Source organism: Hippoglossus stenolepis, chromosome 2 (assembly GCF_022539355.2).
Source record: "Hippoglossus stenolepis isolate QCI-W04-F060 chromosome 2, HSTE1.2, whole genome shotgun sequence".
Taxonomy (NCBI): domain Eukaryota; kingdom Metazoa; phylum Chordata; class Actinopteri; order Pleuronectiformes; family Pleuronectidae; genus Hippoglossus; species Hippoglossus stenolepis.
Window position 1 is genome coordinate 4,593,655 of NC_061484.1, and position 144,179 is coordinate 4,737,833.

General features: G+C 41.9%; 1 protein-coding gene across 3 annotated transcripts; it reads right to left on the reverse strand.

The window, feature by feature from the left end:
• Positions 1 to 20,374: 20,374 nt before the first annotated feature.
• On the reverse strand, positions 20,375 to 104,778 carry LOC118125190 (axin-2). 3 transcript variants are annotated; one of them, XM_035183587.2, is made up of 15 exons: positions 104,608 to 104,778; positions 90,818 to 91,013; positions 75,045 to 75,226; positions 74,782 to 74,841; positions 67,511 to 67,626; positions 35,335 to 36,278; positions 32,845 to 32,985; positions 30,061 to 30,163; positions 28,050 to 28,190; positions 27,064 to 27,485; positions 26,778 to 26,927; positions 26,423 to 26,656; positions 26,173 to 26,277; positions 25,461 to 25,586; positions 20,375 to 22,272 (listed from the first exon to the last, which is right to left on the reverse strand). In XM_035183587.2, exons 6-15 carry the CDS (start codon positions 36,165 to 36,167, stop codon positions 22,146 to 22,148), a joined length of 2,382 nt encoding a protein of 793 aa, XP_035039478.1. In that variant the 5' UTR covers positions 36,168 to 36,278; positions 67,511 to 67,626; positions 74,782 to 74,841; positions 75,045 to 75,226; positions 90,818 to 91,013; positions 104,608 to 104,778; the 3' UTR covers positions 20,375 to 22,145. The 3 variants fall into 3 exon arrangements, with proteins under 3 accessions (XP_035039478.1, XP_035039501.1, XP_035039485.1); XM_035183610.2 differs by lacking the exons at positions 67,511 to 67,626; positions 74,782 to 74,841; positions 75,045 to 75,226; positions 90,818 to 91,013; positions 104,608 to 104,778 and adding an exon at positions 37,777 to 38,051; XM_035183594.2 differs by lacking the exons at positions 67,511 to 67,626; positions 74,782 to 74,841; positions 75,045 to 75,226; positions 90,818 to 91,013; positions 104,608 to 104,778 and adding an exon at positions 37,188 to 37,738.
• Positions 104,779 to 144,179: the final 39,401 nt, after the last annotated feature.

The following is a 144,179-nucleotide window of genomic DNA, read 5'->3' on the forward strand; positions in this document are numbered from 1 at the left end:
TTATCCATCTAGATCATCTGCTGTGAAAAAACATATTTCATCAGCAAACTGTGATTGATTACCTCTCTCAAACAAGTTTCAAATAGCTGTTTGATTTTGTTATCCCAAAAAAAAGCAATAATTGTCAGGGAAAGAAGGCATTTAATATAAAACATAAGAAGCTCGTATTTCTACCAGTGCAAAATTAGGTGTTGTTTAACCTGATACCTGACTACTGCTCCAAATGCAGATTTACATTTTTATTTCATTACCGATGTATTGCTACCTAATCACCTAAAGTTTCAACTTTCCTTTGGGAACATGTCACTCTTGAAAAATCACCAGTTAGGCTCATCGCAACACTTGCAAGAGCAGCAAAAATGAGAATCCCAAAACTATAAAAGCAAAGGAGTTTAGAGGAGCGGCTGGAAGAAACAGGCCTAATCTGCATGATCATCACTATGGCACGCGTTAGTGATCAAATACGGAGGGGGGCTAAATAATAGATCACAATGGGGCTGTCACTGCCTTTTGTTTTGATGTGTGCACTGCGATGAAGCAGGGAATGTGCCTTGCAGTTTAACTTACAGACTGCCGCTCATCGAGAGGAGCACGGCACATCTGCCCTGTCACCCGATGCACACGACTCGATTTGGGAAGAGAAAGGAGTGGGATAAGAGAGAGCTGTCACACTCAGCGACAATATGATCGCAACTAAAATTAGACAGTGATAACATTTTCTGGAGAGAGGCAGATGGAAAGTGAACAAACTGAGGCAAAAGGTTGTATTACCCCACTGCAACTGGTAAGAAGACAAGAAAAGGTGACTGTTCTGCGCGCAGGAATGAAAGAGACAGAAATGCAGGAGGGGGCAAACGGGTGCTGATTACAGTGATGAAGAGAGAGAGGGAGAGAGAGAAACAGAGAGAGAGGAGGAGAGAAAACAAACTTGAGTCATCATAGCTAATCATGTTATCATACTTTGATGTGTCAGTGGCGTACACAATGTACTTCTATCATTTTTGACTTTTAGTGAACACATAATGGCAGAGGATTATATTTGTCAGTGGGGGTGGGGGGGGGGGTGCTTTGAAAGAGATATGCTAATTTAGCCAAGGAGCAAAAGAACGACATCAAATATGTACTAGTGAATAGCCAAAGGACTTTCAAGTCTTAATATCCGTTAGAAGTGCTTTATCTTTGCACCACAACCTGCATTTACAGCACAAACAGGAAAAGAGCCAGTTGTAGCTTCAAAGCACCGCTGGTCCATGAGTTTAATTCCAGATCAGGCTTAATAAAGGTTATCAGCTGGACCACTAATGATTCAAAGGCGAGTGCACATATGCAAACAGTGTTAGCATGTTTCCCATCGCCCCCTCTTTCTCTTCTCCTGTTCCTCTCTTCTCCTTTCCCTCTCTCCTTCTTTCATGGTACACGTTTGATTTTTTTTTTTGCCAGCGTTTTAAGTTCTGCATCAAAGTGACTGGAAACAATATGCGACCCGCCTGACTCTGACTCTCTTCTCGCTCTCCCGCAGTCAGCGTTTGGAATCATAGCAGGGTGGTGCTTGTTTGATAGCTTGATAGTCATTTGTTTTGATCTGCGACTCCTTTGTCTCTGTTTGGGTCTGAAACAATAACAGATTAGAACCCTATACTGAGGGTGCAAGCGCACAGAAAGAACAAATGCTTTTCTTTGTTGTTTGTCTTTCAACTTTTTGTCTTTCTCGCCACAAATCTTGAAATCTTTTCTTTCGCCTCCGACTGACTTGCTGTGCTCTTAAAGCCCCCCAAAAAGGCACTCTCAGAGGGTTGTCATGAGCTTGAACAATAATGATTTGAGCTGTTGCATGTGCAAAAAAGGTTGCCTCGCTATCTTTCTAGCACAAACTCAAAACAAGCAAAATTGGTTCACGTGGTTCAGTGACGGTATCCCAATTATGAAGCCATGAAAACAAAGAGAAGAGATGCATGAGAAGTGTGCATTGCATTGAGGAGAGTGGTAATCAAATGGGGACCATATTAAAAGATCTTTTTCTCTGTCTTCACCATCAAACATCAAGGCAAGAGACAAAGAAGAGCAGAAAGAGAGAAAGTGCAGTCTATCGGTGGAGGCCTTGACTGAAGATGAAAGCTTTCTAGGAATCAAAGAAGCCCCATCACTCATTATACCTTGGTGGGATGCCTCAATCCCCATTTTCCACAGTCACGGTGCAGGATGCCACACTGGAGTTGGACGCAGGGTTTCAAGTGAAAGTTAAAACTTTTCACAGTCTCTTTTTTGACTGGTCAAACACAAAGATCTCAAAAATTATGATTTTCCAGGTTGAAATATCAAAAATGTGAGCCTCTTTGGAAAGGACATGACTATTTATATGTCCCAAAGTGCCTGAAAATCAGTAACAACATTTGGTAAATAGAGAGCGGAGGCTGCAGGGAGGCCTCGTATGAAAAAATCCAGACACAGATGTCTCTGTGTCTTTACACAGAGAGCCCAGAGATAAGGTTGTACGGAAAAACAGAGAGCTACAGTTAGGAGAGCAGGAGCTGTGGCGGGGTTGGCAGCAAGGTCAGTGGTTTTAATAAGCAGGACACACAATCTGATAAGGATGTGACTCCACATTGACACACATTGTCTCTCTGGCGATGCTAGGTTCCTCCCATCATGCCTTCTCCCTCCCTCCCTGCCCCCCCCCTTCTGTCCCCTCCCATCCCTCTGTTGTTTCGTTTTATCTCTGTGAAAAATAATGAAAGCAAGCACTTGCAAGCGCGTCTCCATTGATGTTCGAATACACAACCAGCAGATTCAAAAACACATTCGGGGATCAAAGTAAAAAGGGGGGTGTGGTGTGTGTGCGTGTGTGTGGGGGGGTGTTCTTCATGTCTTCTTCTTTCCAATGAAATTATGAGCGCAGAGGAGTCTGGGGTGCAGAGCTCATTTGCTAAGACTGTGAGGCAAATAGTCGTTAAAGAATGGCCTATAAGTAGGCATTAAATGGAAATGCCTGCGATTTCTGTGGATTAGCATAAGAACCTTTTCTTGCCAGGCCAGCTAATAATATTCATTTAAAATAAATACATGGGAAACGAATCTGTTTGAAAAGCGGGCCGATTGCACATATTTACTGAAGGGGCCGTCGAAATGAAAGAATGGAGATTCACGGAGCGCTTGGAGGGATGTGGACTTGCAAATCGTCAGTTCTTTGAAGTTCCAGAGACTGGAAAATTAAAGTCTTTACTAAAAATTATAGGAGGAGAAAGGTTCCATGATTCAGTGGGCTTGCGAGGGAACACAAGGCTGAAGATGTCAAGCAGTTACAGTTATGTAAATTAATGTATTAATTTTGTTTGTCATAATGGTGCCACAAAGCAGATGGTCACCTTTGATCTGTTACCTTTGGCAGCCGTGACTTCCTGGTGAACTATGAGGAAGTTCACTGTACCGCCATAGGTTTTTGTCCATGATTCAGCATGTAACACTAACAAGAGATGTGAAAGTTTTCTTTTGTTAGCAAAGTCTTGAATCTGTGACATGAAAAAGCAAGTTCTAAGTAGTCCAAACACATCAGGTCTCTGTTGCTCATAGGTTCTCTGTTGCTCGTAAGTTCGTAGGCCAAGCCAATTAAAATGACCCCCGTACCCCCCTATAAACAAACACACCCGCACATACACACTTCCACAGGGCCTTGTTTATACACCCTGTGTCAGCAAATGTGTCAATGTGTGCCCTGTGTGCGCCGGCTTCTAATGATGCCGGCCCATCACTATGGCCCAGTCAGACACTGACAGCCAAGCGCTAAAGTGGAGGAACTCCAGCCGTTTCTATGGCTTCTGTGGAGTTCAAAGGCGGCCATCTTTTTCTGAGCATAACAAGAGAAGAAAGAGGCCATCACAGAGCAGGAGACCAAAGACGACCTCCAGGGTTATACGTCAAACCTAGCCCCCTCAACCCACAGACCCTCACAGCCCCCCCTTACCCCATGGTGTGAAGGCATGGTCCCAGGATCTGTGGCTGGACTGTCAGAAACCTCAGATGAGGTCAACAAAGCCAGGTAAAGATTCTCCTATCAGTATTATATTAGCCCACTTTCTTAAAGTCAAAGCTTTGAAGTGACACCAAAGTCTGTAGCAAGTATCTCTCATCTTATGTCCTTTTTTCTAAAACACTGCAGTGTCGACATTTCAAGCATCTTTCAGTGTTTAATGTTGAGCCTTTGATTTTTTTAAGACACTAATTTTAACATCTTCAAGGGAGAAGTGAAGTCTCTGCATTTGGGTTCTTTTGTCTTTTGTCTTCTGCCCTTTTCTCTCCCTTTATGATATGAAAAGATCTTAAAAGGAGAACTTGTTAAAAGGAGGATCTGCATCAAAAGTATTGCAGAATGTGCTTTTTGGTGACATTTTTGCTACTAGGCCATTTTAACATGATGCCTGTCATCCTGGGGCTACTTCCTCTGTTCTCAAAAAGATTTTTTTTTTTTTTTTTACAAAGCACACAGACAAAGGCTGTATTTCAAGAGGCAAACGACTTAGATTGGGAAACCTTTGATATATTAGTTCAACAGCAAGCAATGCAGAAAAATGCCAAACTATTCAATTGTGTTGTGAAATGTGGGTTTTCAGCGTTAAGTGTTGAGGCATCCGCCAAACATCTGGTAGTGATATCATCTCAGTATCTGCTGGGTGAAACTCAAGATGTATGGATTCACAAATTGTTACTGGCAAGAGAGAGAGGGATAGAGCACATCAAACTTTCATTGGGAGCTTTCCATCCTTCTATCCAATGCAAAGAATGGATGTTTAAAGGTTATGTTCTTGTCTGATTACAGATACATACCATACATTATGTATGGCGAAATAGCTCATGCTAACAGGGCTCTACAATGTAAAGACACCAATTCACCATTAGTGGAGCTTCATGAATCTACTTTATATTTGAGCAAACCTAAAAGGGAATTGAAGAGAGACAGAGTTGACACAAGCATACAGAAACAGTGCAGAAGCAAAGTTATGTGCATTTCTGGCAGGCGAGAATCTATGTCCAGTACACTAATGCAGTGCTTGTTTGTGACAATTAAAGAAAGATTAATTAATTAATTTGAAAATGTTCCGACCATCAAGCTAGGGTATGGAAGCTTTTTTTCAATACCATAGACAGTATATAAAGATGGACAACAAGACAGCTCCTTAAAAGTGAAGCCAAAGTGTCCTGAATGCCCCCTGGTGGCTGTATTTGTTCAAGCCAGTGTATCGTTGGGACTTTAATACATGGGTCCATACCTCGATCGCTACTGCACATACTCTGGCTCCAAATGACGTCATCGGGGCAAGATCAAAGCGTTTTCATCCTGGATATTACCTCGGCTTCAGTTCTTAGTAGTGGGTGGAAGTGAAGATGCATTGTCTTTTTTATATACAGACTATGATCTTTACACATCTTTAGAGATGGGGGACAAAATCAGAGGCCATGTTTAGTAAAAATGGTGGCATTACAACACAGAAGTCTCATTAAAGGCTGAAATGGAGATAATAAAGTTGAACCTGGTACACATGTACTCATGGTGCTTTACTCAGACTGGACTTCCTCTCAAGTACCTTTAACAACAGCAAAGCGGTCTCCTGTGTTGCTCTAATGCACAACTTTTTTCAGTCTGAACACCCACTATGGCATTTAGCAACTCCTCTTTGTGTTGTCATTGGCAGTCCATCCGTCCAGAGGGATTTTCCTGGAGGTAGGTTTGTTGCAATAAACCATATGTGAGATGATGATCATACCGGCATATCAGCTTTTGCTGGACCTAAAATGTATTTTTTTTCTCTTTTGTTTTGCTGCACAAAACAATGAATTCAATTGTTGTCCCATTTCTTACAGTGTCACCGCTTTAGAAAATGATTGTCTGAGGCCCAATGTGGACAGCAGGACTGATTACTGACTCTAACTCTTTCATATGTGTACATATGTGAGAGATGTTGTAAGACAGGCTTGCAAAATCAAAGCTCTAAATCATGTTTGCCTTCATCTCTTAGCTGAACCTCAACAACACTCTCTGTAACAGGTAACAGGTGTATTGCAGCTATAATGTCAATCTTGTCCCTTTTTCCATCTGCGCTTCCCCCCTCTTTTCCTTCTCTCACTCCTATCCAGCCAAGGATACTGGTTTGTATCTATGTATGGAATCATCAAACAAAAGTGAGCTTCACATCACATCAGGTAAAGAAGGCATGCCCGGGCACTTCTAACAGCCTCCCAAAGATGCCTGTTTCAAGTCCTCACAAGAAGGCTGCCTCTTATTGAAGTTCAAATGGATAGCTCTTGGGCACAAGCTTTTCAGGGGGGTGGGAGGGAAGCTTGCTCACCTCTGTACCAAACTCGCACATCCTACATGGCATGCTACGTGATGGAGAAAATGTGCAGCTCATGGCCAATGCAACAGAATTCATCTATTCTGACTCTTGAGGAGCCCACTATCCACTTTTATCACCAAACTACCCCATGCCACCCCCATTCCTGCGAGCTGCTATTGCAATGTCAACAAAATTTGGGCTTGTAATGTGGCCACCTGATGAAAATCAGCTTGCTCAATGGGATCCTCACATGAAAAGAACAGTATCTCAGCACAGATTTTCATATCCATCATTATGAGCCCCCCAACTAAAGTGAAAATGAACTAATTGTCTAGTTATTTTTTTAGATTAAATGTTTTTGGTAATGAGGACCTGCCATTGAATAGAGACAATTAAACTACAAAGGGCACGATTACAGCTCTGGTACTTTGATGAATGAACAATAATTCCACCAATACCAATCCTTATGAGTTCCTCAGGGTTAAACATTTAGGGGAAACAGTGTTAAGCTGTATCAAATTAAGTCAGAGGGGGGAAAGTTTATTTAATAGCTTGGAACTCCCGATCTCAGACTAAATATCTTTTCCCATGAGCCTTTGCCTGCTCTGCCCCTCCTCCCTCCCCGCAGTGAGGCCTAATTTTCCTGTTTTTACCAAGAAGATTTCATGGTTCACAAGATCAAAAGCTTGCATAAGCTCTGTGTTTGTTTACATCAGCCTACACTCAGGCAAATAAAGCAGTGTTGACTATCTTTCTCTTTCTGTTTCCTGGCTCGCACTTGTCCGCCATCACTCATGACCTCCAACCTCCGCTCACGGCACATGTTCTGAATCACTCCCAACACCCCCAGCTGGAGGACGGGATTAGGAAGACGAATCCCTTGTCTTTTTTCAAACTGGTCCATACACAGAAGTGATTCCAATGAGTTTTACAGCTAAAACGAATGCTAAACATGAGAGCGTTGACAACTTTTTTTCTTTCTCCATGCGGTGCATTGTGACACAGCCCAAATTAGGTACTTTAACATTTAAAATGGAAACGTGACAAAAGGGGCAAAAACGATCACCGAATCAACACATGAATAAACAATGTGTTTGCCTTTTCACTGTCCCAGTGTCGAACCACAGGCTATCCTTCCTGAAAGAGGTCTGTGACTCATTTAGTGCAGAACTGTTTTGAATGAACATGTCTCTTTGATGTTTGGCTGAGTTTTGACATGTCTTTATAGTTCTATTGTTCTATAATTTTCCACAAATCCGAGCCCCTATATCAAAAATCATGTCAGCGAACATCTTGAACAAACTTATTGAATTACATATTGTAATAATTAGGTTTTGTGTCAGAGCTGAAATCTACACATTATCGTCCCTATTATTTAAAAAAAATGTAACAACTGAAACTTATTAAGTTGCACAAAAAGATTTGTTAGAATGTTTGACCATTGCAAGTGACAAAATGATATTTAACTGTGCAGACATAACAAATAGAAAGAATCAAAGCGTAATAGAAAAAGAGACAACAGTAGTTACCAGTAGTAAACTTGCTATCTAAACTACTTAACACATAAACAACAAAAAGACTTATCATAATCCATGCAAACACACCTCATCTCTTTACAATATGTGTTCATGAGAGCTGGAGCAGACGGCTTCTTCTTTCCAGAAGCACCTGCTGGGAAATTACAGAAAATACTAAGCATGACTCTAGTAATTTCTAGATGTATTATCTTTTATCATGTCATCAGGTTTAAAAATTGCATTGTATTGGCCTCACAAACATTTTAATAATTACTAAGCCAGTATATTATCTACAGAATGTTTGCTTCAGAATTCCTCTTTGTTATAAATTTGAACAAATTGAATCCAAACAACTGTAATAATGATTCAATGGTATTGGTGAGGCCAAATATTATCAGTATAAGATCCAGATTTTTCTCAACTATGGGCACCATTGGCACACATGTTCATCTATTGTCACTGTTATTGGCGCTTCACTGCTGCCACATTGTTTCAAAAATGACTGTTGAATGCAAAGAGATACATCTGAGTACAGACCTTAGGATCATATGTATTGTTTGATAAAATGAGCAAGAGAAAACACAACATAAAAATACATACATACCATACCATACATACTATGTTGTTGCAGGAAGAGATCCACAATGGAGCGAGCAGTGATGGAGGCATGGTAGAGTATTGTTTGAGAAGGTCAGTGATGCTAGGAGCAGGCAAAGACAAAAAAAGGGCTACGTTCAGCCCACACAAAATATAGTAAAGAGTTATTCAAACGTAAATGTTGAAATGCTTTAAAAATATAACATGTGACATATTACAACATGTACAAAAAAACCTAAAATAAGTTCAGATGAAATAACTGTAAGCTTATTGCATTAGATAACTTCATTATACAATATTTTTGACAAACATGTCTTCTCACACCCACATTTGATGCAACAACCGAGCAGCAGCTACTGCATTTGAAGAAAACGTAAGAACCCATTGTGTGCACTGCCTTCTTAATATGTCTGGGTTTATATACATGTCAGTGCTGATTGGGGAACACCTCTCACACACCCACCAAATGAAAGAAAATGTACCTTGAAGCCCATCACACACCATTTCAAGCAAACATGTCGTAGCAAAATGGTACAAAACGTTTTGAGATTGAAAGTGCCCCAGGTTAAGTTAAGGTGGAGCAGCTATGGAGTCTGTTGGTTGGCTGGTGCTTACCTCAGAAGTGCTGTGGCCTGAGGTCTTGATTGAACGATGAAACTCAGGAGTGTTGGCGGGGAGATCAAGAAACCAAAGGCCACGCCCAGTCAGGAAGAAGGACCCAATTGAGGACATGCAGACAGAGCAGGAAAACCAGGAAGTGGCAGAAGACAGAAAAATGGCCAACTGTTGACTGGAAAGCTGCCACTGATTTGACCCTATGAAACTTCAGTGTTTTAGGCTCATGTCTCATTTCACATCGTGAGATCCATCGCCTGTTAGAGTGCTAGCTCTTTTTTGAAGAGTATTTAGCGTCACTGTCAACAAGGACAGGTGCAACATGACATGTCACATTAAGTCAGTCAGTTTTCTCTAAAGAGAGACAGTCCAAACACATTTTAATCCCACTCTAATCATAAACACTGTTATCTTGAGTCCAAAAATGTGATTTATGATATATGTTCCACGCTTATATGGATCCATCAGTCACTCAGGAAACTCAACCAGCCAGTTGTTTATTGGTTTGAAACACAGGGGTACAACACATTTCCTGCACTTCACATGTGTTTGGTCAGTGCAGTTGAAATTGCTTTTCAGCGACGTACAGCGAGTGGACAGTGCCATTCCTTTTGATTTTTTGGATGTGGGCGTGACTCTCCTTGTCCTTTGCTTCCTTATAACATTACATCTAATAAATAATGTGTAATAATAGTTATACATTACATCATTTTTTTCTACTTTAAAGGATTCATATCTTCAACATATCGAAAAGTGTTCGAAAAGTGTTCATTTCCCCAAACATTTTGGGGAAATGAGTTTCATATTTTGGATTGTTTACGATGGACTTATCATTGCACTATACATGTGACTTACCATGTGCTCATGTCCGTCTGTTTCTTACCAGCAAATGTTATAAACATATTAGAATAACCTTTGGTTTTACTGTTTGGAGTGGATGACACATTTTTGGGGTCGATGTTGGTGATTACACACATCACAGAATAACACCTGGAATCACTGGATGGTAATATTTTACATTGTCAGTGTATCTAAGGGTGGAGACACTGTTCAATAAAAAAAACAGGCCCACAGGTTCAATAAATTCACACACAAACCTCTACCTCCCACAATCTGTGGAAATTACAAGGATCCTTGACGATAATGCTTCCCACAGTGTATGTAAAGTCTGGTTTTGGGCAGATTATATGCCAAAGGTATGCAAAGCAGAATGAAATGCCCCCCACTGCCACCGCTACAAGGCAATTGGACAAACAGCAACTCATGTGTGTTGGTGCTGGCACAACTCAGAGACAGAAGAGGAAGAAAGGGGGAGCAGAGTACCTGGTTTTGGTTCTTGTGGAGGTCTTATAATGGTGAGACCAGTGCCAGAAGTGGAGGTGCCCAAGGCGTACAGAGTGAAAGAGTTAGAGCAGGGGAGTGTGCTCCATTGAGCCTCGACCAAAGAGAGCAATGGAGAATGTGAAAGAGGGAGAGTTTGTATTACTTTATAATAAGCAATCATACAAACAAAAATAATCAAATTCAGTAAAATGTCCTTCAGAGAACCAAACTTCAACTTCTATACATTAAACAAGAGAAAGAAGCTCTTATTTTTATCTGCAGTATATCTATGTACATGAAAACTAAGTACTTTGTATATATTAATATAAATATCCAATTTCAAGGAAAAGCCTCACCACTGCCTAGGGAGGAGTCAAATGTGAAGATGATTACAAGAACGTATTTCCCTCAGCTCGTCACAGGAAACAAACAGTCCGATTCTGAATTTAACTCCACAAACAAGAACCATATGCATGTCTTTCTTCTCCCGTCATCCTCTTCCACCACCCTCTTTTCCATGAGAAACATGTAAATACAAAGGCCCAGAAACACATGTGGTTAGTCATAAAGCTGCAAATGTAACCCCCCTCCCTTTCCCTCGTTTTTCTTCTTCCCTCTGTTCCGCCCCCAGCCTCGACCTCCTCACCCGAGAAACAAACCCGCAAGACAGAGGGAGAAAACCTAAGGAACAGGAAAACAACAAAAAACAAGAACAAAGAATGTTGGAGGGGATCACAGCATTGGGAAACTGACTTAATTGCTTGTGTGTTAAAAGCAAAGGAGAAGAGGGACAAGCTGGCGACAGGGAGTCCGTTGAAAAAAATAAATAAACAGAAGTGCCGTGGGCTCCTGCAGACTGCAAAGCCATTTCCTCACAATGGTGGCCTCTTGTCGTGCCAGGGGGGGCATGTTGGCGCATCAGTAAGTGGTATGTGAGATGAAGAACACAAACAAGGGAAATGACTGAATTGAGCGGTTGTCCACTGGCTTGTCAGAGACAAACAGATTCTCTCGGAGGATGCCATTTGCGCCCACAACTTTTTACCTTCTCATCCAACTTAGTCCCTTCCCATCATCATGGACTATTAGCCTAATCGTTTGTGCCACAGGGAGAGTTATCTTCTTGGGTGTTAGATGAAAATGGCTTGCAGCTGGGTTGTGTACAGCTCAATCTCTAACAGGTGCTGAGCTTTGTGGGTAAACAATGGTGGCTAAGCCCCGAGCTTCGCAAAGGAGAGCCTCAACGATGGGAAACAGTCAGGCTTGAGGGCTCATACACACACAACCCAGGTGGCTGGAGAGTTCTATTTAGGCATGTGTAAACTCTTGGTTTGGTTTAACTTGTTTTGGATGTTGAAAGTCTGTGAAAAAAATAAAGGATGGTTTAGATCATTTTAGCCACTAAATGGTTTTGGAAACTAATCATTTTTTTGCTGCAGGGCAAAAGATGAGAAAGGAAACTGATACTTCATGGCTTCATGAAATAAGACATATACATACAGTATGCATACTGGAATTCCTCATATATCATTATATTGAATGACTTGATGAAAATCCTCTGTTACCCCTTTGCCTCTCCTCTTCACAGGACTCCTGTTCCGCGAGAGTCACATGACCGCATCACATGACAGAGGCTCCTTTTTATCCCTGTGGCTCCTGGGATGCCTCCAAACCCAGAGTGGCCTCACCGCTTTTCCCACAGCCGTCTGGGGAATGGACTGCGGACCTGAAGGTATGTGTGAGGCACAACACTGAAGCACCAGGGCTGTCTTAGGATAAAAGCACAGAGAAATTCCCCCGTTTCTAAAAAAGAGCTCAGTTCAATATTGTCCGTGGCAGCCACACCCAAGCAAGACATGCATTGTTGACAATGTCTGGTCGCTGCAGCAGGTTCTTTGTGGTTTATGTTGGTTGTTTTGGAACATGAACTGCTTTCTGAATAGGCTTGATTTTTAAGTTTGAACATATCTTGTATATGTAAATATAATCAATGTTTGTTTTATGCTGTGCAACTTATTGATATCTGGAACTAATTTGCAGCACCAGAACGTGGGGGTGTACTTGTGCACAACAACATAAACTATTTCATTGTTCACTTTTGCAATAAGGTTGTTGATTCGAGTTTAGTTGAAGTGATAATATGATGATAGTAAAACTAAAAGTAAAACACAGCCTGCTCCATGTCGTAGCCTATATCCACACCAAACAAAAGAAAGAACAAACAAAACAGCCCAAATCTGAAAAATCTGAATGTTCCTTTATTTGAATTGTTTTTTCATCTCGATGCTTGAATTGGAAGTGTGTTTTACCTTGATCCCAGTTGTCTTTTTAAGTTAGCTATTGCACTTCTAGTAGCAGTTTCAAAAGCAACTGCTTCATGCGCAGAGAGGCAACCAGAAGCAACCCTTATGCATTTCCATCTTCCCACTTGTCCATGTCATCAACTTTCAGGGCTTCAGTGTGGTTCTAGTTTATTGAGTTACTTTCAGACATGAACTCCAGATAATCTCCGGACATGTTGATGTGAGCACACAAATGTCTGAGTGAGAGGCTCTGGACTGTCTCTGGAGTTTTTACTGCCAGTCCCCTTATAAAAACTCCCAGGAAGTGAGTGTGTTGATGACGTTTCTAACAGGCGACAGAATACAAATTTCTCAGGATAAAAAAGCATTTCTATACACGTAGAAGACACCGATGTAGATGTGAGAGTTTTTGATGATAATGGTCGAAGCTAGTGTGGATATGCTGTAAACAAAAACGTGATCTTTGCAGCAGAATGTGTGTTACGTCCTGCACCGCCCGCTGCATCACCTCTCACCTAAACGCTCCAGAGATTTCTGTGTTATTGTGAAGGTGTCTGAGAAGAGAATCTCACACTGCGTAATTCATATGTGAAAGGCAAACTTCGGACCCAATTGTGCAGACATTTGCCGGATTTCATCTCTGAAAACTGTTTTTGTCTCATCTGCCCCAGATATAACTTTATGATGGGAGTATGTTTCGCTTCAAAGCCTTTTCTGACCCCAAACTTATTTCTCTGTTTGTACACCAAGCAGCCCACAACGAAATGTGGGCCACTGTGTTAACAAGACTCATGGTTGCCATATCTTGACAGATTAACATATTTTGTGTACGTGCAATGCCCCAAAGAGTGTTTGGTTGAAACATTCATATGAAGAAAAAATCCAACGCCTTAAGCTTTGCATTTTTAGAATTGCCGCTCCCAACATTCAGGATGGTACAAGAAAAGACAAGAGTCTGACGGATTCAAAATATACCACACACTCTCCGAACTGAGGCCACAGGCGAAGCCTTTCGAGGGACTGCATTCCGATGGGTCACTGAGGAATGTGGGCAAAGTTGCGTGCCATGACAAACTTGTGTTATCGGATCATTTGGCATTTCTTGAGTTCTAAACACTGGCGGTCCGAGTGGTGGTCAGCATAGACCAACTTTGGGCTGCATGGCATAATCCTATCTCTGTTTCTCCTCTTGAGATCTGAGAAAGATACCGTCCTGTGGTTTTTACTGACGAAAGAAGACTGCTAAATGGAGCTGTGGTTCACCAATCTGTAAATATGGCCCTTGCCAGCCAAATTGTTCCCCTTGTTGACAGTGGTTTGGGCCCAGAGCTCTGTCTAACCCAAAGAACACAGGCTTCCCTTGGGGGTGGTTTGAGACCTGACAGGGGGTCGTTAGACAAAATAGACAATGCCTATCCACAGCTGACACAAAGTTGGCAGAGGTAGAGAGAAAGCCTAAGAGACGGATGGATGCTCCCAAAATAAATAAAGTAAAGTTGTCCAAAAAGAGTGCTCTTAAAACCATTGCATAGAGGGCCAGAAAGCTACTGAATGCTGTTTTTGAGTTCTTGTGGGTCGTTTTTGACGACAGTAGGCACAGAACTGTCATAGTCATGAGATAATCAGCATTATCCACAAATAAATACTTGACCTGGACAAAAACTAAAATGAAATTGAGGTTTTCTGAGAGACATCTTGAAATAGAGACAGGGGTTATTTTAGTCAAACTGTTCCTAACAGGTTTTTTCTGGTTGTCCTGCATCAGCGTCACATTTTCTTAGATCAGAAGGTGCATATAAACAGCTAATTTCTTTCATATTTTGCTGTTACCACTGACCAACAATTTACAGCAGACAGAGCAGGCCCTAGTGATGCACAACACACTAGCCAAGTGAAACTGGGATCTGGCATTTCCATCTTGATGACAGATGACTTCCAGCCCTCTGTATTTTCTTGTAGATTTCCCTTTTTGTTTGCAGTTATATAATGGATAATCACTGAGCATTTGCTTGTCATTTGGCTATAAATGTATCATTCATACATTATGAAATTTAAATGATTTCCGATAATAATTTCTATCTATCTGTTTTTAACCTGGTGTCTTGTGTACGTCATTTTAGAAAGCCAGATTTCTTTTTGGTAATGCCAGTAAAAGGAGCAGAGTTATGAACTCTCTCAACAGGCATGCTTGTCAAGGTTATGTTGAATGTAGATATTCCCTCCAGATAGTAGATACCACCTCAACACCCTCACACCCACATACACACTACCCTCACAACAGAATGACAGAGAGACAAGATAGTTCAGGGAAGCTGGAAAGATAAGTAAACCTGACAACACAAGAGAAGGGGGTGGGTGAGACAGACAGACAGACAACCAAACTGGAGGAAAGTGAGAGAGTTGGGGGCTGGGTGGGGGGATGCAAAGACAGAAAGAGAGAGTGAGAGAGATCTCCAGCAGTGCCAGCCGAAAGAGGATCAAGGTGGTTTTGGATGAGTTTCAGAGGTAAGCTGCAGTTAAAGCCTCTAGCTTGGACTGTTCACACGCAAATGCCAAAACCCCACCACACACATCATGAAACACAAGATGGAATTTGGGTGTTTTGGTGACAGGCGAGAGGACAACATCCACTTTTCACTTCATGAACCCAAATGCAGCATCATATCCAGTATCTTTCAAATTATTCTCATATTGCACTTTGTGTGTTTTCTGCATACTTGATACTAAAATCTAGTGACTCATCTCCATTGTATAAATGTTTCTTTGAGTCTGTATGGTTGCTGATGCTAGATAATTAATACAAAATTTTAATAAAAAAAAGAATTAAATTCAATTGTATCAGTTTTTAACTTTGAGAGTAATTATTGATGAAAAAATATCCAATATGTTTGAGTATTTAGTTTTATAACCTATTATTTGTTGTGCAAAATGTCATCAAGTGTAGCAGTGAAGGATAAAAAGCAATGCATAGTCCATTTTTCATATTCTACTACATCTTCTAGGAGTTATTGGCGTGCCCACGCCCAGAAGTTCAATTTGCATCAAAATGCTCACATTGTAGACAAAAGCCAGATGTTAGTGGTTGTTTTGACCAATGGAAAAGGGGCTTCAGGAAGGTGAGTGGTTCACTTATCAAGGCAGTTTAGCCAGCAGCTACATGTCAGAACACCAATGCTTGTTGTTTTCTTTATCAGGGCTTTGGATGCTGTACCCTGACTTGTTCTCCTCTCAGTATCATGTGTCTAATGTGCGATACCTGCTATTCTGGAGTGTCGCAGAGGGGGGGACAGACGTGATAAAATGCACTTGACTTTTTTATACAGGCCAGAAAAGAGAAAGAAGGATTAGGACTACAGTGAACATTCATCTACCCATCACACTCTACAGTTATAAATAAGCAACTTTCTAGCCATGTTCAGCACATCAACCTTATGAGGTGATGATGTGTCAATATTGTGTTCACAGCCTTTTGTTTTGCACCAGTGGCCAAAAAATCAATCAATGCAGGTTGATGGATCTTACTATTGCCATTCTTGTGCCGTCTCACATTTGTATCTTTTTGACTAACATTATGGGAGGATATGAGCTAAATCAAGCATGGACTTTGCAACCTGCTGTGAATCACTCGTGTAAAAGAGCAATGTTTATTAGCATCCATCCAACATTTAGATCAGAAGAATTTAGAATTCTGCTCAAGACATGCTGAGAAGATTCCCTGAAAATGATAATCATAGTAGTTGTGAGTATAGTGTTTTAGGGGCATACAGCTTTGACAAAACGCTCTATGGGAGGAGGTGGGAAGTATTAGTTGCATTTTTGGTAGCCTGCTTTTTCTAGCTTTTCCAGGAATACCAACCCTAGCTTTAACTGTTACTGATTTGAAACTTCATTTGACCTTAGCTTTTAATGTGGCTAGATGATACGATGGTACGGTGGAGCAGTGGTTAGATTTGTTGCCTCACAAGTCATCAAGACGGTTCCATGGTTTGATCCTGCTGGTCGGCAGGGGCCTTTCTGTGTAGAGTTTGCCCTTGCCTGCATGGATTTCTCTATTGTCGGCCCTGTCATAGACTGGCGACCTGTCCAGGGTAAGCTCTGCCTCTTGCCCAGTGTCAGTTTTGATTGGCTCCACGCCCCCTGCACCCCTCAGAGGGTAAGCAGTATAGATAATGGCCTCCTGATCTCTGCAAACCTCCAGTCAGTCCATTTGACCCATCTTCTACATTACTCATTCTTCTGTCATTACAGGAAATGAAAGTGAACAATTCAACTTACTTTCCTCACTCTCACTCTCCTTGTCTCTGTTCAACCATTCTATCTGGCACCGGGTCCCAATGTTTATGCATTTACTGAGATTGCTGGCGGGATTGTCAGAGAAAAAGAAGGGTTTATTTTTTTTCTTTTCTCTCTTTCTTTTTTTTTTCCTGTGCAATCTCTTGCCTTCAGAAACCATTAATGCCCATTCAACATCAACATCAAGGCACAGCTTTGATGTCTATTCTGGCAACAGACCTCTTTCTTTCTCCGCTGCCTGCTGCTCTCGCTCTGTCTCTCTCCTTCCCTCTATCCCCCTTTATCCCTTCCTCTTCCCTTCGCTCACTCTTTACGGTTACTGTACAATCAAATAATTAAACGGATTGTCGACAAAATGATTTTACCTGGCAATTAAATATGCAAAGCGAGTCGGCAGGCAGTGTATGAGAAGGCGATTAAAAGGGGCCCACTGCAAAAATCTACAAAGGCTTCACCAGCACAATAGGCAGCAGCCCCAGCCTGCCTCGCACACTAGCTTAGCCTGGGGAGTGAGTGGTGCCTCTTTATACCAGTCTCACACAGCCATGTTTACAATAGCCTCAACCATGCTATGCCAATTACCACAATGCAAGGAGAAATGAATGCCATTTTTTGGAGAAAAGACAGGGATGAAGGTAACGGAGTTTAGGACATATGGACGTACGGAGCAACGGGAAAGCAAAGCTGCCAGCGAAATCAAAGTTACATCACAGAATTGTTCTCCGCTGATGAAAAGACACCGTGAAAGAATTCTGTGCTTCGAATTAATATCTAAGTCAAAGGAGTCAAAGCCGCCAAATGGAAGTCGGGTTTCCGTCAAAACAGGAACTTCAGAACATATGTGTAACCTGTGATGCACTTCAACAAAGCACCTATTAGAACTGGAATGCCGGAGAGAAGATAGGGGGTGAGCTCCTGATGTGCAAGAGGGGGAATGCGACAGTCAATGTCCATCTATCAACACTTAGGTTGGGAAAAATGCAAGCAATTTTCCTGGATAGGTTTCCCTTCAAAGCCCAAGCCCCAAGAGGCTGTAAAAATAGAGAGGGAGGGAGGCAGGGCGGAGGGGGGTAGAAGGGTGGAGGGTTACACCTGCCCTGTTCCAGGGATTCAGCAGAAACTAGCTGGTTCAGCCTGATTAAACCCTCGTCATTGTGAAGTTAGGACCATGAAGGGGATGATAATAAGGTTTGGGGAGTTTGTATTATGTTGTAGTAAAGAAAGTTTCACCTCTCTTTTCACCTCTCTTTTCCTTTGATGAAAAGATTCAGGGAAATCAATCTCCTATTTGTGGTGTAAAAAATACCTGCAGAAACTCTTTTTTTGTGTCAAAAAAGTATTTTGTATGTGCTTTAAGAAAAGGGAAAAACCACAGTATATCATAGATGTGATGAGCATTGGCAGCTTGTCTGTTTTTGTTAATTTCTTTTTTTTTTTCCATATTGCCAGGAACAGCTATCAGGGTAGACAGGAATCAGAAATTTTTTTGTGGGAAGTGAAAGCTTCTGAGTAAGAACTGTTCTTATTTCTTTTTTTTGTGGCTACCTCTGCTTTTTGCCAATTGCAATTTGGACTGTTTGAACTGAAAGACAGCACCGCGCTTCCCACCACAGAATGATTTCCTGGTATTTAACGATTGTTTTCCCCCACCACTGAAATAAAGCCAGATAATTGAGGCAAACATGGCAAGGCCCTCTGATAGGGGATGCAGGGTGCTTCATTAATGTGTTGACTGTCACAGAGTAGCGCCGGTCCTTGTTGCTCTTTAATAGGACCAATTAGCCCATGCCCCCATTTCCATGCTTAATGTCTCCCATTTAAGTGTTGAATACAGAACCCGCACATTTAACCACAGAGGGGCAGTAATATATCAAAAGGTTACAGGCTTTTAGTGATTACTGTTTACACAGTGAATTAATTTCTCACATTGAATGTTACCTTTTTTTCCAGTAAAGAGTCTTTTTTTTTCAGGTTTTCGTGCCGTCCCACAATGACAGACTGTTTTTTATTAATCATGTGGTTTAAATGAAAAGTCACCTCTCCATCTTCCGTCTGCATTGTGGTGTGATCACAGCACCACGCGACTGTACTTCTTTAATGGTGACGCCGCTAACAACATTTCATGTTGCTCATTACTGAGGAAGACTAGAGAGAAGGCAGGTAACTGTCAAAAATAATTCTTGTGAGTATTTAACAACAGGTTCCATAGACATTTCCTACTCTTCTGTCAGTCGCACTGTAGACTGTAACTTCTTACTAAAGTAGAGTGTAGAGTGTAGTTTCCACTGTCGTTTTATTTTCTAGTGTAGCTGATACTGATGTCTCTTCGTGGATTTCCACTATAAATACATTTGCTTTATGTTATGTTTACGTATGTAATCCCTTTTCTACTGGTCGAAAAACCCACTAACATCTGTCTTTTGTCTGCAATGTGAATAGATACAATCACCATTCACTCCAGGGTCGAACAAATCTGTAGTAGGCACAGGTTTTTATTCGCTCCGGGTTCGGCAGTGATAGAAATGTGTTACATGGGCGAACATGCTTATTTGACAGACAGCGAGGTGAGAGAGTTTGTCAGTCCATCCGTAACATTGAACATGAAGCACAAGGGGGGAAAAAAACGAAAGGCAAACTCCTCTTCTGGCAATGGGAAAGAAGTTAATTGCCTCTGTCCGCAGGTTTACCTGCGTTTAGAAAACCTGTTTATACCTGCTAATTTTGGTGTAAAAGACGAATATGTTTACAGGACTCAAGACTGATATAAGGAATGTTTTTTTTTCCCCCAGAAATATTTTTTCACATTGTCACATTTCACACATTAAACATATATACCCCACATCCCCTCCCAACTACAAACCCAAGTGCCATGCCTGAGGGAATATCACATTCTTGGAATGATATAGTAAGGTGCTGGACGCCTGGTTCAGTGTCTTTACAAACAGATATATACATTAGAGGGAGAAGAAAAAACTAGAAAAGACATTGAATGAGAGAATAATTCGTTCCTACATGTAAAACACCATAATATGTACTAAAGGGCTCTCGTAAGAATTATATAGGGGACTTGCCAAGTATGCATCAAAAACCAGTAGGCCAGCAGGACAAATGGAGGCTTGGTGTTTAACACATGGTTAAATAAGGTGCTCAATCTGGCAATTTCACTTCTTTTCTTATTTGCACAATTACAAGAACCCTGTTATTTCTTTAAAAAATTATAATTTACCTGGTGTCCCTGACTGATCCTCCACCCATTGTGTTGCCAAAAAGTATTATCTTACTAATACAGGGAGGCTTGTTGCACAGTATGGTCTATAATATGAAACAATATCATGTTGACACAAGAGGAGGTGGGTGAAGTAATTCTGTATCATGAAAGAGACAATTCACACACAACTGCTTTCATTTGAAAAATATAAAACTTTAATAAAGGCTACATCTCTCAATAATTACAATAATTATAGGTCCATGTAAATCTTTAAATGAAACTCTTTATATAATGTATAATTTACAGTTTAGATAGAATGAAACAAAACAAAAAAGGCCATGGTGTAAAAACAAAAACATGATTACAGGATATTATTAAAAGCATAAAAATATCTTTTCAACATAAAACCCTTCTGAGAATCAAGGGATATATATTAAAACCCTGAAACAGGGTAGCACATGGTATGGCATCCATGTAGGCACAGGTGCTGTACTCATATAACACCAGCGATAGTGTTTGATGTGTATTGTGTCTGTGTATGTACTCTATGTGTGCATCACGTGTGTCAGTTTCCATACTTCAGAATGCATAATTACAATGTATACAGGAACTCTGCTATATACGATGCTATTGTAACAACATTCAAAGGTTATCGGAGCCAGAATTCTTCAATGTTCACTTTTCTTTCCTTTTTTTGTATTTTTTGACACGCTAGCTGACTTCTGCAGGAAGTCATTCTCATTGACCCAAGCTGGTTCTTGTTAGCACAAGTTATTTTGGTGTGCGGGCTGTAAACACTGCCATTATTAGATGGTACAACTTGTGCGACAGGTCTCTGCTGTGTGTATCTGTAACTATATTCAACCCCCCCACCATGTGCAATGCCTGGTTTACAAACAAAGGCACAACAAAAAAGATTTGAGCTCTAGTCGTTGGACTGACAGAAAGAAAAGGGAGGGGGGGGGGGTCGGAAAAGCTAGTGTGACAAACATAACATTACAAACTATCAGCAGCATTTAAGACTGGGATTGCCCATAAGGATAGTGGAGGGAGAGCGCCGCAGACGAGACCACTGCTAAGGTTGTTAGTTTGGGTCAGACGGGGCTACAAGGCTATGGGAGGTGCTAGGCTAGTGTCACATCCTTTGAGTAAAGTAATAACAAACAAAAAACACAAACTTATACAATATTACCACAGTATTCTCCCAACATTCAAAGCAGCTTGCCCATTGGCTGGAAATAGGGAGGGGGGAGGAAGATAGGTTTAAGAAGACTTAGGAAGGGAGAACAAGGTAAAAGGAGTTGGTTGTTTTTTCAATAAATACTTCATAAAAACTTTCATCTCATGACAAAAAGCATCTATATATATAATACATGTATATATACATATATGCATGTATGTATATGCACACGTACAGACGTTTTTGTAACGATTTTCGAGCGTAACATTAAGAGCAGGTTGGTGGAGCTGCGTCTTCGGCTCGTGCCAGTCTGTTGCACTCGGCCCGGAAGCCGGTGAGACATCATCAGTCTCTCATCACATCTCAACAAAACACTCATCTACATCTTCAGTGGTTATATTCAGGAAGAGGTGGCCCTCCCCCCTCATGGGCTCCAATCATCATCTTCATCATCATTCTCATCATCCTCGTATTGGCCTTTAATTGTCTGTCGTGTCATTCCCTTGTGTTTCTAAGGCTGATTGGTTGAGAAAGTCAGGGAGGTGCGGCACCTCCTCTGGATTCGGTATACTTCATTGGCTCATCTTCCTTCAATCACTCCTCTTGTGCTGGATATATTAACTCTGTTTAGCTTAATATTAAGAAATATAAAAAAAAAATACAAAACGAAAAGGAAGTCCAGAGTGTTAATTACATAGAGTCTCTTGCTCTAGTTTCTTAACGGACAGTTTAGCTTTTGGTTGGGCAGGGAAGGGTGTTGGTTGGCTGGCAATGAAGTGGCTTTTAGTCCATCCTTTCCACCTTGCCCAGGACCTTGCCTTCATACATGGGCAACACGGTGGCGTCTTCCCACACCTCCTCGAACACAGCACCACACTCAAACTCATCACTTTCCTTCTTGAAATAGTACCTGAGGAAGGAGAACAAAGAAAAAAGTCTGTGATTAGAAAATGTTGCATGAAGGTGTACATAAGAAAGAAACTAAACAAAACATAGAATTGAACTCAAACGAAACCTGACAGTGGCAGCAAGAGTGCATCTGATATATTTCATCGTGTTTTAAACCGCTTTGAGGCACCTACACAACTACTTCCATATACATGCTCGTGCACAACTCCCTCTTGTCCAAATCAAACACAAACACACACACACACACACTGAGAGCCAGAAATGGATCCTGCTCAAAACAACTTAGTCATAGCCTTCAATGCCATCCCTTTTCACTTCAAAGGTTTAGCCTGACTCTACATCACACCGCTGCACAAACAGAGCTGAACCTGCCGTTTAAACACTCCCTGTGATAATTTAAGCTGCTAGAAACAGCCTGTGTATTTTTGTGTGTTCATCCATGTGTGCTCGTCTCCTCATCCACTTGTTCATCTTGACTGCTGGCCATTCTACAGATGCCTATCTGTCCTGCAAGGTCTTATTAAAGTTGATGGGTTAATTAGAGGCTGTCTTAAGACCCCCCCTCCCTTTCCCGGTCCAATCTTGAATGGTGACCCCCCTTTCCTCTCTGTGTCTCCATGGCTTCTAATTGGGCTGGCTGTCAAATGAAGGGCCTTTCTGTCACACAGGTTGACATTTCAGGTGCCTGAGAGTCTGCCTGTGACTGCAAGACCACACTCCACTGCTTGCACATAAACACACGCCCCACGTTTCTCTCATAACACACATGCACATGCGCGCGCACGCACACAGTGCAGTTTTCTGATCACCAGCCGAGAACAGAGGGGAAAAAGCAGGGGCAGGAAGAGAATAAAGCAGATCGAGTGGAGGCTTTCCCCCGGCTTGGTGACCGGGTGTGATCGGTTGGGATGCTGTCCGAGCCTGGGGGCTTTACCCTGAGATGGGGAAGGGGAGGGGAGGGTGGTGACCACTTAGACAGTCTCCTGGAGGTCACGGGTCACCTAGCTAGCCCACTCTTCTTCTTCTCTCAAGCAGAGATAACTCCCAGGGTTAGCTTAGTCCCAGTGACTGTGAAGTCTCCTGGAGCTCCTAATGATTTCTCCTCTTTACTTTAAACCCAGCAAAAGATCAGCGGGAGGGGATTTAATGATAAGCTTTGTAATGGAAAAATGCCTCATTTTGACCATGTGTGCCTGCATTCAGAATACAAAAAAGAAGAAAAAAAGGGGGGGAAAAGTTCTGTTTTATCACTCAGCTTAAAGTCATTCAAACACGTGTAGGAGGGGCATACAAAAATGTGCACATACTGTTTTATTTTCCATGTTGATTGTAATTACACACAAATGAAGGAGGAGGTTTCGTTACCACAGCTGCAGGACTTTCTACCCAAGTGTGCAGCGATGTGACAGAGGAGAGCTGGCTTTGTTTGATGATATATCATTTCAGCAAACATTTCCTCTGTTGTCTCAGCGCGGCTGGACAGGATTAAGCCTTTTCATCTTCATTAGCAGAAAACAAATCAATTCAATATCCTCCTAAATTTGAATGGCAAAATGTTTCACTGCTACATTTTTTACACAAATAGTTCAAAGTCATCACTTTGTTTCAGAGAGTGAGACCGAGGGAGTCTTTCCATTGGAACATGTTTTATGTGGCAGGATTTTTCTCTCTTCGCAACATCTGGCACCAATATCGTCTGGCAGAGCCACGGCATACTGTTCTCCGCTGTACCGCTGCCATGTCCAAATTAACCAACTCCACACATTCTGCTGCCATTGAAGCCAGACGCCTCATCAACCCCCACCCCCTTCCTTCTCTCTCGCTCACTGAAGAGTTATGGGATAGCAGGGGTGCAATGACTTGTTTGCAAGGCCACCTTCTCTCTCTTGCCTAACAAGCACATGTGGCTGTAACCTAATGTTGATGTCATGGGCATGCAGGCTTTATGTTCATGCAGTGGCATACAACCTACACAACACTGCACACTACTAGTACAATTGCTTGATAAATCAAGCCTCGACTTCCTGGGTGGTGATTTAAAATGTCTTCTAACTGACCGGCCATTGTATTTCAAATTACCTTAAATGTCCTGATGTTTTTTAGGATTGTTTTGGTTAGTTTCAGATATTTTTGCTGTGTTAACCGCAACCAATCATTAACAGAAGAAGGAGCTTGCGGCATTTGATTTTAATGTCTGATGCAATAGTGCAGAGGCCTCGCAATGGTCTTTGTGCACAAAATAAAATGGCCCAGGCTTCAAAGCCATATTTATTGAGGCTGCCTTACCATGGAAATCAGTACCAGATGTGAGAACCCCCCACTCCCTCTCTCTGTTAGCTCCTACAGTGGATCAGCCCAGTTTCTTTTCAACTATTGGGCTTCAGTATTTCACACTCCCACTCAGGAGACAAGCATACAAAAATGCAAATACATTCGCATATAACAAACCCTACTAAAGTAACAACCCCATCCAAACAGTTGTGAATAAACATCTATCTGAGGCTACATTCATACTACTGCGTTTTCGTTAGAAAGCGGTGATTTCAAACTAAAACAATCTCTGTCCACACAAGCATTTTGGCTCCATTTCAGTTTTAATCCCCGCCCATACTAACACGCCTGAAAAAGCATTTCACATGACCACTCACATGCACGTGCCAGTGTTCACAGGAGTTGATAGTTGCAGAAATGTTGCAGTTTGCTGGAATAACAGCTAATCTCTAACGCATGTACAGTTGTATCATTGTAAAATGCAGAATTTAACTGGTTAATAGCTGTAAGAAAAGACAATAGGTTCAGCAATGCTAGAAAATTGTCGATTTGTTGTGTTGGAACACTGGAAGCTGAGGCTAATGCCAGTTGTTTTATTACGGAATTTGTCATGTGACAGGAACCTGACGAATCTGTGAAGGCTACGTCTTGACTGAAAGGACCCAATGAGAAAGAGGTTGTGAGTGTCTACGTCATCTTTTCCAGGCATCTCTGTTTTAGTTTTCAAACTAAAACAGCGACATCAATGTTTAAAAAACCTCTCTGTTTAAGCGACCATAAAACTACACAGCAGTGTGGATGGCAAGTGTTTCCATAGCAAACTTTATACGTTTTCAATTGAAAGAGTAATGTGGATGTAGCCCAAGTATGTGCCAATGCACTGTGATCCGTGTGTTGCTGTCAGAGAATCATATTTACCGGTAGTTGCCTTTTTTGCTAAGCTGCTCCTTGAAGTGTCCCAGGGTGAGGCAGTGGGTCTTCATCATGCTACGATAAGGAATCTCCTCACCACAGAAGAAGTAGGTGACCACTAGTTCCTTAGACCTGAAGACACAAAATGATAAAAATGTTTTTTAAACAGCTGCATTTGTAGGTGAAGAAGAAAAAGAATCTATGCTGTGCCGTTAATTAAAGGTGCCAACAGACACATGGCCCACTGAGGGTCATCCAATTAAAAATAAAGAGGCCTCACAGTCAGGTGGCTGTATCTTCACATCAAACAACTTCCTCTTTTAACAACATATGTATGAAAGGGGCCGATAACTTTGAGTTACCAGGGGCTACTCAACACATCTTTGTTGAGTTCCAGTGGTGTGTGTGCGCGCTTGTGTAAGTTGGGAGATGGGTGGGTAGTTAGAATTCCCCATTAAAGCTTGTTTAATCTTAAATGATTAAAAAGCAAGAGAAGAGGAGTTCAAAGACATAGCTATGCTGACTCACAACATCTCTCTTTGAAGGGAAGAGCAAGAAAGTCTGTCAGGAAGAGAGTGAAAGCACGAAGCTTGGAGAGAGGGAGAATGTGTCTGAGGAGTGAAATCTGGAAAACTAGTAAGAAATAATGAGTTTTAGAAACAAAAACAGGATTGTGTTGTAGATTCAAAATGGAAGAGGTAAAAGAAGACAAACGTACTCGTCTGCTTGGAGTCCAGTGATGGCTAGAGGGCTATCTCCAGAGGGGAAGGAAGCTACTGGATGGTTCCTTTCTCGCTGAAGGCTGCTGGTTGCTGTTGAATGCCTGTCAAAGTTAGAGATCGATGGCTAATCAGTACTTGCATCAATTTGAAGTAACCAATGGGCATCATTTACAATCTGGTTGAAGATGGGAAATATGGATGATTGACAATTTTGGTTAATGTGCAAGAATGTATGGGTTTGACAACCTCTGTTTTGGCGGCTTGGAGACCTCTTCTAGTCGGCGGCAGGCCTCCTCTAGCTGTGCCAGGGTGTTGGGTGGGGGCAGAGGTGGCATGGCTGGGTCCTGGATAAATGGGTGGCCAGGATGATGGCTGCGGAGGTGAGTCCCACTGCCAATGCCGCCTCCTCCCCAAGAGTAGGGAGTCCGACCAGGCAGAGGCTTGGAGTCAAGTGGGCTGGACTTCTTCAGGCCTTGAGTGCTGATAGAAACAAAATATATATTATATATTATAATACAAATTAATATATAACATAAGCTGTGACCTTAAGACTCGTGGCTCTTTAGTATAAATTATGTTCTGATTCCAGGAAGATGCTTACCTGTGTGGCTTGTGCTTGCCCTGCCTTTCACTCTCTAAGATCCACTGCCAAACATTCTGAGAGCGATCAGTGGCATCTAGGGGAAGGAGCGGTGAGGACACGCCCTCATCTGTGGCCTTGACTGGCCGTCTGGACAAAGTGCTGCAGCGACTGAAAGGAGAAAGACAGGCACATTTAGACCAAAACCAGCTTTGCCACAGGGAAAACTGAAGAAATTAAGTGCTACAGGCTACTGTACAATGCAGGTTAACAACTGATGGAATCACGGCCAGGAGGTAACACTTACGCAGGGGTGAAGTCAGAATAGTTTGCACCCCCTGGAGGGCAGAGGCACTGCACACGCTGAGCCGCCTCCGCCTCTATCTGCTCCTTGGTCTTCGGCCCAGTGTGGTGATGGTGGATGTAGTGATGGTGGATGTGCTTTGTGGACGGCCTGCCTGTCATCAGAACTTTGGTGTCCCCGGGATAAGCATCAAAGAAGGGCCCTTGACCAGAAGACACCATGGCACCCGTCCGATCTGGGGAGCGTGAGCGCGGTGAGTGCCGCACTACACCTGGTGACTGGCAGCCAGGTGTCTTCAGGACACGAGATAGGTGCTCGTCTAGAATAGCCTGGGGGTCTTCTTCGCATTGAGTGCTAGATGGGAGCAGAGGGTGATGGAGGGAGGTGTTGCTGGCGAGGTCACTGCCCTCCTCTCTTTCCTCCTCCTGGACAGGCAAAAAATAAGAAGAATAAAACAAAAAAGTTGAGACTGTTGTCGTAAAGCAAGCAGAGGAGTTTATTTCCCAACTTACACCAACTTATATCATACTCTGAAGTCAGTGAGAGCAAATGCTGGCATAACTTGATTTGAGTTTCCTTTTTGCTGCACTGTTATCTTCACTAACAGGCTTTGGGTGCACTTCATCTATAATGCAGAGTGTGCCTGTGCTTCACAAGAGACTGGCACTACACATACTCAGCAAACGTGCCACTGGAGAGTATCTAAGTGCTAACTATTTGAGGGAACTTCAAGTGTGTCTAGAAACATAAGTTTGAAAGTTCCTCCAGATGAAATAATAGTAGGACAGAAAGGAAAAGTTAAACCAAGACAGACTTTCAAATCCCATGGTCTTTTCCCTATTCTTCCACATGCTAAAGCTGGAAAAAAGGTTTTAGAAGTGCAATAGAGAACCAAGCTAATTTGGATACAAGTTAGAATTTCCCAGTGGCCGCCATGCTTCACATGGTTGCAAGTGCACTGTTTAGATCAGGTTTCTGTGCATCCGTACCTCCTGGATCTGCTGCAGCCTCTCCTCCAATGAGCTCATGGTGTCCTGCTCTCGCTTCAGCTTGTCCAGCCTGGCTATAAGCTGGGCAGCAAAGGCTGAGGGCTCCACAGGGGTCATCTCCTTGGGTAGCCGGTATGTCCTCTGCAGGGTAAACAACACAGGGGAAGGACACTTTAGTTTGTGTGTGAGTGTGATTGCTTAGTGTTTCTGACAGATGCAATATGGTGCATTAATCCGCTGCCCTTGCCCTAATCCTATCTTGTTCCAAAAACCCTGTTACCATTCCAAAAGGCCTAATCCAGATGCCCTTGCTCTCGAGCTAACCTGAACCTTCTCCACCGCCCATCACTTCCCAGATCTTCTCATGCCCAGTGCCCTTGGCAGTGCCAGGCTGCCGGGCGAGGGGAGAGAAGGGGGTAGTGATGGCGGGGTAGCAGTTGGTCTCGCTCGGAGGGGAGGCCCCCTGCCTGCACCCTCTGTAGCCCAACCAAGCCATCAGCAAGGCATCCTCTGAAGTCAGCACACTTCAAAGGGCCCTTGTCAAACATCAAACGCACACTAGGGGTGGGAGGGACACGCAGCTTTAAATCTCAGAATAAAAGCCAGATATCGACGGAGAAGAGAGTGAGGAGAGGAGCAGAAAAAAGGGAGAGGGGGACAAAATTAACAGCATGAAAAAAAGAGGAAGAGGATTGAGATGTGCGTTTGTGAAGTGGCAATGGTGGCAGGGAGAGAGCGAGACAGAGAAGGAGGGAAAAGAGGGAGGGAGAGGATAGAGGAGTCAAATACTAGGAAGATCTGAGGGGAAGTAGTAATTTATTTCCTGGCTGCATGCAGGGCAGCTCAGAGGTACTCTAGTCACATTATCCTCCTTCTTTTTTAACTATATGCGCCAGTTTCTCTCTCTCCTCTTACTTTTTTGTTATTTGGCACACTGGCTTTCTTGATTTTGACTCTTTTTTTGTTGTTCCTCTCATCTCTTTGTAGACACGATGAAGGGAAGAAGAAGAAAGGCAAGCAGAGCTGCTGGCAAAGGAGCGCCAGCCCTGCACGGGGCCCCTGCTGCCTGGGGCTGGTGCATCATGGGAGACAGAGCCATCTCCAAATCAGGAGGGAGACATTAAAGGAGTGCAAGTGGGAAAGGAAAAGAGAGAGAGATTGAGAGAGAAAAAGGAAGAGGAGAAGAAGAGAGAAAAAAGAGGGAACAGACAGCTCTTTCAAATGTGCGCACAAACATGCACACAACTCTTACACATACACATACCTGTGTTTGGATATGAAGACAAAAGAATTTCATATCTCTTCTCTTGCCTCCACCCCCCTCAAGACCCACCTCCTAATGTGTGACAGTCTGTTGTAACCTAGTTCCTTCAACCTCCCCACTACAACTTCAGCAGGTCAACAAAGTGTTGACTTCATAGCACATACACTGTCTATACCAAATACTAATGGGACCTGATATCAGGGTGCGAGTAGAGGAAAGTGGAACTGAATTGTGATATGCCTCCTATTCATTTGCTGGGATGTAGACAGTAGTTTTTGTAATATTTCAAAGATTAATCTTAAAGTAGAATTTATCATAATGTCCATTACCTACACCATTACCACCACTATCATTGATGCATAAAACAATTGAAGTTATCATGCTTTGAAACACACTATAGCTACTGAGGCGGAATCCAGAGACGACTACACAAGTTTATATTTATGGCCCTACAGAAGCTACAGGGATGGGGGAAAAGGAGGGGCTTGAAACAGCTGAAGGAGTGAAGTGGTATGCAAATCTTGCCTTTCATTTACCCTGACTTTTATATGAAAACGAGCAGGGGAATGAAATATAGTATTCTGTCACAACACAAGCTCTGAAAAAAAAGAAAAAATTAAAAATAAAGCACAACTCCTAGAGGAATCAGGACCCAGTTGTCTGTCAGTGTGTAAAAGTTTGAGTTTAGCTGATTACAAAAAAGGAAACACTGAGACAGAAAGTAGAAGTTGAAGAAGTAGGACTTACAGGAAAGTGGGGTAGTGTAACCTGGCCGTTGATCTTGACACTACGATGCATCTCTCTCTGGAACTGCTTCTTGGTGCCCAGCTTGTACGGAGGGATTCCATCTCTGTAAATACCAAAGATGTCACAGGTTTATATTTGGTGTAAACAAGAGGGAAATGGACAGTAAAAATACTTGTTGTCCTTATTTGTTATTAACTGTTATATTCAACTATCTAGAGGCTGTTATTTTTGCTGATGTAGGTCACTGCTGCTCATCACACAGGTCACAATGCTTCCACACCAACAGTTGGTGCATTAGCACCATTAGCCAATCTTTGTGGAAAAGAGCCCTTAGGAGGCAGTTTTATCATTGAAGTGATCGACAAAGCGCCACCCAGTAACCACCCACTAGGCACATTAGAGCTAAATCAAAAGGCCATGGAGCCCTTGAAGCCAAGGGAACAAACAACACACATAACAAAACACACGAGGACAATGGGAGAGATATGCTAAACATCCCCGTGGGCTTCAAAAGAAGAGACTCACTGATAAGATTACATCAAGCCTTGTCAACTCTGACAGTGGTTGCTTAAAACCAGAAGAATTAACACATAACCTCAGTAGCTGGTCTGGGTCAGAAACTACAACAGGTTAAAGCAGCCTGGCAAATGTTGCATTAGCACTGCTGGCTTTGTAGCTCTGATATATTAATATGAAAATAGAGATGTAGCTAGAAACACTGGTAGTCTCTGGACAATTAAACGTTTATTCAGAGAATCTTATTCTCCATTTTTCATCCTATGTCTGCCAGCTTTTCCAGTCAGTTGCCACTTAGGCTAGGCCAATTATCTTGGCCGTTTTGGCTGCTCAGAAGTGTCTGACCTAGCCCAAACGCTACTTTTTCTGCTGCCTCTTTGAAATCTCAACACTCATGCACATATGCACCCGCTGCCATCTTCGTTTGGCAAGCGCTCTGCTGTGAGCCTCTGATCTCAGCTACATCAAAAGGCTGGTTTGTAAGATAAGGTAATGTTTGAAGTTGGTGCAGCAGCATTCCCCAGCGTCCAAGTAAATCCATAAATAAGATATAAGCAAAAAGAGAAAGAAAAAAAATCACCCCCACCCTTTCTTTCACCCCCCTTCCCAAATCCTCCTCTTCTTGTTCTTTATCTGAGAAATGAGATTCAAATTTGCAGTGTGCCTGTTAGCCACCATAAAAGGACACACTAATCAAATTGTTCCGTCAAATGAGAGAGGAAGAAGCTGTGTTTTTTATTAACATCAGTTCTGGGTAGAGAGAGACGAAAACTGGGGACAAGGACAGCAGAGATCTGTGTCAAAGACCTTGGTGATAACTATTAAAAGAATATGACTTTGACACATAATGCTGTTCAACAATGAACCCATTTTTCTCCTTTATTCATCTGAACAAGTTCTGCAAGTCACATTTCAGTGACATTGTAAAGAGGAATCGGGTAGTGGAGCCACGCTGCCGATATCGCCCAACTCAAGTTGCAGTAAGCTTCTTGTAAGTGGGGCCTACTACCAAAATCAATGTTTCACAAACTGTACCCATGAGAGTACAAGCCATTATCCCTCAAGGTGCAGGAAGAAACAGAGGAAACTCTTCAAAAGTAAAACTCAACAGCCCTGAGGAGCTCGAACAGTAACGAGAACCCCAAACTTAGTAGCAAAACAGCGTTAACAAACAAAGCTCGCCGAATTCCCACTCACTGACTATGTTTTATCTGTCTAAACTGTTCCCACCCTGGCTAACCATGTCATGGCTGGATGTTTTGTCCAGGTTGGGAAAGAGAAAATATCTGTGGACGCTTTCATGGGTCCTTACTTTATGGGGATCTCCTATTCAGTTGTGCAAGTCATTTTCAAAGCAGCCAGCTACCCTCTTATCCCCCTAAGCTCCCCTCACCTAACAATAGGCTGAAAGTGATTCAGTTAAGCCCTTTATACTCCATGCACTTTATTTTCTCACTCCCTTGCACTTGGAGCCTCACCATTCCTGCTATTGGCTCTGGAGGCTGGAGGAGAGGAGCTGTGGAGGACTGGGTGGATGGAGGAGATTTTTTTGGGGTGCACTAGACTGACCATGGGAGTCCCGTATGCCTTGTCCCAAGGTCTAGAAATGAGTAACCCATGTGAAAGCCGTGCAGACACATGATCTCAGCACGCCGCAGAGGCCAGTGGCAGGAAACCGACCCACCATGTGAGTAAGCCTCCTTTCATTTGGTGCCAACATTTTTCAATGAGTTTGTCTTGAGGCCCAAATGGCCATTTTCCTCCCCCTCTTCTCTAGCTCTTCAAAGGGAAAAAGCGATTAGATAATATGAAAAAAACAAGTCTGTTGTGGCAGAAGGGTGGGATGGATACATTTCAACTTTGAGGGAAATGAGGCAACGCCCCCACCCACATCAAGACGTTCTCATTTTTTCTCCCTCCTCTCCAGCCTGTAACGCATCAGAATATACTTCAAAAGGTCTTCAGACATAATGACTTTCCCAGAGTTATCTCCCTTGAGGCCACAGCAACAACTACACTTTAATAGAATTACCTGGAGTCAATCATTGAGGATAATTATAAAACATTACAGTCTATTATTTTGCAACAGAGGAGTCCCCTGGCCCCAAGAAAAGCAGAGCCTCTTAAACTACGAGGCCAAATATTTGTATTCACACCCATAGACTTTGACTGAACTCAAGGCATGTTTAAATACTATGGAAATGATTGAAATGAAACTAACCAACCAACTTTTTGTGCTTTCAATAAAAAGAAAGAAAAAACACTTACACACTACTGTCTGTCATGGACATAGAATCATCCGTCGTAGCATCACTGGAGATCTCGCTGTCATTGGCACTGGTGGCAGGGGCAAAAATGTAGCCGGAGTTGACAAAGTAGGGGCTGGCAGGGTCTCCTCGACGATGGGACCTGTGGAAGAAACAGGAAGTCATGCTTTACTGTGATGCCACTGAGTAGGTATTAATGTGAAGACAATGGTGAGGTGTGACACAGTTGAATGAAGTTTTTTTTTACATGGTTCCTTCTGTTTTTCACATCAGATTTTAAAAGCAAATGTGGAAGCAAGGAGTTTGATCTGTTGACATTCTCTGCAGATTTCTGTAATTAAGAGTCACTTTAATGGGGGGAAATAAACAACAGCATTTCCCTTTTTTCTCTCTGTCTTTCTTTCTCTTTTCCTCCATCTCACACGTCACTCTTCACACTCTGCCACTTCTATCTCTGCTTCTCTCTATCATCCAGTCTATGGCCCCCTCCTTTACCCACTCTCCCCTGCTTTCCCTTTTAAAGTCTCTCTCTCTCTCCCTGTCTTTCTTCTCTCTCCTGCTGTGTTGCATTCCTGTTCCAGTAGTGAAGGGGGTGGACAAGGATGAGGGAGGGAAGAAGAGGGAGGGGGAACTTGAGCTTTACAGAGGGAGGGAGGGAGAGATGGAAAGGGGGAAGGGGGGCCCCTTTCTTTATGAGAATGCCTTCTGCCGGGAGTGCTGAGAGGAGAACCCCAGCATGACTAAAGCCGTAGGCCCCAAGCACAAACCTGACCTTTAGAAGGTCCATGCAAAGAGTCAGGTATTTAGCACAGCTGGGCTCTCTGCACCCCTTGCTCCCTTTCTCCATCTCTTTTCTTTCTTTCATGACACCCCCCTCCTTTCCTGTATTCCCCTCTTCCCCTCCTCTTGTCTCTCCCTGTCTCCCACCAAAGCATGCTTAGTCTCTGTCAGACAGATTTTCTTTTTCAAAAAGGAGAGATAAAAGTGTTGGATAGAAGAGAAAGAGGAAGGAAAACACACACACACACACACACACACACACACACACACACACACACACACTATGGCAGAGTCGTTTTGGTGGTTGAAGCTGCGGAACTGAGCTGAGGATGTTTTGTTGTTGTGTTTTTCTATCACTTTGGATTTGAGTATTGGAGGTTTTTCAAAAAGAGGGAAAAAGGAATCTGTGCAGAGGTAAAATTAGTTCCACATGTTTGAGATGGAAATTGCTTGACCTAAAGAGATGGTGAGGGGCAGGGGGAAAGGGGGAGAGAGTGGGTGACGGAAGGGAGAAAGAAGGGGCTCTCTCCCACCCGCTCTTCTTTTAGAGAAAGACAAAAATGTTGGGGATCACACCAGGAAGCCAGGAGATGCCCACATGTCAACAAACCCTGCGCTTATTGGCTCCTAACTCAACATGATCACTTTGAAGCAAATGACCAACAGTGCTATCACATTATGTGACATCTGCTCACACAAGGATAAAATTCTCAAGGGAGTGTTTCAGTTGAGTTACTATACGCAATCTATCAGTTTTTAAACTGTCATTATAAGTCATGCTGCAGACAACTTTTGATACCTAATCTAACTATATGTTTAGTTCACTTGATAGGCTAAGAATAGATTATCTATAAATTGTACTTTCCCTAACAAATCTAATACAAGACATTGTCAAAACTCAAAGTAATAATTGAGTCCAGATGTGAGGATAAAGTGTGAGGATAAAGTAGTTACATGAAAAAGTTTGAAGTACTCTTTGTTGCAGGCTTACGCATAACATACAGTCTTAAATTTACTTCCTGGTATCAGAAGATGTTAGCTGTTGGACAATTTCTGAAATGATCTCTTACTGTAAAAGCCCAAACAATTTCCATTAACAATTTTATTTCTAACCAAAAGAACAATGTCTCTGTTTGATATAAGGCTCCACAAGTTCGTTTAACTATGCATTAGCATTTATCTGCTTAAGGAGATTTTGTGACGGTATGTAATAACTAAAATGGCAGAGTGAGTAGAATGAACGAAAAATACGGCATAACTTTAGAATAGCATCAAACTGTTTCATGTATCTCTAACAGTCATGAGACTTGGTGTCTGAATTTGTGCCTGAACCGGAGGAAGGGTTTCAAAGCACAGGAAACTTGAGCACGCCAGCAGAGGGCTGCCTGCAAGACACCATTTACTTAAAAGGAAGGCTCAGATCCATTGATGTTTTGTACCCACCCCGCCCCTCCACCCCTCCAACCCCTTGGCTAACTGCAAGGCAGGAGGGCACAAATATAGAGGCATGTTCCTCTGAGACCCTTTGATCAAGTGCCCTTTATCTCTTTCTAAGGCATTTGTGAAATAACTTCCAACTGCCACATAATCACTGTAGCTTAACTAATGAAGGGATGGTGATCATGAGTAAAGTAAGCAATGCTAGAAAAAATAAACTGGCACTAGGATGTAAAACAAAAGGCATGCATCACAAGGTGAGTTCTGCTCTTACCTGCAACTGTTCTCAAGGACTTCAGCTGCTGTCCGGACGGTAGCAGTAGCCCTCAGGGTTTTCGTAGACAGTCCAACCACGGACCCTAACGTTTTTGCCTTCAGGTCATTACAACTCCATTCCTCTTCCTCCATGAGAGGAGGAAGGTATCCGCACATCAGCTTCAGACTGCCGAGACCGCCGTGGTTCATGTACGCCGCGTTCTCGCAGCCGGTGCGCACGTATTCGAGGTATATGTCAGAGGTCAAAAACATCTGGTATGCGTTCTCTTCCATGTTGGACTGAATTTCCGTCTGTGCCTGGTCAAACATGGCAGAGTCTATTTGTTGTTTCTTAATACTATCCCTTATGAAGGTCTTGGTGGCGGGTTTCAGCTGCTTTGCGACAATGCTGTTGTTCTCGATGTACCGCTTGAAAATAACTTTGGCAACTCGCAACGTTTTGGTATCCTTTAAGTCCATTTGCCGGAAGCCGTTGCAGGCGAACCAAAAGTCCAAAGTGTCCACGCAATTCTCCCGCTCCAAGAATGTCCTGAATAGGTGAGCGCCGTCCTGGTCGCCCAGGAGAAAATGCAGGGACTTAGTCCACCGGACTAGGGGCGAGTCCGGGGACGCGCTGCCCTCTGGCTCCCCGAGTCCATCCTCGTTCCTCCGCGGTGTGGAGCCGGGAGGCGCGGAGGCGGCGGGGGTATCTTTAACCTTGCTCTGGGCTCTCATTTTGGCAGATCTGCTGGGATTGTAGCATGACGCCTCTCCCTCCTCCCCCGGTACCGGAGGACGAGGAGCATCTTCTCGGAAGCTACTGCTGATGTGCTCCGTAAGCGCCCTGCTCATGGCTCCAGCTCCGGTTGCAGTGTGAGAGTGCCGTCGTGCCTCCACTGAGCTCCAGCCTAATCCTCCTCACTCTCTAAAAGCAGCGGGGGAGCTTCTTAGCTCTTCTTCACTCTGAAACACAAAGTATTGATCTAATCAAAGCCAGATCCTGCTGAACTTCAAAGAAAGACATCAAGTAAACAGTCCCTCTCAAACACACTCGCCGGGTTCACAGAGAAAGGAAATATGAAAGGCTTTCTTTCGTTTCATTTATCTATTTATAATCTAAATGAGAGATCAACTGCAGCCTGCATTCTCTGCGTGCATTGATCTGACACATCAGAAGAAGATTTTACAAGAATCATCATCTCACAGTCTCACTCTTTACCAAAACCGTATTCACACAACTGTGGCTTACACGTGTTTTCCTAACGAGTCCATGTCACAGGCTTCAACTCCAATTAATTCCCAATCTGCTTCGGACGACCGTACCCTACCCCCGTCTGCACCACGCATGCACACACACATGCACACACGTTTCCACTCGGTGCCTTCACTTGTCCTCGCCGTCCCAGAAATGTACAGACGATGGGGAAACGCATCTGATCTGCACCACAATGACCTTAAAACGTTGTAACGTACGAGGGGTAAAAAGCCCCGCGGGAAAAGCGAGCCGCTCATGCGTAAATGTAAACGATCAATCGCCTTAATATCTGCCCAAGAAGGCGATTATAGCACATTATTAAAGTCACAGCCCCGGCAAAGCAACGTGTCCGAACTACCAACACCGCACACAGACTGAATAGTATTAGTAGTAAAAAACATCAAACATCATCCAGTACCTGAGTGACTTTAACCAGAGTCTCAGTGTCAAAGCAGAGGCTGCAACATTGTTACGATAAAAATGACAAGCGCTTGAAAGAGTGAGAGACTGCATAATAATTCACAGTCTCAACAGGCAGCGTAACTCTACAGTACAACATGAGCGACTCTAAAATCCAATGGATTGAGGCTGACTAAACGTGCGTAAAAGCAACGTACCATCGCAGAGAAGATCCAACCAGAGTAAATAACAGTTTCCAAAAGTTGAATTATTACTCCATTTGAAGAAATCAGTCCACAAACTCTCCAAAATCGTAATCCACCACAAAAAGAATAATAATACGAAGACGGACTACTTCAACACTGTGCCATGCCACATGTGTCCTGTCTCGCTGCGGAACAAACCGCTGTAGTTTAATGTACCCTGTCCCATTCAGCAACTGACCTCAGAGTAGGCAGGCTCAGAGCCTATGTAGATCACTGGGGGTGTCAAAATCTGGAGGAGGTAAAAAGAGGAGGTGGAGGTGGGGGCTCCGGCTGAAGAATACATCCCACTTTTCCCCCTGCTAGAAGACGCACCAGCCAAATATTGTTTTTTTATATCCGAGCTACACATTCATTCTCTTTTTCCTCTCACACACTCTCTCTCACACTCACACACACACACATAAGCTTCTTATCTATCTCACCGTATTTCTCGCCCACAAACAAGAAACATAGCCCCGCATTTCTCAACTTCAAAGCCGAGCAGCAGCACATCAAAGCCGCCAAGAGAGGGGGCCTGTGGAACAGCTTTCCTACAACTTACCATCCATGTACCCGAGTAGCCTCACTGATTAGACAACGTGAAAAGTAAAGTAGTCCAAACAACAACACGCTGCGCCTTTTAAAAAGAAAAACCACCGCGGAGCTCTTCTCCTCGCAGTCTTGTAATGTCCAATCCCACCGGACAATTTTTCTTTCAATAATAACAAAAAGAGAGGAGCGTTTTCCTCTCGTCTATCCTGCCCAGGTAGTGTTTCAAGGAGTCATGGCAAGCGGTAGAAATCCTCAGGGCTGTTCCTAAACCAACTGGGCTGAGGGTTTAACTGTGGACTTCAAAGCGAAGAACCGCCGCTGTGGTCCCGGAAGATACATAAAAAACATTGCGTCTCGTCTTCGCGGCAACCGATGAAATACAACGCAACAACCCCAACCACGGTGAAAATAAAGGAGTAGAAAAAGGTTAAAGTTTCAGCATGTGTTTTGCTGAATCCCTTCTCATAGCGAACACGTATGTTTATACGCGCAAAAGTGTTTAATAAACTTTTCTAGACGGGGAAAATATTTACTTGTGAGTCAGGACCTTATCAAACACAGGCAATTCGGAGCCAACTCCCCGAGGCTTTGGAGCGTCAGAAGTAAGTGATCTACCGCGCCAATAGCATTGTGCGTACAGTCCGGGTGTTACTACACAAAGTTCCAACAGAAACACAAAGCAAACAAAAGCCATAGGCTGCTATTGTTGCCTGTGGCCTTTCCAAGTGACAGCAGTGAGTTTAGTGTGTCTACCTATCTGATGAGAAGCCAGTGACACAACTTTTACAGTTAATTTTGGTTTATTTATCCCCTGTTGTACAGCAAGATATTTATTTAATATCTCTATATTTGTACAGGGAGTTAAGGGACTTTTATCTTCATGTCACCCCTGGAATATCACAGAATTACCAGCGTTATAGGAGCGGCAGTAAAGAATGTATGGCTAAATATGATGAATGATGATGAAATATGATTTTTAACAATTTCCAGTCATAGCCCAGATTTGATAATCCTATAGAATGTAAGTGTCATATAATTTACATTAGTCACAGGCTTTTAGCCACAAAGATGTCAACCTAACACACTTGCCAGTTCCACATTCAGGGAAAATGGCACAGCATGACATTTTGATTGAAACTGGACGGAGAGCAAAGGCAAGAGCTGTTCTCTAGTCTTTTAATTCACATGACTTCCCTAATGTCATTGTGACAGAATCTTAAAGAGTGGGTTAGACAGTGATCCAATCCCATGCTACTTCAAAGACTATATTGTCCCTTTGATGTTTAAAATCAACTTTAAAGCAGAATATAATTATATAAGTCAGAGGATTCAAATTCACAAAACTCCCATGATGGTACAGGACAAGGGAACTAATAAAATCCAACTTCTCTGAGGTCCCCAAGTGGTGATTAATTCATGTAGGGTTATACATAGGGGAGTAAGCAAGGTTTGTCCACATGTGGATTCGTAGTTGTGTCAGCATCTGTGTCCAAATCTTTATTCATGATTTGTTATCCTGGCATGTCATTTCATCCAGTCTAATCCAACATGGACAGACACTGTTGACTGCTGAGAATTATTATTTAGCAACCTAATTATTTTTTTATGTTTAACACTTTAGCTCAACACTTAATCGCTGTATCCTGCAGCCACACCACAGGATCATCTTGTACATTATAGTTCTGACATATTATTTGACAGCTTACTTTCAAATATATGTGCAATATCAAACTTTTATTGATTTCTTTGTACAGCAGAGGAATCCTGTTGATTACACTGATATCCTACCAACCACTTTCTGCATGCTGTAAGTCGTTGTTAAAGAAAATTCACTGCAAGGTGTCACAAAGCCGTTTCATAGCAGATAGTGCATTTTCTTTCTTTGTGGGTGTGTGTCTGTTTGAGTGCACATGTGTGTGTGTGTGAGTGTGTATGTGAAGAGGTCATTCATCGCTCCTGTTTATACTGGAGGGCTCTGTAAGACAAACATTGCTGCCACAAATCCAAACAATCCAGCACCCAAAATGCACAAAAAGCCTTCAACACTTCGTAAAGGGAAGTGCCCGCTGTCTCCGAGACGGAGCATAAAATCACAAAATGGGTCAGTGGCGTTGGCATCGAACGTTAAAGGGGCACTTGGCTGATCAACTAGGCCCACATTAAAGCCATGAAATATGTAGCCTCACTGTTATCTGCACACTAATTTCTTTTAAGTCTACTTTGAAAGGAGTAATGAGATATAGAGGGGTTATAAAATGTAATTTTTGAAGTGCAGGACAATCTTTAAAGTGGGATATTTTACATTCAGGATAAGATTTTATCTTCCCTCAAATTAAATTAGGCCGCACATATCACTGCAAAAGAAAAAAAAGAGTCTGCAGACAGTTCAAGTTTTGCTGACAGGCAGGAAGCTTCCTTCATGCTTTGCTCTGTCTGCTTTTAATGACATGTAAAGTTCAGGGTACTCAACTATTCAGAATGTGGTTGATTTCTAATCAATTTTCTATGACCAAAACTTCTGTGATCACCAAAGATACAGCCAAAACACTAGATGCTGTCTTTTTTAATTCATTTGTGAAGTGCCATAAGATCCTAAACCCATGAGACCACACCTGTTGACCCTTGAATGCCCACTTTTGTGTTCAGCAGTGACAAAAGAGAGAGGGTGCTGTAAAGTAGCCCCAAGAAGCCCCTTTTTGATGTTGACCCTGCCCTGACCCCTTTGTTGGGGCCCTAACCATTTCACAGGGAGATCCAAACGCTTTAAAAGCACAATACAGAACGAGAGTGCCGCCAGTGACTTGCTATGAAGCCCTAATAAAATGGGGTGACCTGGAGGCTAATTGATAGCTCGTGGTTGGGAAGGAATTAAAGGCATCTGGTGTATCACCACAGACTGGAAATGAAGCGCCTCTTTAATTAGAGCCTGCATTAAAGGCACAGAGAAAGTATGTTGTCAGTACAGGTGTCACATCAGGATACAGGGAAACCGGCCAAGAACTTTTGATTATTTGAATGTAGATTTACATAACTAAAAAAACTCTTTACTTCTTTGTTTCTTTGTTTCTTTGTTTCTTTGCTTCTATCTTTCTTTCCTTCTTCCTTTGTTTGTTTGTTTGTTTGTTTCTTTCTTTCCTTGGTCGCAATGTACTGCACTAAACTTTGACGGTGTATCATTAGTTTCATCAGTCAGACAAGGTAGGCCTGTGTTCTCCCTTCCTGTTGCTTTTGCATAAAACGTATTTGATTTGCATCATATCACAGCCCACAGTATATGTCTACACAATGCAAACAGTAAATTCTGTACAGGCCTGTTTTATCGCCCTTTCATCCACTCAAATCCTATACTTGTGCTAAAATAGCACAGAAAAAAACAGAGGAGAGGGTGGATAATTGCAAATAACCCAATATTTTGGAGTTCAAAGGCTGTGGTGGGTTTGAGTGATAATTTTGTCTGAAGCATCACCATAAACACTAATAAAATTAAGTGCATCGGAGGGAGGAGGGGGCGTGGCCAGGCCTCCCTTTGAACAGACCCTGTGATCAGTTCTCCCTCTCAATTAGCGTATTGTCCACTTCTCCTTTCAGCTGGGAGGGAGGGGGCAGTCTCCCCCCTAGCTTCCCTTTGAAGTGATTATCCCTTTATCTCAAGCCTGAGCGAGGAATATCTTGGGGGACAATGGCAAATTAAAGCCCATATGGAGAGAAGCGTGAATGTCTGTTTGTAGGCTCTGAGAGAAATAGGGAAAAGAAGGGAGCAGAAATAAATAGAGTGGGGAGAGAGAGAGGAAAAAAGGGGACAAATAGCATCATTCTGTTTGCATGAGCTGAAGGGTGAGTGGTAGATGTCAACCCTCATCCCAAAAAGTAATTTAGGGCTCGTGCCTGAGTTGACACTTGTAGCAGAGTGACTTTAGAAGAGCTAAAGGGAAAAAAAGAAAAGGGGGCTGGGGGCTATATCTGTCATGACAGATGGAGAAAGACGAAGAAGGAGGAATGGAGAGATAGACGGATGAGCATGAAGAAGAGAGAGGAGTGTAGTTGTCAGCAAAATCAGATGGCGGTCAGGCAGACAGGCTTGAAGAAGATACAATTAAAGTGTGGAGTTAAGAGGGGCTTTGAAGTCGGACATGGTGCATAACACCCTTAAAGTTTGAGAAGCCAGCCATTCATCTGCTTGTTATGGCTGATTAAGACCATTCCCTCTAAAGGCCCAATTTAAGAAAATAAACTTTAATTTCAACTTAGGAAAAGTCTAAATTATTCAACGGTGACAACAATCAAGTTAGGTCTTTAACAAGGTTAAAAAATATATATAATAAATGATCGTCTTTTTAAACTTGAGTGAGAGATTTGCTGAAGGTGTGGGGGTTCGTGTGAGCACTTAAGATGAATAATTACTTTCTCTTCCCACTCTTTTTTCCCGCAATCCTGTTTTTCGGTGGCTTAAAAGTTTAATAATGTATAGAAACAATTGCCTGTGATGCTTGGCCTAATCCGTTTTGGCTCGGCAAACCTTTATGGTAACCGAAACCCTATCTGATGTGTGCAAATGTTTGCCAAGCCAGTCTTTTCATACAGACAACATGCCATTCTGTCTTTCTAGGGTACAAGAAAATATATACAGCAGAAAAACAAACTCTGCACTGCTGCTTTGAACCACAAAAAAAATGATATACTTAAAATTTCTGGTTGTCTATAATGTAAAAACTATTGTTGACACACAATTGCTTCTGCAGCAACTCCACTGGAACAATTTCATGTGTATTAAATACGTTGGTCGATTCATCATGCTCGACAAATCAAGTGATTCTAATTGTGATCGTGAGAAAATGTGTGTATTCACTTTGAGTTCAGTTGACCGTCCTTAATGAGGATCTGACAAATGATGTAGAAAAATGCTTGATATGAAGCAACAGTCAGGCCTATTAGAGGACCGGGTAACACTTGTTACAGAGAAGCACTGGTTTCAACTGACAACAGCTAAACGTCTGAGGCTCAGCCCGACAGCAAATCCATGCCCTGATAAGAGAAACGAATTGGCCCTATTGATCAAATGTTCCAGTGGACGACTGTTAACTTCTGGAGAAGTCGGCAGAAAGATACAAACAGATGTGACAATTGTTGTTTGAAGCAGTCTTTAAAACCAACCGTTGTGATATCAGCACACATTCTGCCACTTCTAACACGCTCCAGCATGATGGGTGTAGGTGACTGTTGTGTCGACACACACAAAAACACTGCGTTTACATGGACACCAATATTCAGATATTAACCTGATTAAAATCAATAGTCTAAATAAGAAACTGTCCTGTTCTGTATATATAGCATTTTCGGATTACCTTAACCCGAATAAGGTCACTGTAACATGTAAACAGGAATATGAATGGAATATTCTATCTGCAAGTCATGTAAATACCACAACTGAAATAATGGCTTATTCTGAATAGGGTCAATAGTTGCAGTCTGGGTGTCCATGTAAAAGTAATCACTGTCAGATTCTGTGGTACTAACTAAACAGTTCACTGTGTGTGTAGCATCAACCTGACAAGTATTTCATCACCTGTTTGAAATGATGCATCTGCTTTCAGTTTCAAACCCATTTTACATCCACACACTACATTACACAGCTCAAGCTGACATGAATAAGGACATCAACTTTGAAGTAAGTGGACCAGGATTACAAAGAAAAGCAATGCATACTTTTGAATGTTTTTTTTCAGAAAGTTCAGCAGAGTTATTTTTGCAAAACATTTAATTAAAACAAAACATAAAAATATATTGTGTCAGATATAAAAACATAGAAACACGAGTCTCTGATTGTTAAACATACGGTGAAACAAGAGGGAACAAATGTGCTTGCCATAAGAATCTATTGTTAACGAGATGTTAATGCATATGATATATAACGTGTGATATTATGGCAGGTTGTGCTTATTTATTTTAAATGTGTATGAGCTGCTCCACCAGCTCCTATATGATTACACATGAGAACAACTGTCAGACATTACACACATACACTCTAATTTTTTCCTGACACTGTAGCTGAATGATTCGGGGCCAGTTAAAATGCATGAAACAGCATGTGCATGTGAAAAAGATGGCAACTTTTGACAGCATTTTATCATCTGTACAGTAGATTAAATATTACCTTGACAGACCTGATGGCAAATTCAAAGTGAGGGAACAGAACAACAAGCGGATTGCTTGAATTTTGCAGGGAATTTAATGAGTACTTGCGAAGACTCTCATGGTCTTGGTGTGAGTCATACCCTTTTAAGGCTGCGCCTGACACTGTTGACAGTCCCCAAAAGTATCTCATACTAAATCAGAAACTGCAATTACAAAGCAGAGCAGTTTCAAAGCTTAATTTCTCGCATTCTATCATTTTCAGTCAGACGCCACAATGACTCATGTGTATAAACAACATGTAATGAGCAAAACCTCCTGGTTTTAAAATGAAACTGTGATTTTGTGTGTGTTGTGCAATGGTTTAGGTGAAAAACAAACAAACAAATAAATATGTTACTGTATAATGTGCACAAATGTTCATCTATGTTATGAGTATGCATGCATTCAACCAACTTCTTTTTGCTTTGACCATCTGTGTGTTCTTTCTTGCTGTTGTGAGTAGAACAAAGGGGTTCAAAATAGCCACTGTATGATTAAGGTCTTTTTTCTTTGCAGTTATGGTATTTTTACACGATGAAGAGTTAAACCCACCCACTGTGAATAAAGGAAGTTCTGGATACAGCAAAAGAGAGCAATCATCCAGGACCTCAGCGCTGGCCAGCTGCATATTGTTCGTTTATTCCTGAGAGAGTTTCTAAATCCATAACTAAAACTAAGATAAAAGTGTTTTGACCCTATTGTGGGACGTTTCCCAGTGTCATGCAGCTACTCAGCAGGTGTGCGGAGGGAGGGTGAGTTTCAAAACACACTGCACAGCAGATAGGCAAAGAGGAACATGGCAACAAAGCACTGCTGCTATGCACCTCACTGACTGCACTGACAAGCGATAGGGAAAACATTCCCACAGAGAGAGAAACAAAGATGGAGAGACAGCGTATGAGCAGGCAAAGAGATGTAAACTGAAACACAGAGATGCAATAGGGGTCAAATAGGAGAGAGAAAGACAAAGAGAGATGAATGTGCAGAGAGAAAGAAGAAATAGTCTCCTTTTATGCATGAATTATTGACCATATTTTTTAACAGAATACTGAATGTGGGATCAGAATTTACATCTCATGCCACAAAAACAAGTCAAATTTGAGGAGAGATCACAAAAAGGGAGACGACATAAAGGCACACACACACAGTGATGGTCGGAACAGTGATGGAAACACCTCTGTTGTTATCAAGTACACAAACATGACACAAACAATGCATTTGTGAAGCCATAATGTTCAGCTTTTATTAAACATGAGTCCGAGGTGTTGATTTAGCTCTATTTGACAATTTTTTATGTTCTGGTTTGTGCTTCTGATTTGGACTACATTATTACAGTGCATATTATTATGGTAACACAACCTGAATACAAAAATACACACACTTCTACTTAAGTCTGACACACTTAAAGTAACATTTAACATGGACATTAAAGGATCTTCAAAGTATTTTTGTTTGCAGTATTTGTTGTGATGTTGCTTCAAGGACCTTTTCACACGTGTGACACGATTCCATTTAATGTGATCAGGCTCAAAAAACTTGCATCTGATCTTCTCTTTTAGTAACTGCACAATTCTGAGCTACAAGGGAAAACGATGCATGCAAACAAATGGCTCCTAAAATTTAGTACTTCACAGTAAAGTGGGAACATGAGAAAATTACTGCCATTTTCCATTCCCCTCTACCGAAGCCAACTGACAAATTGAAGCAAGTCTTTTGTTAGATTCATCTTTGCTCAGCTTTGACCAGACAGATGGTCAGTCAATTTAAACAATAATGCACTGTGACTATTAATTAGATTTTTGTTCAACATTACAACACTAGAATGCAAAATGCTCTCATAAACATTAGAAACCCAACCTCACATCCTCGTTCCAGCATATCAGAATAATTTTTAAGCATTAACATTAGAGGAGACTATAGCAACGTCTTATCTGTATTTGTGAACACATAGTAAGGGGACTGCATTATCCTGTACATCTATTTCCATGATTTTGTCCATCTCCTGTAAAGAGACAAAAAAAACCCTGACAGAGTAGAACACGGGCAGTCCAACAGAATAAAAATGCAACCAGAAAATAGTTTCCAGATTCAATTCCAACATAAATTGATAAACTTCACTTTTCAGCTCATTTGGAAACACTACAACAACCTTCAGCCAATTATATCAAGTGTGGAACAAACATGTGAGTATTTCAGTGACTGGTTAGTCCTGACAGTAGTACAGGAGAATGATACAGATTGTGGGAGTGAAAAGGTCAACACAGTCCACCAGGTCTTGCATTAACGAGTAGCACCGCCTCGAAGTTGAGCGGGAGGAGGCCGCCAATCATCGTTGCTCCTCAAACGCTGCTGACATGCGTCAACAAAGCAGTGTGAGGGAAGCATGCTCCACTGTTTGCCCTCCCACACCTGACGGCGATGGAAGAAAGGAGTGCAGAAAGAGAGGGGTGAGAGAAAGCAGGGAGGGGAAGAATACCATCCAGCACCACCCCCCCTCAGAATAAAATCTGGTGCCATAAAATGTAAGAGTGGGCAAACAGCTCCTCCCCAGCTTGTCGGGGACTTTGTTTTAAAGTGGAAATGAGGCTGATGGTGCACTTGGCGATTAGCCCTGCGGCTAACATGAAAGGAGAGGAAAAGACAGCTGCTAATTTTCTCCTTTGACCTTTGGCTCCCGCTGGTATTTCATACAAACGCTGATTTATGGAGGAGCCTAACAGCTCACTGCTACTGGAGGGATTACCATAAGAGAAAGGAGAGAGAGGGGGGTGACCTCTACTACTCACAGTATCTGGATTCATTCATTTCATTTTTTTTGTTTCTATCACCGTCCTTTTTTACTTCATGTGTCCTTCTCCTCTCTCCCATATGTCATTGTTGTATTTCCTTTGTTTCTCTGTGTCTGCCTTAGTCTATTCCAAATCCTTTATCTTTTCCATCTTCTTGTGTTCCCAACCAAAGTCCTTCTGTACTTACATACTTATATATGTATCTATAAACATAAATACAATATATATATATATATATATATATATATATATATAGAGAGAGAGAGAGAGCGAGAGAGAGAGAGAGAGAGAGAGATTTGAGAGTTGTTTGGAAACATTGACGTTGACATTCAGAACCGCTTGCTGATTGGGTCTTTTCGGTTCCTATCACATAAACCCCTTCTGGAAGAAAACAACTGACCTTATCCTCGGATAATCAATTACAAGCATTGCTGACCCTGTTGTCTTTGCTAAAAGCTGTTGTGCCGTGAAATTTTGTTTACATGAGTAGGAGACAAGCTTTTACTTGACTAATCTGCGACAATGTCTACTACAAACTATCTTCCTAAAAACAAACCCAGACATCCTGACGCCCTGTGGTCCACAAATGAGAAAGATGACACCCATCTCTGAGCTCTTCCTCATGCACTGTGCAGTGCCCAGTTGGGAATATGAATGCAAGTTGTGTCCCAGCGCTTTAGCTGCAGGGAGATCCCACCAAAGTCAGTTTCATGCAAATTCCATGTATGGCTGGGTCCCGTGTAAGGAGAGGCCCTGAAAATGGCCCGTGGGGCTGCAGAAACCCAGAACGTGTAGATCCGACTGCACATTCCCTTCCTCCCCTCCTCTCTATTACTGCCTCTCAGTTGTCCTTCTATTGTTCCCTCAGGTTGTCAAAGGGGGGAGAGAGGTGCAGTGAACAAGTTGAAAAATAAAGCCAGTAACTGGAAAACCCCAGTTCCAATATTCAGTTTGGATATTAGCTTGTAAATCACATGATTGTTGTGGTTATGTGGAGTCATTCAGTCCCAATAAGATAAACAGTTACTGTGTTTATATGAAGAGCAACTGCTCCAGATACATATAAATGTTTCACTTGTAGCAGTAAGCTGAAAGTTATTTAGCCCCAGAGGCTCATTTGTCTTAAAACAAGGAAAAAGTTTGTAAATCCAGTGATAGTGGTATAAATGGCTCATGCTGTTGCCCCATTGTCCTTTGTTTTAGTCTCAAAGTGCCCCTCTGGACCAAACAATGAAGATTACTTTTAGCTGTAATTATTGCAGATTTTAGTGTTGTTATTCTAACACTGGGTCTACACATGTTTCATTTACAATTTCAGCCTTTTTGATTTTTAGTTATTTGTATATTGACAGGACCACTAGGTTGTAAACAGTGTCAAACTGTTTCTGATATTTCTGAGAATAACATGTATAACTGTATAATAGCATTCAGTAGAGTGCACTCTATCTCCTTATGAAACCACATTTAAATCCAACTTTTATTTGGATCTGCACCAAATTATATACACTCTAGATATCACTCCCCTAAATGTGCCTGATTTATTTATTCAAGATCCATCTATTAATCCTAGGTACATCGCTGCAAATGTCCAAAACCCAAACAGTCTTGTGATAAGTGATACAAAAATCTAATAATTCCTTGTCCCCCACCCTTCCATTACAATAAAATTGGTTCAGTAGTTTTAGAGGAATCTGATCTGCTTGTTACCAGCCAGACACAACAACCATGAAGAAACATGGAGGCAGATGTGCAGCACGCTGAACAGAAGTAACTGAGGATTACTATAGACACAATAGATGCAACAGCACTTCCAGCTAAATAGAGAGCACTGTATTAGTGGCTTTTTGGACTAGAAATGTGAACATGGTGGATCCACACAGCTTTTCAGAGGGCAACCTCCAATGTTACAGTAATGTGCGTAAAGCTTGGGCGGTTCCAGGGATGGGGCCAGGGAGGCATTGGCCCCAGATGAAATCTGATTGGCCCTTGAAGTTCCCCTGTCAGTAATCTTTATTTATTAACTAGTCACTTACTAACAATAAATATGAAAATTTGTTAAGATTTTGTATTTTGTAAGCTTTATTTGAAAAACAAAGGAACAATTTTCAATCTTCAATGATGTGTGACTTTTCTCAAACCTATAGAGTTAACAGTGAACATGGACAGACTTAAATGTGCCATGTACATGAATTCTGATCATATAATTAGTCCCTCTGTAAAAATGTTGGCCCCTTTATGGCCCCGGATTTGGAAAAATCCTAGTACCACCACTGCCACACAGACTGTACATGATAAACATTTAATAGACAGGGATCAGGGAGATTTTGCAATGACATGCTACTTTTCCTAGACAAAACTTTGTAGTTACACTTGTAGCATTGCATGCACACTGAAAAAAGCACATTTATACCCAGTTGAAAGTAGCTTAAGTTTCCACGTCCCAAATATGAATTATACTATTGAATTTTACGATATTTATTTTCAATTTAGTGTTAAGGTGGAGTTTTGACCACAAATCATTAAGGAAAATACAATTTAGATCCATATTACAGTTCCTTTCTATCATCAAAGCCCTCAAACTATTCTACTCTATTTAGCAGGATAGTTAAGTGGACCAACATGAATGTCTGCAGCCATGTACACACACTGTGTCTCTCTCTCCACCTTTTGTTCTCACCTCCTGGGTTTCATTCTGAGTTCAAGCAGGTCATTAGCAGAGTGATTACTCTGGGAGAGATGGCATTCGTTAAGGAAATGCTAATGCATGTGTGTGTGAATGTGCAAGTGTGTCTCTGTGATCATCATGTAAATGTGTGCATGCATGTGTGTGCCTCAACGTGATCACAGTGTGTGCGTGCGCGTGTGTGCGTGTGTGTATCAATCACTCCAGTGTGGATGACGACGAGGAGCTGTTTGTCTTTGGCATAAAAGGGAAAGGGATCAAAAGGTATGGTCTACCAGCTGGACCTTCAATCACACTGGGACAACGTGACTTTAGAGGCTGGGCAGCTGGAGCTCTGGGGGCTAATGGTGTCTGTGTGTGACGGACCCTTTTAATCCAGGTCCTGCCAAGTTTCCATCTCCAAGTTCAATCTTTATCCTGCAAGATATTGTATTTTTTCACAGCTTGATTCTTGTATCCATAGTTTCAGGCTATAATTTATTTTCATTTTATCATAATGTCGTAATTACCAAAGCAGTCACTGAGATCTGCAAACAGAGTGACATCACTAGTCTGATGAGTCAAGACACAGGTTATACAAAGGACGAAATCCTGGACAGATTATGTACAACTTTATGTTTTAATTTCATGTATCTCATGATTATGCTGCAGCTCCTGTTGTTGTAATGTTTTTTCTCTCTCATAAATAACTTTGCTTAAATTGGTTGTTTGCATGCTGTGATCATCTGACTGCTTGTGTATTTCAACTGGTCTGATTTCCTTTTTAGACATGTTACCATATTCCCACATTTCAGCAGTGAGTAGGATGAGTGTTATAAACGATACAAATATTGATCAAAAGTATGAACATAAGTCCAAAATGGAAATAAACTGGAATTAGCCTTTACTGCATGAGTTTTGTTCAAGTTTGTGCATTGTAAACCAAAGATTTGTATTTGAATAAAACATGCGTATTTGTACGTCCTTCTTACAGTGTTCTGCTTTGTAATTGGATTGTCGTTGTTCAATCAGATTCAAGTGTAAAGAAAGGGTCAATATTCATACCAGTAACGTCAATGTCACAAACAGTGTGGGAACTTTGAGCACTGAGTTTTACAAGAAGTTTTCTGCTTTGTATCATTTCCTAAATATTCACAAAACAAACACAAATACAAATCTATTCTACACATGTAGAAACTTAAATGCATGCAGGGTTTTTTTCAGGTTTGCAAAGGTTGATTTATAGCCACAAACTTTGGTATTACTATTATTATTGTTGTCGGTCATCCTCTGTGTCTCTCCTGTCTTATACATTATCTAATAAAGACAAAATGCAGCACTCCCAACCCCGGCGTCAGCTCTTATCACCACAAACTCTCTTGACATCTTTGTCGGTGTATGGCAACGCTTTTTCCTCTGGAGATATTTGTTTCATTTATTTTTTGTCGCGTGTTAGAAGCGTCATCACACGCTCGCTCGTGGTGAATCCAGCGGGGATCCCGAGCTGGGTTCTCACATCGACTTCTCCTGGATTTCTATGGACTTTAAACTAGGAGGCCAGGATAAAGTCCGTAGAAACTGTGGAGTGTCTCACTATGACATTTCCATCCACGCATGCACCTCCTCTGGAGAAAATACAGAGGATCTGCGGAGTCCAGTGCTTCAGAGACTATGAGCTTTTTCTTCTTTAAATATGGACATGGTTTTTATCTGCAGAGATGATGAGTTGTGTCTGTGTGCTGGTGTGAGGAGTTTCGCGATATTAAATAATAATACCTACAATTGTTATTCATACTGACATAAAATGATCACTGAATAAATAGGCCTACAACCGTGTCAATGTCTTGTGTTTGATTGTTTCACTACTTACTCCATCATAATGAAATGGGCACAATGATAAAATGTGACAGTTGTCTTGTCCCACACTGTCACGGGATCAATAACTCTAAAATAATATAGCATTTAAAAGTAACTCAGTTTTTTATAAGTAACTAATTACTTAAATGTAGTAAATGTTAAAGCTTGAAAGAAGAAAATAGTAACTAACTAATAATAACTGTTGCTAGTATATATTATATCTGTCAATTGAACATGAATGCAAAAGTTACAGCGGTCAGCACCTACACAGTCTAGAGTTCAAAATCCTTGCACATTCATATCTTATCATATTTCCTCCATATTTACAAATGTCACCCTGCTTGCTTTCCTGCCTGATATAAATCACCTCTGTGCTTGACAAAGGAGTGTTTAAGTGCATATGTGTGCATATGTGGGATGTTATGATTGTGTGTGTACATGGACATGTCAAGGCGGCAAGATCAAGGCTGCAGCAGAAGCATGACTGCAGAGTTTTGTGATCTGAACAAACCCGTTGTACCTGCTGTGTTGACAGGTTTTGTCTGGGAGCGTTGTTCGGACTCTCTTTTGATCCGAGACAAAATATTCTGATCTGAGCCTAATTTTCAATTAATAAATGTGATATTTGTTTTTAAAACACAATGATTTCCTCATCAGGGGCAGATCCAGGGGTGGGGCCAGGGTTTGAACTGGTCCATCTGATTACCACTTGAAGTGCTAGTGTCCTGAAAATATTGAAAAGTAAGTATAGCTGCCTAAATAATTCATATTTCTGCTCAACTAAAATTTAACGACATTAACAGACTGCATTTAATATTACTCAACAAACTCAGTATTGGGGCCATTTGTGAGTCACTTGGAAAAACTAGGCTGAACTATTAAGTGAGGTATGCTTGAGGATAGAAGTTACAATGGTAAAAAAAAATAAAGTATTTGAGACAACACTGTCTTCTTTATGTCTGTGACATACTGTCGGTTACTTAATCCGTTGAGCATGCTTGGAGTGGGTGTAACTTTGTTCATGTTTGTCATGACATCACCAAGTGTGTTCACAGTCCCTTTGAAGACTCAGTGAGTAAACAGGTTGTGAGGCAAGGTTTCAAAACCACAGATTAAAGTAGGTATGTTGCAAATGAGTTGAATTGTAGGAAGGAGACAACCGGTGTAGCAACTGCCCAACCTGCCAAAAACATTTCTTAGGTCTTGTTCATATCTGACATTATACATAACGCAAATAAATCAATGAACAGGACACACTAGGCAGAGCAAAGATATTTTTGGCTCATTATGAAACTGCAACAGGTCAGAGGACGCTAATTGAGTTGGCGGTCTTTCAATGGCCACATTGCAGTCCACCTCTGAATGTGGTCTGAACTCAGAACTTGGATCTCAAGCTACATCCACACTACTACGCTTTAAACACTGCTGTGGATACGCCTGCCGTCCAAACTACTCCGGAGCTTTAGAGACACATAAACAAAGACTTTTGGAAAGGCTGCTGGCCCGTTTTTGTGTGAAAACTCCGGAGCTGCATTTTAGTCTGGACCAGATGAAACTGAGAAGTTTAGAAATGATGACGTTGACACTCACAACCACTCTTTGATTGGGTCTTTTCAGTCATGATGTAGCCTTCACTAATTCGTCAGGCTCCTATCACATGAACTGAAGAAATCAACTAGCATCAGCCTTGGCTTCCAGTGTAAAAAACAACATGGATCATCAATTACAAGCATTGCTGAACTTGTTGTCTTTGGAAACAACTATTGTGCTGTTCAATTCTGCATGCTACTTTTCACTATTGCTGCTTCTTGTTTGTAACCGAGTTCTTTCTGTAAATAACCAAATACGTCTTATTTACACCAGTACCAGTGCCCAGTGTAGGTGAGAGGTCAAGTGGTAGGCGTTTTCAACTGATACAGAGTCAAACAATGCTTGTGTGCTTGGTTGCAAATATGGATGTAGTCTTTGGTGCTTGCACACCTGTACTTCAAATTGTCCCCTTGTGATCAGATTGCCCAAGTCTCTTGTTGATACCAGGTTGGAACAGGGCCCTAGAACCTCCTTCGAAGGTGGAGGAGAGGTCCATCTAAATACATCCTGCTGTGTGTTTTTATAAAGAGCTCTGTCGTTACCTTGTATGTCCAGTTTTAGAGGAGGATTAAAGGATTATAATGTCTGCTATAGATTTAGAACATTTTTGAAGCCAAGACTCCAGATGAACCTTTCAAAGCCTGTTGTGTAATTTCAAAAATGCATGGTCACCAAAGTAAAACTTAAAATAGCCAGAAGATGTGTGGAAGGTTTTTGACCCTGCAGCAGTGATAGCTAAATGCATGGAACCAGCATAGAAATGGTTTCAGACACATTCTTTAGGCAGCCTCAAAAAAGGTTGCTTTTTTTTAGTTTCTTTGGAATCTGAGTGATATTTCAGTCAAAAGGCAAAAGCAAAAGCCTGTGGTTGTGTGGGTGAAAGTCGGATGCCATCCAATGTTCAAAGCCTTGAAATACATATGCCACACAATGTTAAAGCATTCCTTTTCACAATTTACAATGCATAAACATGATGGTTTACAGAGGCCCAGGGTGATTATTTGCACTGAGGTCTAGTTTCAGCTATTTCAGGTTTCCTTGAGGCTACCCCATGATGCCGCCCCACAAAGTGCTTCTTGAAAGTGTTAAACCACTGGCCCTCCAGCCTTAGTCAACACAAAACACTAACTGTTTAGACTTCAAATATCCAACACAGATTGTCCAGACAGCATAAGCTACAAAAAGCAACTCACGCCTATATGAAACAAAAATAAACTGCTTGGGCATTTGAGTTGATTTACAACATAATTATCTTTGTTCATTCCTCTAATATGACAGCATTTCACACATTTAAGATTTTTATGAATGAGAGGGGTATTCCTAACATATAACTGTAAGTGCCATTTCTGTAATTTCCTTAGAACAATATGTATCGACATGGCGTATAAATTGCATACGGCTAAAGATAAAGTCTTGACAAGTTGCACCTCAAAAGTCGACTTTGCTCCAGGTCATGTATTCATGCTATTGTCTTTCTGCACATACAGAACATGAACTTACTGTCAGCAGCTCTGATAACACAAGAGAGAATGCACCAATTTCTCATTTTTCAAAAGTTGAGAAAAAAACTAAGCAGAGCAGCATCTCCACAAGGGCCCCACTGATGTATCTTGAAAGACTGTGACTTCTCAGTTTGCATTTGATACGGTGTCTTTTTAGCAGCCACGTGAGAAAGCCAGTGCAAAAGGGAGAGACAGGACGAGCTCCTGGGCCTTCAGAAGTCTCGTCAAAAGCTTTTCCTTTCTGCGCTTTGTCCCACCGATATTCATCTTGCCAGTTGAAAAGTGAAGACGGCAAAAACTTCAGGCTTGAAAAGAACTTTCAACTTCTGAGAGGCACCTCGCAACAGGATTGAGTATTTGAAAAAAAAGAAAAAAGAAGGCCTGAAACAGTGGGAAAGGAAGGGACTTCCAGACTGAGAGGCATGTTAAAGAATCAGATACCGCGTTTGGAAAAATGGAACGAAGATGAATATGGCATTGTCCTCGGGTGAAAAGAGAAACAGACACATAAAGAGTGTGTTGATACTGGCATGCTTTGTGTTCCCACATCCCGAAAATCAATGTGCCATATCCCAATAAATACATACTTACGCGTTCTATACATGTTTATCCTGTGTGTGTGTGTGTGTGTGTGTGTTTGTGTTTGTGTGTGTGTGTGTGTGACTGATATAGACAGATATAACAGAAAGAGAGAGATTGTGTGTGTGGATGTGCATAAATTCATGTGTGTCATTAGTGACAACCATCAGTAACACCTTGTTTGACAGGATTCTTCACAGGAGTGTCGTCCTGCAAACGCGCTGTTGAAAGAAAAGTTTAATAAAGTTTGAACGCTGTTTATTTTATCTGAAAGATCAGTGAGGCCTTTCAAAATTTGCAGAGCCAAAACTTTCACGCCGCATCTCTTTACCTCAACTCTGCTCGTCTCTCAAAAGAAAGCTGACTTCATCACCACACCTCGAGAGTTTGACGAAAATGAATGCTAAGCTCCTGAATCCTCTCTTTCTTTCGCTCAACGGCAAAATGAATAAATGATATTCCTCCCTTTAATCGACGCACTCAGCGATAACAAAGAGACTTTGAGACACTTTGAGGACACCTAACGATCAGAAGCATCCGGAGGTGCTCTTCGCTTTCGTTGATGGACAGGAAGATCAAAAAGCAAGCCCCTTAAACGCTTCTACCCACTTTAGAATAATCTCGCCTCTTCTCTTTTTCAAGCACAAAGTGGGAAGAGAGAATAATCGTTTCATCTTTGCTCTCTTTTCCAGTTTCAAAGTTATTTTGCCCGTGATAAAGCGCTCTGTATTGACGACTTCGAAGGTGCCTTGTCTCTTGAAAGAAGTGACATTTTATCTATATATAGTGTTAGAGTGAGCTTCAATTTAACTTTGTCTGGCACGGAGCGCGTCGAGTGTTGATGTGGCTGACAGCTGCTGGTTGAAAGACACGGGAAAGGAACTGAAGATTCAAATAAAGTTTTGCCATGACGACAGGGGCTTGATGTATGCTAATCAATCGATGGGGTAGAAAATATGCTTGCTGGTGGAGAGAGAAAAAGGAGAACGTGTGAGTGACAGAAACTTGTCACACAGCACTCAGCGAGATATCAAAAAGTCGCAAAGTTTGCGTCGCCACACAAGAGCCCAAATCGCATGTGGTATATGCTACAAAAGATTCTACTTGAAACACGCTGCATTTGATATAAAGGAAAAGAAATTGGGACAATTCTCCATATGGTGTGGCAGCAAGCAAGATTCTTCTTTTTTTGACAAGGGAGGGGGGCACGCTTTGTCTTCATGACACCTATGGTGGCTTCCTAAGAAAATTCTCCATCTAGGTCTATTTGAACTTCTTCCATTCTTCCAAGGACACGGGCAATATGATGTTGAATTTACATCACAAAAGACCCTGAACTGTCCCAGCGAGTAAAGGTAATAAACATCAATAAACATCGATATCTAGAAGAACAGACAAGACATCTGCTTTAAAACAATACACTCAGTCGAGGCTAAAAATATCCTAGTCACTCTAGTTTATCAGACTTCTTTAGAGGCTCAGTAATGTCTCAGCCAGATGCTTACAAGTTTACCACCTTGAAGGTGCTCTCCAGGCTACCTGACGTGGAGTGTTTGGGTAAAACCACAACATCTGAGCTGCTGCTGCTCATTTCAGATTTCAGCTCAGCAGCCGGAGCTTTCATAACACAGCACAGAAATCTGTTCCAGATGTGGATCCCCGCGGAATTCCAGGAAACAAGAACTATCTCCACTGATCTGTTCATCCACATGTACGTCTCATACGTGTCAGAAACAACAGGTTAAGATGACACAGACGGCAAATTTAATCACTGGTGAACACCGGCACAGCCAATCCATTCCTGACATGTTTCATGTCTTCATGAAATGGAAGGTCTTAACTACATGCTGTTAAGCTGCTACATGTAAAGATTTTATCATGTCCCATTCTTTTAAATAAAACAGACCCACATCATTGGGACAAAACAAACATGGGAGAGTCATGCTACATACATATAAACTACTACCTTTTCATTCATGATTTCTGTCCAAAGGAGCATTTTTGGCTCTGTATCACTTTTAATCCCCGTCCGTACTGACTTTCTGAAAACACACTCATGTACACTGGACATGCACATGCCGGTGTCCGCAGGAAGCATTTGGTTGGTAGAATTATCACAGATTGCTTGAATAATAGCCCCTCTCCTTTGCATGTAAGCAGATGTAACATTGTAAAATACAGAATTTAACTGCACTGTTACCAAAGACAACAGGGTCAGCCACACTTGTGTTGATCATTCATGTTCTAAACTGGTAGCTGCTGGTGGTTTTCTTCTGGAAGGGAGTCATGTGATAGCAAATAGGTGTCTTTGAAATAACTTCCGAACATCTCAGTTTCTGTACGTCCAGACTGAAACACAGCCCGAGAGTCTTCAAACTAAAACGTGGCCAGCAGCGTTTCAAATCTTTTGCATTTTGGCGGCTCTAAACTTCTGGTGTTGTGTGGTCACCAGGCGTATCCGTAGCAGATTAGATGTGTTTTCATATGAAAATGTAGTAGTATGGATGTAGACTGAGGAGGCAAAGGACCACAAAGGATAAACATAACGTTACAACAATAAACTCAGACTGATATTTACATACACACACTGAATTGATGTGCTCATGCTGGCACACATGCAGACACACATGAGGAGCCACGTTATCACCAAATGTGATTAACACTGTAAAACGATTAACATCAGCGTATTTATTCAAATCGAGACATCAAACACATTCTTTCTTCTTTTTTATCTCAGCAGATCACAGAAGTGACTGTCAGGGGAGAGAGGCGCCTTCCGATCAGCTCAGCGTCCAGCGCGGTCGGCCAAACAAGGCCGGCGCTTTCAGCACAACTCCCTTGCTCTCTTTCATCATTTACAGAGGGAGCGTGCCGTGCCAGCGCCGCCCTCCGCTAGAACAAGGCTGCTTACTGTCAAGCACACAGTGGACAGTAGAGCCGGAGGTGGCAGTGGACTCATTGTGACGGATGATGTCACCGGCATCGGACACCAGCGCTGCCAGGCACCAAGCAGGGTCAAAACCACGGGTCAAGAGCGAAAATGCTATGAAATGGTAACAATGGCACAAGGCTGGGGGACATGAATGGAAAGTGTGTACTGCTGAAAGAAATACACCCTCTGGAAAAGCAAAATATATACAGTCATGCGTAGAAACAGAAGGAGACTCAGCGTTTGAGCTACTGCAGTGCGGTTATGCCATCTGATAAAGCAGTCATGTGGCAAGCAAACTTCACTCAGTGCACAGCCCTGAATATAAGACAACCATTTTGTCCAACTCTCACTACAGAGAGAGACAGCTCACATTCACATCCAGGACTATAGAGTCTCTACACTCATGATACAACTAAACCATGAGAGTTTAAATTAACAGTGAAGAAGATTTCAACTGAGAGCAGAGCAGTGAGAAATCAAAGGTTTAGAATCTCAGAGGATCACAAAAAGCATCTTGATTCATCTGTCAGGGGCCATGCCTCAGATCCACGCCCCCTGGTGGAATTTTACCGTATTTGTATATTTTTATAGCTGCGTGATTTCAGACATGCACTGGATTCCGCAGTTCCTCCGTATTTTCTCTCTTGTACCTGATAGCACTGCATAGGAAGGTTTACATCCAGCATTGTCCAATTACTTTTATTTTATTTTATCCAAAAAGTACAATAACAGTATTGTATAATGTTCTCTGTAGATTATGATGTCAGATTGGTGTCATCAGGGGTTATATTTCAGGTTGGGATGAGAAAGACTCTGTTACAAACTTGGAACATAACATTTATAAAACATTTAGATCTCAGGGAGGTTGATCCGCTCTAATGCTGCATTTATTGTAACAGTTCCTTTAAAAATCAGCCTGAAATGCAACAGTAAACTCCCAGAGTGTTACATTTTGATAATTTAAATGTGTCATCAGTCAGACTGTTCATGTGTTTTAGTCTCCATGACAACAGTGGGGGAAGCAATCAAGATGTATCTTGAGTTTTCAGGTTCAGTTCAATTTGGATGTCTATTTTTAGAGTTGCTGAAATTGAAACTCTATTAAACTTGGCAAAACACATCTGGACAAGCTCCCCACATCTGTTTGACTGAGTATATATTTACCACCTCTCCTGCTTTAATAAAATATCAGTATTCCCACTGGAGTTTGCTTACCACCACAGCCAGCTCTCCCTATAAGCCAGCTGAGCTACTGCTTAGGGCCCCACAGCAACCAGAGGCTCCCCAAATTGACTGTTAATGTGCTAATGTTATGCTTGCTACTCACAATCTTGTATAATATGGTGACAAGCGGGGATCAGGACATTTGTTTGATCCAAAACTGCCATAGTGAGTGAACAGTGAAAACGTCTACAAATAATATCTCCAAAGGGCAGCAAAAATAAAACATGCAATATTTACCAGGTGACGAAAGTAGGGCACTATAGGGCACTTTTAAAAAGTGAACAGGTGTGGTTGTTGAAAAATGTCCGATCTAGAAATGTCAAAGAAAATGCAAAAGAATTCCTGGATCCGCACAAAGATTTATGAGCTCTTCCTTGACCCATACCGCATCCTTCCACCAAATTTAGAGGGAATCCGTTATAATGTTTTTTGTGCAATCTTGCTAAAAAACAAACAAACCAACCAATGCAGGTAAATTACCCAATCTGTATACAAAAACTGGTCAATCCACTGCGAGTCAGCTTTGTGATTAGAATTGTGATCCATTACAAGTGAACAATACAAAAAAATCAGCCGACTGGCTAACTGTGTTTTTCCTTTGTCATTGTCTAGGGACGGGCAAAGCCAGGGGTAACGCATAATTTAATTAAAAAGTGATCAAACTGAAAAGTCTGCGTATACCTTAGACAAAATTGGGGATTTTTCTTGGGTTTGAACACATATGGAAACATTTTGGATAATCCAACTACTCACGTCAGCAAAATTTACAACATAGGTCAAGTCGTTTTTTTTCTACGTTTTACTTAAGAATTATTATATATCATCTCTTTAACTGGAGAAAGGTCCGGTAAAACAAAGACTCTCAGCAATCTTGCATGACACTGTCCTACCAAAACAAATGATCACGTTAGTCATTTCAGTAAATACCCCAAACAACATGGTTTTGGGACTAGACTTATGTTTCTTGTCCATCCACCAGCGTGACTTTGTATTGACTCAGAACACTGGACTGGATTTGAGATCAATCTTTTGATTCCTGTTTCCTACCAGCAGTCAACTTTGGGTTGTTCTTTTCAACCGTGACCACAATCATTCTCTAACCATAACTAAATTGCTTATGTGTCTAAACCTAAATCAAACCATAACCATAGTGCTGTCAAATTTAGAAATGGTTTTATTTTTTGCATCATTGATTTTCCATGGTTTGGGAAGGCATGCCCTGCCAGGGCACAGAGTGTTTGGATCACAGAGTGCATGTGTCTGAGGAAGGCATCGATGAATTTTGTCATTTTATCTGGATGATATATTAACGGTCGGCACAGAGTCCTGTTTAACAGAATAATGACATCTATATGAGATACTTATACAGTCTTTTCTGTACAGTGTGTAGAGATAAGTTGATAAGACACCCAAAGACAGATAGTGTGGTGTGATCCCCCGGAGCCAATTGGAAATAATTCCTTCGTCAAAAAGTTTAGTAACCAACCAAATAAGTCAATAAAAGTCTATTTGAAAGAAGTGAAAGGGATGGGTACAAACCTACTACATCATTTATGTATTTCTCCAAATACACATCACATTTCTCTATCTATTAACTCTGTAAGAGTTGGTTCATTTGAAATCACTTAACATGTTCAATGCCTCAGAGGTCGCATACAAATAAAAGCAAAGATGCAACTAATCTGCTTTGCAAGTCTTCAGTCTTTCATGTCATTTTAATGAAACTGCTTCAGCTGTATAAGCTTTTCCCAAGTATGGAAACACTGCTCTTGTGTGTGTGTGGGGGTACTTGCACAGATATCTTTGTGAGGACCATTTTGAGTCTACAACCTACAGAGTGAGGCCAGTCCTAAACTTTCTGACCCACTTTTAATGGGCTGTTTCAGGGTCAAGGCTTTGTTTTATGGTTAGGGTTTGAATTAGGTTAGGATAAGGGTTAGTGTTAGGCATTTAGTTTTGATGGTTAGGTTTGAGGGCTAGGGAATGAATTATGCCAATGAATATCCTCACTGTGATAGATGTACGAACATGTGTGTGTGTGTGTGTGTGTGTGTGGGAACATCAAAACACTTATAATTGTGGCTAATCCTGGACTAAGATTATTTCTAATGGGAAATCTTCAGTGAAGATGCAGAGACTGAACATCCAGCTGGGATTATTGAACTCTTTTATTCACAGCCTTATATCTCGGTGTGGATAATCACCCTCTCATGTCTTGGCTTACCAATGAAAAAAAACCAAAATATGATATATATATATATTGTTTGAATACACGTTTTTGTGTGCTCTCCGAGCTGCGCAAACGCATGCACTTGTTTATTTACTGTAATGTGGCGATACTGAAACCTCGCTGGATTTGGCCTAATGTGAATTTGAGCTGTGGTCTTTTATTTTTTGTGTTTTGGAAGGGAACATGAGGCCTAGGACGCCCATGTAGGTCAAAAACAAATCCTGCGCCTCAAGCTGGGAAGCCAGAAACTTCTTTGAGCATCTGAGGGAAAGGAGCAGGAGCACTGAGTTTCTTCCAGGTGCTGCTTTTTCACAGTGGTAATCCTGCCACGGCGTGACTGTGATTTTTACAGAAAATCTCCCCAAACACGGCCCAGATGGTGGGAGGTAGGAGCGCACACATACACAAAAAACACATTCATTCATAGACACACACACGCACACACACACACACATGCACACAACTGTATACAGACACAGACGTACACTTGTGCTTATAAAGTACAAAGCTCATGCGCACACACACACTGAAGGTGAGAACTGACTTGTTGCTCCTGGGTGGTCTCTGGGAAAAGATGAGGGCAGGCAGGAATAAAGCTTGTTGGTTACATCGAGGCACAAGTTATGCGACGGTTTTGTTACGTTCCTCTTTTAAACACAGTTGGAATTTCTGTGGCAAAATAAGAGCAATCTCTGAGTTGAGCTGCGATTACAGAGGCCATTCTTAATGACAATGAGTCAGGACTGAAGCTATACAAACCTCCTCTTCGCCTCTATTTCTGCCCTCATCCGCTCTGTTTGTGGAGGAGTTACATGTGTCCTGATGCAGGAGACACCTCTGCTTTGTAGTGGTGTTGGTCAGGCATGAAGATCCTGACAGTGGTTGGCATGTGGAGGATGTGGATATGAAGGACGTTTGAAATGAAGAGATAAAAGAGTTAATCTCCTGCCGTTCCTAAACCGATTCCCTTCATAGCTCCCTATTTATGTACAAGGAAAGAAAGAAAGAAAAAAAACCTTGCTCCATCTCTCTCAGCCTTTCTCCATCTCTCTTTCCCTCTCTCTCTCTCTGTGTTTCATGTGGTTACTGGAACAACAATGTACATTCTGAGTGCTGGGTCTTTGATGTTGTTGTATTCACCGAGCCGTCTTAAACCGGAGGAGAAAAAGACGCAGGAGAGATTCTGTGGTGTGCTTTTGCGCTCTCTCTCTCTCTCTCCCTCTCTGGCAAGGCATCTGACATCTCCCGGCAAAAGACAAATTCGGTTTCGCCTGTTAAGTCATCAGTCTAAGCTGTTCAAGATTTTTTTTTCTTTCTTGCTCTTTCTCTCTCTCTCTCGCTCTCTCTCTCTCGATGCCGCTCTCTCTCTCTCTCTGTTTGCTTCATTTCCGTGGATGCGGTGTTGTGAAGGCCGCTTACACGCTTTTCAAACAATAACAGTCCCCCCCCCTCTCCCTTACACACCCCCACCGCAAGTTTCCTCTCTGCCAGAACCCTACACATGCCAGCACATCCTTTAGAGAGCCTTGAACCGACAACAAACGCTAAGCATTTTCACCGCCGAGAGAAAAGAGTGGCCCATCCTGCAAGCCCCTGTGTAATTAAACTAGATCTAATACTGTTATATGTTGCTCTTAGTGAGGAAGAGCGTTTCGGGGGCCCCTCTTTCTCACAGCAGTGAATGGCTGTTTCCAGGTCAGCACAATGCCCTGCACACAGAGGAGTAACGGTGTTGGAAAAAGACAGTGCAAGTTTTTGAGACCAGGAATTGGCAAAGATACAGTTCATCCAAATAATATACCTAACTAAATTACTACAAAATACAGCAGCCACGACATGTATCAAAATAAACTACTGCATTTAAAAAATAATAAACAATACTTATCCAAATGAGCATGCAATCAAATTTCAAACCATATATCCACTAAGTTACACAGTTAGGCCCAATCTCATTTTACCCAAGGCAAGGCATTCTGGGTACCCCTTCGTTCGTAGTGAGGGTTGGAAATATCTCCGTTTGGAGGGGTTCTATAAAGCCCCACGCCTTGGCCCTACAACAAATGCCAGTGGTGGATGGGATAACAACCTGTTGTTTCATGACTGCAGCACAACGTTGTTAATGATAATAAGGCACCAAACACATGTGCATTTACTAAGTTAAACCATCTCGTGGCATTATAACATGATAATGTTGTACAACAACTCTGAAATGCTTTATAGATTTTTTACCTTACATATCCAATGAAAATTTAACATTGGCTGAAATTTTCTGAAACTCAATGTTCAGGTCTTTACAAGCATGCGCAAATTACTGAGTAGAGACCAATCAGAGGCTGCATGCGTCGATTTTTTTAAATTTTTCATTATGTAGACGTCTCACAGAAAGTACTTTACAGCATTTCTAAAATACAAAACACTATTTTGTTTATTTATTTATTTTGATACAAAATATGAATCCATTTTCATCAAACCTATCAAATACACATTACTATTTTGGATCTCAAACACATATACAATCGCTCTGACGAGCTCCGGAGTGTTGAATAGATATTACTCAAACAGTCAACAGACCAATTGTTGGGGACTACCTTCATCTGCAGATTTGCTGTTAGTGAGTATTCAAGACAACTGGAGAGTGTTTGTGAGACTAACTCAAAAAGAATAAATGTGAAGGTCACATCAGCCAATCCAACAATGTGAAACATTTAGATGTTTGTAAGTATATAACCTTGTTAAGAGGACGAATTCACTGTATATTTGTATGGATTTGTTGGCAATAATAAAAGTATTGACTATTGCCAGACCGATCATGTCAGTAATCTGATTATTCCAGACTTAAAGCCGTAACCTGATTTCTCTAACATCATGAAATCCAGACTTGCTTCCTCGAATAGGTTTATGGTTTAATAGTACCCTCATGGTGAGCCAACTCTTTCCTCGATCATACAGTATCACTGTGTAGTCCAGAGTCAAAGATTCATGTCATGATGTTAATTGTTCTTGACAGTGTTTTACCACCAGGACCTTTTCCATCTCACTGCTACATTTAAGAGAGAGTCTGGAGTGTTTGAAAACCAACATCCTTACAGTGCCTCTCTCCATCACCTCAGCAGAAACACAACACATGTCAATCCATGTCCGCTGCGGTAGTCCGCTCACCATCCGTTCACCTCCAACCTGGCGTTGTTGCTCAGACTTGAAGGCGGGAGGAGAACATGAAAGAGACAATCAAACAACGTGGCATCAGAGCTGTCACTGGTGCCTGCAGAATGCAAAGTGTTATCAGAAGTAGAGCTGAACCTGATCCTCTGGTGCTCTGTCCTTCCCACAGGCAAAGTTATCCTTTCAACTTGCGGTGGCTTTCAGTTACACACAAACAAAAAAATAACGCTGCTGTTGTCAACTTCAGAGATGGCTGGGTGGTTGAATATTCAGATACATGAGAGTACTGCTAATGGTGTGATATCTGATATCTGCTGGAAGTAAAGCTGCTTAGGAAAAAGAAACACAGAACCTAATCCTGATAAAATGATCTGTATGATTTTGTGTTTGTACTTTTAGCATGGGTCTTGATAATTTCACGTTGCAGCAGTGTAGAAGCATCCAAATATGGTAGCACTTCTATATGACAATCCACTGAGCTTAAGTTGCTCACAGTGCAGTAGGCCTATAGCCCCTTCAAAACGCTTGACACAGTGGAGCTATTGTCACAGTAAAGGGGAGGTGTGAGGATGTGCAGATACAATCCCCAGAAGCCTCAAATACCCCAATGTCGGTGCAGATGAAAGGGCCCCACCAAGCCAAATCACTTTATCAGCCCAAACAGCCTCCCTTATTGTGGAATGCCTCTCAGACGTTGGGTGCTGAAATGTCACACCACTAATTGAGAGTCACAACAAGCCTACTTGTTTGGCCGGCTCCTCCGGTTGTGTACAGCTACTGTAATCACCACAATAATTTGGCTCCCCAAAACATCAAATGGTGGCGTGGAAGCTGCAGGAATTTGCATTGCACCCTTTGATCTAGGAAATTTAAACAAAGCTCTCTCTCACTCTGAGCAGCGTGAAGGTTACAATGTCCTGCCCCCTCCCCACATACAAACCCCCTCACCCCACCCGTGTCTGCTTGTCACTCCCTCTTCTGTCTAAACCACCTCCATTCTTGTAATTATTTTGGTGACAAAAGCAACAGAGCGATAAAAATCAGCCAATAAAGATAAATAATAAGTAAGGGTTGACCTCAGGGCTTGTTTATCTATTACACACAAATGGAGACAGACATCTGTTTGGTGACATACCAACAACAGTCTGATGACAGTGGTTTATATTTCACAGGAGTTCTTTGAGTTAACATGACTATCTGACCATCAAGATCAATTAAGATGTATCTTGTTTCTGGGGTGGGCAAAGTTGGACTTGATCATAATCGCAACATAACTTTTAACAAAACTTCTACAGCCACATTAGAGAATCCTGCTGTTCGTCATAGATTCTTTATACATTTTTTTGGGTTCAACTGGATATGATAAGTGGATTTTTTCTGGAAACCGAGACATATATTATGTTGCAATGACCACTATTAGGAGGAGGATCAACAGATAGTGTCAACGTGGATTTGGTTACTATTTATTTACTTTCTCTTTAAGCACGTACGTTTACAATGTTCAACATCTTGGTTTAGCATTAGCACACTTTCAACCCACTCTTTGGTATAAAATGAGTCCACTACATGAATCATTGGTGAAGATATCTGTGACAGTGAAGCTGCTTTCAGACATGCACTGAACTCCAGATATTCTCCTGAAATTATCCGCAGAGGCTGTATATGAGAATGCAAATCTCCCAGTCAGTTGCAGTGGACATTCTTCGCATTTTATCCTACCTGCCCCATAGTAAAACCTCTTTATAATGTCAGAGTAAGCTCATGTGAGAAAACAGCAGGAGAATATCTGGAGGATTCACTGCCAACGAGTGGGTGTGTTCATGACTTTTTAACATGCAAAAAGAATACAAATATCTCAGGATGAAAAAGGGGTGCCATACATTTAGAAGACACAGACGACGATGTCAACTTGGAAAGACTCGAGAGATTCAAGATATTTTGAAAACATCTCGGCAGCGGAAATGATACGTTATGTCCTGCCTCCTGCATGCTGCACCATCCTTCAACTGCTCCGGAGATGTTTGTGTTGTTGTGATTGTGTCTGTGAGGAGAATCTCCTGCTGCGTTCTTCATATGTGAAAGGCAAACCCCTGATGCCATTGTTTGAACATTTACGGAGTTCATGTATGAAAACAGCTCAAGGCAGCTGCATACCCAGACCCAGGGTGAGTCTGAGAAACAAATGAAATACAATATAATTTTTGTTTGGTGTCTAGTGTCGGCAAAAAACATTGCCTGTTTTTATTGTAGTAAGCACGCATTAGCTCAGAGGGATATCTTGGCTTGTTTACAACATTACGTGAATGTTGCTGTCACTTTGAACGCATTGCAAACCCCATTCAAAAATCTGGCAGTTCAAGAAATTGTTGTTTTATAGACTACATGAAAAAAGGAACACCAAGATTCTTAGTTGGGTACAGTTAGCATGGACGTGGCCTCGGTGGTGAGCACGACTTCTGATTTACACTCCAAAACAAGCAAACACAGCTACAGTAGGCCAATCAAACAGACAGATAAAATACATTACCTCATCTGTATTGCTTATCTGCATCTTAACTAGCTTAACCCGCCAAGGAGGAACACTTGACGCTGATTTCACATCAGTGTCTGCAAGCGACCTTATTCGCTCCTCCTCTTCCTCTGTTGCCCGCTCACTAAGATCTGTGTGCTAACTCAGCCATGCGTACTGATGTCTAATCAACAGCAATTAACCCTGGCCTCATTCACGAGCTGTGGAGCTGTGGAGCTGGGAGATAAAGAAAACATCATTGTGATTTTTTTTTACATTTATTTTCACACACTGCTTTTGTCACTTAGACACTTCCCTCATGGCTGAGTGACAATGGAATGGAATCGAACGGCTCCAGGAAAGTGAACCCTGGATATTGCTGTGGCTGCTGGGTCACCGAATGTGAGGCTGTCATGTGAGGAATCAGAGAGCGAACAAAGTGGGAGGCTGGTCTAATTTTCAGAGTGAATTTTGTGTAGCGTTAAGGTGTTGTGTACACATGAGGATAGCAGCCAGTGCTGCTGATGTGTGACAGACCTTGTTTTGGGTGTTTAAATTCCATTTCTCATTCCTCATCGCTGAGATAATGGAGTTCTTGGCCAAATCCTTCTGCTGCATCTTGCTCCAATCTCACTGTCAGACTGCAGAATGACCTAGAAAACAAACAGGCACAGGACACATCCACACAGTGTTACGGCCTTCACTTTGAGACAAAGGTATTTTGCATACCAGAGCCAGCAGGCAGATCTCAGATGGAGTTTAGGAAACCACCTTGTAATCTTGATCAAAAGCACGATTCATGTGTCAGTCAATCTCCTGTGTGAGAAGCGAACAGGCTGGTTGGAGCCTTGAATGTAAAAATAGCATGGGAGATAGAGGACACCCCTGCTCTACCCCCACAACTGACCTTTTGCCCTACGAACAATAATGTCTACATCAAATACTCTGAATTATCTATTTAAATGCCTGGAAACAATCTTTGGACAGTGACACATCAATCAAATGTTCCCCAAACCGGGGGTGGTTGTTTATATAAATACTGTGCATCTTGGGGAGAGATCTCAGCAATGTTACAGCTCTTTTTTCTGTGGGGAGATGGCAGAGAATAGAAAAGAAGGAAGTTCATAGAAAAACTTAAAATTCTCTTTTCTTCTGCTTTTTCTTTTCTTTTCTTTTTTCAAATCCCAGCGTGAATGTGTCGGCGAGCTCGTGGTATGCACCAAGATGAAAAGTAGAGGCCATCCCTTTGAAATCCTCCTCAAGTCAAAATTACCATTTCATTTCAACTCCAGCCAGGAAACGGAGAGCGGGGCCACTGCTAACTGCTTTGGGCATATCGTTATTTATTGTGTGTAAACTTTGGAGGAACATTGTTGCCTGGGAAAATGTGTTGTGTGGGTGGTGGAAGTGAGCAGTTGGAGCAACCACAAAGGGAGAGATCAGGCCTATTTTCTCTGTAGGAGTAACACATAAAAGTGAAAATAATGCCCATTATTACAGAAAAACAACATCAGACTTCTTGGCTCATAATTTTCTAACAGGCAAGAAGTTACCACTGAAGCTAAACAAGCAACCAGTTGACCCTATTTAGGTAACTGTGTTATCATTTTTTATCTCTTTTAATTAGTAAGCTCTCTGTGTTAAGTGTTAAGTGGGCCATTATCTAAGCTGGAACTTGCTGCTTTTTCCATCGTGGTCACATTAAGTCTGTCATGGCGTTTTATTTAGTTGGCTTTATTTACCTGTACGCGGCAGGGGTTTGCATCAACTGGACTATATACAACCTCTTTACAGACACTGTCATACGTTGGTTAAATATTTTAAAACCAACAAGGAATCAAACCACAAAGTGCATGTCCTTAGGCTACATCCGTACTGCTACGCTTTTGTTTGAAAATGCAACTCTGCTACTGGCGTCAATACTACGTCTTGGTCTTACAGTTTTGGAGCAGCTAAAACTGCGAAGTTTGAAAAAGGCTGCTGGCCTCATTTTAGCTTGAAAATTGGGAGCTGCATTTTAGTCTTAACAGGCAGATCTGAGATGTTTGGAAACGACCTCCTTCCAGAAAAAAACAACTGACATTAGCTTCGGCTACCAGTGCAGAACGCAATATTGATAATAAACAGCGAGTTAAATTCTGCACTTTACAATGAGACAACTGTTTATGTAAGTAGGAAACAAGTTTTTATTTGACAAATCTGCAATTGTTGTGTCCAGCGGGACTTGCCTGCCTTGCTGTTTACACAAAGCCATTTTCAGACATGACCTGCGGATAAAGTCCAGGTAATTGTGTCTGGACTTTACCCACAGTTTCCTTTTCACACAACGCAGCAGGAGGTTCTCTGCACAGACATGTTCACATGAGCAACAATTCGTATGCATTATTCAGGCGAGAGGTGGATTAGCTGGGTGCAGCACACAGGAAGTAACGTCAGAGTGAACTCAGCGGCTGCTTATGGCCTTCGTCACCACCAGAGGGCCCCCAAGAGCCCTTGAAATGGCCGACAAGAAAGATAGATTTTTTTTAATGATTTATTAGGATATATTAAGTCAATATATCCTAATATATCCTAATAAAATTCTATCTTTCATGTGGGGCATTTCAAGGGCTCTTGGAAACAAGGTTACGTAAAACTAGCTGTGACAGCGGACCATGACTCACGTTCATCATCCATGCATGCGCACTGTAACGATACATAGTTACACACTGTGCAACCACAGTCGGTTATTCTGTGTAAGTTTTAGACACAAGCTCTGTGGTAACTGTGTGCAGCCGCTTAGCAGCACCTGCCGATAGTTTGCAGGTGATGGTAAAAACCATAGAAGCATAAAGGCTGGCATTGGTATAAGCAACACAGCTGCAACAATGAAATTGACAATGGGTGTATTAGATTTACAGTGTGTGAATGATCAAGCATTGGCAACGGTCAATAGTATTGGTGGCACTGAGGCGGTGAGGGCCCCAAATCACATTATAATTAGGGCCCCGTAAAGGCAAGTTCCGGCTCTGAGTAACGTATTAACTCTGCTACAGAGATCACATGTCGGCTCTCATCACTCTGTAGATATCTTCATCAGTGTCTTATATGTGTATGACAGCGCTTTTTCACCGGGAGATTTTTTTCCATTTTTGCATCTGTTTTGTGTTAGAAGCGTCATTAACTCCCGACTTGCTCGCCGTGTTCTCACATCGAATTCTCCCGACTTTCTGCAGACTTTGTACTAGGGGGCCAGGCGGAGAAAGTCTGCAGATAATCCGGATCCTACAATCCTAAATAATCTGATCACTGAAAGCTGTTTTTGTTTTTCTAACATTTTGATCATTTTCTTCAGGGAAAACTTTTGTGATAAATTTTGAGTGTCATTAAACTACTGCCTCTATTCTCCATATTGAACCCTATTTCAGGGTGCAGAATTACCGTTTAGCTCGAGTAGTCTGGTCACAGGTCTATATTTGATGATGGCTTCATACTAAAACTGTAGCCATAAACGCCAGTATTGAGGTGAGACAGCTCACGCTGCTACTGTCAGGACATATAATGAATTTTGTTAAGGCTATGTGATTGACATACTTTCAGAGTTTCAGTTTGGGAATGGGTGGCAGCTGATAGAGAAGCAGACTGAAGGCTTTGGATGGAAAATATGTCACGTTTTTATGCTTATAATTTCTGAGAAAATTATAAACACTCACTGCACAGAGTCTCTTTTCATGATCCTGTGCGACTGATCAGTTTTACTGATTAAATCCTTTACTGACACAGTTTGTCTGCACTGACACTGTTTACACTGCAGTTAATCAGTTAAAACACTGCAATTATTTGTTGCATTTTAAAAGAAGTGAATAAGTGTCAACCATGTTATCATGAATAGAATATATGAATGAGCACACCACTGTTCTTAACTTGTGGCAAAGGTTACATTTTAAAATGCTAACTTTGTGCTAATTATTTAATGTTTTTGGATACTTCTCTATACTACTCGGTGTATAGCCTCATTTAGCATTATAACTGCTACTACCTGCTGTTTCTCAACAGAATATGTAACATCCATCAATTAATTATCTATATTGCATATCCTTTAGGGGTTGCAGAAGTGGAGCAAATCCCACCTGACATTGGGTAAAAGGCAGGGTACACCCTGATCGGAGTCTGCGACGTGACGTCAGCAAGCCTCTCTAATGGTGTCTTTGAAGAGTTCACACATAGCGATCGGTGACTGCCGATCGGGTGCCAATCGGGGGCAGTCAGCAACTTGCAAAACTCCTGAAAAACGGGCTGGAAATAGTGCAGTGTGAAGTAGGCTTCAGCAGGATGTCATTGGACAGTGGGAGGAAGCCTGAGTACCTGAGAAAACCCATGTGCACACAGGGTTAGAAACCAGAAACTTAGGCCCATCCCATTTCACCCCTTGGCCCTACTCTACCCTAGTGGTTGAAATCTTCCCCTACAGCCCTTCATGAAGCTGTTACATCATCATTAGTCGTCGCGAAAAACCCAACTTGTCATCTGTAGTAATCGATGTAAACAGACGCGACAAAAAGTGTTGCGGGGATGTCATTGTAATAACATTGTTGATATCTTAAATAAACCAATGCTATTGTTTGCAGTTACTAAAGTGACAAACCTATAATAATAACATCTGTGCTAATGCAGGTGATTCAATGACATTTGAAATATTTGAAAAAGCTTGGATGCTCTGCATTATTTTACGTATGAATCAAAAGCACACAGCTTCACTTTGCTAGCAGGGGTCTGTAGACAACCCTGCTAGGATGCTTTGTTATTGGAGGAGCAGTTTAGTTCAGTAACATCGCTGCTATACGCGGGTTCAATCAAGTAAATCGTAAAATTATGTGAAAATACGGGATTATCATGCCAAAAAAGAGGGTCTCTCTCCCAGCTCTCCATTGATTCGCAAGGCATTCTGGGAAATTCTTTTACCTATTGGTTTTAAGTCTGGGTCTGAAAAATCTCGAGGGCTGTACAGCTGTTCGTGGAGGTGTCACACTGGACAAACATTTCAGTGTAGGTTGACATCTGTCATTAATGTATGTGTACAATGTATGTATGTATCAACACAGAGCAAGAGGTCAATGTAAACTCAAGACATTTGTTCAACACACATTATTACCTCCAAAAGTGAACACAGTTCACATCAATAAGAATATGATCCACATCACCATTCATACTCCACAGGTTGTGTTTTTCTTTACATGTGTAATTGCAGTTATCATAGCGAGTCAGTAGAATTAAATGGCCCATATTTTACACCTTTCTGGGATTTAATTTGAGGTATTGGTCCCCCTAAGATGATATATCAGTGGTTTAAAGTCGAAAAAACTGCTGCAATGTGTATTTCCATGTCCTCTCTTCTGCCTCTCTCTGGAGCTGCAGACAGAACAGGCTGCCTCTTTAATTATTTATGAGCCCCTCCTCTGATTGGCAGACTGCACTTTGAGTGACAAGCGACCAGGCCCCTCACCGGTCTCATTCTGGCGATCTCTCTGGTAAACACAGCTGAAAGTCACATTGTTATGTTTGGATAACGCTATAGAAGACCAGTCACATATTCACAGTCGGTTACAGCAGGATGTTTCTGAACGGTAAGTTACACCATCCTCGTTTGTTCAAGTTTTAGCAGGACAGTTGGCCAATGTAGGAGTAACGTCCCGAGTTACAGTACGGAGTTTCACAACGGAGTTTCAGTCCAGGGTAACTTCTACTCCGTAGTAACGTAGACGTTACTCCGTACCGCTGCATGTAGAGCATGCGGTGAGCAGTGTGGAACAGCTGTGTCCTTGAGGAGTTGCTGTAGGTTGAGAGTCTTTGGTAAAATGAGCCGAGCACACCGACATGGCACGTCAGAAGAAATAAAGCGTAACCGCTGGTCTCAAACAGTAACGTTCTTAGGAGGAATGTGCACAGACACATTCTCTTCCTTGCATCCCTCCACGCTGCAGTGTTTCTTCAGTGTTGTCTGTTGTGGTTAGCCTGTGGTAGCTAACAAGCTGCTAGCTCAGCAACATGTCTGCTTGGTGTCGCGTTCAGTGTGGGGGGGAGGAGGGGTGGTGGTGCTGGTGGTGGTGGTGGGGAGCGGGGGGTGATGGGTTCAGGCTGGGTGGGGCTGAGAGAAGAGTGTGAATCCATGATGACATCATACGGACAGGAAGTACGAAACGCGACGTTTCAATAACATATTTCTTCGAATGGACTGAGTGAAAAAGTCCGCGGAGTGACTGTTTTCATACTTTGAGGGTCCCTACTGACCCACTTCAAGTAATTACAGATAGTAAAAGCCCAGAAAATGTATTTTACACAATATAGGCCCTTTAAGTCATTAAAACTGAGATTTTTACAAACACATTCCAAAGTGCAGATTTAAACTCTGTGTATCCATTGGTACCTGTAAAATGTAGTGTTTGGGAAACTATGACATCACAGTTTATTTTGCGAATGCATGCCCAATGTGGCTTTGTGTGATGAGCATGTGCCAGAAACTACAATGGCAGCTATATACCGGTTTCTCTACGATCTTCTCTGGTATTTGACAAATCATTGATGTAAACTATTAGTTAAAGCCCAGAAAATGTATTTTTCACAATATGGGCCCTTTAAGAATACGAGGAGCAGGGTGTGGACAGAGCCCGGTTGAATCATGACCAGCAGGGAACCAGCTGAAGTTTGTTGACTGTGTTCCCGTTTAACAAAAGAGTACATCTAATCTTAAACATATGGCCGACGCCGGAGATGCATGCATGACAGCATGCAGCGTGTGGAAAAATACTGCTGTTGTCTTTTTTTTTCTTTCTTAGGAAAATTTACATCTGCTCATTCACATCCTGTTTTCAGACATTTGTACGATCCCTTAGAAATTATTAAAAATTTGTATCTCACTTTTGATCACATGTTAAAAACAGAGTTTGTTACAGAAAGCAACAAAATGCAGCCTAGTTGGTTGATTCCCTTAACGACCATGTAGGGGGAATACTGGTCTGCCCCAACAGTGGGTCCAAAGACTCATAAAGCTTTATGTCTGTATAGTAAATTATCTGTATTTATATGGCGCTTTTCTAGTCTTCCTTCTCAAAGCGCTTGACAGAACAGTTTTTGCCATTCACCCCTTCACACACACACACACAGACACACACACACACACACACACACACATTCAAACAGTCTAGTTATGTGCAGCACTTAATCACTCATCAATCACATACTGTTGGCATGTGGAATGGGGGGAGACTGAAATTGAACCGCAGACCCCCTGATCAGTGGACCAACCTCTCAACCTCCTGAGCCACAGCCAGTGTGTCTATTCATATACCAATACACTGTTATTGTAATTGATGAAAACTGTGGTGGAAATAGTCATTGTTCTGACAGAGAGAGGATGTTTGTGATGTACTCTGTGAACAAAGACGGTCCTCACTGTGGTATTTACACATCACTTGTCACAGTTTTACTGAAGTGAGTCATAAAAAGGTCTGTAATTCAACCATCCCACTCCGACTCAGTAACATCATCTTGGCTGTCCTCAGAAAAATTCTGCAAACGTGTCAGTTGAAGGAGTTGAAAAGCAAGCTGGGTGTTGCATATATATTTGGACTACAGGGGCTTGTTCATTTGTTTTATCTATCCCACTTTTTGTGTCCTCCACCTCAATTTATTTGTATTGGCCTCTGCCTCATCAGACTTGGCTGCAGCACTTATATATTTAAACAAGGTCTGTTGAGGGTGTTCGACTAAACTCCGGTCAGGTCCGCTCAAACATTTAAACACCGCTCTGTCCTTAGGGGCAAGATGTTTACCTCAGCTGGTTCTGATCCCACTGCACAGGCTGCCGGTCTGGTCTGTCTTAGATCTGCACTCTGGAACAGCAAAGGGCATGGAGAGTCAGAGAAGACGAGTGTGCAATAGGTGCACAAAGAATCAAAGACAAGGCAGTTGCAGGAAGTAAACAAACTGACTGAGAGAGACACAAGTGCAAGGAAAAGACAGATGGAAAGGAGTCTGTCGCATAAAACTAGATCATCTTACAGGAAGCACACGCTCTGATACTTAAGCCACTGACCTCTCTTATGCAGGAGTGGGGGGCGGAGGCGACGAGGGCTCTGCAGGCCCCATCTGCATGGCTTGTCCCCGGCTCTGTGGCCATGTGCAGCACCTGGCCCCACGCCAGCGCCCAACGTCCCTTTGTGTTGGCCAGAGTGGCCGGTTGGGGTCTGTCTTTGATCCCAGGCCAACTATTCATCTCTAAAGGAAGAGGAAGAGCAAAAAGAAAAGAAGAGAGAGAGAGAGAGAGAGAGAGAGAGAGAGAGAGAGAGAGAGAGAAATAGAATAAAGGGGGAGGGGGTGGAGAAAAGAAAGTCAACCTCTGCTGCCAATTATTGGAAAAACATCAAGGTCTTTTTCTGTGTGTGAAGAGAAAGAAGAGAAAAGAGGGAAGGGAAGGTGGAGGATAGTTGTTTGATGGCCTCGTCCAGTGTTAGTTGGAGGATAGTGCGGAGTTGAGGCAGAGGTTGACCCACAGGAGGTGATTACAGGTGGAGAGAGGTATTTGTCTGCCTGCTAACACTCTCGTTTTTTTGGTGTTTTCTTTTTTCTTCCTCTATGCCCTTTTTTATCTTTGCCTTTTTCACTATCTCTCACAGACTCCTTTTTTTCTTTCCGTTGTTGTTCCCATCCTTATCTGTGCCTTTGTCACCGTGTGCCGTTGAACCAGTTCACAAAAACAAACAAAGGTCATTTCTTTGTCTCTGTTGAGGGTTTTCTGTCTCTGTCAGTCGGTCTGTCAGATTCTCCCTCTCTCGTCTTGAACCCCTACTTCACACACACACACACACACACACACACACATAAAGCACATATACTACACACACATTAACCGCGTCACCAAAGCAGGAAGCAACTGTGAACGACAGCCTGTGTACAGACGAAGCATGTCAGACAAATGATGAGGATGTCATGACAACAAACAGAGGAGAGGATTACAGTGTTGTCAGTAAGCAAGACACATTTTTAAGCCTGTGAGGAGCAGAAATAATCACATAAATGATGCAGGTTACACTTCCACAGTCGCTCTAACTCGGCCTAAAAGGCTCAAGGCTCCTTCTTTTATTCCTTTTTTTATTGAGGCAAGGGTTTGGCTCTATGTACAAATTCTTTTTCAGAACAAATTCTGCTTCACATCATGACCCAAAGCACTTTTACTCATTATTACTAGTTTTCACTAGGCTGTCCAAAATAAATCAACAGGGTATGGGTTCTGTATTGTTATTTATTCTACACTAGTCTCATCACCACCTTTGAACCTTTTTAAAGTGTTGTCATATTCAGACATTATGTAGTAACACAGGGCTTAATGGATCATTTTAATGTATTAGAATATAAGGGTCTTCATTTAAAAAATGTTTACATCCACATGAACTTTGTTTTGCAAAATATCACAAAGAAATTAAATAAAAACGACAACAAACGCTCCAACAAGCAAGCTGGGCCAATGGGTGGTGAAAAAAAGTTTGCATCAATGATCCGTCAAATACCAGAGAAGATCATAGAGAAACCGGTATATAGCTGCCATTGTAGTTTCTGGCACATGCTCATCACACAAAGCCACATTGGGCATGCATTCGCAAAATAAACTGTGATGTCATAGTTTCCCAAACACTAAATTTTACAGGTACACATGGATACACAGATTTTTTTTTAAATCTGCACTTTGGAATGTGTTTGTAAAAATCTCAGTTTTAATGACTCAAAGGGCCGATATTGTGTAAAATACATTTTCTGGGCTTTTACTATCTGTAATGACTTGAAGTGGGTCAGTAGGGACCCTCAAAGTATGAAAACGGTCACTCATTCTAAGAAATATGTGAGTGAAATGTCGCGTTTCGTACTTCCACCCCCGTATGAGTCATATGGTCCAGCCTCTGAACCCACCACCCCCTAACCCTAACCCGATATCATCTTAGGGGTACCAATACCTCAAATTAAATCCCAGAAAGGTGTAAAATATGGGTCCTCTAAAACCCTGTTTGCAAGTGGAAGAGATGCCGCAAAGAAATGTATTTTTGCGAAATATCAGCATAAGTGTGAGAAGGATATTAATCTCTATTTTTTTGGTGCCTGTTTGTGTGTGTTTAACAGTTGAATTAAAACTGGAGTCTTATTTATGTACTTCTGGTCAGCATATTAATTTGCCATGATAATATTGTATTCACAAAATAAATTGCTGGGATCTGAAAATATGTCTTTGTAGACAAACCAACGGTTTAGAGATTATCTGAACTATAGCACCACAGATACTGGATCTTTGACGCATCTATATATCAATATATCAGCTGATCTTTATTTTTTTTAAATAAAAGTATACTATTGAGAACAATCTATCAAATGAGGATTCATTGAACAGGAACTTTGGGGACACATTGTTAACTACACCTACACACCCATGAGTAATGCTGGGTGCTGTCAAAAACAGGCTTCCAACCAGAGGTGGCAGCAAAACACAGTTTTTTGTATCCTGTGTTATTCTGTTTATTCATTTTTAAGAATTGTGTCAAAATAAATATTGGATATCTTATGAGGCCTTATTCACTGATAACTATTTATAATTCTAATAATACTAGTACTAGTTGGTCATTTCAGGTGACCAATTTATCTTCTGATCCAAACGTGTAAAGATGGCTGACTTCCCAAAAGGTGAAGCCATAATACATCACACGCCCCCTAGTGGCTGGCAGCGCTTGTGAGCAAGAAACAGCAAAACTAAATTGAAGTACACATCAGTGAATTTCCCCAAAGATGTAGTTCTTATCACACTGATGTAATTTATGTTGAAGTGTTTTATGTCTGGTTTTATTTGGTATACAAAGGCAGATGTATCGATGGGACCCTGATACGTTTTGTTTGTTGCTGTGTTTCCAGATCTCATCAGTAAGCTTTGTGAGTACACTCAATGTTCATGTTTCCCTCAAAGCTTTGAGATAACTTTAATGGTATTTAATTCAGGTAAATAAAGGGAGGCCGGAAAAGACAAATTTCAAGTGTCCCACCCCAGTTTGTACACGTTCTCTGACTTACATCACACATCACTGTGCAGCTGGACAGTTACTTTTACATCAAGCTTGTAGTCAGGTGTTTGGTATTAGGGGCCTAAACACTGTTCATATGCATCACTTGCCTCCTCTCCTCTGCCTTCGTCCTTGTGGACAAAGAACCAGAACAGACAATAGCACATGCATTGATCACCAAGGACGAGTTTCTATCGCTCTCTCCCTCCCTCGGCCTCTCCCTCTCCCTCTGTCTGTCTGTAATTTTCCTTTCATGGCTGTTTTTCCTGCTGTCTCCAGAGACCTTCTCAGTCGACAAGAGAAAACACAAACTAAACATTAAAACGCCCCGCAGCCCTTTCAACACTTGTCATTTGTCCTTTGTACAAATCATGGCGAGAGTTGCTATAGAGACTTCTCTTTTTTTCAAATTATTATTATTTTTTAAACAGTTTTTGCTTCATTAATTTTGCGGGTGAGATGGAGAGAAACACAGGAAAACACAGTCAGAGAAAAAAACCACAGTCAATTATAAGTCAGGAGGAACGATCAAAAACGAGTCGTTTAAAAATCCAATTTGCCACGGGGGTGTAAGATGAGAGCTGAGTGAAGGACAGTCAGTGTGCTGGATGTGGACATATGTGTGGACAATATGAAGCTTTTTTTCTGAGAGAAGACAGATGAAAGGGGTGAGAGTTTACTTAGACCACAGTTCAGTCATGATGTACGATAATTATAATAATAATAATTATTATTATTTTTATTATAATTATTTATAATCATTATTATTCTGTAATTAGGCTGTGGGTATTTTCTGTGCTGTATTTTTCTTTCTGTGTTTTTGACATGTGAGTTTATTTCCCGTGTCATGCTTCTGCACCTCCGCTTTATTGTTTAAGTGCACGCACTGTGTGAGTGTGTTCATTAGAATCCCAGTACCTGCGCCCAGCCATGGGCGTTTAATTCAGCGAGCAGGCAGGGGCATTATCACACACTACCATCACTAATCCCCATGGAATGAAACACCGACACTTTGATGTCTGCCAAAGAACACTGCTATAGTATTGGGAGGCGAGACCGTGCATCACGTAGAAACCGTAATTAACAATCTATGGCTGGACTGGAGCCAGGCAGAGCGGCGGAGGTGCTAGGAGGGTGGGAGAAAGGAGAGAGAGACACTGGTGATATGAAGCCAGAGGCTCTATGGTAAAGCTTGAAAGAAGGTGATATATATATATATATATATATATATATATATATATATATATATATATCACCATGTGTGTGTGTGTTTGTGTGTGTGTGTCAGGGTGCGTATAGATGTACATATATTGGGGTCGAAGTAGCTGGAAGGCAAACCATCAGTCCCTACCACTGTGGAAGTGTTTCTTCAGTGATCAATGCTCACACGATACACACATCCTGTAGCAGCAGCGCTGTTGTCTCAGTAACAACCTGCCCGCAGCTCAAAGAACACAGGACGCTGGGTAGAACACAAACCCCTGGACTTTTTGTGCTTGACGAGGACGCAGGATGAAAAATTCAGGCCCTCCAATGCCAACTGGAGCTTAGAAATGTCCCTCATAGACACACACACACACACACACACACACACACACACACACACACACACAAAGCTTGATTCTCAATGCCACCTACACACATTCTGGTGAGAAAATGATATCAGTGCATGCCAGTGTTCATCACAACACATGAGCGCGCTTGTGAATCTCATGCGCGCACACACACACACACACACACACACACTATAATACATATACCTCGTGTAAGAGGATAAAACACCAAAAAACCAAAGACTTTCATCAAAGCAAGTGAGAGAGGATGTCAGAGATTTTTTCTAAAGATGAAAGCAGGGGATATTCTCTCATTTCAGCTCATGTCTTCTTCTTCCTCTGTCTCTCTCTTTCAAAATCCTTGAAGTATCATCCATGTCTCTGTGAAGAAGGGAGGGAGAGAGTAAGCAGGAGGGGGGGGGGGCAAAAGTTATTTACATCCCACGCTGTGTTATGTGGTCTGTCACTTCTCATTTTCTCCCAGGGCTGTCCAACTGGAAGACTTCAGTCAACTTTCTCCAAGCCTGTATTTGCTGAGGTAATTACAAAGTGACAGCTTCAAATCCTCTGTTGCAACCCCCCCTTAAAAACATTCACACACACACACACACATGCAGTAGTGTCTCCAGAGGACATTACAATGACTTACATTATTATCCTTGAGACTTGCTCCAACCTTAACCATAATTACTATACTTGGCTAACCCTAACCCTAACCCCCCATCTCACCTTAACCTAAACCTAACCTGAAAACATTTCTTCATCTTTAATGATTTACATTATGGGGACTTGTCCTCACAAGGAAGACAAGTCTCCATAATGTGACTGCGTAAACACATTTTAGTCCCCACAACATGATAAATACACACACACACACACACACACACACACTAAGGGAATATGGCTCTGTGGCCTTTCAGATACTGAGCTTAGTTTGGTAAAACCTGAGATGCACATCTCTCATTTCATTCCGTCAACAGCAAACACAACTGCATACATGACCTTTAAATGTTCCCCTCTACACTCATCACAATACCAAGAAAGTTTCCAATGATTAATGATCCTGATAATTATAAATAATGTCGGGGGAAACTGGGTTGAAGTAAAGGGTTTTTTTTCTTCTTTTTTCTGGCTATCTGCAGTCCTCACAAAACACATACGTGGGATGCAAACATACACACTCACACATGCACACACAAACACGTCCACCTTCCATATCCACTTGGAGGTGATTGTAAGAACATCTTTGATCTATTTTTTCCTTTCTTCTTCAAGGAGATGCATTGCCTGTACACGTAATCCATGACAGGCATAATGTGATTTGGTAGTATCTCTAAATGGCAGAGAAAACCGGCTGACAGAAATTAATAAGTTACTGCGGCAGTATGAGGGAATTGGAGGAGGAGGGGTTGGGATGGTGGTGGTGGAGGTGGTGGGGCAACCTGGCAGCAAAACACACAGATCATCAAATTATCTTTTGAGGCATATCGTCATGGTAAAAGTCGCATGCACGCACAAGCTCAACCTGCCCTATCTGCAGCTGCACACGATGCTGGTCTGTCGTCCCCAGTTTGGATCATTACTCCAAAAAAAGGTGTGTTACAGGCTCAGTGTTATTAAGAAGCTGGGGAGCTGTGGGGACCTTTGTGCCTCCCTTCTGTCAGCTCAGTCCAGATCTACGAGGGAGGGCTTTCAACTGACTCTTTGAGCGCAGCATGAGGCCTCGTGATTCAATGGGAATGTTGACGTAGGGACACTTAATGTTGCACATAAGCTCTCAGACACAGGCTACAATCTGAGACGTGAGTTTGCGTGTGTTCTAAGGGATGGTGTTACACTTTTTTGCAAGGCAGGGAAATTGCTTGAAACAAACCAACTTTAACATGCAAAAAGTGACTGGAGTAGTTATGTCAAGAGTGAAAACAAAGTTACAAGAAGGAAAGAGTTCAAACCGAGACAAGAGCTTGCATGTTTTCTCACTTCTGCAAACATGGTCACTGAGGTTACATCCATACTACTAGGTTTCAGTTTGAAAACAGTGTTTCCAGATTAAAACCATCTCTGTCCACACAAAGGTTTTGGCTCTGGATCAGTTTTAATCCATCCATACTAATACACCTGAAAATGCACATCACATATGCTTATCACATGACCACTCACACTGGGAATGAACATGCTGCTAGACACAATTCAATTGCTTGAATAACAGCTTGTCTCCTACACATGTAAACAATGTTGTATCATTGTACATTTTTTAATTTAACTGCTCAACAGCTGTAATCAAAGACAACAGAGTCAGCAATGCTTATTATTGATTATCCATGTTGTTTTCCACACTGGTAGGCGAGGCTACCAAGGAATCAGCCAAGGCTACGTCGTACCCAAACAGCAAGAGTCTACATCATCATTTCTAAAAATCTCAGTTTCAGCCTCTCCAGACTAAAAAGCTGCCCCAGAGTTTTAAGAGTAAAACGGGGCCAGCAGAGTTTCCAAACTCTCGTTTTAGCAGCTCTAAACTTAGCAGGGTCGATGTAGCCTGAGTAAAGTTGTTGAATTGAAACTGTCAGAAATGACACAAAAATTGTCTGAATCACCTCCATCAATGCTGACGTCAGAAGAACATTGTTGGAGCAGGTTTCGGACACCGTGTGACTGTCTGAGAGCCACTCTGTTTGAAGCACACAGATGCCTTGGGGGTCTGTGTCACAGTAGAGTTCAGAGCAGCCAAACTTCAGACTAAGATCAGTTCATTAAAGGAATCACAGCATTACACTCAGAGATTGAGAGTAGAGTTCAACTGTTGATTTGGTGAACTTTGGTCAACCAATAGCAAACCATCTTGACATCTATGGACTGGTGTCAGGACAGTCCTGTGTTACACTATGGAATTTTATATAGCCTGTCCTGAAGGAGTATATAAACTGCTGTACAACAGATACATGGTTTGTATCTGACAATTGTATATGGCTGTGTTAAAGCTATAACTATAACTATAGCTATAGCTTTAATAAGTCACCATGTTTTGGTGACTGCAGAAGCAACGACTAAATTCATCTGCAACTAATCTGCTACCTCAGGGCTTTGCATGTGTGTCAGATTTGATTGACAGTGCGGGCAGCATAAGCAAACTGTCATCAGGTTTTGATTAAAATTTTGCTACATCCTGATTGGAGCACAGAAGTCAATGAGATCATCTTTTTTTTCAGCCAAACTTAAAACTTGTGAGAAAAAGAGAGAAAAATCACAAATACAGCAATATCTGCCGTGAAATAGCCAAAGTTCCATATTTATGTTTTACTATATTACACCATGAAAAAAGCTGCTTTAAAAATAAAAATTCAGTACATTTAAATTTAAAACACTGGTGACTGTGACACCAAGCTTCTAGCCTCTCCTATTTCACAGGGATGATTAAATAATAAATAATTTAAGAATAAATGAATGATTTTTTCTGTTCCACATCTACAGACCTGATATTAACGTCTGTCCTGAGTGATCTGATCACAAGTGGACATAGCTAAGTTCAGAACACATGTGTCCTGAATGTGTCCTGAATGTGTCCTGAGATCCAATCACAAAAATCCCATTCAGAGGCGGTCTGGGATGCATGTGACCTCAGCTGACGTCCTCTGACCCACTACAGTTTCACAATGAACATATTTTGACAGTTCTCAGGTTCACCATGTGTATTTCTTTGCAGCCACAATCACAATATCAACAATGATCATCATATAATGACTGATACTTTTCTAAAATTGGCTAAAATCTTTTTCAATAGCTGCACGCATTCATTCATTCAAATCCTCCTGGCAAAAAAACCTAACACTGTCCACTTGTGATCAGACCTCTCAGGATGGATGTTAATACTTGGGCTGAAAAAGGACTAAATCAAGGAGTGGTTTGCCCAAAATTGTTTCTGTATACATGCTTTTCAAAACTTGGGTCCAAACAAGAGGAAAATGCCCAAATCAATTTGAACAAGATGATCAGCCCCAATCAAACTGTGTTACATAAAGCGCAGTCACAATGTATTCCATACTCCCACTGGAAGAAATCAAAGTTACCCATGTCACTGCCACAGCGTTAGGTTTAAGCAGAAAGCCACCTTCAAGCCTGACTTGATGAAGTATTATACCTTTTACTCAGACAATATCACTTCTTTGTGGGCCATCCGGATGTTTGCACTCAGTCGTGCTTTTGTGGCTCCACCCACCCCTTCAATGTTCTTCATTTTGCCTGCGCAGGCCAACTGTGTTCCTGGCAGCAGTGGCAATCATTGACACGTAAAGGAGAAAAGAATTACGTAAATGTAGCACAAATTGGAACAACAGTAAATGCTGTGAAAGCAGAGCAGAGGGAGGGGAAAACAGAATCAAGCTTTGGTTCTGTGTCTACATGTGCACACAACTGCAAGCATGCATACTTTGTTTGCATGTATGTGCAAGGTACATAATTATGATTGAATGTGCGTGTATGTGAACCTCTGTGTGGTTACGTGAGTGTTGCCTCCACAACTCACAACATCTGGATTTGATTTGCAATCTGATACGTATAAAGACACACAAACAAATAAACCAATAATATGCCGAAGTTTATCGAACTTTAGAAAAATTCAAAATGGAAAAAAACATCTTGATCTAGAACATTGCACAGAAATAAATGTGAGTGATGTGTCAAAGTGATGTAGATAAATTGAGGGATTCTCAAGGTGGCGACTTCTATTCATGTCTAGTGGGGAGAACTGGGCTAGATGTGGTTTATAGGTTGCTGTTGGCTCGTGTGTGTGTGTGTGTGTGTGTGTTTGAGTGTGAGTTTATGTACAAGAGCGACAGAGAGAAAGAGAGAGAGCAATGGAGAGGAGAAAGAGAGAGTGAGCAAGGGAGGTATGTCATGCTCGCCAAACCACTCAGCGAGATTCTGATTTATTTGGCAACTGCAGGATGGTGGTCTGACTACAAGAGGCCACCTACACCAGTGTCCGACCTCCGGCCCACCTCAACTTCTGAAATGAACTCAGCTGTCCTGGCTAAATCTACACCCAGACAGGAGGGATGAGCTGTTATTGGGGGAAAACGCACACTCACAAACATTCCCACACACACACACACACACACACACACACACACACATGCTTGTGGTTAGGCCGTGGCAAACTCATGCATGCAAGCCACCCATACCATCACACATGTGAAAGCAGCATGTATGCAATATTATGTTGTGTAGAAGGGAAGCGAACTAAAAGAATCTTAATGAGCACTTTTTGACTTTTACATTGTTTCTGTGGTTTAAAAGGGATGATTCACCCTGAGATCAGACTTCCTCATTTCCTTGTAGCCTTGTAAGAACAAACATAGTTTTAGTTTTATGCGAAGATTTGTCCCTCTGTCTCCATCTCAATACAATGGAAGTAAAGGGAATTTAATTTGTGGTGCTAAACAGGTTTACAATGAAAAGGAGTTTACATTGAACATCGAGAAATCTGGTTATTCATATACCCGAATTCTTGATAAATACAAGTATCGCAGTTACCTAGAAATGTGCTGATTACACAGGTGCCTGTGATGTTTAATATTACCATGGTTTCAACAACTCAACCTACGGGCAACTTTGAATCCTGTATTGGAAATCAGGCCACTTTGGCTCATTGCAGGCGCAGCTCTGTTAAATGCCAACGTCACGCTGCAGATTTGACTCATCTTCCTTATCACCAACAATTGGAGACAACAGCAACAGCAATGACTGGTGGGATCAGGTTGTCATTATGGAGTTCAGTGACACTGAATGGAAAATGTTCGTACGAGCAGGGCATCAGTTGAAGCCACGTCTGCGCAGGTAGTCTGCAGTGGTCAGAAATTGGGATAAGTTCTATACATGCATCAGTACCCTGTAAAATCAGATTTCTCGATAAGGGATTTCCAGGATACTGAAATCGGGATATGACGTTTACATGCTTAACCACAAAAACGTGATATTTCAGAAACCTAATAATAACTCAAATACTAGTGTGCATGCAGTGTTTGTGTCCTAGACAGATGCTGTAGAGTCATTTGTTACACAGTTTTGATGGTGAAGGCAGAAATACATCTCAAAATCTTAAATGTGTTTGAGTTCCTGTCTATCCTTCATCCAGTCCTCTCCATTTTCCCCCATACAGATGGTTTTGGGCTGTGACCTTGGACACACACACACACACACACACACACACACACACACACACACAAATGTCCATCTGCTTGTGTTTAGATTGGCGTAACTCTCATTCTCTTTCTCTCTTGCTTGTCTTTTTCTTCCTTTGTTGTCTCTATTGTTGTTACCATTCATTTGAAACAGAAAAATATCCCACCTCCATTGTATTCTGTCCATTTTGTTACCATGGAGATTGCCATGAACAAGTCAAATGAGTGTGTGTGCGTGTCTGTGTTAGTGTGTATGCATGTATAATGTGTGTTCGTGTGCCAGTAGCAGTGCTATCAGCCAAGCACAGAGTCTAAAGCTGTTTTCTAAGAAAACAAAAATAAAAGGAGAAACATCCACCAGCCCCTCTCTTTCTTTTTCTCTGTTTTCTCTTCTTCTCATCTTTCTCATTCTCCATCTTTTTCTGTGCCTCCACAGTCTCCTTCATCCCTATCTTTCTCTGTTGCCCCATTCTTTTTTCTCTCTCGCCCCTCCATCTTCCAGCCCCTCCCTCCCTACGCCAGTCTTCAAATGCCCGCCATCACCCTCCTGCAACCCATGGCAACAGCCAAGAGAGGGGGCGAGGAGGACAGAGAGACAGAGATTGACACGCGGGCGTCGCAGAGGGTCTGCGTGCGGGAGTTTTACTGTATGTGCTGATATTGAGCAAATGGCCTCATCTGGTCTGCACATTGCAGCCCTCTGACACCAGCGGCATCACAACATCAAGGTGTCAGCTTACAGCCCACTACCACCAGTGGCCTTAGAGACCGACATCACACACCACACTGTGGACCTGGCTTTAATGAGGGACACGCCTCCCTATGTATGTGTATGTGTGTCTGTCATACTTAGTCAAATTTTGGGGATTTCTATCTGTGCTTATTTGTGCTCTGATGTGCTAGTAATGAAGGGGGATTCAATTTGGGGTTTTGATGACATCTCTCCTTGAAATATATGCATGTGCCACAGTCTGGCCGTGCCTTTGCAAACATGCCTCAATGAATGTGTGCACTCATTCTGTGATGGATAGATGTTTCAATTTGTGCGTATTCTTGTGTGTCATTAAATCAGATTCATATTATTCTGCCATGATGCTCCCTCCTGTTCTGTGTACATGTAATCATGCACATATGCCATTCTCTCTGTGTGTTTGTGTATGTTTAAAGCCATGCAAGAGTTCATTGCCACTAATCAAGGGAGCAAAACGCTCTTTTAATTCAGGGGTGGTCCCCATGTGCATCCACCACCCTGGGCTGATCAAGGGAAGAGCAGTGAGGGAGGAGCAGCTGAAAAGGCCTGGTGGGTCTGCACATCTGACTGAGTCAGCTTGTAGAAGACGTGAATCCCAGCAGCCTATTACACAAAGGCAGGGAGAACTAAAACCACACAGTGATATTGATTGATAAATTTCTGTCTGTTAGGTGATAATATAAACCCTCAGGCAGTTTTCTGAGACAGATATAGTGCTGAAACAGAGAATCATCTGTTGAAATACTGTACAGGATCTTCCTACTAGGCTGAAACACATATGTAGAGCCCTGGTTTGGGTGTTAAAGGATCATTTTGGTTTGTTGGCCTCATTTATGTTGTTTTAGCAATCAGTCATTATAACAATGTGCTCACCAGAGCATGATGAGACCTGGGAACTCAGATCTACAGTCTTAAAAATGGTGATGAATTGAAGCTATAATGACAACTGCTCAAGATAATCTGCTGAAATTTTCTGAAGGGGCGTTATTTGAGAACACAAATACAAGTTTCTGCGCACCTTCTCCGCAGTTTTTCCTTCCAGCCCCCTTGTAAATATTGGAAAATATCTGAGGGAGCTCATGTGAGAGATTATCCAGAGTATTCACCAAGCTCGGGTGGTTGCGTTGATGTTGTTTCTAACATGTGACCAATGCAAATATCTCAGGAGGAAAAAGAGGTGTCATACTCATAGGAGGCACGGCCGAAGATGTGAACTTGGATAAACAATGAGGTTTAAGAACTTTTGGTATTACAGGCCGGCGCCGGAGTCATTGTGGAATTAATACGTTACATTCTGCCCCCTGCATGGTGCGCCAGCCCTCACCTGTACGCTCCTGAAATGTCTTTGTTGGTGTAAAACCCGTGTGACCATAGAATCTCCTGCTGCGTTGTTCATATGTGCAAACTCTGAATAGAGTCTGGAGCCCATTGAGTGGACATTTTCAGAGTTCATGTCTAAAAACAGCGAAGAGTGTGGAATGTAAGTAATGACTCGTCTGTTTGATTGATTATTACCCATTAACCTTAGCCCTGTCACATATATAATTAATCAATATCTAATTAAGTTGGAAAGTACAATCTTATTATGGACAACAGTAAAGATCAAAACTGGGAAAATAAGGCCCAGGTTGTTGCAATCTGGAATTATTCAGTTCAATTATTATCTGTTGAATTGATGACCACTTAGCAGATAAATGTTCAACTCTTCACCACCTGCTAACTTCTTCTGTCTGGCATTTGGTGCTGGGTAGCTAACATACAGAGGGTTTACCAGAATATTTTCACTGAACCTGCTACTGGAAACAAGGTGAGAATGAACCAAAACAATAAGCTAAAAAACCCTACAATGCTTTATAGAACAGAGAGTTGAGAGTTGGGATCCATCCTAAGAAACATTTTTCATTATAACCTTATGGTCAATGTTCTCAGTGTTAATACAATTATTAAAAATATTGATCCGTGCAGCTTTAAGAGAAAAGCCAGGACAATATGAGAAAAATAAACTGTGGCCATGTCTTTTATTGTTTATAAGGATAGAAAGCCAGGTACCCCTACTGTAGAGGGATAGAGGTGGATAATGTAGCTCTGTGTTGTCAGTCCCAGCTTATCAGTCACATTGAAGACAGAGGATGGTGTGTGTATTCCGATAAGCTTCTTCCAGGAAGTCCTGTGTTTCCTTGGTTGGTAATTACTTCTCCTGGAGACTGACCAGGGCAAGAAATAAATCTTGAACGTGTGTGGACTGGATAATGGAAGATCTAGAGGGATGATGCCTTTAGCTAGTGGTAGAGGTGACACACACACACAAACATGAATGCACATACACACAGAAAACCCTGTTCTTCAATCTACACGGTGACAAGCAGAAAAACAGGAATTTGAGACAGGAGCTTTCTGATAAAATCCTGTTAGCAAGTCCTGCAGCTAAATAAATTCTCCAGTCTACACATGTGTCTACACCTCATGTAATGTATCCTCATTCCCTGCTTCTCTAATACTTGGCACTGTGCAGCCACTGAGCCACTGGGTCTGATCACTTCTGATACTCCATCTCACTCCTCCACCTACCCAATCCCTTCAAACAAACTTGTTTTAATGAAAATACATTCCTGAGTTTGGCTGATTTAGCGGGTTTTCCTCCCACCCTCATCTCTCTCTCCAGGATTGTGTGCGTTTGTGTGTGTGTTAGAGAGGGCGGTGTGCTGAATCTCCAGTTGTAACAGTGGTGGCAGGAGCCCTATTTAAGAAGTGCTGATGCCAGAGCACCGAGCATTTCTGTGTGCATTCAAGGAATGAGGAATGCATCTCCAACCAGCTTAGAGAGAAGGAGAAAGAAGGGTAGATTGAGGAAGTGGAGAGGGGTTAGATGGAGGAAAGAAAAAGGCAGGTAAGAGGTAGATAGATGGTGTAGAAAGGAAATAAGTAACGAAAGACAAGTAATATGAGCATAAAATGAGGTGCAACATCAATGAAAAAAGCAAGCAGTGTTTCGCATCTCCACCATCAATGCAGTTTTTCTAAAGGATACTTCAGTCCAAGGACAACAGCAGACTAGTGAATCCTGTTTGTGTGTGTGTGTGTGAGGGGATATAGTAGTCGTCCTCTAACCAGAAGGTTGGCGGTTCGATCCCAGCTCATCTGCATCTGAAGTGAAGTGTCCTTAGGCAAGATACTTAACCCTGAATTGCCCCTCATAGAAAAAGTGCTGCCCATAGATGCACTGTATGAATGTGTGTTTGAGCTATAAAGTGCTTTGAGTGGTCATCAAGACTAGAAAAGTGCTGTATAAATACAGAACATTTACCATCTACACTGGTATTGAGCAGAGCAAACACCTGGTTTGGACCTGAGTGTGGCAGCTCACTTCTTTTTCATCTTTGGCCAAGAGTTGTTATAGAGAACTATGCAAAAAGAAACAGTTCAGGAAAACGCACACCATACACAACACATCACAAACACTGTTCAAAAGGGTATAACGGGTGACATGTGGTGACAAAATGGTGGGGGCCGGATCAACACACAGACATTCCCAGACCACAGTAATCCACAGCAGATGATGCCTGACACACACGTGTGTTCCATGAGGACAGTGGCTTTGATGGAAACCATCACAGCCTCACAGGCATGATCATTATTTCCTGCACACTGATTTCCCCTACATGCATCTGTGATGTATTTTTACTGATACCAAGTACTGTGAATGACGTCCTCCCAAATTTGCCTTAAAATCATGTGAATGCACCTAGTAAGTATTTACAATTGAACTCAGAAATATAACGTCACATCATCAGCCAACTGGCAACATTGCTCCTTCTGGTCGGTTGATGTGAAGAGTGACAGCATCTACGGAAACAGAAACACGCAACACCAAACCACAACTCTCTCCTTTGCCTTCCAAGCTCAGTCCCTCACCCTCTCCAAACTCCACAGCATCCACTCATCATACATTCATCCATGCATCAGCGAATGCCAGTCCTCAAGACCTCATCTGCAAGGACCGAAGTGTTGACCTCCTGCACAGCTGGGAGTGGCAGTGGAATCTCTTTCCAAGGATTGTTGTGCTAAGCCTGACAGGCCTGAGGTTTGTTAGCAACCAATGGCATGAGGATAAGAGTACTGTGGAATTATCGCAACAAATGAACAAATTAAATGAAAACTTGAAAATGTACAGAATAACAGTTGGTGTAAACTTAAAAGAGGTACTTAAGAGTAGACATAGTACAAAATAAACTTGCAATGAGTCCAATGGGGCTTGATGATTGAACAAATGGGGAAAAAGAGGTGTCTCTCACTGTAGACCATGGTCCATCGTGACTGCTCAAAGTGAAGAGTCCTCCACTTCTCCAGCTGTCCCTTGTCATCCTTCAGTGTCCTCAACTCTCCACTTCAGGCAACTCTCCACCCCATTGGAGCCCTGGGCACTGCCAGCTGAGCCACCTTTGCGACAGCTCTTTCCCATGGCTGGCCATTGAAGCCTCGCTTTGTACCCTGGAACAGACAGGAAGAACACATCGCCCCTGAAGGTAAGCATGGGCGCATTTCATCATAGGGAACACAGGTGACAACGGTGGTTGAAGAAAGGTAGATTTATTCTATTATTCACAGCCCAGCAAGGGCGTCAGATCTCCCTGGCGATCGCAACAGAGGCCGGTGTCAGAGGTGACATCAAACAGACAAGAGCTCTGTGACAGCCGCCGACTACGCCGCCGTCAAGGTAATTCCCAGGTGCCCTGGCAAGGGTCTCCACTCTGGAGGCACCAGTGGGATCAGGAAAGGTCACCTGGCAACACAGGTCAAGGCTTTGATCCAATCAGAGTAAAATTCAGCAGGGAAGGGCTTTTATGAGTTAGGGATAGAGGGAAATGCCCGGCTGTCAGTTTAGGTTTTAGAAAAAAAACATGGAGCCAAAGGGAAGCAGGCAGCAGCCACAGCGACGCCATCATTATTTAATACACAGCTCGCTTTAGATGCTTCTAGATTAAAACAGAGGATGAAAACAAAAAAGGACCCATGATAACCAGTATTATTAAACTGCATATTTTATGAGGCCCCTCCCGATTAGAAAGTCAATTGCCGGTTATGTATTCATGCAGGCAGTGAAAAAGCACTGAGAGAGTGACCCTCAAGTTTGACCTTGCATGCTTTGAACTTCTTCTCCTCGGCCCCCCTCCTGTCTCTCTCTCTTTCTCTCCTTCTCCCTCTCTTTCTGCCTGCACTTGGTCCCTGGGAATGAATGCTTTGATTTGGGCCGTCCAGCTGCATAAGTAAACCACATTACATTTTAGGAATGTAAATAGCAGAAAGTGCTTTTGTGAAAAATTCATTGGATGCTCCCGGCTGGACCACATAATTATTTAGAGAGCATATGTAAATACCTCTTACGATTATGGAGGAATGTACGCAATTTCCCTTTCAATGTCCTAACCGGTCATTTGGTCTGGAGATAGGAGGTCATGGAGACAGAGTGGGAAACTAAACAAATGCTTTGCAGCATGGCAAGAAACTGCGGTGAGGGAGGTGATCTGTTCAAGAGCTCCAAGTGATCTTTGGACCCCAAACAAGAAACAGTGTCTATTACTGGAGTATTGTATAGATCTGAAGAGAACCCGGCGGGTGCTCCAGGCTGAGACAGCTGCAGATGCACTATGATATCATTTAACAGCATTTGTCAGCATTTTAAGAAATTATTTGTCAGGACTGTCAGCAGAATGCATCATCCTTCCCCTCACTGGCTAAACAGACACATTAAACGGTAAATCATACATGGGTTTCTGCATGTCAGATACAATTCCTGACAAAATAAACGACACACACGATAAACTAAGCTGTGTATGTTTATTAATTAAATGTATACTTTACTCTGCACCAAATATGCCATATGTAATAAAATATGGTATGGTTACGCTTAGATTGGCTGCCATCGCTCATCACTTTCTCCTCTCTGCGAACTTCACACACTGACAGGGCTGACTTCCTGTCTGTCTGGAAGATTGCCTGTCTCTGGGGAAGGGGACATGTCTCTGGGATGACAGGGACTCTCTCTCTCTCTCTCTCTCTCTCTCTCTCTCTCTCTCTCTCTCTCTCTCTCTCTCTCGCTGTGTGTTTTGCCAAATACAATCATTTTCAACTATCAGCCAAATCTCCTCTCATGCCCTTCTCATGTCCTCTACCGTATATATTCTGTTGTTATGGAGACTAACAAAGGTACTGACTCTGAATCCGCCCTCCCCATGATCAAATGCTGCAACACTGACAGCCAAACATTTCCTCCACCATCACACAACATCCCCAAAGGTAGGCTGATAGGATATGAGTTAATATGCGGATAGTTGTGTTCTCTGTCTCTGTCAAACATCAGTGTCTTCTCCCAAGACAAGAGATAGGTGACAAGACACAAAAACAAACTCAAACAATAAAGGGGGGGATTGAGGAATAATAATTAACGATGAGCATGCAGCAGGACTGAGATGCTCTCTAAAGACTAGCCTACTATCCCCCAAGGGAGAGAATGGGGCTTCAATTAACAGACAGGCAGATGTATTAGAATTTCTATCATGGGCCTTGGTGGGCAAGTGAGAGGCAGGACTACAATGCTTTGAAAACCAGTGTGGTTTCCCCATCAAACACGTCCTCTAGGTCCTTTGATCTGCTGGGTGGTATGTGTCCTTGGAGATACATGTCTACTTCCTCAAAGCTCTTTGTTGCCAGCACCTCATTTTCTTGCTCTGCTCAGCTGCGTTCATCCTCAGACAACAGAAACACCACATCTGCATCATGTGACACCAGGTGACATTAAACATGCAGATGCTAAGTACACCAGTGTGTGTGTGTGTGTGTGTGTACTCTGTAAGACCATGGAGCTCATGAATACAGGTAATTTGACCATCTCTGGATTGTATAATCATTTACTACTATGTCTTTCTTGATATATACACAAATGCAGAATCTCATTTAATAAGCCACATTCAAATGAAAATGCAGTACAGAATATTTTCCTTTAGCTCTCTGAATACCATTAGCCTTGTTCTGGACCGCTGAATCACACCTGTGGGTTTTAGATCTTGTGTTGAACCCACATTTTAGCCATGAGTCATGGCCATATATTCAACCAATCAAAGCGAGGAGCAAGAATGGTGATTGTATCTTTGTTACCTAGCTGCCGAACTACATTAACTATCAAAGCGGGTGGCATTGACATAGCTGTACATGTTTCTGTAGTTTTACTTACAAAACTAATGACTCTTAAAAGGTACCATGTCGAAACGGACATTCCCATGTAATTTTTATTATAAAGCAGGTGAAGGTGCCATATAAATACTATGAAGAATGGGTCTATCTGACAATGTACTTTACAGAATACTCTATTAGAAGATGTTATATTTAGATGTTTCATTTTAAAAGCTCAGTCACTGCTAACCAGCCAGTTGTGAAACAGCTAGCCTGCTGACTGCAGTTATTCTGGTGAATATTTTGGCCATAAATTTGTGTTTGTCATTTGCCGAATATATGACTAATCTAAGTCCTGCTTGACAGTCAGACACAATTTCACATCTGGACGTGCACACAGAGAATATTCCTGGCTGTCAGCCCACAATGGAGGATAACAGCTGAAATCAGCCCAGATGTAGAACTATAAGCCAGACTCCGAGATCTTCAGCAGTCCAAGACAGTCCATCTCCGGGACAAGAGACCTGCCTGCAGCCAGAGAAACGAGAGATGAGCCAGCGCTGGTTAGCAGTGACTGAACTTTGAAATTTAAAAAACATACATACAGCACCTCAAAAATAAATAACAGCTTGGTCAAAATATTCATAATATGGACTAGGCAAAAAGGGGGAGTGGCTGTACAATTTTATAAACAGAGGAAGTATTATGGGTGAAGAATTGGATTGGACCAATATCTGAAAGAAGCATTTAAAGCTTGAGATAGTAAACCTGGAAAAAAGGCGGATCCTTTATCGTGTTGGCATCGGATAATGGTGGTGGACCACGACCGAGGTGGCAGCTGATGATGGATCCTAATGGAGGCAGTGGACAATGACTGTGGACTATAGTGGCATCCAATCTTGATGGTGGATCATGATCGTGGTGGCTGCTGACCATAGACTATGATTGCAGCAGGACTGCTTGATACATAGTATTTCTCCTCAGATACTCGACCATTACTGACAATAATCCACCAATTCACTGACCTTCAGTTATGCTTCAAAATGTTTACCCTTATCAATGCTGCTAAAACCTTTATCTTGGTGATGTTCTCCTTTACACTTGAAATCTATTGCACTTCTGTCCGTCCTGGGAGAGGGATCCCTCACATGTGGCTCTCTCTGAGGTCTCTACGTTCTTTTTACCCTGTTAAAAGGGTTTTTTAGTAGTTTTTCCTTACTCTTGTTGAGGGTTAAGGGCAGAGGATGTCACACCATGTTAAAGCCCTATGAGTCAAATTGTGATTTGTGAATATGGGCTATACAAATAAAATTTGACACAGTTTTGAAACAGTTTATAAAGCTCTTTTTTTTGGAAGCACCAAAACATTTTAGTTTGAATTTGACCGTCTGTTTGTCTCATTTCTGACCACCTGTCAGGGTATGCTAGTCATAGCAGAGATCAGAAGGACCCAAACGCAAACACAAAGCTAACGTAGTGAAGTAGCTTCTAATAAAGATATCAGGCTTACAGGCAGAACAGTGAGCAAACAGACGAACAGGTTGTCAGGTTGGCAGACAAGCAGGTAGATACAGACAGCAGGATTCCAAAACACACAGAGCAGATGAACAGGGAACAGGGACAGGGTGGGGGGGAGGGGGGGACAGGGAGGAAAGACTGAGGACTGAGGTTGGTGGAAGGAGACTGGCAGGTCTGGACAGAAAACATGGTGTGAGAGAAACAGGAAAAGACTGAAGACAGGGGCTGAGTGGAACTGAGGAGCAGGCTGGGACATCATCCCCATTTGCATTCATTCATTCACCCAGCTACAGTAGTTGGCTCTAATCTGTCATCAGAGAGAACCACAAGAGGGATGTAAAACTATACTGATATTGTTTTTCTCACTTATTTAAGGATATCAAAACTTTACTTATAACTCCAGAAAAGTGTGTAAAATATGGGATCTTCAAAGTCAGGTCCACCCAACATCTATGTCATTCATTACTGGATAGTACCGTTAAAACAAAATTACCCACATCCCAAACAAGAAATTGGTGACACATTAATACAGCCTGAAATTCAATAAATCAAATTAAACAAAATGGCAATTCAATCTTTTTATCGGGCTACTATGAACCACGTCCTTTCACACCAGAAATTGCAGCAACTAATTCAAGACATTGCAAAGAGCAAGGCCATTCATTTTTAAAAGGGCACTCATTTTACACATGAAGCTACAGTTAACTCATCATGACTCATCTCATGGCTCTGGAGAGAGCTTTTCCAAGTTTGAAAGAATAACCAGGAGGGTTCTACTAAAAAGACACTACTGAGTGACATTACAGGTAATATAGGATCTAGTGTTTCTCAATCTAGGACGAGGGAACACTAGGGACTCAAACTCAGCATCTCAGCTTGTGTAGTTTCACTTTTGACCATTCTTATTTACATTTTGTCTCTTTTGAATCCTCCAACTTTGAGTAGCCTATAATACTGTCACTGACTGCAATTCTATACTGGAGAATCTCTTCATAAAATATGCTGCTACCACAAACATAAATCCAACTGCATTTCTGCAGAGATGAGGTGAAAGTTATGATGGTGCCAATTTCTGTCAAGAGACAAATGGAGGTTTTTTTTGTGCATTGTAGAATTTCCAGAGTTACTTAAAGCAACACAAGAAAGTTTTTATACCTTAAAATAGTGTCCTGCTTTACTGCATACTTCACACACCAACAACCAGAACAGGAACATTTAGCAAAAATTACCTCTCCTTTCTCAGTGAGGACATCATGGTAGAACCACCAAAGAAACTGACAAGAACATTGTTGGAGGAAATAAAGAGGAAAAGAGAAAGTGACCAAGTAAGAATCCAAAGAAGAGTAAATATCGGAGCACACTCTTCACTCTCTCGTTTATCATGGGACGCCAGTAAAAAACGATTCGATAGAGGGTTACTAAGTCAGCCAAACAATTTGATGTGATTTGATAAACATTACGCTTTGACAGCGGTAACTGCATTGGCTACTTGCCTGCTGTGCTAGCTTGAATGTTGCTGTTCTATTCTGAGTTGAGTGCAGTGATTGTGCAAATGTTTAATTGTTGACTCAGACATCAGCTTGTATTTATGACAGTGAATACAAGCTGTAGGGGGAACCCAAGTGTAGCTTAGAGCAAACCTTGCATTGTGTTGCTTTAACCCTACTCTACTCTACTATAAATAAAAAATCTTTAGCTTGGCAAAACATATGGAGATGGAGATAAGAGCATACATAATTCATTTGTGATTGTTCACATTTCATTGTAATCCAAAGCATAGTTAGCTGCTTTGTATTATGGACATGCTTTACTTGTGTGCTTCACTCCACTTTTCTAGCTTATGTATCTGATGTAAAACTGGCTATAATCGACTATAGATTAACATGATTGATAGCTCATGGGGCAAAAGCCAAGCAGCCTGTTCGCCAGACACCCCCTCCCCACATGACCACTGACGTCAGCAAGCGTCCTCACCAGCCGCGTCTCCCTTGAACTGCTGGGTGAGTTTCCTGTTAGGTCCTGACACAATATGCATGAATGCTCCATCTCACAGCACTGCCTCCCTGTGAAGTGGTGTTCAGGTTACATTCCTCCCAGCGAAAGCCCTCGGCCCTCCCTAGCCACAGCAGATCTGTAAACTGTTTACACTTCCCACACCTGGAAGAGGGCCAAGGCAAACCTGGAACATGGCCCACAAGAAGAAACCAACAGATAGGCCCTTAGATTTCAGCAGGAAAGGAGTGATTGTGTCTCGGGCTGGAGTGGAGTCTTACCAACACCACCCCACTCTCTTTTTCTCTCTCCTAAAGGAAAGAAGTATGAACTGGAAACAGATCCATGTGCTCCAGAGGTCTGCTGATCCAAATAACTAAGACACAGTGTGCTCTCATCACATCCAGTAAATATCTTCTCACATGAAGGCTTATCATAAACTACTGTATTTTTCTGATGTACTATGACCAAATACGCGTTAGATGGGCATGCGTCATTCATGCCTACTGTTTGGTATTTATTTGGATGCTTAAAAAAATAACAAATGTATGTTGTTATTTTAACCTCCACTCACCACCCTATCTGAATGTGATCAGCGTTTCCCTGAAATCATAGTAGCAAATCTGCCACTGACGCACAGGTGCTCTGGTGTACGTCACGGCCTGAGTCCAGTGACGATATCTTAACCAACGTATGCCTAAGCCACACACCACCACTGCAATGTTAGTTTTCATGCAGGCTGCATCTCATGTAAATGCAAGTCCAATCCCTGACATATTCTGCAAGCGTGATGTAAGTCTATGACAGAAAGAAATCCTCCATTCCCCTGGTGTTCACAGGGAAGCTCAGAGAATGAGGAAAACAGGCAACTGATAGAATGAGGGAGGATCCTCTGAATGTGCTTTAGGTTTTAAGACAAAAAAGTGAATCACTGAGTCTAAAATGGGGGGAGGTGGGACTTCACAGAGTAAGACACAGATACTGCAAAGACACTAAATTATGAAAAGATAACGGGGAAAAGTGTGCCATGTGAATAACAGTTATTGTATTTGATGAATATATTTACTACTTAAAATATGAAAGGAAGATATATACTGTATATGCACTGGGGGAAGAGAGGGAGAGAGACCTACATTTTGTGTTTCACTGTACAATAAAGCCTCCAGACTGAAAAAAGAGCTGGGTCTGTTTTCTATAAAGTCTGCTGTAACTCTTTACCAAGCTGCGAGGGGAGGGGATACATGCAAATCCAGTGGGCTGTTTGAAAGCTGTGCCATTTAATACAACAAAACCAGAAAAATATGTCAGCCATATTTACAGTAAGCCTGGCCCAGCCTATTAATTGACCCTGTGTCCAATTTTCTGTCATCTTTTTAAGTGACAGTGGAGAAGATAGGCATTTTCTATGGTTGGAATTAGGAGGGGTGGAGAGAGGGAGGCATAGAGACACAGAGGAAAAAAAATAGAGAGATAGACTGCGAGAGAGTAAACCCATAACCCCAAACTAACATGTCCTGCAGTGACATGTATATTGAATACCAATCAGAGGCATGGGGTTTGCCAGCCCCCGTGCAGCACTCATTTCCAATGCACACACTGTAGCTCAATCAGTAGGGGCCTGGCGGATAAAAAGGGATCGCTTGCCTGGCTCTCTGAATATTAGCTAATGCCACATTTGCAAGTCTTCAAGAGCAAAGGGAGAGTGGGGGGGGGCAAAGAGAGAGATGAGGGAGACATGGTGGGATGGAGAAACAGAGGGATGTGAGATGGGAAGATAAAGAAAGAGAAGGAGGAGAGAAACAAAATAAAAGTGCTCTGTTTGGGACTGTGGAAAAAAAGAGATTATTTCTTGCAATAAAAAAAAAGCTGTGAATGGCTTTGTAGTGCTCAAGTGATGGAAGTGATGCCTGGATGGGGATTATGCTCTTTTCATCATAAAGCCCCATCTGGTATACTAGCAAGACCACGTCTGTCCAGGCCTTTCGCCCTTTAAAGTGCCGGCTTGGGTTACACATCAATCCAGTCCTATTGCAGCTGTGCCGAGAAAATAAGGCAGACAAATTCGGCACATATATGGAAACACACGCTAACATGCACACACATAAATGCAAAGAAATGCTCATCAATTACAAAAAAGTGTAGACATGCAAATACACAGATGGATGAACAGGCAGGGAGGAAGCAGTGCAGACAGACGGGGAGATTTCACACACGCAGACACACACATATGTAGCCTTGTCCCTATGCGGAAAATCCCACAGAAACAATGGTAAAACACAAAAAGGCCAGCTCTGTTTTTGAAGCATGCCTATTTCTAACTTGAAAGAGCCAACCATAATTAAAACCAATGGGCAGCAATGCAAGATAAATGAATAGCAGAGCGTTCACCAGACCCCTCCTCATCTTTTAACTAAACCACTGGTCCGGTGTCTGACAGATGTTCCAGCTCCATTTGATGTGTGCACGCGCATGCCCAAGTGTGTGTGCGTATATGTGTGTATATGTGGGTGTGCTTTATGAGTTTGTGTGTCTGCACTGACTGGCAGGACATTATCGTTTGTCATTTGCTTCTACTCTGTCTTTGGAGAGCCATCATGGTCGTTTATAAACCTATCATGAGCTCAAGTTCGTACTAAAACTACATTTGCTCCATATGCAACACATACACATGGAGAAATGGCACATGTTGTTTTTATACTATAGGCATTTAGTGTGATATCAGACCCACTAGAGTTATACCTCTTTTACACCAAAATCAGTAGGTATATCAGGTTTTTTAAATAAGGGTAAACAACCTAAAAAGGTCAATAGATTCCTTTCGCCATTATAGGACTTTCTGTATTTTTCCCAAACACACCAAAAACTGAGGTGCTCTCTCAACTCCTCTTGCCAAATTAGCGCATTCATCCAAGTGTCTTGTGTCCATCATCTGATCGGAGAGCTGAATAAAACCTGCGTCTACTGCAGAGTCATTTGAGATTCAGAGTCCATTCCCATTGCAGACAAAAGCCAGATGGTAGTGGGTGTTAGTGGTATTTTTGACCAGAGAAAGGGGGCTTTATAATGTTTACTATCCAGTGATCTAATTAAAATAGACACATGTCTTCAGCATTTTATCATCTAAGCATTTGCCAAAATCCCTGCACTACTCTACATGTTGAAACCTTCTTTTAAGATGCTGGTGCATGAATGTGTTTTGGGAATCTGTGAATTAGAATCATTAAATATTCAAACACTTAGATTTGATTATTCTATATATATGATGTGGGAGCTGAAAACTAAAAGTAAATCATTAAAAATGTTTCATAGCTTGATTCCAGACAATGATGAGAATGGATTAAAATCACACTGCACCATCCTCTTTTCCTTTTTTTACTCATTAATGCTTTAAAGACAATGAGATTTAACTGATCGGTCACATTCCTCCTGCAGACATACAGTTACTCTATTTTAGAAGACACATCTGCCTTTCAGCCGCAAATGATATTAGATGTCACACATTAACTTGAAGGACGTGATTCACTTTCTAGCTATGTGAGACCTTTAATTCTCCTGTCTAAATTGGCTGGGGAGGACAGCGCTTCATCTTTAGACCGTGTCATCCTCATCACTGGAAGAAAGACCCAGTATCATTATCTCATGATCTGCCTATCCCTACTTGTTCCTAGACCAATAGGATATGAACAAAGAGGAGAATATTACGACTGGATAAAGATAAATGAAACTCAATTTCACTGGAATTAAAACAGGCTTTTGATTTATCTGAGAAAATTAATGATAATAAGGATTCAATTTGATTTGTGAGGCATTAAAGATAGTTTTGGTTCTCCTTTGACCATTCTGGACGAACAAATTAGTTTAGCTTCTCTTTCATTGCCCTCAAAATAATGAACAATGGAGAGAGACAAAACAGACAGAGACTGAGATAGGACGATGGGAGGGGCTACGCTATGACTGTATTGAAAATTGTGCTGTTAACAAATTGGTGGGTCTCAGCTGTTTTCCTAGACTTCAGCCTCCAGGTGCATTTGTCTGCCTGTTTGTCCGTCTTTTGCTTCATTGTACTGCTTCTATCAATGCTGGCCTTTCTGTTGTTCAATCCGGACAGCCCAAATGACAACGCTGCTGGCAAGAGAGAGGTAGTTTGACGGGCGAGGAGTGAATAAAAGGAGCCCAAATCACTGCCCCCTGTCAGCCCGTCTGGACAGCACAGAGGAGATCAAAACAGTTTGTAATGCCGCTCTTCCTCTTCATGTCTGGGTGTTTACATCCTGACCACATTGCTGCTGTACCCACTCTCACAGCTCAGTCTGTGGTCCATGTCTTTCTCTATTAAATCAGATGTAGAAAGGTGGGGAAGAAATAGGATGCATTCATTGTCCTTGGCTGACAGCTTCTAAGAGAGACAGTTGAACGGTGCTAGTTTATCTGCACTGCACTGACAAGTGATGGGCAATTAATTCACGTCAACTGCTCCCCCCATCTTCACATGGTCATCATAGTCATTTCTAGCCTGGGGTCTGAGTGAAACGTGAAGTGTCTGCTGTACGACTGTCATCAAATGGTTTGTTCTACTTGGGAGGAATGCAAGCTAACTGATAGGAATGACATTTTACTTTAGAGCAGTCTGGGGCCTTGTTTCTCTTTCGTACATGCTCGGGTTCTTTTCAAACACAGCATTTTGCGGAAGGGGACCCCAGTCATAGATCACAGGCTCGGGATCTATGGGGTTGGTGGGCAGGGGGAACGGTCTTTGGGGTGAAACCCTGGAACTTCTTCAATGGAAACCGCATGGCTTTTAATGGGCTACCTCTGGGTGGCCCAATCAACCTCAAGATGACATTTAGTGACACATGTGTCTCTGGTGATTGTTTCAATCCATGAAACATCAGCCTATTATCCCTCTTTCTTTGGATGTTTCAAATTGTGATTTATCAGGACAACAGCAGCAGTCCATAAAATCATGCAATAAATGCATTCCAAGCAGGTTGCATTGGGTTTCCCATGGGCCCTTGCGGCTTCTCTGACATCTTGATCAAGGCACATGTTACAACACTCTGGATCTTTGGAAGAAGATACGGAAAAAAACAAGAATCTATCAAACGATAATGACATATGTAAGAAAGGACTAATTCTGCATGTCAACATGTCTTTGATTCTTCGAATTGTGTGCACCATTCACCATCAGCACAATGCTGTCAACATCTCCCCGGGCCTCAAGGTCAGAATGTAAACAGGATGGTGCAGAGCTCACCACATCTGACCCCAGTCACCAAAATGTTACTAATCTGCATCGCAAGAACAGCAATCATCTCACTCGAGCGGTTTCCCTGCTACAAACCCTCTCACACTGCAACAATTTGACATCATTGTCCACAAACTCTCCAGAACATTTGTGGTGTGTAATTTCAAAGCAATGGGAAAACCCCTTCCCTCCAACTTGCAAGTGACCGTGAACAAGCAACTTTTCACTGGATTAGCTGGTTTCCAATGTAAACGTCTGATTCTCCAGCAAAACAATACCCACACTGATAGGCTTATAGTGACAGATGTTAAGCATAGATGAACTCTAAACATGTAAATTCCATTAAAACAATAATGACACTATTGAACCCTTCTAAACAAGTCTACTTTATAAAACGTAACACAATTCTATTTTGGATCACTGGCTCTGAAAATGCTCAACTTTAGAATTAGCAGTTGATCCCAATATTTCCAGCTTAGATGCCATTAGCTTGGATTGTAGATGGCTTGGGGTTGCATGAAGGTTAAACAAGTAAATGCCTGACTTAATAGTCCAGCTGGCTGTGCATCACTCATAAAATATTATTTCATGCAAGGAGAAAGTATGTTCAGTTATTGTGGATAAAAATGCTGAGGTGGAGGAAAGAGTGACACTGTCTGTGTCTTACTTTAAGCTTGGTTTCACTATGACTAGGGCCAAGTCTCAGAATCTAAATTTTATCTGCAATAAACAGAAATATGGGCTTTAGAAAATAGGACTGGCTCAATATGAGAATGTAATACAGCCCAATACTATTAAACACTGTACAACTATTTGTCTCCTGATTTATCTCTTTGTTAGTGGTTGAAATGTCAACAGGGCCTACATATATACAAAATAACCAGCAAGGCATAAAACATTTTTTCTTTGCCTACCTTTCAGTGAGGCCCACAATCACATTTTAATGTCCCTGCATTGAGTGAAACTAACATTCTGTCATCAACATTTCCTTTAAAACAATATGAGACAACAACATGAGTAATATGATGCACAAATGAAAAATATCATATTCCTTCCAGTATGAAATTTATATCAACATGTATATTATATTATCTAATAGAACTGGTCTTAACTGGTCATAAAAGAAACCAGTGATTGACCAGTCTTTTGATCAATAACATTACCAAACCATCCAGTGATGGCTGATCCTGCTGATCATTTCACTGTAGAGACATTATTTTAAAAAATCTGTAAGTAAAGAGAAACATTTCAAAACCTGCTAATATCCAACCAGGAGATTATAGAGGTGGCTTCACCATGCTGACAAACTAGATTTGATTTCCAAGTTTGAAGAGTCAAACACAACCACTATTGGGGGTCAGCCTCTCGAATGGCGTCCCACAGAGACCCTGTGACAGAGGGACTGAAGCTGAGCAAGGGAGGGGTAGGGATGGAGGGAAGGGGTTTGTTGTTCAAATGAACTGCTTAAAGAAATAAATGCAAATCATAATCATCTTATAAAGAGGCCAATGTTAATGAAAAGAACATTATTTGTAGACAGCTACAATTCAATAGGTTTTAATAATAAGCTGTAGAGGACGATGACCGTAATGGCTACCTGCAGTGCTAGGAAAAAAACCAGAGTGCGCCCCCACCAAGCCCTCCATCTTTTATAGAGCTGCACGTAGCCCCGGCTTTTCCTTTGGTCAGCCAGCAGCAAAATGAAAGAAAATCTTCCCCAGGGTTTAGAATAAAAGGCCTGAATCAAACTAACGCTGTGAGAGTTTTTCGTTCACTTTGCTACCTGCAGTTTCAAGATATTAGCCGCGACTACTCTTTGCTGCATCCTGCAGTGAAATGAATATAAAACTGTATTAAAGTTAATGCCACATGACATTTCCCCCCTTTTCGAAAAATTTCCCTTGCTTTTGGTAGGGATTATTGCGGCTGTTGCACATTTGTTAAAACCACCTGCAGGAGTGATTTGTCGTTTTGCTAAAGTGCACCCGGAACAGTCCAATAACTACGACCACCATCCCGTATCGTCATATAAACCATGTGAATGACAGTCTTCAAAAACTGCATGCCAACAGTGAAAATAAATAATGCATTCATACTTTGTATTGATAGCAGCAAAGAAATGCAGCTCAAAGAGCATCAGACATGATGGAGACCCCCTACCTGGCAGCCCCTGTATCCACGACCCCCGCTGTCTGTGTATTGTCGAACCATGGCGGCCCATTGACAGCATCCCCCGGATTGCCAATTTCCCGTTGGTGGTCCTGGGTTTCGCCTGTCCTTTCTCAGCATTGTGCAACTGGAATAGGTGCGTCCTCCCCTGTTCACGCTGCGGTTGTAGCTGCACGATCTGATTGGATAGCGCTGCGCGAGACTTCATCAGCAGAACATCCCTGTCGTCATGACAACTTGCCAATATCCCAACAGGGGTGTGCTTGTGGGAGGGCGGGCTGGCGGGGCATGGTTGCTGTCTTGCCTCCGACTGGAAAACGACAATGATTCATTTTACGTCATCGTTACCTCACTGCTCGCTTCCCTCTACTCAGACCTAGCAGGCTAAGCTAATCTGTCCAGTCTGCGATCTCGGAGAATGTATGGGCCACTCTGCCACAGTCTAAGTCTCCAACCAGCTGTCTCATCGGGGTTTCTCAACCCAGTGTCTCGCACCACAGGATGCCAAATCAGCTTAAAATGGTGGCCGTGATCACTATTCTGTCACATGAGATTCAGAATGGCGATAGCAAATCCAAAGACGGACTTCTAACAATAATTAAAACAAATTCACCTTTCAGATGTAATAACATGTTCGATCCGCAGGCAAAAAAAATACAAAGGGTTTGTTTGAAACCATGGTAACTTGAAAGAAACTTTTGAGAAAGATATTTCACTTTCTATCCTCAAATGGAAATTGTCACTGCACTCCAACTTTACTCAGCCTTCCCATTAGGACAACTTATTCTACACTAAAGGGACTATTGTACCAGTTTCACATTCTGCTAAGTCAGCATAAAGTTTAGTTCAAAGACAGAAATCCCACAAAACTGAGCAAAAGAGATCCACAAAAGACAGAAATGAGAGAAAGTTAGAGGAAAGTAAAGAAAGGCATTATCTCGTTGTCAGCCATGCTATCCACGAGACAAACAGATGAAGGTTTGGCGGGTGAGACACCTGCTGTGCTGCTAGCCTGCTAGCCCACGATTAGCACAGAGCAGGCGGCTGGTTCCCAGGGTTCTTTCCCAGTTACCTCCTGCCGAGCTGAAGACGATGACCTTGGCCGCTGCTGGAGCTCTCCTCCCCTGCTAAGAGTGAATGGCAGGCTGGGATGGAGGTTCCTAGCCTCCACACTCTTTTGATTACTAATCCCCCAAACATTGTGCGCCACCCGGCACCCTACCTGGCCTTCTAGCTGGAGGCGGCTTGATGGTGGCCATTGAAAGCAGGTGATGAATAGAGCATAGCTGCTGGAAGCCGGACTCCCTGGGTAGCAGAGGAGCTCTGCGGGCCCACAAAGCTGCTTAAAAGAGTCCAGTGCAGTTCTCATCTCTTTTGGTGGATTGGAAAGGATGCCCCCGCTTAGTCCCTGATATTTTAAATCTTGATGAGTGGACAGCATTTTCCAAAAATAGCCATTTGAGACGAGTATCGGGCATTCACAAAATGTAAACAACACCTCTGACAAACCGTGAAGGGGCAAAGTATGTTACCAGATACCCATCAAAAACTCATCTATGAACAATACAATAACATGAAAGCATGACTATTGAAAAGGAAAAGCTGACAACTGAAAAAAAAATCATGATACTGCTGCTAACCGGAGGAGCTGGCAAAAATTGATCGAGCGTGGTTTGGGAGAATGCATGGATCTCTTAAAGTGATAGCATCCTTTTCTTTCTGACCACCGCCCAGCATGGGTTAGACCTGGAGTGTAAACGTCTGTTAGCGTAGTGGTAACGAGTCAGTCTTTTATTCTGTGTATAGTCACTGACGTGCTTTGAAAATTTCAATTGTAACTATTGAAGGATATAATCTAAAGAACTTCCAAATAATATCCAAAAAAAAGCGGTAAATTTCCCCCCAAACTTTACACAAATATTCCTCAGGACAGACTACTTATTGTATGGAATTCACCATGACAAACAGAAGGCACCAATACAATAACAATTTCCACAGTCCAATGGCGGTAACACTTGATTCTGCCAATTCAGATTTTCGCCCCGTTGACACGGACTTCCAAATACATTTCAGAGGTAGCGGCAGAAAAAAGGAGAAAGAAAAAAAAAGATGCTGCAGAGTGAAAAAATGAAAACACAAACCTTCTCATTGTAACGTCAGCAGCATGTTGAGGAGAGACTGCTGGATGCCAGACTCTTAAGGGGACCGAAGCTGAATTCAATGCCTCTTGTCAGGAGAGCTTGATGTGATTATCGCCCCCTGCTAGGGCAGGGATAGTGAAGTTGTCTGGCTCTGGCAAGGACGCCCAAACAGCACTGCGGGATGCCCCTCTCGCTGTCCCCTCTCCAGGAACATTGCTCCGGACGCAACAGGGGGTGGGAAGCATACACCATCTTCACCAAGGACTCTGTGTGTAGTGTGTGGCAGAGTGTGTGCATGCGCGCATTTGTAAATTCAGGTTGTGTTCACAATATTGTTTTGCACTTCCTCACTGTTGTTACTGCTGATTCTCTAGAAGCAAATGGGTTTTTTGAGACGAGACGGGCCCCCTTCGCTGACCTGACAACCCGTGTTCATGGTCAAGGTGCTGCTGACTGGCCATTTACTTAACATTTTTCGGTGCATTACGCCTCAGTGTGTGAAGCAATTTTTAAGAGTGTCCCTAGTGTGTTTACATATTTGTGTTTGCCTGTGAGTGAATAAAAATCATTGTTTGGTCTCGGGGAATACTCCCCTCCCCCATCTGTCCGCTGAGGAGTCCGTCGCTCCTGGCTCATATCGACAGACCCTCTGCTGACTATTGATCTATGAATTTGTACAATATGATAATAACAACACGTCTCTTTCAGTAGAGGGATTGTGATGTGTCTGTTCATTTTTTTCCGATTCTTGTGTACTTTTGTTTTTAGGTGTTTGTGGAACAGCAGTCAGATAAAACAAGGAATATATTTGAACAGCGACTTTGTACTGAATACTAAAGTCTTCTCTTATTCTTGTACATGGCAAAATTTATGAATACACCACTCTATGCTTGAGGTTATAAAAAATTACAATTGACTCAGAAATCGACAATGCATAAATAAAACAGAGAGTAATAAAGGCCTCGGGATAATGAAACTCTCTCCTAAGGACATGTTTATGCATGCAGAAAAAAAGAGCACCACAGCTGACATAAAAAGGCAAACTCCTACCACAAAAACATGCCCATGCAGTATGTGACACAGTGACATACATATCAGATGTGGCTGGTGTTGCAGTTCTATGTGCTTTGACCACCCAGGCACGGGATCGCAACCACGGTGCCTTTTGGGTTATCAGGGCATTTCCACAGATTTCCCCCACATTGTACCACCAGGCCTCCCCCTTCGCTTTCTGTGCTGTCCCCCTGGAGGCAAAGGGGGTAAAATAAGACTTCAAAGCACCTCCAAAATAGTCCTGACACAAACTCATTTCCTCATGTTACATGAAGGGGGCTGGCACGCTCGATAGACTGCTCCAGCTCTGGTATGTCTCAGCCTCCTGCTCTGCGCTACCTCATAACAAGCGGTGGTGACGGGATGCCATTTTGACAGAGCGATTATGGACAGTCTGACATAGACTTAAAAGGAGCCAGATGGGGGGAGAATTTACAAGGGCCTATCTGTGGGTCACGCTGGGCTCAGATGAGATGAGGAAATGGGTGCTCATTTAAGGGGATACTATTAGCAGTGAAGGACCACAAACGACTGCAGCTTGGAACTATATTAAGATGAAGCAGTGGGATAGCCTCCACATTCAGCTGTTAAAACTGTTATTCTTGACTTTTTCACCACAAAACTTGCCTGGTTCAGAGGAGTAGTGTTTGTACTAAAACATGGATTAAAGGGTTACCACAACACTATTTATACAACTTTTTTTTTCACATATGCAGTAAAGTAAATACAGCGAAACACCTGGAGTTAGACTTATAAATATAGTATTTACAGATTATTATTCACATGGCTAACATACCAATAGGAATGATTTATTATTATTGTTGTTGTTGTTGTTGTTGTTATTATTATGGGGAGGTGAACAGACCTACACTCAAAAAATAACTGTGACTTTATGTATTTCAATTACAAATAAAATTTCAATGTCATTTTACAACACAAGTTCAATGTAAAGGGTCACATTTAATTAAGGTTTTTCTATCATGTTGAGTTATTGTGTGTAAATGAAATAACTTAAGAGTTATTTAATCAAATAAACTCTATGTTTAATGTTTATATTTATGTATAAATTTAACTTTATTTAATCAAATCACTCTATTATTTTTCTACTTTTATGTAATAAAGTTAGATGGAAATTAAATAATAATTGAAATACCTAAATTAATTTTAACCACTCTCATCAAAGATGTTTGGGTTTAAGATCAAAAGATGAACTTGGGACAAGATTTCAGAACTGTAACTTTTATTTCCTGTATCAACATAGCACCATATTTATCAGAGCACTACACTTTTAGGTGAGCAATAGTAAAGGAAAATATAATATTAAATGAAATGGTAGTGACACTTTTCCAGTCTTTTACTGCAGCCTCTTTGAGTTTGTGTTTGTTTCAATGGGTTTCTCTCTTCAGTCTCTTCTTCAGGAATTGAACAGTAAATGCTAGCGCTTTTCCCGTCTCATTGACCACTCACAGTGCTTAACAGTATAATTTATTTTCACACATTCACACATGCTGTCAGGGGCAATTTGGGGTTCAGTATGCACTCCGGTGGGGATCGAACCAGCAACCCATTTACCCCTGTAATTTATACATTTGGTCACCTTTAAACCCTATCCTCTGTCTGTGTCTCGCATTTGGGTTCACTAGTCAGTGCTTTGTTCAGAGCATGACCCTCCCTACCTCCTGTGCCTCAGCTTTATGAAATGCTGCTTTATTAACTTTCTGACCATTCTTAAACCCTCCACCTTTTCCCCCTGATGACATCTAATGCTGACTTTTTTGCTGCCTGATGAAGTTTGGATGCATTTCTCTGTAAAGTAGAAAACATGTTTCTGTAGATTTGTGAATTCATTGCTGCCATTAGGAGTCACATCATCATGAAGATTATAGGGAGCAGCCACCACCACTGTGCTTAACAGACACGATTGTATGATGCGGTGCGTGAGCAGATCCTTTTTTTCCCTCAACACTTTGGTAGTGGTTCATCTTGGTCACATCGGTCCAGAAAACCATATCTGTGTTTATTTGTTAAAAGGGCTTGTTTTCCTCTTATAACCGGCTGCCTACTCTTCATGTAAATGTTTCTTTCAACAAAAGCAGTCTTCACAGATGAAACTTAGCAGACATTCAGAGCCATATAAAGTATTTTTGCTTGCTTGAAAAATTGCTTACTTCTGATATTTACATCAAGCTGTTAACACCAGAAAATATAGGCACTCTTGCTGTGGAAATTTTTTTAAAGTGTGGCATGGCAAATATAAAAAAAAGCACTTACTTGTTGTGGTACACTCTTCTTCATCAGGGCTACAAACCAGTGAAGAATGAGCAAGACATATTCAGGCCTGGGAGAGAGGAAATTACACCATAGCTCATTATCATAGAAGACAGTGCAGATGACTCAAATTCATGGAAATAATCACAGTCAGTTTGCAGAAAATCACAATGACGGATCCAGCAAAAATATAAACCACATTACAGACACAAGAACACATCCTCACAAATCCAGTTATAGGAAGGGAGAATAAACCATGCAATACCCGACCACACCACCAAACAGCCATGCTCCTTTTTTGCCTTTTACCAGAAAATAACTGAAATCTGAACTCAACTCACATTCATAGTCTTATTTCGAAGTCAAATGTCTGCAGTCTACAACAAAATAAAAGAATTGGCCTTGCTGTCCCAATCCTTTTTCGAGGGGAATGTGTTTCAGGTGACATTCTCCTCCTAACTCGTCTGTTACTGTTTTCAAAATCCCTTTAGCTATGGCAAACAATGAGAGAAACCTCTGGGCTGCAACTAACAAGCTGGAATGATAAAGATTTGGATCACACAATTACACAGACCACATGTCTTTTACCGTGTTCGTTTTCTTTCTTTTTATCTACAGTGCTGGCCTCATCGCAAATATTCCAACACTCTGTTTGACACCATGTGCGCCTTCACTGCCTCCATGATGCACGTCATAGCATTTTGCCAGAAAAGGGGCGACAATTAGCGCGTCCATCTGGGTGTCATATTTACATCACTGCTGATCAGAGCTGGAGCCAATAAATACCTGGGACAACTTCAGAGTCATTTGACCTGGGAATCGATGTCAACTTTACCCTTTACACTGAAGACAAAAGCCAGATGTGTATATACGTATATATATTTATATGTATACACACATATGAATGGGTATACTTTCACAGTAGTAGACTTATACTAATTATATTAATTGAAATTGTAAAAAATCTTTATCACACATGCGAATTCAAGCCCACTATCCTTGTAAATACATTCATATGCAGGAATCAGTGTGCCCTCTAAGCAGCCAGGCAGAAACTTAAGGTGTGGAGCTCGAGTATTAAATGTTGTGTCAGACAAAAACGGATAGTTCTCTCTAAAATGAAAATTCACTCATTATCTACTCACAACTATGCTGATGGAGGGGTGGGTGAAGTGTCCATAAAACACTTCTGGAGTCTCAGGGGTAAACAGTGTTGCAGCCAAATCGAATACAATTGATGTAAATTGTGAAAGAACCTTCAAACGTAAAAAACAACAGGAAGAAAAACATTAAATGCCTCCATACTGCTCCTGTGGTGTCATACAAGTGTCAGTAACCCCCCCGAAATTCATATTCCACTCAAAACGGCGCCCTTTACACCATGGTTTATTTCTAAATGTCCTCTGATATCCTCCTCTGGAGACGTGTTCGCACCTGGTCTAAAAACATGGTTTTAAGTCTAATTTGAGACTCCAAAAGTGTTTTGTGGACTCAAACACTTCACCCACCCCTCCATCGGCGTAGTGGTGAGTGGATAACGAGGGGATACATTTTTGGGTGAACTATCCCTTTAATGATGAAGTTTCCTGAACCTTATGTGATGTAGTTGCCCAACCCTCACCATAGTCTCTTTGTAAGTATGATCTAAATCCGATCACAGATAATGTAGAAAGCAAAACATTTTACAAGATAAAAATGTTGTTGGACAGTAATAAGCAATAGGGATTTTCACATGTGCGACACAAAATACGCTTGATATAAGGAAAGTTACAATGCTTTTATAATTTCAGAATTAGTCTATATATAATTTTGGATTTCATTTGACAAAAGAATTGAATATTTGAAAAAAATGTAATAAGAAGGTGTGTGTGCCTGGACACATGGCCCCAAAAAGAGCACATATTTTCTCGGCCCTGAACTTGACTTGGCTGAAATTCAATCAGGACTTTGACACACTTATTACTAAGAAATTATAAACTGGCGTCAGATCTGAAGTATAATTTGGAAGGAGACTATCCTCCCTGCTCTCTTTCTCATCAAAGGAACTTCTTTATTAAAAAAATTCTAAATGATTTTAATCTTTTTTTTAAAACCAAGTCTGTGCAGCTGCAGCAGGATCCTGGTTCAGAGACAGATAAATGATATTCTGTCAGATGTGCTGGATTTGATGGTTTGACAGGAATCTGCAGCTTGGACTAGATGTCAACACTGTTTGGCCAACAGGTACCAGCTGTTGCTAGGGGCTTCCTTCTGCTGCAGCACACTGATGGTGATTGGTTAATGCATTTTATGCATGGTGGGAGCACTGCATCATATACATGTCTAACCACACAGGCTCTGAGATAATGCTTCGGATAGGGTTTTAATAAGAAGTTCTTCCTTCAAAAGAAACCATTTACCCCCAAATAATAGAACGGCACCCTGCATATATTATACAGAGTCATCTGCATGATATATTTCAATCACAGAGTGAAATGAGGTAAGATTATTAATCAAGATTAGCTGATCCTAATACTAGACAAGTCCAGGTTGTAATATAGCTCATATGATCAAAGTAGGATTGAACATGGGCAAATTCACAAGATAATTAATGGTACAAGACGCTCAATCTTTTCAGGAAATAGATACCGTCACATTACCGCCAGCAGCCCACTTCCACCACTATCTGCCACACATAAAAAAAAAACATCCACATCTATACAATACACATGCCTGGGTTGGATGGAAACATATACTATCAGCCACAATATTCAAACCAGTTATCCATTATTGGTGTGTGTGCGTGTTTGTGTGTGTATATGTGTGTATATATATATATATATATATAGTCCATCTGTCGTGCATGTCTATATCTAGAGCATTTACTGAGTTATGATTCATAAAGCAACAGTCAGGGAAAATAATGAATGATGAATGTGGAGAAATGTCTCTATGTCACTAACTGCAGCCAGGCAGAACTGAGAATCTCTACATCACTCTGCACTAAATATAGATTCTATGAAAGCTATTGACTTTGTTTTATTGCTTGAGGATACATTGATTTTTCTCTTTGATTGTGTTTTCTACACACACACACAGGAAGAGGAAAATCAGCTTCAAACTGATGTGCAGATAGCATAGACGTTTCCACAAAGAAAGGATCCAAAAACAGACACCATTCAGGACGGAGCAGCCAAGGACACGCGGAGAAAAGCTGCAGAGTTAGAGGAGTGACACAAACCTGTTGAGCGACTCTTCCTCCCTCCTGCTCGGCTGCGGGGAGGAGGACACTTGTTTCTTGCGCGCATGGGTTTTGATCTTTTTGCATCGGCATCCGCTTCCTCCATCTACAAAGGCCATGAAAGAGAATGAGTAATTCATCTATCTGTGTGCATGTGAGTGCGAATCTGTGTGTGTTGGGTTTGACCTATTTCTGCTGCACTGACACGAGCTGGCATTTCAGGCTCACTACTGCAGACACAGGCACACAGTTGTATATACAACTTATTTTAGCACATCAAAAAATATCCTGTTATAGTGATTTGAAAGATGTATTATTCTTTTTTTCCAGCTTTTTTAATTCAAATTGTAAGCTCCCATATGTATATACATACTGCCTTTTGATGGGCCATCTTCTCCAGCTATCAGCAGTCCAATTACACACAAACATGAAATGTTAAAAACCGGAGATTTTGAGCATTCAGCCTTTTACAATTTTATTTTATTTTGTTCAGTTTACACAACTCCATAAAAATATATTGTTGAAAGAAAGAAAATGAATAAATTATCGAAGAGAACACATACAAACTACGTAGAGAAACAAAATGAGGGGAAGAAAAATAACAAAAAAGATGCACGGTCATAAATAAAACAGGTGAATTGGTGCAATTATTTCAAAATGGCTTCCAGCCTTTCCAATAATTTTGGAATAAAAATATGGAACACCTTTAAAGTGTGCGATGGATAAAACAAGAACATATGTGCATCACAATTATGAAGGAGTGTAAATTAATAATGAGTGGAAAGCATTTTAATTCGTGTTTTGGCCATTTAAGCCACACACACACACACACACACACACACACACACACACACACACACACGCATGCACAGGCTCCTCACCTTGAGAAGAGGAAAGAGGAAGCCTCTATCAAAGCTTTGATGTGAGACGGGAGACTGAGGGAAGTTCAAAGGGCATGTCAGGGAAGAGAGAAACAGAGGGAGAGAGAGGGAGAGACGGGGGGGTGACATGGGAAGACTCTCACCAGGCTTCTCCAGGGGATAGCGAGGAGACTCTTAATAAGGACACCAGCTAATGAGGTGCAGGGACATTGGGTGTATACAAACCCTTTTTCCGAACGGTCCCTCACAGCTGCTGATGTTTCTCCATCAAGAAATGAACAGTGTGCTCCTCGTGATCTTATGAAAACAGGTTCTGGACCTGATAAAAGGGCCACTAAGAGGGAAAGCAGGGCCATGTGAGGAGTATGTTGTTGTTTACCAGCATGCACTTCTCTCCATGGCACAATGTGATTCAAAACAGGATGTTTTTTGAAACAATTATGCACGATGAGATGTTTGCAGTTTCAGCAGGGCCATACAAAAACAATCCCTTAACCAAGCAGATGGAACGTATCATTTCAGAAAACTTAGCGACGGAAAATGTCACTGTCCCATGATATATTCAAAGCGGGGAAGGTGTGCGTACATGATCAGGAACTGATTTGGGGAGTTTGAGATGTTGGTAGGAATTTCTTCATTCTTTGCACCGTTTAAAGATTTTGCCCCCAGGGCACCATGCCACATCATCAGCTCTGGTGGAAAATATTAAAACTGTTTATGATTTTGCTAATGATTGAGAGAGCCTTTCTGTTTCTGGCCACCGGGAATGGAAAATGATTTAAAGAAGGCATTTTTTTTTCTCCTTATCAGTACAAGAAAGCACATGGGGAAAAGGTGTGGGGTGAGACCCAACATTCCTACATGTAGCCCTCATTAAGCCAAGTGCAGAGAGGGGAAGACTGGTTTAGATTCATGGCCATTCCCAACCTCAGCTCAATTGGAGCATCTGAAAAGACCTTGTGATAGAAACAGTATGCAGCAGGAAATTGAATGCAGCTGCATCCCTGTTGATTGTTTCAGTGTTATAGCTTTTTTTTTCTGGAAATGAGGGAGAAGGACTGAGACTATTTAGACCTCAGGCTCCAGAGTTGAAGTAAAGGTTTTCTGCATATGCAATGATGTTTTCATGGATCTCATTGAACGGGATCATCTGCCCACCCCCAGCCTTGAGGTCTCTGCGGGACTTGTGCAGAATGTCTTTGTCAGCCATTACAGGGAAAACCAGGAATTATCGCAATCACAAACCCGTGTCTTTGGAAGTGGATGTCAGGCCCGCAGTCAATCAGTGGTGCCTCGGTTTGATCCTCAGAGCGATCTGAGGCAGCTTCAGAGTGTGACTAATGCTGCCGACACATTGCTCCCATTTTATCCAAACCACTGAAAGTCGACTTGTTTATGTCAACTTTAACAGGTGTATTTTTTTCTATATCTCCCTCTAATGCATTTTTTGTAAAAATTGGAAACATATGACACTTGTGGTAAAGAGAAAACACTTCAAACTCTTGCAATTTGTCACTTATCAAATCCTTTTCCAAATAACCCACACTGAGTCTCCCTCCCCTTGAATGTGAGTATTGTTTCTTCACCGTAAGAAGGGAAAACTTTGAGGTATAGGCAACATTAATATAAGATGTTTTCAGACATGAACTCTGTAGAATGTCCATACAATGGGGTCCAGGCTTTCTCTGGAGTTTGCCTTTAACATATAAACAGCCCAGCAGGAGATTCTCCACTCAGACACGTTCACAACAACACAAAATATCCCTTGAACGTTCAGGCGAGGGGTGGCACAGCATGCAGGAGGCAGGAGGTAATGTATAAATTCCATTGCACAGATCAGCAGAAACGTTAACATTTCATTGTCTTTCCAAATTGACTTCTTCATCTGTGTCTTCTACGTGTGGTTCAGATTTTCCTTCCTGAGATGTTTGTATTATTTTAGTTTTTTCAGTTTTGCCGAGAAACGTTGTCAACGTGCCCACACATTCATAGTGAATCCTCTGCAGGTTCTCACATGGGTTTATTCTGATATTGTCCGAGTTTTTAGTAGGGGGCGCAGGAGAAACTTTGGAGAATGTCCGCAGCAACTGACTCAGACATTTGCGTTTCTCACACACAGCTCCTGGGACTGTACTCTGGATAATCTAGTGAGATTATCCAGAGTTCAGTGTACATCTGACAGCATCTTAAATTACCGAAGCAAGGATTTTGTTCCACCACAAGCCAATGAGTTTGGGAGCCAATCCTGGTCCAATCTGCAACTCACACAAATATACATAAAACCTCCAGTGTTTATTCACTGAGAATGGATCGTCCAACTCAGCAGAATATGTTAGTGTGGAGGTGGCTCAGTGAGCACCTCCAGGTGAACCAGGGAGAGGGGATTGGCAGAGCTGAGACTAGTTGGCCAATCAACTCTCCCTGGATTCAAAAGGCAGCAGCGGAGCTGCCAGAGAGGGACACTTGGGAGAGAAACACAGGAGACACACAAGGACTGAGACGCACATCAGCGGAGCTGGAAAGCTTGAGGCCAGCATGTTGCTAGACCCTTTAAGTTTAGGTTTTGTGAGTTTATGTTTGTTCACGTTGTTCATAAATTATGCTGAAAAGCAACACGTTTGTCTCTGGCTATGTGTGGGAGACCCCGGTGACATCAGACATTGCCACAGTTAGATTCAAAATATTGAGAATATTTAGCTAATTAGTTAATTAAAAGTTTTTTGTGGATGATTTACACTTTAAATATCCCAAATAGGAAATCATAATCATAATGTTCAACTTCTGTTTTTTATGCTAGTGGTACTGTACCGATTATAAAATGCATGTTTAATTTTTCTAACATTTCGATACATAGTAAATGCAAATGTAAACAAAATTATTCCGTGTGTTTAAAATGGCTGCATTAACATAATTTGAAAAGCATGCATTCATCTTTGCAGAGTTGATATGTGTGTGCAATGAATACCAGCGGGAGGTTAAGCATAAATATACTTTTACTTTGAACCTTGTTTCACCATTAGTCCATGAGAGGACAGAAGTCGTCAAGTCGTGCAAGGTCATGATGTTAAAATCGACCTTCCTGTGTCTGACGGCATCCTCACAACTTCTTCTCCACATGCTGCTGCTCGTCAGCTCTGTCACTGCCCAGCACACACACACACACACACACACACACACACACACACACACACACACACACACACACACACACACACACACACACACACACACACACACACACACACACCTGCTCTGTGTGGTTTCACTGCTGCTGCTACCTGCTGAGTGAACAGCTGCACGCAGCCATCGTAAAATCAACTTACTTCCTATCAACACCTACCTAATGTCAGCTCTCTGACTAAATGTACCATCACAAGGTTTATTTGAGATTTTATTCTGGTAATAGTCTCCATCTCCGTACAATGAAGGTGACATGTTTAGCAGACTTTTACATCTTTTACACTGCACTAATCAATACTTTGATATTTACAATGGACAAAAATATTTTGTGATGAAACCAAAGAGACTTTTGGCCCGGTTTCCTTTAGTTCTAACGACAGTTTTATAATTTTTTGGTTCTTATTTGTTATTTTTTGTATTATTACAGCCTGCTACCTAATTGTTCTCTTTCATCATCCTGCTTGTGTTCAAATCAGACTTTTATTGTGAAGCCACCACAGACGATGTGACCTGTACCACCAGGGTGAGCGGCCTCTTTTAGCTGTTCGTCCAATAAATGGACAGGCTCGGATATTTTAGATTAATAGATTTATGGATGAAGAGCTGAAGGTTTGTTACACAATTTGAAATACTTAAAAAGAATGAAGTTGTCACCACTTACAGGGAATCACTATATTTAGTGATATTTAGTGTATTTTGGTTCAGAGAAGGTCTTGCGAGATGTTGCAGTGGTTAGTACCAAACATAAGTGATACAATGAAGGGCACCTGAGCCGTTTTCAGACATTAACTCTGGATGACGTCCGGACAATGGATCCTGGACTGTCCGGAGCTCAGATATGAAGAACGCAGCTTTCACCGCTCAGACACGTTCACAGCAACAGAAACATTTCTGGCTAGTTCACTCCAATCACAGAGAAGAGCAAGTGTGATACAACTTGTTGAAAACCTCAATGCTGGTTATGATTGAAAGCTGTCAGAAAGCTCTGTGCAGTGCAGCTCCCTTTGCATGGTGCAATATGGCCGCAGAAGACACAGGAAGCCTGTGCTGACCCCTGTCCACCGGCGGACATTTTGACAATTGGCATATGAGCACCGGAACTGGACAATGAGGCAATGGGATGAACTGAAATGTGGATGGCCAGGTGAGTGTGCATTGTTTACCTGGGGAAGAGATGGCATCAGGATGCACTGTGGGAATAATGCAAGCCGGGCAAGGCGGCGTGATGCTTGTGTGATGTCCTGCTGGGAAACCTTGGCTCTTGGTATGTATGTTAATGCTAAATGGTATTTATATATTACATTTATGAAGTACTTTTTTAGTCTTGATGACCAGTCAAAGCACTTTACAGTACAGTTTTGCCATTCACCCATCCACACACACATTCATACAATGTATCTAAGTGCAGCACTTTCTCTATCACACATTACTCACACATTGCCGCCACAGCCATCAGGGGCACTTTGGTTCAGTATCTTGCCCAAGGACACTCCAAGGGGGGACACTTCGGTATGGGGACAAACAGACGTCGGACCGCCATCCTTTTGATAAGTGGACAACCCGCTCTAACTCCTGAGCCAAATGCAATGTTGATTTTACTTTGAATGTACCACCTACCTAAACACGGTTACATACCAAGTTCATTCCTTCATGCCTACGGTATTCCCTGATGGCAGCGCAGGGCTCCTTCAGCAGAATAATGCCTCACTATAAAACATGACAAAGAGTTCATATCGTTCAAGGTGTTGATCTTCCCTCCAAGTTCCCCGGACACTAATTCGATCATGCATTTGTGGAGCGTGTTGGTAAAACAATTCTGATCCGTGGACTCCCGACCTCACAGCTTACAAGACTTGGAGGATTTGAAGCTGAAGTCTGTGCGCCGTATACCACACCACACCTTCCCAGGTCTTGTGGGATTGAAGCCTCGATGGATCAGAGCTGTTCTGTGACTCACACAGAGTCAGGCAGGTGGTTTTAATGCCGTGGCTGATGGGTGTAGATTTTGTGCAGCTTCACCCTCAACTTGTGTCCCTTAACTACACTTTCATATGTAGAACAGATGACAGTTAATACAAACATAATCAAAAAGGAGAAAACCTTTAGGTGTGACTTGAGTAGAAACAGATATCACATGTAGCAACCGCTCTACTCGTAGTGTGCGATGAACCTGTTCACCTCGGTTCACAGCTGACAATGAAATGGACTCCATATGACAGGATGTTCCAAGATGTTTAGATTCTTGTTTTCACAAACACAAACACACATTGTAAATAAACAGAGGGCTCACCATAACTGTCACCGCAGCGCCAGATGACTGCGATGACGCACCAACAACCGCCGAACAGGGAGCTCGCTGTCATGATTCAACTACAATGTGGCTTCACCTCTGTGCCGCTTTAGCTTTGACACCTCAGTATCTGTTGTCACGGGTGAAGCACACAGTGTAACACTTCCAAGTTATTTTTTTTTAAACAGAAAAGAGACAGAAAAAGTACTTTCTAACTGACACCTGTCAGACTCACTGCTGTACATCCACAATGTCAGCAGAGGAGTGCAGCAGGTTGAACGCTGCCTTTACCCCCACTTTTAAATGTCCATTAAATGTTTCTAATGCTGTGGATGTGATTTGCTTTAAGATCATTGACGCCTTAAAATGTATCTTTCAGAAACTGTGGATTCTATCCTGTATATTGGTGAAACCTGGGGGATGTTGTCACTGTGCCTTACTTCTATGCTTCTCCCTGTGTACAAGGAAAAAATAATTATTTCATGGTCTGAACAGAACAAAGAATGATGACATGAAAAGAGAAATCAGTAACTTTCACACCAAAGCTGTAAATGTCCACATCTTTTTAAATCCTCACATTCAAATCAAATCTCACAATATCATAAGTGCAGGAGCTGACACTATGGATGTCACTATTGGGGGGTAGCATTGCTGTGTAGTTTAACCACATTTCCCAGTAGTGACAAGTCTCTGGAGGATGGAAAACACAGATTAGCATATTAATGACATCATTGTGCTGTTTTTACATTCAGCCTAGTGTCATTTGATTTCAGAACCTTTATCCGTTGAGTTCTCTTCTATTGCCTGTGTTCACTTATACGGTAATTTAATACCACTAAATTCCAAATAAAGCTGTTCACATATATGTTTGGAACAATGGAACAAGAATGAAAAAATCATGCAGCCCATTTAAATTATTTTCAAACTGCAGTGACTTCCTATCAACTGCTATAATATATTTTTCATAACCATGACACATGGCAGGATAAGCAATTCTCCTTTATGAAAAGTAGATATATCACTGTTTATTTAAGTTTAGTTAATTGACTCAAGAAAATGCCTACTGTATCCTATTCCCAAATGCAACAGTCTACTTCACAACATATCAAGCATATTGGAGTAAATGTACTTCCCAGCACTGGTTAGAATAGTTACCGCTGTCAAAAAGGTGAAGTTTCATCTGCGTTTGTTAGTTTTTCTGTTAATTAGCAGCATTACACAAAAACTACTGGACGAATATACACAAAGCTTCTGTGTAGCTTTTACCTTTTAGCTGCTAACAGACTGAAACAAAAGAGTGGTGTTGTTGTACCTTAGTCAGAGTATATATATATGTATTGTATGTACCACTAGTGGGAAAAACAAGTTGCTTCATAAAAGAATAACATCAGTAAACCCGAATAAAAGGCTGGCTTTTGTCAGAAGACAATAGTGGGCAACTGAAACATGAATTTCATTTGTGGTTCTTGTCGCTTTGTTTGTAATTAGTTAGTCATTTGCGTTTAGAGGGCTGGGCAAACACTCAGTATTTTACAAAAACAGTATTGGTTTTGTTAAGTAGAAGACAGGAGAGACTATAAATTCTCATTCCAATGATCCATGGCTCTTTTTCAGTTATAGGGAGTTTCATAGTGAAGCAAAGGAAAAAGCTCCCTCAACCTTTCAATTACAGCCCACAGAGGACCGCGACAGCTCCGTCCTCCTATATTTGGTCATGGTTTCTATTTACCCTAATGCTGCACAAAACAAACAAACATCTCATGATGTGCCCAAGCATGTAAACACATGGACCAAATCCTATGAAACATTATATATAGCTCCTTCTCATCTTCAGAAACATCGACACAAAGAATAGTTGCCATACCACTTCTCAAATGTGGCCCTCCATGGCTGGCTCCTCTCTCTTTTAAGTCCTCCTTAATGTTTTTAGTGCTCTGCAAAATAGTAGAAAGCAACAATAACAGGAAATGCTGCCAAGAGAGAGAGGCAGTGAGAAAGAAAGACCATCTTTCAAGACCTTTCCTCGTCATCTGTTTTTTTTTCTTTGTAATTTTGGTTTCTCTCATGTTTGACATCAAAGATGTTGAAATTGTTTTCCCCGATGTTGTGTACTCTGTAATTATTAATCTGCCTTGCAAGACGACTGCCTTTGGGGCAAGTCAGACACAAAAGGCCCCTCTCTGGATCTCTGATGTGGAGCGACACACAAGGAAGAAAAATGGAGAAGAAAAAAAAAATGTACATCGCTGCCACCAAACTAAATGTGTGAACTTTCAGACAATAGCTCTAAACTTTGAAAGTCAGACGAAGAGAGAGTTGTAGACGGTTGAAAAATGAGAAGCACAAAGTGAGACACAGAGAGAAAGAGAAAGAGAGAGGGGGGGTGAGAGAGGGTGAGGCAAGGCTTTAAAAGAGCAGTGTTGTTATGACAGCGTCAGGTGAAGGAATAGTGACTGGATGCAGTAATGAGCTACTCTTTTTCTTCCAGGCTCACTCAGCTCGTACACTCGTCTTAACACCTTGAACTGATTAGTCCCCATTCACAAAACTGTGGATTTTGTGGATGTGGCAGCGGAACACGAAAAAACTGTGGCAGCTCTACACTGATACATTTCACTATTTGTACACGAGATAGTGCCAACCGTCTCTACTTGTTTCCAGGATGTTTCCAAGAGGCTATACACCCCAGTTTGACATGAAAGAAAAAATATACTGTATACAGCATAAAAGTCATTTTCCTCAACAGGGTTACCAAATAACAGTTATAATCTAAAACTCTCTTATACTATATTATATTATTACTTGGCCTCCACCCATTCAAATGCTTTTAAACAGCTTCTAATCCTTGTGGAGACAATAGATAACAGGTTTCTTGTTGACAAACTGGATGCATGCTCATCTGTTTACTCAATTTAGATTTGACACTGTTTTCGGAATTCTTGTTGACTTAATAATAAAATGCCCTATGCACAGCATTGAGACAGAAAAAAGATTTACACATGTCACAAAGCTGAACAGGGTTAGGGTTAGGTTGAGAAAAAAAAATTCAGGCATAGTTATTGCCTGATTTCTTTGAGTGTGTGGGACTGTTGGGCCTTGGCGGAGGTATGCACTTTACTGAGTGCCCTTCTAGTTGTATGTGTAACATGACATGTATGTAAATCCTGCATTCTGGTTTCAAAGACATCAATCTGCTTCTATATTGACAACTGGTCCCCAACCTGAAACTCTAAACGCAGACAGTCATTAATCTGCCTCAAACACACAGTAACAGTGCAGCTGGCTGACAGTAAAACAACTGTTTTATTCCTGCAGTTTCAGAATAAAAACATCCACAGGCAAGCAGCTAATTCTGCTCCCTGAGTTAACTGGCAGGTTTACTTTGTGAGTTAATGATAATTTTCCAGCCATTATTTCTGCAATTAAAAAGGTTCTTATACAAAAATACTTTTTGTGTTGCTCTCCTCAAAAGCTCTCATTCATTCTTGGAAAGTTTTTCAAGTAGCATACACAAACTACACAAACTACCTGTGTGTACTTGAAAGCACGATGACACATTGTTGTTACACAAGCAGCCGCCAACTGAAAAGCAGCAGAGCAGAGAAGTCCCATCCTTGATTAAAGGCTTCCCAACCTAATCAAGTCAAAGCTAACAGTGGCTAAATGAAACTAAAGCCGTTTTCAGACATGCCCTGCAGGTAAAGTCTGGGGAATTGGCTCTGAAGTTTACCCCCAGTTTGCCTTTCACACATGCACAATACAGCAGAAGGTTCTCTGCACAGACGCATTCACAACAGCAACAAATTTTCCGCATTATTCAGGCGAGAGGTGGAGCAGCCGTTTTCCTGCTAATTTTGGTGTAAAAGCGGTACATCTGAGAAGCTCTTTTAGTAGATGTCTCCCCACATCTCCAAACCCTGCACGAAGCTAACAAGTGCTACAGCAGCTTGTTGTGCAACACTGCACAGTAATAAGGGAATTTTAAACTACTGTCACATACGCTACTTGTTATTAAATAGGTAGTGTAACACATTACTTAGTACTGCCCAATGCTGCTGGACAGACAGGTTGTGGCACGATAATCTGACCTTGACAACACGTTAAAGTTGGTTATTTGTGGGCAACTAGTACCTGTATTTCCCAGTGAGTCACTATTTTATGGCAGTTTTGAAACCTGCATTATGTTTTGCTGAACATCTCTTGCATTTCACAGTCAGTCTTTAGAAATCCAAGCCGAGCAGTTTTACCTTGCTTGACTGTGCGTGGCGCTCCGGAGGAGGGAGAGCTGACATGGTGGCTACACTGAGGTGCTGATAGTGAAATCCCATTAGCTGCCCTCCTACTGACGCCAAAATGACATCAATAGGTAGAGCCAGAGCAGGTGGGTGGTCTGTCAGTCTCTCAGCGCTCACTGGCAGAACAACCTGCTTGCACACACAAACACACACACACACAGCTGGGAGAGTGCAAACACATTGCTGCTGTTGTGCTGTGCCTGTCACTGATAGTGTCTGTGTGTATGGAGTGGCTTTAGTGGTGGCAGTGGGGTTTTGTGTTCATGCTTGACTGTGATGATTTAATATGATGGACAATAAAGAGAGGAAATACATTTTCTTTTAGTTTCAGCCAAGACAGTGGAAGGTGGAAGGAGAAGGAAAGAGAAATGAAAAGATCCACAGAAGTGAACAAACCATTAAAAAGAGGAGGAAAAGGGGAATGCCAGCTCCTGCGAGGCCGCCAATTTGAAATGGTTTCTGGTCACGGGAAGTGGCAGGAGTGGATGCCCAAATTAGAGATGTCCCGGTCGGATCTTAGGGAACCCTGTTATCCTCAGCATGCTGGCATTCCAGTGAATGAGGAGTATGGGAGCCGGAGCCACCCGGACAATGTTTGGTTCAGACGAGATGGGAGGGCCCCGCTTCGTGGCGGATTTTCCGAAACTCCTAAACCACAAGGCGCTTGGTGGGAAGACAGGGGCTGGGAGTCTATCGATCACAGCCGGGGCTGTTTGCTGTCAAACATGCTGCCAGGGAGGTCCCTATCGACTGTCACAGAGATGAAAACACTCTTCGCCCAGCTACATTTACACAGATTCCAAATGAGACGCTGTTTGAATTGTTGAATGTCATTGTTTCCTTTGGAGCAGAGAATACTTAAGGATCAGGGTGAAAGGTTTAATTGTCTCATAATGCCCTGATAAGTAGCTCTGTATTGTATTAAAGCTCTTTTACTTTGCTACTACTCATTTTAGTGAGTCCAACGTATTAGGCCACTGTAGAGTATCTGTTGTCATTGTTCCTATGCAGTATTTCTTCTTAAAGATAAGACTGCACTGTGAATCATAGTGAGTAGGTGGGAGTGAAACGTATTTGGTTTAAAGTAAAGCATGTGAACATATGGAATTCATGGGGAAAATGTCTTTATTTGAGCATTTGTGGAGCGAGACTCATGCAGAGTGAACTCATCCAGATGGTGTGACATTCCAACCAAAGCCAGATCAAAGGAGGTAAAGGAAAGACAGAGGATTAAAAATATTCTTTTCTTTTGTTTTTTGTTTTTCTCATGAGCAGAGAATAAAGGGAAAACAGCAGAGTGGGAAGAAGACGTAGTAGATGGTGGTAATGCACCTTGCAATGGTTGCCACCCGCCAATAAACCGAACAAAGAAGAAGAAGAAGACAAGAAGTAAAAACTGCTACAAAAATTATATATTCATCGCAATCAAAACAGGCATCTTTCTTCCACCCCATGAGAATACAGACTACCACTGTCAGCTTGTGACTTTCGCTTGAAGGCCCATGTGTATATGTATGTATATATACATATGCATGCATACATTAGCCAAATGACAATCACAACTATAAACAGGAGAGGAGAACAAAAACCCACAACAACCGCCTCTCATTGTACGCCTGACAGCGAAGGTCACGAAAGTCAAGATGAAATACCAGGCAAGCATAAAGCGACGAGACAGCTCGCCACAGATATTACATATCAGATGAAGAGCCACGCAAAGAAAACAACTCCCCTTGTAATGAACCAAATCTTCTTCCTCTTGTTTACAGCTGAAGGGCCTTGATGTACCAGTGGAAGGGAATGAGGGCTGGTAATGGCGAGAGGAGGGTGAGGCGGGTGGTTTGGGAGGGGGGCAGCAAAGGGGGCTTATGTTATCTGTTAGGCTTTGCCTGTCCAGTGCATTACGAGTCCTGCATCGCTCATTTCATGGCAAGTGTACTGGAACAGATTATCGCCGGCCGAGGGAGGAAGGGAGAGAGGAAGAGACGGCGTAAAGGGGTGGGGGGGTTGGGGGGTGGCCAGGCCTGGTTTTGTAGTCAGAAGATGAGCAGTGGAGTGAGCAGCCTCCAAATCCCTGATTATGCACACCCCTACAATTGCCTCACATTATCCAGTGATTTATTTACTTTATTTATTTACTCTGGCATTCAGCAGGTTTCTCTCTCAGCAAAATAATTCTCTGGCCTTACAGAAAAAAAGTTTTCTGTCTGAATAAGCAATCCAACTTTTCTAAACGCAAAAACCACTGAGACTGATATTTTTAATTTAATTGAAGAGTTTCCTCTGTATTTTTATATTATCATTGTGTCCACATCACCTGTCAGATTCTATCCAAAATACTTCCCAACAAGGTAAATTTCCCTGAGGCATAACCTCAATGTACCACAGAACATGGTTTTGTTCTGTGTTCTGTTTGTTGTTTTGAGCTCAAAGGTTTACAATTGCCGAAGCCACATGGCCATCCCAGGAGGAAGCCATTTTGTGGCTTTCCCCTTGCATCTGTTGGTCCCCGTGGATATTTCCTGTCTCTTGTGATCTATGAAAGATGAGATGAGTGCAGACCACCGGGTGAGGGTGGGATGCCTTCACCCTGGGGAGGCAACAACTGGAGTCATCTGGTGGCCTAAACTTGGCCAAAGGGCCTGGAGAGGTAATACAGTTGTTGGGGGGCAAAGGCAGGGATGACCTCTCACTCTGTGGCCGCGCTCGTTTAGTGTCCACGGCTGTCACATTTCTCACATAACATGTCTCTTACATCTTCAGTAACAAACCTACAATGCTCAGGTCAAAGATACAATTCATATACCACAGCAACTTAGCATCGATCAAAATACAAGTATTACAATCTACTGCTCTCTGGGACTATGACGTGATGGTTTTGAAGTAGCAATGATAAAGATTTTTATTAAAATGAACTAGTGCAGTGCTTGTTCTAAACCTGTTATCTGTGTTAATGCTGTAAAGCAACTTCAGAACTCACCAATGAGTCCTCCTCAAACTGTTCTACAAAATAATGTCACTTGGCTGTTTGTTTGCTTGACGTTGTGTGGAGAACATCTTATAAACAGTCTATAGTAAGTTCAACCTACCTGGTTCAACTGCCAATAAAGATCAATGTTTTTCATAAAATTAAACTGAATTAGCTTTATTATTCATGTGTGTAGTTTATATATAAGTTTGAATGATCTACTGAACTTGCTGAAGAGGAAGAGATTCTATGAATGTTATTGCCGTGACAGTAACTAGTAAAAGTCTGTGTCAAATTCGGTGAAATAAAAGGAAGACTATTATTATTGCGCGTGGGTCAGTTTTAGCCCACTGGCCCAATGTTAGCAACCACTGCTGTTGTTTATCCGATGTTGAAGAAAACATGCTCAGTATTTGCAGACTGAAGCCACACTGCCCCGCCCCTAATGACTACAATGCCCTCGTCGTCTGTTTATTGATTATCTTTCTCCAAATGAGTTGATTGAGCTTATTGGTCCACTGATAAAAGTGTTGCAATACTTGTGTATTTGCAGTATTGTGAACTGGCTTTCAACATGTGGCAACTTTTCCGCAAATAGAGCTGTGTTCAGTCGCTGCTACAGAAAAACATTTACGACTGCTGCAGCTTCACATTAAAAACATGTTACCGGCACAACATAAAATTATGTTTACCATATATTCACAGGAAATGCTATGTGTTTGTCAGTGATTTGAGCATTTACCACTACTATTTATCAAAAATGCACTGTGCCCTGCTGTAAACAGACCTGCGCAGAATAAAATCAGTTCACTGTTGGTCACAGAATGATGTTATATTTAGCTTGTTGCCATTCAATCTGACAGCTGTAGTGCAAGGTGCACATGCACCCAGTGTGGCCCAGAGGTTATTGATCATGTCACTTTAATATCAGGGGTCACATTGCGCTCAGTTTAACTTTCATTCAGGTTTCAATAATTCAAACTTGTCAGGTTTATATGTTTGAACCAGGACCTCCAGTATTTCAGTCAAGCAACTTGTAAATTGTGAGCCGTGTGAGATGAAGTAGGTTACAGCTGTGTCAGGTACATGTTCAGTCAGCAGTAAAAACACTTGAACTGGGATCATGGACAAATAAAACTGGGTAGACACTTTTAATCAAGATATCCTGTAAGCTAGTGAGTACATGTTGAGACCTGCCAAAATAAAAACACTTGCACATGATGTCATTACTATGCATTTGTCGAAAGCCTTTTACATTTCCAATGTAAGCTTGTTGTCATTGTTAATGTGGGTTTGTGAGCCACTTGATGGGGCAACATTATCTTTCTGGTGCTAATTATATTTGATTTTCAAGTAATTTGATATCGTGTTTAAAAGATAAAGTGATTTAGTTTGATTTCAGTGAATGAGTAAGTGGCAGGGGCACTGGACATGGTTTGTGCTGCTATGAATTTGCTATTGACATTTCTCCTGTGCAGCTATTGACAGGATAGATGTTGAGATGGCAGAACTCAACCAAAGATCCATCCATTATCTATATCGGTTATCCGTTTAAGGGTTGCAGGGGGAACTGGAGCTGAACCCGGCTGAACAACATTACACAAGAGGCGGGGTACATCCTGGACTGGTCACCAGCGTATCAATAGGGCCAACATACAGAGACAAACATTCACACCTGGGGTGGCTGTGATTCAGAGGGTCGGTGGTGCGGTCCAAGGCACCTCCTGTCAGCTTTCCGAATTCAATCCCATATTGTCATGTATGAATAGTGTGTAATAGAAAAAGTTCTGTGAGTAGTAGAGCTGTATCAAAGTGTGTGTGAATGAGTGAATGCAAATGCTTTGAGTGGTCAATTAGACTGAAAAGGTGCTCCATAAATACAGTCCATTGACCATTTTAAAAGTCAATTTTGAATCTCTACTTATCTCCACACATAGGATTTGAACCAAGAACCCTCTTTCTGTGAGGAGGCATTGCACTACTGTGCCACCCTCCCCCAAAACCTGGAATTTATCGTGCAAAATATCTCAGAAATGAAACGTCTCTGGAAGCTAATGAGAAGCATTATGAGATTTTATTTGTTATTTACTTTTTCCCATGGTCATTAAAAGCAGTGGTTTTTGATTGTTCTGATCCTGTTATACAGCTGTTACACCACTCTTGTGTGGGTATGACATTAACATTACAAGTTAACTCAACATACACCTTTCACACAATAATGATGATTTGTAAAAAGAAATTGTCTGTGGATAGTGATCATTGTTTAAGCACAACAATTCACTCTGGGTTGTCCTCATGTAGAAAGTAGCAGAGTTAGAATTGTATAAAAATGATTGCAAAATTTGTTTTATATATACATGATACAGACCAGATTTCCCTGCTGTTTAGTTCTGGTTTGTTGACTTGGTTTAGTGCTACTTAATCCTTGTGTGGTGATTCTCAGAGGGCTCGAGAGGAGGAGCAACACACAGGGAGACGTTTGATTCAGTGTTACTATCAAAAATATCCTTTAATGGAGCTTTAAAACCTCTTTACACATGTGTTAAGATTCCTCGTACACTGTCGTAAATGAAGCTCGCCTCCACAGGCTATAGCATTGCCCATTGTTCTCCCTCCCTGTCTTCTTTCGTAGGAGCACCCACCACAGGGGTGTGCCAGTAAGACAGCTTTCCTCTTTCTTCTCTCTTTCCCCCTGATCTGGCCAGGAGACAAAGCATTCAAAGAAGAAGAAAGGTTCTTATCTGAGGCAGGGAAAAGGTTTTAACCCGAGAAGCCAGGGCAAAGAAACTCAGAGGTTGTTGAGCCCACCCCCTCCCTTCCCTCTCTCTTTTTCTCTTTCTGTTTCTCTGTTTTCTCTTTCTCTCTCCCTCCTTTAGTGTTCCTGAGGGGAACACTCAGTGGGCCACATTTTTGTGTTGCTCAGTGCCCACTTTATGCCGCGCTCCCCTGCCGAGCGAGGCTACGCAGCATGGAGTGAAAAGGCCATGTCGGAATGCCTATAACGCACTGTGGAAACTGTGACTGCTTTTGATTTAAATGGTTTCAGATGCGCCTTTTGGAGGTGTGCAGTGAGAAACAGCTGGTTGCTGTGGTTATTGATATGCACAAAGAGTGTTGAGGCTGTTAAAGTCGCCTCGTAGGCAGGATTGAGGATTTTGCTGAAACATGGCATTTATCTTTATATATCATGTTTGGCTATGTAGATGGGTGTTTTTACTAGATTATCATGATACCGATTTGCCTAGGCCCTTTCATAAAAACATGTCTACCTCCCAACATCCTGAACTTAAAATATTATACTGTCAAATTACTATATAAAAATTACCACTGAGCTTTGAACTGCAACAATGGGCATCAGCCTATCTGCTGCTTAACTCCTTTCAAGACATGACTTTGAAAAATCTTCTAAAAGACTGTAGATGGCTATTAATCAAATTGGATTTTAGTTGGTATCCCAGAGGGAAAAATCTCTTAATGGCTATTTTGAAAAATATTATTTTTCTTCTCTACCAAAGGAACAGTTTAAGCACAAGAAAAGTTTGTCACCAAGTTTAGACTTAATTGATGAGCACATTGAACAAGAAAGAAAACCTAGTGCCGTGTTTTTATTTTTTGGGGGATTTAGGGTTCAATCAGTGATGAGCTCCAGTGAAATGTAATTTCCTTACAGTTCCTTTGGCTTTGCCATTGGTTGGACTGACCCGACGTGATAGCTCAGACTAGGGGCATGTAAGCAGGTTCATGGGAGTACAATATGCTGCCACAGAGAAAACAGCCAACCAGGACATAGTCCTATCCAATCACCTATATTATTCTGGGCCACTTGCTACTCACCCTAAACCAACGGAGCTCAGTCAATTTCAGCTCCCGACTGAGCTGAAACTGACTGAGCACGAAAAAGAGGTGTAACTTATTATCACCTACTGAGCGTCTTCTGAGGTGTTTTTAATGTTTGAATGGCATCGCAACACAAAGAAGAGATAGAGCACTATGAAGTTATATTTGTCTGCAGATGAAAGACGGCACTGTATATAGGAGCACTCACCTTCAAAGACATAGGAAACGGATTTGTTTTCCTTGTTTTGTCTGATTATAAGTCAGTATTGCCAATCTGTAGTAGTGGCTGTATATATATAGAAGTTGTATTTAGTAGCTGCTGCAGTGCATGTTGATTTGTCCCAGAAAACGTGATGTACACTCCAAGATCACACTTAATTTTATTTTTTTTCCAGAAAGACTGATAAAATAAATGTTAAATGATAAATTGCATTTATGTTTTGGAGGGATGTTAGATTCTATTTTGCCCTAAATTATTAGTTTCAAGTGACACATCCTACCGACATCATTTTGAGGGGATTTGGAAGCTACCTGTGTTTCTTAGGAATGTAGCTAAGTAGGCAGTGAAGCGTAATAACATGACGTTCCAATTCTTCCAGTTTAACTGGTTGGTTGATGGTTGTTGTGGAAACAATCATCAATGGAGGCAACATTACATTTTGAATGGGGGGAAATCTGAAAGTCTGGAACCAGTCTGCTAAAGTTTCAGTTTAAGCTTGCTCCATCTCAAAACTGTTTTTTTTCTCCTTTTTTGTCTGGCACACAAAAGTAATTTACTTCATAAAGAGGAACTATTGTTATGTTCCACACGCTGTGAGAGACTGTTAGTGTTAAGCGCACATATACCCGCAGACACACACAAACACACTTACACAAACCTCCCTTGCCTCTACCTGCAGACAGTGTGGAGGGGAGATAAGGCTGCATCAAATGCACAATGCAGTATTGATTTCCATGCCAACCAATCTCACCCAATCAAAAAAGGTCACGCTGTGTAGAAATCAAAAAGAGGCCTCTTTGTTTTAGAATTGCATGCTGGGTAGCCTTCAGGCAGACAGATTCAGTGAGTGAGACAGTTTGAAGCGTAACGTTTTTCATCTGTGGCTAACCACCTCGTGCAGCAGGCAAAATTGGAAAACAATATTGATATCTGACCAAGGTAATGGCTCAGATACCAGTGTGAGAAAAGGCAGTTGTTTTTGTCTGCTTTCTTTTCAGAAAAGTAGTCTGGGCCCACTCTCATGCATGGCCAAAGTACACCCGTTACACACTGGTGTTAGTGTGAATCTCACTTTGTCCGCCCCATGCTCCGACTTCCAAACTCAATCTGTAGCCTTTTTTTCTGTCCCTGCGGCTCACTGAGACACGATAAACAATTCAAATCTATGGGGCTAGTGGGCGGATTTCACAGCCTTCCTATGGCTTGGTGTAATGATGGTCAAGATGGGGGCTTTGGAAGGTGTTTTTGATGTGTTTGTGTTGTTCCATGCTGGGTCCGGGTCACCCCTACATGCATTAATGAGCTGATGCGGCGTTTGATGTTGGCCTTCAAATCTCCTTTGGTGCTCTGGCCCTGGTGTCCACCCCTCTATCCTCCCTCTTTCTCGCACACAAATACACTCTTACAACCACACATTCAACATCACACGCAGGCAGATACTCACTCATTTACATTGCCAGCGGGAAACCTTCAGCTCTGCTCTCCTGCAGCGCTGATGATGAAATGAGGAAGAATGTCTACCTAGTTTGTTTATTTTATGTTTGTATGGAAGTGGTAGAGGTGGAGACAGAATGTGGGACTGGTTTGTGTGTTTACATGTACATGTATATGTATGTTGACAGGATGACACTGATACAAACAGTGAGCGCAGTTACTGCAATGCCATGAAACCCTTTGTCCAGCAACATAATTTTATTTATTCTTCTGCTTGTCTATATTCTCATCATGATAGTTTTTTTTCCATGTGTTTTTTCCCCCACTCCTTCGCCAAGTCCCCCCCAAAACCCCCATTTTTGTTCAGGTAGCCAGCACGGCTTTCCAAACGCACAATTGCTTTCCTATGTGTGCTCTCCTGTTTCCCGGTATGCTAATTTCCTGTGATGATCAGAGGGACATAGGGATAAAAGTGCTGCGCTTTAAGCACTTTGTAGTTTTTATGTTGTTGCCATAGTAACATGAAACTGGAGGCCAAATCAATGTGGCTTTTCTCATTTGCATGGAGAAATAGAAACCTTAAACAGAAACAGAAGGGAAAGAGAGAGGGAAGAGTCGAAAAAAATGAGGCAGATAGAGGGAAAACAAATGCCATCCCACACAGCAGAGCATCACCCTTCCTTCAGTACAAGCTACTTTAACAAGAACAGCCACTATGAATACATGGCTAACACTTCCACTACAACAAGGCCAATCGCTCATTTAAGCGAACTTGCAAGAAAACAGAAACAACCTAACTCACTCTCCTATCGTCTGTAGCCATGTACAGTATCTCCTATTCACTTGATATGCACACTGCATGCTGCTCCCTCCACTTTGAAGTTGTTCGCAGGGCTATGGAGCAATGATTATCCTGCCCCTGACAAACCTTCCACTCCTCCTCTGAACCATGTGCTGCCGACTGCAGGGGCCGTGCAGCTATCGCCCGAAAACCATCCAAACTACTCCCACCAACCGCAGCCCCGGTCCCATTCAGTTGCAGCTTGTGAATGCTTAATTACTTGTTAATTAGCTCAGCTCTGCCGAACGCCACTCACCCTATCTCATCATTTATCAGGTTCCCAGACAGGGCAGCTGTTAATGAATGGTGTAATTTATTCAGCCCAATCTGTTTGTGCTTAGAGTGCAGAGCGGCATAAAGACCGAGTGAGTGCACATGCATGAAATGATTAGGGAACATCTTACTGCGCTATCACAGCCGCACAGTCAAAGTGTCTGCAGGTAGTGCAGACCTACCCACTTTCTCTAGGTATTAACACCAAACCCCTCAGTGTAATTATCATTCATGCAGACAGATTGGAGGTGGCACCAAATACACACCTTCTGTCAGCGGTCTCCTCCCATTCATCTCACACTACACCCAACTGACTCCAGGGGATACAGGACTTGCACAAAACAGTTCCAGCGCGTCTGCATCACCTTTATAATCCATCATGCAACAGTTGAAGTTAGTGACAGAAGGAGGTTGATGTCAGATCAGTGTTCAGGAGGCTCCCACCCAGGAGAAGAGTTGAAGGGAGGTGATGGATGCAAAAAGATGAAATTTGATCAGGAGGTTCTATGTGGTATTTGTAGCAGAACTCCACTGGATCTCATTATCTCCATGCATGGTAAAGGAGTCATGCTTTCTGTTGGTTCTGGCGACTGATATGAAAAAGAGAAGCAAGAAACAAATTCAGAATCAGAATCCACAGGATAATCGTGTGGATATTAAAAAAGACTCCAGTGGCCTGACATTATCAGAGGTCACAGACTGTACTCCCCTCAGGTTAGAGCCAGGGGTTATGTCAGTTCAAAGAGAAAAACTTCAGCAGGTTTAGCAACATCTCAAGGAAACATGTTGTTTGTAAGGGCTGGCATGTAATTACCTCCCAAAAGCCTTCTGATTCCACTTAGCACTGGGCTTAATCTTTATAGGCCTCCATAAAGCATGGCAGCCATTAGTCACTTCACATAGGTTATTTGTCATCTTGCTGCAACATGGACTGTTGGAGAAAACTGAAGTCTGTTTTGAGCCCCGAGAGGGGAGGCGAGCGTGGAATTCCTGCAGCGGTTTCAGAATTTCAGAAATCCCAAGAGGGAGTTCTGCAGAGACGGAGTCAGATAGTTGCAGTGAAAGGGTTTGGGAAAGGAATTCCGAGATGAAAGCCAGATCCCCTCACCATACTTCACACAAGGGGCCAAATTACAGATGACGTCGTCATTGTTTTCTACAGCCAAACAGATTAGTCTTAAATGAGGCCCTGGCTGGGCGACTACACAATCCACTCATCAGGCCCGAGTCCACGTGGTAGCCTGGTGTGATATCTCTCAGGCAGGAGCCGAGTAAACACAGAGTAAACACTGACATCATCTGTGGGAACCAATCAAGAGTGACATCAGCGGGAAATCTTCAAAATCAGTGCCTAGCAACGGAGGGGAAGTTGTATTTAGTTTTACTATTTGAACTTTTATAAAAAAACAGCTGCCTGTGTGAGAACCAATGAGAAGTCTTTATCTAGGAACTGCTTGAAAACTTGCTGGATGACGTAATACAGCAATTAGTATTTCATGATTTCATCTTGTTGTATTTGCATTCAGCCAAGTGTCAGGCCTGTATCTGTCTGCTACTCTCTGTGCACACTTATACAGTAATTAAATACAGATGAATTCACAATCAAGCTGTACTTCATTTACATGTTTTTCTGTTGTCAGAAGCATGTATGGAATAGTGACTGATATGAAGCCCATTGAGGCTACATGTACAAGTCACTTCCAAGCTGCTGCTCTGCTAAAATCCTGATCGTATCTCCGTAAAGGTTTTTTATAACAGGTGACAAAATCACCACACACAAAAACCAAAGTGTTTTTTCTGCCTGTAAAATTATCGGAGAGAAAGTTCATAAATTGGCATCACTGCTTGTAATGGCCTCTCCGATGATGTCATACATTTTGAAAGCGTCACAGCCAATTAGGAAACCTCTACATGCAGCAATGGTGAAACTTCACCACTCAGTCACAGACATATTTCTAAGGCTGCATGGCCTCACTGTCACTGACAAAAATATACAGACACATAGAACAAGCAGAGGTGGATCCATGGTGGGACCAGGGGTGCACTTGCCCTAGCTGAAATCTGATTGGTCCCTGAAGTGCCTATGTTCAATGGTGTGTGTCTTTGCTCAAAGCTATAGAGCTAACAGTGAACAAGTGATGACTTAAATGTGCATCTTACTGAATCAGGAATAGTGATTGGTTTTGCCCATATCATTGGCCCCTCTGTGTAAATTGTGGCCCCTGATTTAGCAAAATCCTCAATCCACCACTGAGAACGACAAACACCATTGGATCATAGAAAAGCTCCATTTTGCATTATCAATAGTGCTCAAGGTTTTAGAAGAGGACATGGAATTCAATTTAGCCGGAACAAAATGTTCCTTAATAAACATGTTAAATTTATGGTCTTACCCAACCCTCAAAGTCATTTTGCTGATTGTTACTTCACCTGGATGTTTGTTTTCAGTTTGGATCATATTTCCTGCATCTTGGCTTTTACTCCTGTATGTAAAACAATACTTTTCTCACCAAGATCTGGAGACACAGAGAAAAGAAACAGCAGTCAGATATAGTACGACACATGAGCAGTTAGACAGCCAGACAGGTTTTAAACAAACCCCCAGGCTCACCAAATTTGTTTGGAAGAAAATAACAAAGGTGAAAGGTCGAACTCAAACTGACGGCTACAACTGTCATACATAGTTTAGAGACCCACTTACTGGTTCAACTTAACCTGACATTCTTTGAAGCACCAGCATGGTTTAACCTCCAAATAAAATAAACTCTATTCAGCAGCTGTGGTATGGACTTTAAACTGATCACATATGATCAGATATGATCACATATTCAAACCTAACCCAACCTGATTTACATAATGCAGTGAGCCCACTTCAAAATTTTGATCATGGATGTACTTGTCCCATGTTTTTATTTTCATGCTGCTTGATACATTTAGAGGACCACAGTGGAAGTAAACGTTTATTTAATTGATCAAATAAAACCATTCATTCACGACCCTTCAATGTTGTGATGTCATTGTTCTTCAGTGAGCTCCATATTCAATATCATGTGCAATATCCAATATTACTTTCTCTTTCATCATTTCTACTTATTTCCACTGTGTTTTAGAATTATTTTCTCTGTCTCGCGTAACATGCTTATTTTATGTTTATTTTATGCTCATTTCTATCGATATTTATTATTAGGCACTGATTCTGCATTAATTTCTATTTTTATTTCATTTATATTTCACTTAATTATTTATTGTTTTACTCACTGTATTATATTTCATTTTATATTGTACTGTTACTGTAATCTTGGAGCAAGCTGGCAAGATTTTCTTTTATTAACAAAGTCTTATCTTATCTTGGTCAATATTCTATACAACCAATAAAATGATGTGAAAATAGACCAAAGTTGTAAAGTAGAACGCTTAGTGCAGGTGTCAGCATTCAGGAGAAAAGGCCGGTGTGCAAGCACAGACAGACACACACACACACTCACACACATGTACACTTGGTCTTTCTATAGTCTGATGACACACACTTATTGACATAATGCATTTCTCTGCTCCTTACCCTTACACTAACCTAAATCTATTTCAAACCAGAACTTTCAAACCAAGTCTGAACCATCAAACAGCCCTTTGAAGTTGTGTCGACAGGTCAAAATGTCCCCACAAGGACAGTTTCGAACTAAAATCTGTACACAGATACACAAAGACACGTACACACACCCACACGCACACACTTCTGTTACAACTTAATTGACATTGCACCCCTGGACATTGACCAGGTGTTGCCTTCATACTGTTCACATACCTGTCTCCTCTCAGCCACCTGACTGTGGAGAATAAAAGCCCTAATTAATTTAGGCTGTAGCTTCCCCTCTCAAACCAGTCCCCTGCTCACTTTGATCTGTTTGCACTGCATTTGATCTTTAGTGAGGCTGTTAACAGCACCACTGAATTAGACCATTGGCCCCAGACGAAGTCCGTCCTAATTACTGTCCCCTCTACTTAACAAAGGGCCCGAAGCCTCAGGCCTAACCAATCCACCCTCTTCAACACTCACTCACTCACTCACTCACACACAAACACACACACACACACACACACACACACGTTCACATTCATAACCTCACCAAGGCTTCATGAAAAACACACCTAATATTGTGATCATGCATCTGCATATTCTTAATAATTTTCATGGTGTTTTCTGAAAAACTAATACTTAGACTATATGCAATGCTACAATTTAAGGCTGGTATCATATTTTTAACACCTTTTGAAAGCTTCTATTTATCTTTCATTTAATTATTTGCTTATAATTCAATTTCATGAAACCCTATTGTTGATCAACTTAATTCTGACAAGTAATATCATGTATGTTATACATTATATATTAAGCCCTCAGTCTTATAAACACACTAAATCTGCTGAGATGTGTGTTTTTCATGTGTTTTTTTAAGCAATTGTATTTCTCAGAGGATGTTTCTACCATTGCTAAGATAATATATTATTTATATGAATGCATGTCTATCACATTATATTAGTACACCATTAAAACGTAAATCCCCCTGGGCTGTCCATAATGAAGCCATTTGGGATTCTCCATATTTTTTTTCAAATCTCACCATTTCACCCTTGGTTGTAATTGTATTTCTTTATAGGCTGATATAGATAAAGAGATAACACAGTGTGCTTTTCAGATGCATGTTATCTAATCAGTTAAACCTTATTACATGTCAGTAACTCTGGAATGAAACAGGTTTATTATCTACTCATACATATATACACCTTATCCCTTAACATTTAAACAGTATTTATATTAAATAAACAGCAATAGTATCTGTTTAAAAAAGCAGCCTCTATAATGAGTATTCATGGCCTGTCAGTCGAAACCTACATATGTGAGTCATGAATCTCCCTCACACACCTCAGGCATGCTCTGAAGACTTTTTACATCTAATCTGATTTTCTTTTTTAAACATGGCCCTTTGATGATTTTGTAAAGCACAGTGACTCTGGCAAATTCCCACCAAACATCATGAGGGCTGTTCAAAAGGAACAGCGGAGTCACACGGTCAGGCCCACATTGTCTCTTCAACAGAAATCCAACACGTTTCCACGTTCCTTTTGCAATCTGAACATACAGAAAGGAATGGGAGGGAAAGTTGTTGTGAATAATTGAAAAATGTATAAACTGACTAAATAAGTAAAACCAGTTACAACAGATACAGCTGCAGTTTTCAGTTAAATCAATGTAGGTTGTTATGAATGTACTGTAAAAATGTAGTTGTACCATAAAGCCAAACATGATACGCCTATATTCGAACAGAATGAGGCCATAAAAGACAAGAGACTAAAAGTTTGACCAAGATTTGGTGTAAAACAAGAACAAGGCACTTCATGTCATAGATTAGATTAGACTTTAATTCTGAATATTAAAACAAGCATATGAACTTGAACATTATTCAAATTAATTTTGAACTGCCAATTGGGAAACTCAACACTTGGCCAGCCAACCAGTGGTGTAACCAGTTATGCGGCACTTGGCTGACCAATGGTTTAACTTCATTCAAAATTCAACTCGAGTCACAAACATCTGAGTATATAGGGCTGGGCTCTGGACCTTTCCTATGTATCAGTCAATTCCTGCTGTCAGCAGCATTTAAACAGGCAGGCAGGCAGAAGAAATAAAGGAATTTGTTTTTTCTTTGGAGGGGCAAAATAACACCATCCCGAGTGCATTAAAGCGAATTCACGCGAAAGAACTTGATCAGATTGACTCATGATTCATTTAGCTTTCTGGACCACCCGTTTCTTCAAGACGGAGCTCAAGTCTGTCAGCTGGACTCTAGTGATCTTCGAGCAGACTTTTACAATGTTATTAAGGTTGTTCTTGTCTTCTTCACAAACAACCCATAAAACCAGCCCATAGAAGAAGATGTTAAAAGACTTTCAATAAAAGAATGATAAAAGTTACATAAAATATTCTTAGAGCGATTCAAAGAATTCAGCTTGCTCAGGAGGTAAAGCAGTTTGTCCAAAAACTATAAGGAAAGTAGTTTATTCCTAAAATCCTCCAGTTGGAATGACAAAGGCTACATCCACACTTCTACCTTTCATTTGAAAATGCAACTCTGCTATGGACACACCTGGCATCCACGCTAATCTGGCGTTTTAGAGCCTCTTAAACTGAGAAGTTTTGAAAAGATGACGTAGACGCTCAAAACCGCTTGCTCTTTTCGGTCATGATGATGCCTTTGCTGATTTGTCAGCCTCCTATCACATGACCCTCTTGCGAAGAAATAAACAGTCATCAGACTCAGCTACCTGTGTAGAACGCAACAAATTAACTACAAGCTGTTGTCTTTGCTGTTGTGCAGTTAAATTCTGCATTTTAGAGTGATATAACTGTTGACATGTGTTGTAGACTAATTATTATACATTAGTGGTTACATGACATGCATTTTTAGACATGTATCAGTAGCTGGTCATATTTATCCTGTGGTATCTGGCAGAAGAAACACTGCTGCACAGGTAAGAAATGCAGCATTTGTTATAAATATTGTTGCTGTCACTTCTGCTTCTTTTTAATGTTGCTTGATCCAAATATGTCCGAGTGCTCTTTGTGTGGGTATGTGAGGAATGTAATGTTTGGGCATATGGATATGATAGATATACATACACTGCTAAAAATGAACGTTCGACTCATGCACAGACAGGGCTAGAATTTTGGAATGCAGGAGGTGCAGGTTTATACACCTGAGGATGAAAGAGTTATTTGATTAAGGCTTTTAAGTTTCGAGCCAAGAGTTGATGTTAATGGCTTGCAGTGATTGAAGGTGAGCGCTCCTGTCTTTAAAGTATAAATCAGTTTTTTTCTCATGTAATTTATGATCACACTGACACGCTCCAACAATAACGTTGTTGTTGTTCTTGTTGTTTTTGGAAGTTAAAGTGTTTCTCATTCCAGCTCTGTGCCTCAAGTACATGCAGCTTACTTGTTCCTACATGACATCATAATTACCTGAAATCACCAAGTTGTTCCAGATAAAGGAGTCTTTGTCAAGCTTTCAAAATTTATGACAAGCCATCAAAAAACGTTTAACGAAACTCAAGAGATAATGACATATGAAAGGAAAATCAAGTTGGCTCGAGGGGCACCAGAAAAAGAGAACGAGAAGATGATCAAGTGTACCACATACCATAAGGGGAAGTCATGCTCTGTTAAATGTCTGGAAATGTCATCTTCTGGTGACAAGTAAGAGTTCAACTAGGACAAGTATTACATTTTTTTAAATGTGCATGCACTAAATGTACCCGTTGTAGTTGCTCCAGCACGTTTTCTTATTTTTCCAAATTTCTTCTTTGATCATACTTTTTTGAAATCACTAGTTGTCTAGTAACTTCTTTAACCCTCGTGTTGTTCCTGGGTCGGATTGACCCAGAGTGTGTGTGTGTGTGTGTGTGTGTGTGTGTGTGTGTGTGTGTGTGTGTGTGTGTGTGTGTGTGTTGTGTGTGTGTGCGTGCGTGCGTGAGTGCGTGCATGTGATCATATGCAAGCCCTGGCCGGTCAGGCTTAGGGTTAGGGTGACCCAAGGATTGTCATTATCCAATTCTCCTGGGGTAATTGAGACCAATGGATTGTCATTCTCGATTGTCATGGGAGGGGTCATTTAGACCCCCAGAGAGGGCGCTGTGGTGCTCTGTGGGGTCATTTAGACCCACACCTGATTCCAATTTCAATCTAGGGGGGTACATTAGACCCACATAGAATTCTCAGTTTGCCACTCTCTCACGGACCATGGCACGATGTCACGTCAGGAGCGTTTCACCAGAGAACAGGTTCTCCAACAGCTATTCTCCCAGCAACCATCCTCTGAACCCGAAGAGGACGCGAAAGAGCCAGACCGAGAAGCGGACGGACAAGGAGATGGAGAAGCAGACCGAGAAGAAGACAGAGAGGACGGCGACGACGACGGCGCCGAAGACGACGACGGTGACTACGAAGACGACGACGGCGACGAAGACTACGACCCAGTGGGTGATGCTTCTGCAGATTCGTCATCCTTGGAAGAAGAAGAAGAAGAAGGACAAGACCACGGCGCACCACCACCACCACCACCGGACTCGTGGAAAGAGAGACCTTCCGTCAAGAAACAGGAAATAACATGGTCCTCGGGCGTACGGCCGAGAGGAGGGCCACTGCTCCTCCTCCTCCTCTTCCTCCTCCTCTGCTGCGGCTCAAAGCGGGTCCCGGGCCCCACGATCCACACGACGTCCCGCACCGGTGACCTAGCCTCGATGTTCCGCCTGTTCATCACGCCGACGGTAGAGAACATCATCCTGTAGATGACGAATCGGGAGGGTCGTCGAAAATACGGTGACGAATGGAAGGGGATGGACGAGACCGACCTGCGCGCCTACGTAGGGCTGCTGATCTTAGCGGGCGTGTACAGGTCCCGGGGCGAGGCCGCCGCCAGCCTGTGGGACGCCTGTGTCAGATATGCCCCAGGAAAAAGGACTGTAAAACTCACACCGTGTAACAAATACATCTGCAAGGGCTGCTCACTTGTCTATTGCCCTACATGTGTGTCCTAATATGGGGTGGGCTATGTGAGGGGGCCAACAGCCGGGGGAAGCAGGGACAACACAAGGGTTATAGGGCCCATATTCTGTAAAATAAATTTTCTGGGCTTGTAGTATCCGTAATGACTTGAAGGGGGTCAGTAGGGACCCTCAAAGTATGAAAACAGTTACTCCGCGGACTTTTTCACTCAGTCCATTCGAAGAAATATGTTATCAAAACGTCTCATTTTGTACTTCCTCCCCCGTATTATGTCATACGGGATCGCACTCGTCTCTCAGCCCCACCCAGCCGGTACCAGTCCAGCACCCCCCCTCCTCACCTCCACACCGAACGCGACACCAAGCAGACTTGTTGCTGAGCTAGCAGCTTGTTAGCTACCACAGGCTAACCACAACAAACAACACTGAAGAAACACTGCAGGGTGGAGGGATGCAAGGAAGAGAATGTGCGCACTCCTACATTGGCCGACTGTCCTGCTAAAACTTGAACAAACATGAGGACGGTGTAACTTATCGTTCAGAAACATCCTGTTTTAACCGACTGTAAATATGTGGCTGGTTCTTCTATAGCTTCAAACATAACGGGACTTTCAGCTGTGTTTACAGCCAGAGAGAGTCAATGTGCCAGAATGAGACTGGTGATAGGCTTGGTCGCGTGTCACTCAAAGTGCAGTCAGCCAATCAGAGGAGGGCCTCAACGTTCCCAACGTTTGAGTGAGAAGTGGCGTACGTACGTTTCAGGCCCTGTTTTGTGCGTACGCAACGGTTAGAGATTCTCCAGAGAATTCCCAGTAAGCAGGTGGGTGTGTTGATGACATTTCTAATTCGCAAAAGAAGCAAAATTGAAAAAAAGGACAAAAAGACTACAAATATTTCAGGATGAAAAAGAGGAGCCTTACACATAGAGGACACAGACGGAGATGTCAGAGATTTTCTTTGGGTTCATACCTGGTCAATGTGTGTGCAGAACATGTTAGTTTCTTGATTAAACCGACTTGTCTACATGCCCTTCAGGAGCTTTCTGCACAATTTACTTTCAAGTCATCATCATCCGCATGTGACATCACCGGCGCTCTTGCATACCTTTGTTGCCTCCTCGCTTTAATTCACAGCCACAAAAGATAAGAGGAGCCCATAGCGTACCAGCCAGCAGGAAGAAGAGTGCCAGAGAAAGAGCAATGCACAGGCAAAATAAACAGATTTCAAAGCACTTTTTGTATCAAGATCATCAAACGTCCCATGCGATGAAACAACATGCCGCGGCTCGCTTTAATTGACACACTGACAACCTCAAACTTATGATAAGAAGGGGAGAGTAGGGGGAAGAAGGATGGAAGGAAGGAGGGAGGTGAGAATAGAGGGGCTAAGGAATGAAAGAGAGATCAGCCTAAACTAACAACAATAATGGAATGATAGAAGGGCTTAATTTCGCCTGACAGACGGTGCTTTCATCAGATTATGTGCCTTGAACTGCACCTTGATTAATTATTAAATAAGGCGGCCTGCTCTTCGGCTCCGGCCTCCATTTGATGCTCCCACAAATGTGTTTCTGCTGACAGATAGGGTCCACTACTGGCCCCTGTTTACATATACCAAAATAGAACAGCAGGCAAGTCCCAATACTGCGTTATAGAGCATGACTGGAGCTTTGATGGTATTACAGACGCCTCAGGGAGGTTTTTTACGATCCAGTTTCAACCTTACACATAGATGTTCTTCATTGCCACTGTTAAATATTGAATGTTGATCAGTAAAATGTGTTTGTACTTATTTTCTCTAAACTAATGAAAATAAAGAACGTTTTTATCACAAGACTATAACAAATGTGTGTTCCCACTCTGTGTTAATACCGACAGCAAATGAATGTCCATCTTGGTTGACTGGTACATGGTCACAGCTTGTTGCAGAAGCACACTTGTAGTGGAACATATACATTTACCCAAGTAGCTTGTCTTCTACTTGAGTTTCGCTATTTTATGCATCTTTCTCCACTGTATTTACAGTATATGATAGCTCTAACCAGTTATTAAGATTTTTACATGTTATTTTGTAATGGTTAATGTCTTTTCCTTTGTTAGTGGGACC

What these genes read in the sequence shown, in the direction of transcription:
- LOC118125190 (XM_035183587.2), bottom strand. Translation starts at nt 36,167, where the DNA reads ATGAGCAGGGCGCTTACGGAGCACATCAGCAGTAGCTTCCGAGAAGAT. An exon ending in GGCTGCAGCAGATCCAGGAG is followed by an intron (nt 27,486 to 28,049) that starts GTACGGATGCAC and finishes TTGCCTGTCCAG; the next exon opens with GAGGAGGAAAGAGAGGAGGG. An exon ending in GGCAAGCACAAGCCACACAG is followed by an intron (nt 26,657 to 26,777) that starts GTAAGCATCTTC and finishes TGTTTCTATCAG; the next exon opens with CACTCAAGGCCTGAAGAAGT.